Raw genomic sequence first — 141,358 nt, 5'->3', positions numbered from 1 at the left:
GAGCTAAACCCAATGAAATCAGGAGCACAGTGGGTCCCCTTGGATGCTACCCAGGGACAGTTATTTGCTACTGCTATTGCTCTTTCAGACAACTGCATAGTTTGCGCTATGCAAATATAACAAAATCAGTTGTCTCCAGAGAAATGCAATTGTTAAAACCTTCAGTACAATACGTTATTGATGCTGGATAGTATTAAGTAAAATGGCTCTGTAGGCCCAAATGTACTTGCCTTCCTTGCATAACTACCTATCTTCAGTTAACTGGAACAATCTGCATTGATACAGAAGGCATGATTTAATCAGAAATGCTGTAACGTTGCAGTGATGAAAAACAGCTTTGCAAACCAGTATGAAATCACTAATGCAACACAGCTTTGACTTGTAAAATAAGTTGACATCACACCATCCTTTTAAAATCTGTCATTACCTCAAGTTGGCTTGAAGATGCGTTCTCCTGGGAATCAATTAGTGTCAAATAGGGCTATTGGGTTTTAAACAAAAAGATAAACTGTGCTAGCTATAGGTTGTAGAAGCATAACACACAAAAATATAATAAATGTTTATTCATTACATTTTTATACTGTCCATTAGCTGAGTCTCTCTGAGCAGTACACAATTAAAACCATAAAATACAAGATAAATTTAAAATGTTAAAAGTTTAAAAAGGCAATATAAAACCAGCTAAGTTTAGGTTAAGATGATAGTTTGTAATACATGGGTGGGTAACTTGGGGCCCCTGAGATGTTTGGCCTACAAGTCCCAACAGCCCAAGCCAGCATAGCTTATAGTGAGCAATGATGGGGGTTGTAGGCCAAAATAGAGGGTCACAAGTTGCCCACCCCTGTTGTAACAAAGTTTTCTTTGTTACCGTCGGGACTGGGAGTTTGCTGACGAACATTATCGCCCTCCACACCGCAACTATTGTGCCTCACGCTCTCCTCACTCACCACCACCACCAGTGCCCCCTAGATTCGCGTCACTGCAGCATCCCCTGCAAGTCCAACAATGACCCCAAGACCAGCGGAGATCACCATCTCCCTCCGACAATGATTACTGATCGGACTCATCCTCCATCGTATCGGTACCGAGATCAGCTCCATCACCAGACGACGTGGTCGACACAACTGAACATGCATCTCCTTCTGATCACACCAGCCACTTTGCCGAACAAATCCTTCGCATGGCCCAATCTCTGGGCATTGATGCTCAACAACACTCCGAAGAAATTTCGGACCCGATCTTCGACATCGCTTATGTCGATAGCACACCTCTAGTGTCTATACCACTTTTTCCCAGACTCCTTCATACCGCCCGCCAGTCTTGGAAAATACCAGCTGCTCTTGGACCCACGTCCAGACGACTTGAAAGTCTCTATAGGGTACAAGTATTTATTTATTTATTTATTTATTTATTACACTTATATACCGCTTCCATAGCCAGGGCTCTCTGGGCGGTTTACAGAAATTCTAAAAATTGAGATGAAAACAAGTATACAAAGTTTAAAACTCTAAAACACAGAACATACACACATAAAGCTTTAAAAACCGATTAAAAACTAAACATGTGGGTGACTAGGATGTGCCGCCATATGCTTCGGCATAGAGGAAAGTCTTAACCTGGCGCCGGAAAGATAGAGTTGGTGCCAGGCGAGCCTCGTCAGGGAGATCATTCCATAGAAAAGGATGCTTCCTTACTTTTCAACCATCCCAAACCAAACTCCGTCATTGTCGAGTCCTTGCAAGGCCGCTCCACAAGAACACACAACACCTTCCAACAAAGAATCTCGTTGTCTAGATATGATTGGCAGGCGACTCTACTCTTCAGCTGCCCTCACTATTAGGGTAGCCAACTACACTGCCCTCATGGCACGCTACCAAATCATTCTTTGGGACAAAATGTCATCCCTTACGTCCCATCTCCATGAGGACCAAAGAGAGCTCACCCAACTGTTCCACACCGAGGCATCCAGACTCTCTCGACTCCAACTCGACGCCTCTCGCCACCTAACAGACTGCGCATCTAAATCCATGATTGGCTCCATCGCCCTCCGCCACCATGCCTGGCTTTGCGCTGCTGGCCTGACCCCTGAAGCACGCTCGAGAATCGAAGACCTTCCCTTCGATGGCGACGGCTTATTTAATTCCACCACTGACGAGGCTATGGATGTCATCCAGAAAGCACATCTTACAGCAAAGAAGATAGGAATCTCTCAGCCCTCCTATCCTTCCTCCTACAAGAAAAGATGGTACCGTCCACAACCTTCTTTTCCACCACGGTACCAACAACAACAACACCAGGACCGATTGAACCATTACCAGCAGCCTTTCAACCAGTCCAAACGGCACACACCATTGCTGCGTTTCCGACAGCCCCGCTCCAAACCGGACGCTTTTCCCAAGCGCCGTCTTTGACAGTTACCTTTACCTGGCTGTAACACCACTCTTCGGTTCCATTCTGAAACCCTTATACCACGCTTGGTCCAGCATCACAAACGACACCTGGGTTCTCACCATTATTCGGGGAGGCTATCGCCTCGAGCTTCACGATCCCCCACCTCTCGGCATCGTAAAGGTCACCCCTCCCCCATCACAGCCCCTCGTCAAAGAATCTCGCCTCCTTCTCACCAAGGGAGCCGTTCGATGAGTTCTAACCAATATCCATCAAGGATTTCCCCCCCGCTACTTCACTGTACCAAAGACCAACAGCAGGCTACGCCCCATCTTAGACCTCAGGGACCACAACACACACATCACTCCAAGAAAGTTCCAAATGGCCACCCTAGCCTGCATTCTCCCCCTTCTTCGAAGCAACCACTGGTTCACCTCCATCGATTTCAAAGACACGTATTTCCATATTGCAATTCACCCGTCACACTACAAATTCCTTCGTTTCGCCATTGGCCCTGGCGTTTTTCAGTTTACAGTTCTTCCCTTTGGACTTTCCTCCGCTCCAAGAATATTCACAAAGTGCATGGCACCAGTTTGCGCACATCTCTGCACCCAAGGGATCACAATCTTCCCCTACCTTGATGACTGGCTTCTGACAGCCCCCTCCTCCTCTGCAGTTCGCCAAGACACAACACATACCCTCGACCTCCTAACCTCCCTAGGTCTCTGTGTCAACAAGGGAAAGTCAAACCTTCTCCCTTCACAACACATGTCATTCATCGGAGTTGATATAAACTCAAGAACGTCCAGAGCATACTTACCACCCTCATCGCTCAAGCCCATGCCATCTATCATCACCCTCACCAACTGTCTGGGCAATGCAACGCTTACTCAGCCTCATGGCTTCCATCATATACTCGTACAGTGGGCCCACCTACAAATGCGCCCCCTCCAAACTTACCTCCTCCGCTCCTACAAGGGCGATACCAACCCTCATCGGACTTACCTCCTCATTCCACCAGAAGTTCATGTTTCCCTATTGTGGTGGACCCAGCCTCAAAACCTCCTACAAGGCATGCCATTTTGACAACCCCAACCGTCCATCACAATCACAACAGACACATCCAACCTCGGCTGGGGAGCCCACACCAACCATCTTAAAATCCAAGGCCGATGGTCCAGCGACGAACACTCTCTCCACATCAACACCCTCGAACTTCTGGCAGTATACAAAGCAATCATTGCGTTCGAACCCAACATTCGACACAAGCGCATCCTGATCTTGTCCGACAACACCTCGGTCGTGTGGTACCTCAACAAACAGGGCGGCACGCACTCTTCCACACTGCTCGACATAACTCTCGACATTTACAACTGGAGCATTCCCAGGAATATCTCCATAACTGCCCTGCACATCGTGGGGAAATCCAACCAAGTTGCCAACATTCTCAGTCGTACCTACTCTCCAACCCACGAGAGGAAACTCTCCTGGACTATTCTCCTCTACCTCTTTCAACGATGGGGGACTCCATCCATAGACCTCTTTGCTTCACAGGACAACACTGCATGCCCGCAGTTCTGCTCCAGAGCTGGACACGACACATCCTCTCTCGGGGATGCTTTCCAGATCCAGTGGGCGCACATCTTTGCCTACATGTTTCCCCCCTTCCCCTTGCTCAACAGGGTTATCGCCAGACTGCAGATAGAGCCAATGAACGCAATCCTGATAGCCCCATGGTCAACCTTGGTTCGCTCCTCTCCTCTTCATGTCGAATGGGACCTACATCCACCTACCCACTACACCAAGCCTCATCACGATGAACGACGGTCACGTTCACCATCCCGACCTCCAGACATTACATCTAACAGCATGGAGGATCAACAACCATTGTTACACCTCCCACCTGAAATACGGCATATATTACGGTCAGCAAGAAAACCATCCACTAGGAAGACCTACCAAGCCAAAAGCCGCCAATTTGCTTCCTTCTCACAACGACTCGGCTTCAACTCTCAGAATGCTTCCATCAAGGATATTCTCCTCTTCCTTAAACATCTCTTTGACTCTGGTCTCAAAAATGCTTCAGTTCGAGTACATCTTTCAGCCTTGTCCACCGCTCATCCTCCAGTCCAAGGGCATTCTGTTTTCACGCATCCACTTGTTAAACAATTCCTGAAGGGAACAAAAAATTTAGCTCCCCCAACCAGGCACATAACTCCACAGTGGATCTTATCCGTCGTCCTAAAAACACTAATGGGCAAACCCTTCAAGCCATTAGAATCTACCAGCCTCTGCCTCCTCTCCATGAAAGTAGCCTTTCTCGTAGCTATCACGTCCGCCCACCGTGCCTCTGAACTCACAGCCCTCTGTGTCGACCCACCATACCTCTCCTTCCACCCGGATAAGGTTACGCTTCGACCAGACCTATAGTTTCTCCCAAAGGTTGTGACACCTTTTTATCTCAACCAGGACATCATCCTTCCTACCTTCTTCAAACAGCCCTCCTCTCCATTGGAGACAACACTGCACTCTCTCGATGTTCGCCGGGCTCTAGCATTCTACAAAGCCCGAACCAAACCTTTCCGAAATACTCCTCGCCTGTTTGTTTCCTATGGTAAACCTAAACAAGGACTTCCTGTATCCTCACAAATGCTTGCGGTATGGATCACCCAGACGGATCCGTCTTGCATACCAACTCCAGGGCTTGCCTCTACTTAATTCAGTTACAGCACACTCTACCCGCGGCATGGCTACTTCCATGGCCTTCTCCAGAGGAATCCCCATCCAAGAACTTTGTAGAGCAGCCACTTGGTCGCGGCCCTCTACTTTCATCAGACATTACCGACTAGATGTCAGAGCCAGAGCTGACTCCAGTTTTGGTAGAGCCGTCTTATCCTCACTCCTGTGAAATCACCACTTCCAACGAGACTACCTTCCTCTGGTAAGTCAGTTTGCTACTCGCCCATAGTGTGTGATGCACAGAGACCACAATGAAGAAATGCAGGTTGCTTACCTGTAACCGTAGTTCTTCGAGTGGTCATCTGTGCATTCACACAACCCACCCACCATCCCCTCCTCGTCTCGTTAAGGCTTGGAGGCATACTGCAATCATCATACTAATAGCACATGCTTGTACACACACATATATATATATAGGGGTATGGGACCTGTATGTATGTATGTATGTACAGTTGTGTGAAAAAGAAAGTACACCCTCTTGGAATTGTATGATTTTACATATCAGGACATAATAACAATCATCTGCTCCAAAACATGGGAAAGTTGCAAGTTTTGAATTTCCACAGATGAGTCAATTCAAAAAAGGTATCATCTTCATGAATAGTATTTGCTACCAGCACAGCAACAATTAGGTAAATGCAACCTCAGATGAACAACAACAAATGACATATTACACCGTGTCATGGTTTATTTAACAGAAATAAAGCCAAAATGGAAAAGCCATGTGTGAAAAACTAAGTACACTTTATGATTCAATAGCTTGTAGAACCACCTTTAGCAGCAATAACTTGAAGTAATCATTTTCTGTATGACTTTATCAGTCTCTCACATCATTGTGGAGGAATTTTGGCCCACTCTTCTTTACAACGTTGCTTCAGTTCATTGAGGTTTGAGGGCATTTGTTTATGCACAGCTCTCTTAAGGTCCCGCCACAGCATTTCAATCGGGTTGAGGTCTGGGCTTTGACTGGGCCATTGCAACACCTTGATTCTTTTCTTTTTCAGCCATTCTGTGGTAGATTTGCTGGTATGCTTGGGATCATTGTCCTGCTGCATGACCCAATTTCGGCCAAGCTTTAGCTGTCAGACAGATGGCCTCACATTTGACTCTAGAATACTTTGGTATGCAGAGGAGTTCATGATCGACTCAATGACTGCAAGGTTCCCAGGTCCTGTAGCTGCAAAACAAGCCCAAATCATCATCCCTCCACCGCCGTGCTGGACAGTTGGTATGAGGTGTTTGTGCTGATATGCTGTGTTTGGTTTTCGCCAAACGTGGCGCTGTGCATTATGGCCAAACATCTCCACTTTGGTCTCGTCTGTCCAAAGGACATTGTTCCAGAAGTCTTGTGGTTTGTTCAGATGCAACTTTGCAAACCTAAGCCGTGCTGCCACGTTCTTTTTAGAGAGAAGAGTCTTTCTCCTGGCAACCCTTCCAAACAAACCATACTTGTTCAGTCTTTTTCTAATTGTACTGTCATGAACTTTAACATTTAACGTGCTCACTGACACCTATAGAGTATGAGAACCCAAAAAACTCTTGGGTTTTTTGCAATTTCTCAGCATTGCACAGTTTGACCTTGGGGTGATTTTGCTGGGACGTCCTCTCCTGGGAATATTGGCAACAGTCTTGAATGTTTTCCACTTTTGAATCATCTTTCTCACTGTAGAATGATGGACTTTAAATTGTTTGGAAATGGCCTTATAACCCTTCCCAGATTGATGGGCAGCAGCAATTGCTTCTCTAAGATCATTGCTAATGTCTTTCCTCCTTGGCATTGTGTTAACACACACCTGGATGCTCCAGACCAGCAAACTGAGAAAACTTTGTCTTTTATAGAGGTGGTCATACTTGCTGATGATCAATTAATTTTGGGCATTTGGTTAGCAGCACCTGTCTGCTACTTAGCATCTTAATTCCTATGGAAGCAGTAAGGGTGTACTTACTTTTTCACACATGGCTTCTCCATTTTGGCATGACACGGTGTAATATGTCATGTGTTGTTGTTCATTTGAGGTTGTATTTACCTAATATTTAGACCTGCTAAGGAAGAGATTATTGTTATTATGTCCTGATATGTAAAATCATACAATTCCAAGAGGGTGTACTTTCTTTTTCACACGACTGTGTATATATATGTGTGTGTGTGTGTGTGTGTGTGTGTGTGTGTGTGTGTGTATACATAGGCATACCCTTTGGTTCCAAGATAGCTGCGGTCTCAAGGAACTGAAGGACATGGCGGGACTCCCGGACATGCGCAGTAGGATGGTGGGCGGGGTTCCCGCCAAAAACATTACTCAGCTATTGAAGTTCCTGACACTGGTTCCACGCAAGCGCAGAAGCCCATAGTGTGTGAATGCACAGATGACCACTCGAAGAACTACGGTTACAGGTAAGCAACCTGCATTTTTTCTGCAGCCAAAAGGGATAAAATACAAATTATTAATAACAGAATTAGTAGTTTACTTTACAAAAAGCTCTCCAAAATGTGGGAAAGTTGCAAGTTTTGAATTTCCACAGATGAGTCAATTCAAAAAAGGTATCATCTTCATGAACAGTATTTGCTACCAGCACAGCAACAATACCCAGAAAAAATATCCTCCCCTATGAGGGAAGGTTACAACAGCTGGGATTATTTAGCTTGGAAAAAAGGAGGGTAAAGGGGAGACATGATTGAGATGTACAAAATCATGCTTGGTGTGGAGAATATGGATAGGGACTTTTTTTCCTTCTCCCATAGTACTAGAACCCAGGGTCATCCCATGAAACTGATAGGTGGGAGGTTCAGGACAGATAAAAGGAAGTATTTCTTCACACAGCTCATAGTTAAACTATGGAATTTGCTGCTATAAGATGTAGTGATGGTCACCTTTGGATGGCTCTAAAAGGGACTTGGATACATTCCTGGAGGAGAAGGCAATCAATGGCTACTAATCCTGATGGCTATGTGCTACCTCCAGTATCTGAGGCAGTAAGCTTATATACACCAGTTGCTTGTGGATCCCTGGTACACCAACATGGGTGGGAGGGTGTTATCCTGCTTGTGGGTCCCTGGTCGACAGCTGGTTGGCCACTGTGGGCCTGTTCAGATGACACACTAAGCCATGGTTAGGCTGCTAACCATTTTGCAGCAAATGGTTAGTGAGTGTGTTTAAACTGCTCCCTGTCAAGCAAGATGAATTGGGGACAATGGTGGCGAGACAGTAGACTCACTGAGGGAGGGGGCTGATTGAGGGTGCCTTGCCCAAGGGCCCTCAAAAATCTGGAGCCTGCATTCGGAAGGAGGCCTACAATAGTCCCATGGGTGCAAAAGAACAGCAACTCCTCATTAGGAGCCTGTCAGTCACTTCATAATCTTAAACTATTCTAACCAATCACCTAAATATATGGACAGTGGATCAAGGATGGCACTGGCCCAAGGCGTAGCAAAGTGGACCCTTCAAACATCTACTGCTCCTATGCGACTACCAAGCTTCCAGTGCCACTGTGTTGTCCCCCAGTCTGGATAAAATAACCCCAATGGGAACTGGCATTGTAACAGATTATTTTAGATGTTTTATGGATTCGCTCAAAAATATTTGAGGCTCAACAGCATTGTCTTTTTTCTGTCTTTTTAAAAATGAATTAACAATACACAAGCAGCAGAAGCCTAGAAAGTTCGATTGTGTTAAATGTAGCTAATTCCAAAACAAATAGAGCAGGGGTGTTCAACGCCTTGCAGCCTGAAGGCTCTTGGGGACCACATTCCAGTGGTGGTTGGGGCCAAAAAGAGCAGCACGTTTTAGCCTAAATCTTTTACTGCCAGCAACGTAGCCTTAGGAAAGGCATTTCAACCTTTTAGAAAGTCAGGACTGCACTAGAGAAAGGGGCATGACCATTTTGGGAACCCTGAAGGGTTGGATTTGGGCCACAGGCCTGTGCTTTTGCAACCCTGCTCTAAAGTTTTAAGGAAGGTCATGGGGTAGAATCCAATGTTAGTCCTAAGTAGGGTAGAACCATTGAAATGAATGAGAGCTAGCTTAAATCCCATTCCTTTCAATGGGTCTACTCTACATAGGACTAACATAGGAAGCTGCTTTATACTGAGTCAGACCATTGGCCAGTCTAGCCCAGTATTGTTGACACTGGGCCAGTTCAGAAGACACCATAATCCCTGCTGGTTAAGTCTTTTGGTTAAGCAGCAGGGTTTAAGGTGTTTTGTGTGATGCGTTTTGCTAAAGCCTGCTCACTCACTAACCCCAGTTGGACCGTCTGCAGCAGGGTTAGTGGCTCTAATGGTAGCTTAAAGTGTTGTGTGAGCCAGCACTGTTTGTGGTTAGTGCTAACCCCAGAGAACCACAGTTTTGCTAACCACAGAGCCTGAAGTGTTGTCTGAACAGGCCCATAGACTGGCAGCAGCACCAGCTCTCCATGGTTTCAGGCAGGATTCTTTCCTCTCCCTATCTGGAGAAGCCGGGGATCAAACCTGGCACCTTCTGCTTACGAAGCATTAGCTCTAGCACTCTGAGCTATGGCCCCTCTCAAGGGTACTACCCATGGTTCCCTTTAATTAACCCTCCCATTTGTACTAGGGCCCACACAACATGAATACTCCATCTCAGATACAAATGTTACTGTCCCTACCTTGAATGAAAAAAATTAACTGCAGCAAAATTCCAATGTAGCTAACAGTGAGACAAGCCTGCCTTGTCTTCCAAAGTAATGAAAGGCAGCAACAGCAGCAGAAATGTTTTGCATTTTAGTGGAAACTGCACTTCACATTGGCCAGTACAGAAAGAAAAATCTTTCCCTTTTACTCAGTGGAAGAAATGCCGTCAGCTAGGCAAAATCAGCAGAGTAAGTAATTTCATTTGCATGTAGAAAAAGAACAAAATAAAAGAGAACTAAATATAAAAGAATTTGCAGCTGCCTTTGCCTTACAAACCCAGTTTAACCAAGTGCACTGAAACGCACCATTAGCAAACTCTGCTGGCATATCCACTAACAAAGTGCTGAGTCGGCTTCTAGTTAATCACATTTTCAATATAACTTTTTTCTTCCCTGGATCTACTGTTTTCAGATGACTACAAGTCCACATTTACTGTTGGAATTATTGTGCCTGACCTTTTACAAAGCAAGAGAAGTTGGACTAGGGAAAAGATAGCTGGAATGCATTTTTAGAGAGGAATTAAGTGGCAGGATACAAGTCTTTTAGCTTCCTTCTTCCAGAATCAGTGTAAAAATAAATAAATAAATAAATAAGGAAAGGAAAGGAGAGTGTAGAGGAAAGAATTCTCACTTTTGATGCTTCCCAAGCTGTGTACAACTCACTTATCTGGGAGCAGCTCCTGCACAGCTGGAAGAATGTTTCAATCAATTTCCCCTAACCTGGAGCCCTCCAGTTGTGCTGGACTGCAGCAGTTCATAATATCTTCCACTGGGCTTTAATTGAAATATGGGAAGACAAAGAAGCTACAGGCTGCGGGAGAGATGAGTAAACAATGAAATACAGGGGACACACACACATTCCTCAGCCACCTCGTAAGTAAGGTAAGCACAAGAACCTCAAACCCAACCCATGAAAATTTCTCCCAAATGTTCATCTCCTTTGAATTTCTTTTCGAAAGCAATTTCCTTTCTATCAAATTGAATGAGAATGGTAAAAAAAAAAAATGTGGAAACAATTTTTGGCACAATACTAATAGAATCTGACAGCGAACTCCAGGATTTTAGCACTAGACGGTCCGCTAAGATCCAAAGATAGCAGCAAAAATATGGCCTGTGTGCGAACAAAGTTAACTGGAGCTTTGAAACATTTAAAGGTGAAACATGTCTTCATGCTAGTCTGTGGCACACAAGGCTTCTGCATGCAATTCGAGTGCTGGATTCAAGCTGGGAGGCTGAAATTTAAAGAGACTGACCTTTGCTGCAACATGACAGGTGTTTTGTTTGGTGGATTTGGGGCTAGAAATTCAAACCAGCCTCACCCCCACTGCTAATCTGCAATATTAAGAGGGCTGTTGTAATTTTATTCTGGCCATTTTCTTCTCTTAAACATTCAATATGGGGATAGTGTATTTACACTGGAACTGGCAGGGCATTATTCAAAATTTTCAAAAGTTAAAAAAATAAATAATTTCAAACACAAATAAGATCATACTTCGAAAGAGGATGACTTCTTGCCTTTCCTGCTACCCTTTCCCCCCTCCCCCCTCTCTTTTGGGGGCGGGGCAGTGGATGGATATGCTAATGCTACGGTAAAAGCTTGTCAAAGCCCTGTGGCACAAGGTAACTGCACAACAGAGTCCTGCACAGGATAACTGGTGAAGAAAATAGGATTTAGTGAGGCCCCTTAAATCAACTGGACATTTTTGGAAGTCACACAAAATGGTAGAGTGCTTCACCTTTTATCCTAGAGAGGAAGTCAGATAGAAATCCACATAAGAATTATGTTTAGATGAGAATTGTTGAATAATTAATTTGTATTCATAGTCCTCAGAAAATCTCATTTCTTTTTGCCTACTTGCCTCATAGCTTATAGGCAATTTTTTGACCATTCGTACAATTTCCCTGATTCTGGTATAGCAATCAGGCCTTCTACAGTGTACTGAATTTGTTGCAGTATTGGCAAACAATGACCACAATTGACAACAGTAAATGAAAGGAAGCAGGATGGGCAAGAGGACTGTTATTGCTTAGATTACTATTGTGAACATCTCACCATTTCTAGACAATATTGGGCTAGAATATAGCCACTTGATGTTACCAGGCTAGGTGGGCAAATCAAACAAGATTAGACCATACTGTAAACTGCCCAGAGAGCTTTGGCTATGGGGTGGTATATAAATGTAATAAATAAATAAATACTGTGCTAAATGGACAAATAGTCTAACCTGGTCTAAGATAGATCTAGCACGGGCTACAGTAGGCTATTCCAGTTTTGCAACTAGTTTTTGTACGTATACAAGCCAGGAATGTGATCACTGATTTTGATCACCAGTCTTGCTCCTGTTGATGGGCTAGTCACCATCTTAAAATATTTTAAAGCAATCTATACCTATCTATTTGCATGTGTACACAGTCATCTTGTAGTAAATTTGCAACAGTTGCAAAACTAATAGGGATTGCGAGTATGTGTGATGATGATGCTACAGGTGCTGGCCAAGAGGCACCCTCCAGAGCTACTAGCTTCCCCCTGGTATAAACGTGACTATACTGAAAAAGTGCAGAACCACGTTTTTTCACAGGATAGAAAAAGGTATGTTTGTATTGAACAAGGGGACAGTGCTTTCAAACGGTCTCCACTGATCTTAAATGGTCTTCAACACATTTGAATGCACAGACATTATTTAGAGTGCAGAGAACATCATTTTCAAATATTAGCCTAACCTGACCATTACCCTTCTCTGTGTTGATTACAGGAATAAATTCTCTTTTTGGTATATAGTCTTTATACAGTCTCTGAATCACAAAGACATTGTTTCAGTTCCCATTTGTTGCACTTACTGGAGAGATAAGGGCATGCCACTTATTAGTGACAATCTATTTAGCATGCTGTAATTAACTCTGAAATGGTACTCACTAATTTCCAGATAAAATTAACTATGGTTCACTGGGAGGGGGAAATTATGCACTCCATTTAATGTGCAACTATAATTATTTTAAGCAATCACTGCTCACATTTACATACCAAGGAGCGATGGAAGGAAAGACAACCTAAGACAGTTTTAATTTTTGTAAGGGTCATTATTTAATCCATTATTTTAACCATTAATGTTGGCATATGGTTAATAAGGTTGCAGCCCTACAGACACTTGTCTGTAAATGGATTGAATTCACACTTATACTTAGATCAGACCCATTGAATTCAATGGAACTTATGTTAGTCATGGCTAACTTGATTTCAGTGGGAATGCTCTACATATGATTAAACCTGGATCCATGCCAATGTTTCTTTTTACTGTTTTCTGAGGCATGGCTGACATTTTCATATGTTGGGCGATACTTGAGAGAGAACATTCCAGAAATTTATTAGGTGAACATCTGAAGCAGGTATTACACTCACTCTAAGATCAATAAAGTTTTTAATGGTACCCAACAGCTGAAACCAAATGTTCTTAATGGAGCCCAGCAGCTGGAAACCAGAGCATGATTGCTCACAAAAATGTACAAATGTCAAAGGAGAGCCTGAATTATCTGAAATGGAATGCTGAGTTCAAAGCATTGCTTAATGACAGCGTAGCTCCAAATTACGTGTTTATTCCCATTTTAACATGTTATGCCCCTGCTAGTAAGGCAACCTGGAAGTCCAAAGTTTAAAAATTATTATTATTATTATTATTATTATTATTATTATTATTATTATTATTATCTATACTGCCCCATAGCTGAAGCTCTCTGAGCAATTATAAAGAGAAAACCTTTAGAAGACTAGTGTGAATGCATCCCAATGAGAAGTGGAGGGAGAGAGGGAGAGAATTATAGTTCAGTGGTACAGCACATTCTTTGCATGCAAAAAAGGTCCATTGGCATCTCCAGTCAAAAGGATCAGGTGTAAGTGATGTGAATGACTCTGGAAAGAGCTTTCTGCTAGTCAGATTACCAGGGGTGGGGCAAAAGTAGATCTCCAGGTGTTTTGGACTTCAGCTCCCAGCATTCCTGTCCCTTGGCCATACCGGCAGGGGCCTCTGGGAGTTGAAGTCCAAATATCTGGAGATCTCCGTTCTGCTCACTCCTGGATTAGACAGTATTTTATGCGCTAAATGGACAAATAGTCTGACATGGACTAGGTCTACACTTTTTATTGGCATTGAAGTGCACTGATAACTGTTGGGGCACATTACACATTCTGAATACCTCTTTTGTAGCATTGTTTCTTGCTTTTCCCTTGTATTATCCCAAATACCAAAACAGATGTCAGTGTGTGCACAACAAGGTGTAAATGCACAAGAAGGATATAGCATCACCATGATGTGATCATAACAATATGCCATGGGGTGTAGATCTTAGCCTCATATAAGACAGCTTTCTGTCTTCCGAAAAGTGGCCTGTTTTGTAAATAAATTTGTTTGTGCAAGTTTGTTTAGCTCAGAAACTTTTTGGAGTAGGGACTATGGATGGTTATGGGTGCTTCCAGATGGTGGACTGTTTGCTGATATCAAAAGGCATTCTGCAGTTATTCCAGCATTTCTTCCTGAACAGATTTTTTTTTCTGGTAAGAAAAAGGACAGGAAAAGCAATGGAAAAACATGGGACAGCTACAAATTGGAGATGATGATGTTTGCACGCCACTCCCTGGTGAAATTCTGTGCATGAGGCAGCATGATTGCAAAATAAAAGCCTTGTCTCAGTATCAGTATCCAAACTACCTGCGTGTGTGTGCTTTTGTGACATTTCCTTCTGATATATGCCAATTGCATGTTACTTGCTTAATGCACCTGGATGACATTGGTATTTATCATGTAACTTTAGGTTCAAGGTGGGACTAGGAAGCATCTATATCTGGTTAGATTATATATTATTTATCTTAGCTTTTAGCTTCCCTATGTAAACTGTCCCTCCTCACTACCTGCACTGAGTGCTACAAGCTTGCTGGTGAAGTAGGCTGTAGCTATATTAGCCTTTATGATGGCTTGGAGGTTCTTGTAATTTAAGATAAGGCACTGACAATCAACTGCCTTCATAAAATGATGGGATTGCAATGTACCTCTGCCTGAAAACAACGACCAAGTGTTTTCCCTGGAGTTTGCTGAAACAGAAGCCTGGGAGATAACACAGAGACAGAGACTCCAAATTACCCAGCATATGAGCCTCTATCTTGATCTCCCAAATGACTTGAATGGAAGAGCAGTTGCCAATAGTTCAAAAGTTAGCTATGGTGCAGAGGTTTGCTGGAAAGTGTGTGGACTGCGCACCTATTGCCTGATCAGATTCCACTTCAGTTTTGTTGTTCTTTTTTTTGAAAAAACCAAATTAACCCAGTATGCATCCAAGAAGTTTTGCTACCTGAGGGGAAACATACATAGAACTAAGATTTTCTGATACCACTGACTGAAAATATACATTCTTTTAACTATGAGGAGATCTGGCTGCTTGATCTTCTGCTTTAATTCTGTGAGGGTCAGGGCACAATCCTCTGCATGTTTAGACTCAGCCATGCTTGCTGGGGAATGCTGAGAATTGTAGGACTTACTTCTGCTTAAACATGAATAGGCTTGTGTCCTTAGTGTGCTGTATGTTTTCAGTTTTATTACTGTAAGCCACTTCGAGAATAATTCAGTGGAGTGGCATGCAAATTTATTAAATAAAATACGTTTTTAGTCCATTTTGACATTGCTGCACAAATTTCTGTGTGTGCATGTATGCACATACACAGAATACGATGCTGCAAGCCGGCACAGAGAGAACCACACCAGTTCTCTCTCTGAGGTCACAAAAATGACCTGTGAAAGGGAGATGAAGGGTAGCTGGCGTATACTGTATCCCCAGGCCTCCCCAGGCTCCTTCTCTCCCACTTCGCAAAGCCTCAGCTAGATGGGTGAAAAGCCTGTCTAGCTAAAATGCAGTATGGAGGGAATGCGGAGTTGAAGATTGCCTCCAGTGCTCTTCCTGGTCTGTATTGCATTGCTGTAAGCCTCTGCCTTCTAGGGCTTATGTATCATCCCAATAGGATTGTGCACTAAATGTACAGATGTCTATAAGATCTAGACTGAGTTTCCTTACTCTTCAGTTTGATAACTTGCACAATCTTTTGGTTAATTTTACTAGGGAACTAATGAATGCTGTAAAATGAACTAATTTTCTTCCTGATACATTCTAAAACAAAAACGCAACATCATTTTGACTTCACAGTGGACATCTGGTTTATAGTCATGCACTTTATTTATCTATGATGATGATTCCCAATTTTTCTAGAACGCAAGCGCAGCAAGGATAGTACTTCCAACTGCCTCCTAGCAGACTCAGCCTCCCAGCACAGAACCATCTCACCCCCAGCTGCAACAACTTTTTGGGACTGGGAGCTTTAGAGGCAGCTCATTCCACAACCGGGGTGCCACAGCGGAGAAAGCCCTCCTCCTAGTAGCCACCTGCCAAACTTCCTTTGGCAGGGGCTCACGGAGAAGGGCCCCTGTAGATGATCTTAAGGTCCGGGTAGGTACATATGGGATACATATTTTATCTTCTCTTCTGTAAAATGTGGCTTTATCAAGAATCCTAATTTCTTTTATTATATGGTGCACATAATTGAACATAACAGCACTATTCAGTTTCTGATCCTATATTGTATTCGGCTGAAAATTTTAATTGGCAATCAGACACCCACACATTTCAGATGTAGAAATGGCACCAAGAATGATCTTAAAATGTAAAATCTGACTGTAAAATCAAATAGAACAATTTGTGTGTGTATAACAGCACTTGAATGATTTCCCACCCCTGGAGTCTAAAATATTAAAAGATAACACACACAAAAGCCAAGGTTGTCATGTTGACAGTAAGAAAAATCCAAAATCCATATTAGTGTAATACCTTTATTACGCCAACCAAAAAAATCACAAAAAAATGTGCATTCCCAGATCTCTTCATCAGACAAGACATTAAAACATTTTGCCAGATGAAGAAATTTGCACACTGTCCCTGGTCAACAGCTGGTTGGCCACTGTGTGAACAGAGTGGTGGACCAGATGGACCGTCGGTCTGATCCAACATGACACTTCTTATGTTCTTATGTTTTTATTTTTGTGATTTTTTGGTTGGTAGCATCTTTTAGATAGCCATCTTAGTCATGCCAACATAGTTTAGTAGTATTATAATTGGAATTTTTGTTTGAATAGAAAGTCATATGATCTAATAGAATTTCTTCCTATCTTCATTGGATAATCTATATTTGCTGGTCTGAATTTAGCACATTAGTTCATCAATATTTCTTTAAAAAGGGAGATCTACTATGAGAACTTATAAAATATTATTCTTGTTGTGTAGCATCATGATTTTTAAAAAGGCTTTTAAAAAAGGCTTCAATTCTATACATTCTTCCTTGGGAATAAGTCCCATTGAACTCAATGTCCCAGCTCACTTCTAAGTAGACATGAATAGGAGTGGACTATTAGGCTACAAAACTAAATACATTTGTTAGAGAGTAAGATCAATTGAACAGACTGGGACATCTGAATAAGCAGGATTTATAGTGCAATCCTATACATGTCTTCTCAGAAGTAAATACTTCCAACTTCAGTAGGACTTACTCCTAGGGAAGTGAGTGTAGGAATGCAGCCTTAAAAGGATCGTTCCATTTACAGAATATGAAAAACTAAGATTTTTTTTTTTAAAAAAAACAGTATTAAAGTAAAGGACAAAAGTAGGGGAATAACTAAATAGATAAATGAAAAAATATTCCATATTGTTATGCACTAGCTGCTTAAACCTTTGTACCAATGAGTCAACTTTAGACAATGTTAAACTTGATCCAGTGTACTTTTATTCAGAAGTCCCACAGAGTTCAATGGGCGCAATTCCTGTGCAAATGATTACAGCCAACGACGCATTAAAAGAGAATCACCACCACCATCACAGAAGACCTGACACTCTGTATACTTCCTCTAGATGAGCCCAGCAGCAGCTTTGCCCTAGTTGTCTCAGGAGAATTGCATAACTACATCCACCAACTTCTTACAGAAGCCTGCTTACTATAGCAATGCTTTCTCATGGTCCTCTGTAGAAAACCATAATTAAAAAACTTTTTTCTTCTTCTTTTCTCTCTCTTACTAAATAACCTTTTCCCAACACTGAAGGACTCTGATATATGTCGAGACACTTAGAAAACAGAGGAAGACAAATAAAGTCAGTCGCTGCTAGGAGCTATTTATATTCGGAACCAGACAGATAGATACTTCATTGCGTAGCGAAGTGTAAGAATCTAACTAGACAGATAGGTAGTGCATAAGCAAAAGAAATGGAGTTTCCCCATCCAGATTCGAAGCTTGCTGGGTGACCTTGGGCCAGTCACTCTTTCTCAGCCTAACGTATAAAAATGGGGAGGGGGAATAATCATGAATGATGCCCTGAGCTCCCCAGAAAAAGGGTGGGTTAAATAAGCATTAAATAAACCTGGAATGGGGATAAGTAAAGCGGAACAGACCAAACAAAACCAGAGTTTGCTGAACACCACAGATGATCCTATATGCAGTGGCTACAACTACACATTAAACACAGGACTTACATAACTAACATGGTAACCATGCATTAAGTTATCCTCCTTCCTGTTTATAACATGCTGTAACTCTTATTCTTTGTTGTGACATCATGTGGTTGCACATTTCTCCCCTCTACATCATTGGCTGCTGCTGCTGCTGCTGTTGAAGGCAGGGAAATCCACAACACCATGATGTCATGAGACTTGAAGGGCTGTCTCCAGATGTACCTGTCTGCATTTATTAAGATGTTCTGTGGAGAACCTCCTGTGGGTGCCCTCACTATCTAAGGCAGGAGTAGGGAACTTGTGGTGCTCCAGATGTTTTGGATTCCAATTTCCATCATCCTTCACCATTGGTTACACTAGCTAGGACTGATGGGAGTTGTAGGCCAAAACATCTGGAGGACCACAGGTCCTCCCCTGATCTAAGGTTAGGCAGATGTGGAATGTTCTCTCAGAGAGGTTTGCCTAGCACCTATTTTATTGTCTTTTTGGTGCCGGACAAAACACTTTTCCTGAGCTCTGTAGATACAAGTTTAATTCTGCTGACTGTTTTGTGCTGCTTGTGTGATATGATTCTTGTCATTTCTTCCTCTACAACATTGCCAGGATTCGAACGTTCTTATTTGTAGTAGTAGTAGTAGTAGTAATAATAATAATAATAATAATAATAATAATAATAATAATAATAGCAAGGAACATTCTGCCAATATGAGGTGACAAAATCTTCATGCTTGAAGGTTGTTAGTGACATGTTGGACAGATGCTTGTCAATAGGCACATAGGAAGCTTCTTCATACGGAGACAGACTTTGCTCTAGTATTGTCAACACTCACCGGCAGCAGCTCTCACAGATTTCAGGCAGGATTCTTTCCAGACCTACCTGGAGATGACGGAAATTGAACCTGGGACCTTTTGCATGTAAAACTCACACTCTACCACTAAACTACAGCCCTTTCTCTTTAGGTGGTAGAACATAAAACTGCCTTACTGGGTCATATACCAAACGTTTGAGCCAACTAACAGTTGTCAGTCAGAAATCCCTGTGCAGAGTTAGATAGCCATTCTAACTGTTTATCCTCCGCATCTGCAAACAGAAGAAACAAACTGCATCTAAATAGGGTTTGTCCATTCTTGGCTATGAAAGCTATATTATTTATTTATTAGATTTAATACCCCATCCTTTAAGCTTACATTAACCACTATCAATTAATACAAAAAAACAATCAAATATAAAAGATATAACCACACATCATATAACACTAGCAGATAAAATAGTTCAAACCCTAAAATCATTCAAAAGCTGGCTGGCATAAAAAGAATTCTCCTAAAAAACAATAAAAAGGGGGGCAAGTTTCTTCCTAGCAAAAGAGTTCCAAATGATGGGGCCACCATAGAAAAGGCCCTGTCCATGGTACTTACCACCCTAAACGCTCTTGCTGAAGGGCCAGAGAGAGCTTCAGAAGCCAATCATAAGGATTGGGCAGATGGCCCTTCAGATAAGCTGTTCCTAAATTGTTTAGGGCTTTAAAGGCTAGAACCAGCAGCTTAAATCAGGCCCAGCGATGAATAGGCAACCAATGTAGTTAATACAGAAGAGGTGTAATATGATCTCAATGCCTAGCTCCTGCAAGTGGTCTTGCCACATTCTGCACCAGTTGAAGTTTCTGGACCATCTTTAAGTGCAGCCCCACATACAGAACAATAAAGAAATCTAGCTTGGTCTTAATCAAGGTAGGTGTTAGGGAAGCAGGATCCACTTTCTCTAGATGAGGCTGCAGCTGGCAAAAAACACACCTGACTTCTGTTGCCATAGAAACCACGGAATTAAGGGACACTCCCTAGTTGCATATCCAGCATTTAAAGGGAGTTGTGCACCACTGTCCAGTTTCCAGATCAGTGGATTTCCCTACTCACACTTCCATTTTGTCTGGTTTCAACTTGTTTGTCCTCATCCACTCCAAGACTGCTGTCACATGCATGTTTAGGGCTTCTGAGAGTAACTATTGATAGATGTGCAGCTCAAGTTCATGCATATTCATTGGGGTTTGCTTTCAAGTAAATGAGCATACAATTTTACCCTTAATTTCCATAATCTGTGTCCATGCCTTTACCTGAAAGCAAGCCTCAATAATAAACAAGGGGGTACTTATTTCATACTCAATAAAACATGTACAGGATAATTTTTGATCATCTGTGCTTGTGGCCGTCACATTCCATATTCAGTTATTCCATTCTTCATCCCAAACGCTTTATTTTATTATTACATATATTACTTTTTCTCACAGGAGTACAAAGTGAGAAACATGATTCTTTCCCCCTTCCCCATTTTATTCTCACAACAACCTTGTAAGGTGAGTTATGCTGACAGAAAGTGACTGGTGATTGGCCCAAGGTCACCTTGCCAACTTCATGGCTAAATGGAGACCTGCAGCTGGGTCTCCCAAGTCCCAGTCCAATACTCTCTAGCCCAGCTTTTCCCAAACAGGTGCCCTCCAGATGTTTTGGACTTTTAACTCCCATCAGCCCCACCTACCAGGGCCAAAGGGCAGGAATGCTGGGAGTGGTCGTCCAAAACATCTGGAGGGCACCAGGTTGGGAAAAGCTGTTGTAGCGTCTACAATGATTTACGATCCCTTCCGTGGCTGGCTTCCTGCGCTTATAACAGGCAGAAATCCAACCGGCATAGCAGTAGCCAGCATAGAGCTGCAACCATGGGGCAGGCTGCAGCTGGCGGCTGGCCGTCCAGGGCTCGCCTCTCTTTCGCGCCTGTGCGGATGTTGCTCTTGAAGGCGCGCACCACTTTGCGCAAAGGACCAGGCGGCTCGAACCACGTTGTCCCCGGCTGGGCGGGAACAATGGCAACCGAGCCCCGGTAGTGAGCTTCGGTGCTGTTCGCCCTGCCTCGCGCGCGCAAGGGCAGCGCTGCCCTCGCCCCGCCAGCGCTTCAGGAGCCCGCCGGGCGGTTCGCGTTGGCGTCCCCTCGCTCGCCTCTCTGGGGCTGCTCGGCGCAGGCCCCGCCCCCCGCTGCCGGAGCACGCCCGGAGCGGCCGGGAGAGGGACGGAGGGCGGGACGCAGCCAAGCACCGCTCGGAGGAGGCGCTGAGGCGGCTTGTCCTTCGAGAACGCCGGGAGTCTGCGGTCTCCTTGCTCGGAACCCGGGAAAGGCAACCTTGGAAGGCAACGGAAAGGCGTCACCTGCACGAGGCCATGGGTAAGCGAAGCGCGGCGGCTTGCTCAGCGTTGCCCAAAAACTATCCGGCTGTGGAATTCCGCCGCCGCCTTTTTCTTTTTAATTGTGTCTCCAGCAGCCTCAGGGACCGGCACCAACTAGCAGGACACAAACTTGGCATTTTTGAGTTTCTCCAATAGAGCTCGCTGCCTAAGCCTGGCATCCTCTGACTTGGGGAGCCTCCTTTCTCCTCCTTGTTGCAAGTAGGGGTGGGTGGTGACGGCTGACTGAGATGAAAAAAAGCACTCTGCACATGGTCAGTAGTGCCCTGTTCTTTTGTGCACTGGTCTTATTTTAAAAGGCGGAGGGGGGGGCGCTGAGCATTGGAAAAGTTGTGAAGGCTTTAATTTTGGTGAGCACCCTTGAGTTTTAGGAATGTAGAAGAGGAGCCCTTAAGGGAGTGGTGTCTGAGGCACTGAAATGGAAGTGAGGGGACTTGAGGAAACTAGAAAATGGGAGACTGAGAGAAGAGAAGGAAGTGCACTCAGCTGTCAAGAAGACTACCTCTCCCCTTAATATTGCAGAAGACCAAGCAAGGTCAGGTTTTAGCCCTGCTTGCTACAGATTTCCCTGCAGTCACTAGATTCTTGTGTCTTGCTTAAAGCTTATAATACAAAGCAGTCTGGGGGAAGACATGTATAAAAGCTTGGGCTACGTGATTTGTTGGTGCATGAATTTGAATCTATAATAATGCTCTCTGCTCCAATGTGTATGGTTCCCACATGTTCTCTGCACCCCTTTTTGTGTACATCTTTTTAAAAAACTCTTTCTCTACATTCTGAATGGTGGTTTGGGAAGGGATGGTTTCAAGACTGAAGGCATAAGTAAATCTCTTCACCTTGTTGAAACGTCCCAATACAGTGTCAGGTTTTCAGAATAATTTTGTTCACTGAACACAACTAAAAATGTATGCTTGGCTATAAGTCATCTGTCCAGGATTGCGTATTCGTTGAGGCTTGTTTGACTTAAAGCTTGCTTCATTAAATACAATCAATTGATCTGCTCTCAAAGTCACGGACCTGCTGGGTGTCCTTGTGAGAGAGATTGCAGTTAATTCTTTGTGAAAATGAACATCCCTCCCTCCATCTCCCCCCCCCCCCGTATTTGTAAACAGTATTTAACTGTTGTTAAAGCTTTCCAGTATTGAAATAACTATACACAAGAGTTCAGCTTTTACAGTCGAAAGAATATGGCAAAGATTTTACTAATGTATTCCAGCTGCAGACTGTCTTTTTTTAAAAAAAATCCCAGGGATTTGTTGAATGTATTTGTGAGAATTAGCCATGATATAGTTCTTTGTGACACGCCTACACACTTAATACTTGTACAGTCAGCAAAAAAACCCAAAAAACTGGTTAATGTACTGTCAGAGACAGTCCTTTGGTATATGTGGTCATCAACTAAATAGTAATAGCATATGCAAGATGTGGTGACTGATTTGTATTAATTGCTAATCTCACTTCTTGGGTGAGGGTCCATTCTTTTTGTGTGGGGTGGAGAAAGTGAGGCACATCTAGTTAGCTATCATAAGGATAGAAATGATGTATTAGACATAAGTCTCTGAGGACCTGTGACATAGTTATTTTACACCTTATTCTACATTTATGGTCAATAAATTCATGATATAGTATTGTGATCAAAGTTTTATCAGTATCCTAACAGAAATTTCTGCAGGAGATTTTTTTTTAAAAAAGTGTAATATTTTCTCTTTTAGATGTGGCTAATTCTATAAACAAAGCATAACCTGGTTATATGTGTAAGATGTAAACTGTGGAAGCAATTGTGATTTAAAGTGGATTTCTGGAGTGTGGTGATATTCATAATAACAGTAAATTAAGATGTAATATGCAAAATATAAAAAAGTTATTTCTTAGCTATTCTCTAGATCATAATTATCTTTGTTTTCTTGCCAGTAAGAATATTAGCTTCTTCCTCCTAAACTGTTTTGGCCATATAAACTTTAAAATGTACAAGATGTTTGATCTTAAAATAATTGGGATTCAACACAAAGATGGATCTCTGACTAAGCCCTTTTAGTTTACAGGGTTAAAATTAATTCTGTTCACTTCTGGGTAAGGCAGGGGTTTAAAAATAAAGAGACCTTTACTTTACACCTCTTAGGCTCTATCCTATACATTCTTAACTAGGAGTAAATCCTCTTGAACTCAATGGGACTTAATTCTCAGTAGAAATGCAAAGGCTTGTGCTGTTAAAGAAATAATCCAGCTGCTCAGTTTTCACTTTATATTAGCCAATGAACCTTATCAACACAAGGCTGCTATTTATCAGTTCATATCCCTGTGTTAGTATGCACATCCTGACGTTTGTGGTGTGCATCTGGTTTTAATTTAAATTCTATAACTACGTGGTATTGGTTAGCCAAAGCCAAAAGGGAAACTGGATTAGTTCTTTGGATGTACAATGTAAAATTAACTGACATCTGCACACTGCTTTTTGGCTTCCAAAATTTCTTGTGCTTTGGGAATGAAAATTAGGCCCCTGAATTACGATGTTTACTCAATTTTTAAAAAAGAAAGTTTATGTTAACTTTGGCAAACAATGGATGCAATAATCCCAGTTAAGTCAATGGTGATATTGCCAATTGCATTAAATGAGCTGCATTACACCTGCTGGTGTTGATCCATCTTATGCCCAATGAGTGGCTTTGGAGGGCAGATGCTAATTTTTACCTGTATAAAAACCACATATCCAGCCAATTCAGTGGAGCTTGGATGAGCATTATGATGTAGATGCATGTATTCAACATCATGCATGTATACATGAACATTGGCTGGATGCTCAGAAGGCTTACTAGTTTGGGCTTTGTCAAATGGACAGTCACAGGCTGTTCGTTCTGGAGTTCTTTTAAGACATTCTTAATAACTTTTAAAAACTGTTTATCATGCTAAAACTATTTCTGTTCATTCATCAAAGATTGTTGTCAGCAATCTTTGAGTAGTGTTTGCTTCTTTGCAGCTGTCAGAGCAGAAATGGGCCACTTAAAAAACAAAATCTAAACCTTAAGAGTATTGAACTGCAGTGGCAGGTCAGATAAAGTCTGCTACATAACTACCTCTTTCAGTGATATGCATCTCTTTGTCTAAGGATGAAATATTGGTAGGCAAACTATTAGCTGTGCAAACATATGCATATTTACTTGGAAGTAAGTCCATTATGTTCATAGGGTTTACTTTCAGGAAAGTGTGCCTAGGACTGCACCTGGAATGATTTTATTTTTTTATTGGCAGCCTATGATATCTGCTTAATTGTTTCTACACAGGGTTGAAAACTGATTAATTGTTAGGGAATTTGGAAGCCCATTTGTTTTATTAAGATGCATTAATGCAGTAAAACATTAAGACTTGAAATGTTTATTGACTGACTAAATTAAATCACTGGACTAGGCAATATTGAAGAATATTGATTAAAATGTAGGGGGGGAAAGGAGTCATAAAGAGTACAATCAAGATGATAAGGCAAGGCTAGGAGACAGATGTAAAATGTTTCCTAGTTCTGATATTGTAGCTTAGCTATTTTGATGTTTTCAACTTATATTTATGTTTAATATCATTTGGGGTAAACATTTTTTTAAAAAACAATTTTATATGAACATTTTTCAAGGGAAAAAATAACTCAAAGCTATCTAAAAAGAATTATTCTCTTGGAAATGGTTTGTGTAAACAACAAATGTGGAATAAGGTTTTGGGAGAGCTTAACCTCCAACTATCTCTGGAGGCTTATTTCTTCTATCAGTATTGTTGACAAAGCCAAGCTAGATGTGATGTTAAATGCATCACTTGAAGTTGCATTTTAAAAAAAGAAAGGTAAATAGCGGTTCGAGGAGGGGGGATTTTGGGGGGAATCTGGCATGTAAGAATTGGAGATTAACAATTCCCTTCTCTGCTCCTAACCTAATAAATCTCCCTGCCTTCCTCATGACTACTATTAGCTGAGAGTAGGGTTACAACCTTACAACAGATCATGGGACATTTCAGGGTTGTTTAATTCTCAAACAGCTCCTGCTGCCTGAGTTTGGACGACACAACAAACCATGGTAGTTAAATATTCAAAATGGCCACCAGCATGTGCTGCAACCCACCATGCCTTAAATAAGCTATGGTGGGCTGTGGCAATCATGTGAACCAGGTGATGCACATCTTAACCACTTTGTCTAGGCATGTGGAAGGTTGCATCCTGATGGTTTGGGACAATGGTGTGTTCAATGATGCTTCCCTTAGGAGACAAGGTCCTGTTCTTAAGTATGCCTGAGAATAAATGCTAAAAAGCATACAACTGTACAAAAATATATTAATGGGTGACAAACCAATGCATAAGAAATAACTATATAGACCAGAAAGACACTAACTGGTTCCCTAGGAGGATTTAAAAAGACAGTTAAAAAGAACAACACAGAAACAATAACAGAAAAAATCAAGTGAGATAAACAGAGGTGCACTGGAACAATAGGGGAGGCCTTGACGAGCCTTCCAGCCATTCATCCTGACCTTGCAGCTACTTACGAGCTTCGTGGCATTACTGGCATTCATCTTGATCCTGCAGCTACTTACATCATTCATTATGTGCTGTACAAGGGTTAATAAAGTGAAGTAGTTGTGCCATTTACTTTGTCACATTATTTCTTTAGTATGGAAGCAGGGAGATAGGATTTGCCCTAGCCATGGAGGAGGCAGATAGTCTGACAGTGGCTCAGTTTGGGCAACACAATAACCAATGGTGGTTTTAGTCATCAACTGTCAGTGGACTGGTCAACAGGTGGTATTTGTGTTGTCTATCAGGCAAAAACCATCCTACGATTGACTTTTTTATCCAAAAAATCACTGGAGAAATAGAACCATCTGCAGAGTTGACTTCTCGCACAACTGGTGTTTTTTGTGTTGTCTGAACTGAGCCAGTGGAGTTTGTGACCCAATGAGTGGATTTTTTCACCTGGCTACAGGGTTCCATGGCAAGAGCGGCCAAAACTGAGCTGGATGCTCTGCTATAGCTGACACAACTTACAGAGGCTGCTGGGATAGCACCGGGAGGACTAAGGGAGGAGAGAGGGTGGGGAGAGGGGCAGAGGCTGTCAATCAAATTTATTTATTTATTTATTTATTTATTACATTTTTATACTGCCCAATAGCCGAGGCTCTCTGGGCAGTTCACAAAAATTAAAAACATGAAGAGCATAAAAACAACCAACAATCTAAAAATACAAATACAAAAAACAATATAAGAAGCACAACCAGGATAAAACCACACTGCAAAAATTGATGTAGGTTAAAATATGGAATTAAAACAGCAAAGTTTAAATTTAAGTTAATAGGTGTTAAAATATTGAGAGAATAAAAAATAAAATAAATTCTGAGTTAACTATGGCTGACTTCAGATAACACTCTAATCAACTGGGGTGGGGGGGTAATAGGAACAGAATGGGAAACAACTGTTGGTTATTATTATTATTATTATTTATTTATATAGCACCATCAATGTACATGGTGCTGTACAGAGTAAAGCAGTAAATAGCAAGACCCTGCCGCATAGGCTTACAATCTAATAAAATCAAAGTAAAACAATAAGGAGGGGAAGAGAATGCAAACAGGTACAGGGTAGGGTAAGCAGGCATAGGGTAGGGTAAAACTAACAGTAGAAAGTAACAGTAGAAGTCTGCACAACATCAAGTTTTAAAAGCTTTAGGAAAAAGAAAAGTTTTTAGTTGAGCTTTAAAAGCTGCGGTTGAACTTGTAGTTCTCAAATGTTCTGGAAGAGCGTTCCAGGCGTAAGGGGCAGCAGAAGAGAATGGACGAAGCCGAGCAAGGGAAGTAGAGGCCCTTGGGCAGGCGAGAAACATGGCATCAGAGGAGCGAAGAGCACGAGCGGGGCAATAGTGTGAGATGAGAGAGGAGAGATAGGAAGGAGCTAGACCGTGAAAAGCTTTGAAGGTCAGCAGGAGAAGTTTATATTAGCATGTCGTCCGAACTCAGCCTATGAATCCACTCAACATGAGCCTCAACTACCCACAGTTGTGTAGGAACGTGTTGTGTGGGGAGTACCTACAAAGCCCCCAACTGTAAGTTGACCGCTCCACCCACCATTGACTATAGTCTTGTCTGAACACAGCCAGTGAGTTCACAGATTGCTGTCCAGCACAAGGTGGGAAATATTAGACATGTCATTGCCCTGTAATGGCCTAAGTTTTGAAGAAGTAGGAAGTTGCTCTTTTAGAACAAAAGTTCCCCACAAAAATATTTTCCTATTGAGGTTAAGACTTATTCTTTTCCCTCTGCAAGGGTGGGAAGACCTACTGAAATGGTTTACCTTTGAATGGATTCTGAAGGGCTTTGGGGGATTTTCCTAATGGCTGGTACTCCTGTTGAAACCCTGGTCACTGGGATGACCCGGCCAGTTGACATGATCACTCCCAAGTGCTTTCTCCCAGGCTGTTCCTTGGTAAACACCTGAGCTGAGGGCAGTGAAGCAAGATAGGAGACTGCTAAAATGAAGCTGGAGAAAGACTTGTGCTGAGTCCAATAGAGCATGGATTATGGCTCACTATCAAGCGTGTTCTGTGAGGGTGACAAAGAGGAATTATTTTCCATTACCATTACATCTTCCCAGTGCTGTCTGTTGGAACTTTTTTTCAGTAGTTAGAGGCCTATTACAATCTGCCACTGAGAGAAGATGGTGGTACCCGGCTGTGAGATGTTTGCAAGACACTTTGAAGATAAAGTCACTCACATCTGTCACAACGTAGACTCCAGTTACTGCAGCTAGATTGTTTTGCAATATTGGTGCTTAGCAAGAAAAATCAATACAAATGCTCAATGGTAACGTAAATAAATGTTCATCAGCAGACTACATTAAACAAACTGTCCAGTTATGGTAAGTATTAGATTGTAGCCTGAATTTAGTTCAGGAGAAGTCATGATATAAAAGGCTTTGCAGTCTTGCTTCTTGCTTTCGGAATGCTTACTGTGCTGCAAAAGCATTCCCAAGTTTTTTAACTGGAGAGTGCTGTTCCTTAGCTTTTAACATGTTTTTAAATTATTGTTTTAATGTGATTATGTTTTAATTACGTAACATTTTATTTGTATGATGCAACTGTTAGCTGCCTTGGACACAATTTATAAATAAAATAAAAAGCAGAAAAGATGGAAGGAGTTGCTACTAGGACACTGTTTCCTGTAATGTGTGCATACATAACACCCTTTCATGACAGAGAATTGTACAACACAGTTCCCCTCCCTAAAACATGGGAGTGGAAGAGAGCCAATGGTTCTCCAGGCCAGATCCATCCCAGGGCATGAGTGGGATATTTCCCAGGCAGCATCAGCAGCAGTTATCATGCATGTTCACTTGGCTTCCCATCCATGAACTTTTGTATGGTTGTGTCCCAGTGCTCCCCACTTTCTTTGTGCTTGAAGGCTGTGGTACCTTCTCAGTCAGATCCTGGGAGCCCAGCAACTGCCTCTACTGTTGTCAGGGTCATTTCTCAGGAAGGGAGAAGACAGAATTTGCCCAAACTTTGGATCCCTCTTCTTTTTCATGCTTCAACAGTGGCTACTGAGAAGGGCCCAACCAGGGCCATTGCTTGACAGGAGAAGCAGCAGTAGTGATGGCCCCACCAACTCTCTCTTTCCATTCTTCCTTTACTTCTTCCCTTTTCCCAGAGCTGTTCTGCCTTTAGTGGAATGGAAGAGCTGTGGCTCAGTGGTAGAGCATATGCTTTGCATGCAGAAGATCCCAGGTTCAATGTACGGCATCTCCTGGTAGAGCTAGGAAAGAATCCTGCCTGAAAACTGGAGAGCTGCTGCCAATAAGTGTCAAAAATACTAGGATAGATGGATCAGTGCTTTAATTCATTTGCCTGGTTTGCATAATCTCCATGAGTTAAACAAGCCAGGCACCATTTGCCAAATCACCCACCCAACAACAGCCCATGGGTTACTTGAGGTTTGTTTCCCCCTCTGACAAGCCATGCTGCCTGGGTTTGGATGACATGATGACAAGCAGGGCCCTCTGAGTTCACCAAGCCCTGCTCCAAGGAGCTGGGCCTGGTGAGCGCTCAGCAAAGCGCACTTTCCAGGGCCTCCGGAAACTGTGCACTTCCCCTGCATGCCATTAATGTGGCTGGGGGGATTGCACACTTTCCAGAAGCTCCAGGAAATGCACTTTGCCTCCCCCCCACTCCCCAGTGCCAGTCATGGCCTTAAAGGCCCTCTTAACCTTGCATTAGAATGGAGGGAGAAAGTATGCAATTTCCCCAGCCTTGCTGTGTTAATGGCTGCTGCCAATAATGCAGCAGGAGTACACAAAGAGGGTGTAGGTCAGGGTGGAACCACACCCGATTGCTCATGAAAGGTTGAGAGCAGTTGTGCGTGGGCCTGTCCTGGCACTAGGTGCATCTGCCTGGGTCCGTGAGGGCCTGACGCGTTGACATCCTCTGGCCTTGCGGGCCCAGGCAAAATTTTGCCCCAACGCTAATGACAAACCGTGCCCAGTTGGGTGATAAGTGAAATGGTGCCTGGAATTATTTATTTAATCCATGGTGATTATGCAAACTGGCCTAGTGTAAGGCAGCATCCTATGTTGCTATTACTAGCCAACACTCCTTTTTCTAGTGATGGCTAGTGTTTTCTTCTGTCTGTGAACCGGCTATGGGTGAAGCACACTAGGAGAGCCAAGCCCCGCTTAACCAGCCTGGTGTGAGAGCAGCAAGATTCCAAGGATGTGAAAGAGAAAGATGGAAGGGAAAAGAGCTGCCATCTCCACATTCCCACCCACCCTCACAAAGCTCCTGCGTCTTTAAGTAGCTGTGTTTTGGGAAGAAAACTAAGAGAAGAAGCTTTCACCCAGCAGTGCAGCATTACCCTTGGAAAGAGTGTCATCAGTCCAAATGGGGAGAGATGGCAATGCTCTGTTAAATACAAAGAACAATCCTTTGGCTCTTGACCTGGAAACAATAAAAGACTATCCACTAAAAACTACACATCTAGATGTTTAGATCCATCCCCACCAAAGAGGGGTAGCCGTGTTAGTCTGTTGCAGCAAAAGCAATGAAAAGTCTTGTGGCGATTTAAAGGCTAACAATTTATTATGGGATAAGCTACAGTCCTCTTGTTGTTTTTATCCTATTTTATTGTTTGAGCCACCCTGAGAGCTATAAGCACACATACAACAAGGAGGGGAAGTGATGGATGAAGTTGGAGCTTTTACTTTTCTGCTTTTTATTTGTTTGTGGTCCCAGATTCATTCCCCCCCATCCCTATTTTTTGGGTTATGATAGAGAAAAGATTCCTCAACTTCATTGTAAAGCAAGCACTGCTGTAGGAAGAACTTGTGCCAGGGGAATAACTGGATCTGGCTGCCTGTAAACTGTTCATGTGTTCTTAACTTCCCTTTCCCCACCTCCTTTTTTCAAACTAAACCCCGTTACATGCATGAGAAACAATCTTGTAGCCAGATTCCTTGGCAAGAGAGCTACTAAACTGAATAGGTCTTGAACCAGCAGAACACGGAGGTTTTCTTGAGAGAGGAGGAAATGAACAGGCCAATTCTCCTTCCCCCCCCCCCAGACACCCCTTTTAAAGGACATAGCTAGAGAATACCAAAGGAAAGCTGATTATGCAAACATCAGCTCTGCATCACAGACTCCTCTTCTGAGAAGATTAATGCCACTTTGTTTTTTAAATATGACAGGCACATTTTAAGCAACCATTTGAAAAGGTAACTTCAAAAGAATCAGCTACATTTTATTTATGTATTTTCTTAAAATATTTCTTAACCACTCTTCATTGAAAGGATTCTAGGGTGGTGTACAAAAGTGTGGAGGGAAAAAACACCCCCATTCATATAAATAACAGTAAAACAAAAACAACCAAACAACTCCACAGACCTTTTCCCACACTAATACCCATAGTGGGATTTAGACTGTTGATGAGAAGTTGGGTTAGTTACTCATTCCATGCACAGATGTTCAAGAACATACTTTTGACTGTCTGGAGTAAGGGCTTCTATGTGCAATTTAAACTGGGGAAAGAAAGACAAATGTGTTTGTGTTTAAACTCTGCTTTCTTCTTCTGAACAGCTGGAGGCAAATCCTGAAAGAAAAGCAGCTCTCTTTCTTCCTATTCAACTGTACATTTTGTCCAGGCAGGATTAAAAACCCTTTGTGAGACTCAGTAATGGTCAAATCTGATTAGTATTGGTCATTATAGCTGGCTACATTTCAATTGTGGGATCTTTTGGCCCATTCCATTCTTTTCATATGTGTGTTACTTTTCTGATTGACATGAAGATATTAATTTGTAGTCCCTTACCAAAAAAACACAATAATCTTGAAGTTTATTGCCTTTTTAATTCCAGTTCCTCCAGATATCATCTGAATGATAAAACAGTTTGAATTTCTTTCACACAGAAACATATAGGTATTACAGAAACTGAGACTACTAAAGAGTAATTCTACAAAGCATTTACATGCTCTCATCTGATGAAGATAGTGAGAACATTTTTAAAACTGTTATTCTGATAGTCTATTCTTGCAGTATAGTGAATCATGATTCTCTTTAAAGTTAAGGATGGAAATACAGCGATCTGCAGTGTTTTATATTCGGAAAAGATTGTAAACTTTCTTTGACAAACTGTTCCTTAAATAATTAGTTCTAGTTGACACAACTCTACACTACAGGTTGTTTTAGCATTAATATGTATCATTGTCCATTAAACTTTGTGGTGATTTACTGCAGCATTACTTATTGGTTGATCATGCTGATAAAATTTATTTGAAGTTACCTAATAATTCTACATGTTGTCTTCTAAAGTTGTTAAACTGAACTTCAATTTCATTATGTTCTGTTCAGGTATGATTTCTAAGTTTACATCAAGATGGCACTGTCACCTGGGCATGTACCCCCTAGATCAGCCTTCCCCAGCTTGGTGCCCTCCCGGTGTTTTGGACTTCAATTCCCACTATCTCCAGTCAGCATGACCAGTTGGGGATTATGGGGGTTGTAGTCCAAAACATATGTTAGCTACCAGTGTGGTGAAGGTTGCATAAATCGTTGTATTCATCTTATGGAGCTCTGGATCTCAATTTGATCTATATAAACAGGTGGATCATCCAAGGAACTCCTTCCTCAGGCTGGGGTCAATTTCGCTTTTCTCTCATTTCTACTAGACTCTAGGGAAGAATATGTGTACAGAACAAGAGTGAAAAAAGCTTACTGTGTATGTACATCCATTTTATTACTTTTGTCAAGGCAGAAAATGAGAAGAATGGCAGTAAGGAACATTGCACTTCTGAAGACAGTAACGGTGTGAAAACTGAGGGCTACCTACATTGCTAACCCCACACAGGGTAGAGTGGCACTGTGACATTGGTGGTCAGGTTGCCTGTTGCCTGATCTTCCAGTTTAGTCATTGATTCATACGGTGGTGTTTAGGCAAGATCCAGTGGAATGCATATCGGAGTTATTCTAAAGATAAACAGACAATGAATAGCAAATACATGTTGAAACAGATTATAGTCATATGTATACTGCTTTATTTTATTTATGAATTAACATGCACATTTATTTATTTATTGCATTTCTATACCGCCCAATAGCCAAAGTTCTCTGGGCGGTTTACAAAATTAAGACAATTCAAAACAAAACATCAGTATAAAACCATAATATAAAATACAATATAAAAGCACAACCAAGATAAAAACAGCAGCAATGCAAAAATACAAATTTAGAATGCAAATTTAAAACAGCAAAGTTATAATTAATTTATAAACTGTTAAAATACTGAGAGAATAAATCTGGCGTCTAAAAGAATACAATGTAGGTGCCAAGTGAACCTCCTTGGGGAGCTCATTCCACAGCCGGGGTGCCACAGCAGAGAAGGCCCTCCTCCTGGTAGCCACTTGCCTCACTTCCTTTGGCAGGGGCTCACGGAGAAGGACCCCTGAGGATGACCTAGTTTGAAAGATTTGAGAGATAAGAGATGAATACGGGTGGGGGTATACGGCGTTCATGATGTTCATAGGACTGTAATATTCCTCCTTAATTGGGTTGTTTCCGAAGCATGTCATTTAGAGACAATTCATTTGGATATAAATAGGTGACCCAAGCGAAATGCCAGCCATCTTTGATTTAGGAAGGCATCTTTGCTCTACAAAGCATGAAATTTGAGCAGGAATTCCCAAGGGAGCGTTTTTTATTGTCAAATGCAATCTAAGCAAAATGGTTTTGTTAACTTGTGTAATGTTTCACAGGGAATGTGAAACATTCATCTTCACCAATGTAGACAATTGGAGGAGCCTTTCTGGTTGTACCACAGCCTGTGGGTTGCCATCTCACAGCAATCAGGAAGTGGGCCTTCTCCTTTGGTGGCACCCACCTTATGGAATGACCTCCCCGCTGGTATTTGGGAGGAGTTTGCATGCTTTCCCCACCTACTGAAAAACCTTTTTTTTACCCAGGCTTTGCCTCAGTGAGTCTGCTGCCCAGTCTTGTTTGTTTGTTTGTAATTATGCTGTGTTGGTTTTAATATTTTTATTAATGTTTTATATAAATGTTTTAGCAATTATTGTGTAATTTAATATATATTATGTATTTTAATCTTTAATTTTCTTGTAAACTGCTTAGAGATATTTTTAAATATAGTTAGCAGTATATTATTATTATTATTATTATTATTATTATTATTATTATTATTATTATTAGTGTGAGTAACACAAATGTGTATACAACATTTACATCTTCAAGCCAGAATTAAAATGGCTGTTTTTCTCTTTAGTACCACTCTCAGCATATGTAGTCTCTACTTGAAGAAAATATATTATCAATGCAAATCTTGATTGCCATCAAATTGAACCAAAGTTCAAATTGCAAGCAAGTGAATAGACTGTGAGTAAAGAAGATCAGGACGTTTATATATTAATAGCTACAAGTAAATAGAAATATTCACTGTAAGCCCTGCAATAGAGATGTGTTCTTGTGATTTAAGTTTCATTTACAAATATGGTAGATGCCTTCAACCAACTGGATAGATGTTATTACAAAGTTAAAAGTTGCCTGAATACCATTATTAGCTTGCTGACTTTTGCTTTTGAACAAAAAGTGTTTTTGGATTAGTGCATATGCTTAAAAATGTAATAGTGGTTCTGCTGATGGGAACAACTTTGTTTATTTGTCAGCCTTGCACACACTTGTACATGGGAGGCTGCTACACCTACTGTTCAACCACTGCGTAGTATGCATGTGGAAGTGGACCAGGATGTTTGTTATTGAGTGGCTATTATACGTGTGATGCTAACTGATGAGTCTTTAAGCCATGCTGGCTCTTCCGCAATTTATATCTGAGGTTCATTTCACCCAAAATTATTTTTACCCATGCTCATTTGCAAATCAGGGCTTCCTCATGTATGATACTTTCATTAGGCTTACGTGAGTTGATGGAATAAAAGTGTATATCCATTGTCATGTGTGATTGCATATGTATCTTGTGCCACATGTGGGGAAAGCATGGTTGAAAGCAAGTCACTCATGTCCATACATCAGGGTCCTTGAGCTTTTTCCTTGTGCCTATGGAAGGAAAACATCATTCATGAAGCAGCTCTTGGACATAGTTTTTCTGAGTTACCTCCAGAGTCTTGGAACATGTATGTGTGACATCTAAAGAAGGAAATATATATAATTACTTTTTTTTAACTTAAATTCAAGGATTTGGCTTAAGGCAGCATTCCCATGTACAAAAATGTTAATGCTTATAGTGGCTTGGTTTTCTTTCCCAATCTTTGAAATTGGCCAATACTCCAGTACCAGAATAAGCCTTTTCCCTATGTGGACTTCATCACCACCAATATTTGCATGGAAAATACAGAATACTTTCAAAACATTTTCAGAGTACCTTCTTGAGTGTCCTTCTTCCCCTGGAGTAGAATTTCTGCAAGGGTAGCAATCTATTCATCCACAAAATGGAATATTATCACCTTCTACCCTTACAGGCAGAAAGGTGAAAAGCATAAATTTCAATTTAAGATAAAGTGACTTACTACATTGCTTTATTAAAACAAAGAGCCTATTCTGTGCTGATGAAATTCACTTGATTATTCCCAAGCCTTTGTTTGCCACAGAAGTACAAAGCAGGGGGAGGGAATGAGGGGAGAAGTGGCAGGCAGTGAGGGCGGGTGTGTGTGTCCGTCCGTCCGTCCGTCCGTCCGTCCGTCCGTCCGTCCTCTGCAATTCATCTCCCAGGCTGATGGTTTTCTCCACTTGGAGATTGTGAGATATGTTTGCCAGTCAAAAGAAGTGGCCAAGGAAGGGGATTGTAGATGATAAGTGGTAGCAGACAACAGAAGGGGTACAGCATCTCCCACTAACTGCTCCTTCTCTGCAAATCCCTCACCTGCTTCGATTTTGCACACTGATGATAAACATGAGGTTGCGAATTCTGTGTTTGCCATCAATCATGTAGTTCCACCCGTTGGGTCTGCTGCACCTAATGTCTCCATATAACTAACTGGTTTTCCTGTGCCATCTTCTTTGAAGTATCATTTACCTTTTGCTTTAATAAGTGCAACTTATAAGGTAGCTATGATATGATGCTTGAATAATTATGAGACAGAACTCGTTAACAAAGCAGGATATGCAAAATTCCTTAGAATTTATAAAAGTCTCCTGATTCAGAGTTTCAGTGCACTCACAGAACTCCAAAAAAAGCACTCGTAGTTGTGGTGTGGCAGGGGCATAGGTGGATCAGAGGCCCCATGTGGATTACAAATTAATTGGACAGGACACAGGTGTTGGCTCTGTGTACGGCACTCCAGAAATGTCCATTGCTTAGGAATGGTGCAGTAACTTGCCGGGTTCATTGTCCTACGTGGCTGTTATTGTTCCACCAGTTATAGATTTTAAATTATTTTTAAATTTCCATTCTAGGGGAAATGATCAGTGGCTACATGCACAAAATTTGTCCAAGCAAGTCAGGATTGGGAACAACATATGCTGAATTGTTTGTTTTTTAATTGCCCACAGAATAGTTGCTTTAAAGGGATATTGTTGTTTTTATGTTCTTGATGGTTTAAAATTTTGTATACTTGTTTTTAATGTTCACTGTTTTTAACTTCTGTAAACCGCCCAGAGAGCTTTGGCTATGGGGCGGTATATAAATGTAATAAAATAAATGGGGAAAGTAGTTGGAAAAAATATCAGAATGCACATCCAAGTATGGATTACTGTCAGAATTATGTTACTCTCAATTGGACAGCTATCTACTTATAACTATGTATCACTGGGGGAAATGCACAACACAAAAAAAGAAAAGAAAAACACACACACTTAATTTAATCCTAGATGGTATTTTCCAGCATGGTGGTGTGTGTGTGCTTGCAGATCAAACTTTATTTTTCCCCTCTTCAAATTGCATGTTTGCTTGTGTTCAAGGCAACAAAATGGAATGGAAATTGTTGCACACAACCAGGAGTACTGTGCATGCATATCAAAATGCCAACATGCATATGCCAGACTGCTGCTACATTGTTTATCAGTTTATCAGGGTAAAAAAAGCAACAGCATTGCATATTGGAGTGTGTGGGGAGGCAAATGGGGAAACTGGAAATAAAAGAGGCAAGTTTCTCACAATTTTACTAGTGATTCTTTTGGGGCTTTGATATCAGCCAGCTCGTAAGGGAGAAAGACAACTTAATTTTCCTCCGTATAAAATGTTGTCTGAAATGCTGAGCTCGAGAAATTAAGGCTTTCATCCCTATGATGTTTGACACCTATTAGCAGCTACCTAGCTTTAGAGTTACCAGTGATAAGGTATGAGTTATTCATGAACCTGTACCCAACTTTTACTTCAAAAAAGTGATCTTCAGAAAGCTACTCACTGTTGTGTGTATGAGATATTGTATGCTTCCTACCCTACGTAGGGGTGTTGAATCACAGGCCTGAGGCCCAAATCTGGGGTCCCAATCTAAACCTCTGATGTTTGCCAGGTAGCCACACCCTTTCCCTTTTCCCTGAGTACCAATCACTTGGTGGTTTCCCAAGTTTTCCCCCATTCTAAGAAGTTGAAAGGCCTCTCCTAAGGCTGAGTTATTGACAGTAAGAGCTTTAAGCTAAAATATGGGGGGTGGGTTTTCCGCCAGCCATTTTCTATTTGATCCTGCCCACCATTAGGATGTGAGCTTCTCCAAACTGGGCTAAAAGTGATTCAACACCCCTGTTATAGAATTATTAGCTCCTGCAATGTAATATTATAACCACAGCCACAGCTGTAGATCCATTATTTCTCATGTTTATAACCCTCCGTTTCCCCAAGCAGCTCACAACAACATGTATGGATGGGGATTTATTTATTTAAAACATTTGTATCCCGCCCTATATTACTAGGATCTCAGGGTGGCATACAGATAAAATTATACAATATAAAACAATAAATATACACAGCTAAAAGCAAATTAAACCATTAATCAAGCTAAACCGGTATAGGATTTAAAAGCAGTAAAAACAATTAAAACAGTGACCCTGCTTTATCCTGAAAACAATCATGTGAAGGAGGTTGGTGTGTGTGTAACTGGTCCCAGGTTGTGCGAATCCCCACCAGCCACATTCATACGACATCACAACCCACCATCAGGGGTTGAATACTCAAGATGGTGCCTGCAGGTGCCATGGCTCATCATGGCTTAAAGAAGCCATGACGAGCAGCAGCTTGTTGTGCGAACCCAGTGAGTAACTCTAAAAGTGAGGTGGTTGATACATTTCTACATTTGTCAAATGTAAGTCTTCTTTCTATCGTCTCTTCTGAAGAGTTTCAAATAAAGAGGTCCTTGCACACTTGGGCTTAGCTCAGTCCTGCTTAATGTGATTGATAGTGAGCAACATACATGTGTGTTCCAACTGGTGCTATGGTCAACAGTGGCATCACCCTGTGCAACCCTGGAAACTTTATACCATGGTGCAGGGTTTATCAGGGGAATCTAGGGTAGTGGCAGCACACTCCTACTTGGATATGCATCATTCTTTCAGCGCTGACCTATGGAAATGTGCAAGAGCAGATGGGATCCTAAGAAGAGCTACTTGGACAGATAGATACAAGCCAATCATGCCTGCTGTAAAAATTGTATTTGCTTAATCACCCACACTGCATCATGGGCCCCTGATCCAGATCAGTACCCTAGCATGAGGAATAGGGGTAGCTTTTAAGATCTAGATTGGGCCCCTGTAAAAAATATAAAAAGAAGTAGCTGCTATGCACACACATAAAATGTCTGTTTTGATCCTAAGAAAGAGGTGTACCACATAGGTTTCTGGGAAGGAGCATAAAGGTCAGTAGTGGAAAACAGGTAGAATCATTTAAGTGAGTGGAAGACTTTTGGGATAGTGGAAGTTATTTGAGTTAGAGGAACTTACCGTATTTCTTCGATTCTAAGACGCCATCGATTCTAAGGTGCACCCCATTTTTAGAGATGTTAATTTGGGGGAAAAAGGGCATCTTAGAATCAAAGAAATACTTCCCTCACCGCCCAGCCAACCTCCTCCCCCCCCTCCGCGCTTTCTTCTAATGGTTGTGTCCTTTTCTTTTTTCCCTCTGTGAGAGAAGAAACTGCCGTTTGCGCGGGAAGAAGGGGGGACGTTGAAACTTAACTCTCCAGTCCCGCTCTTTACTTGTCTCTGCACCAGGGGATGACAACACATGAGTAAGTCCCATGGAAATCGATGGGACTTAAGAATAAATTTGCCTAACAAAAAACCAGGCGCTTACCCAACCAGCTCCTCGCTTGCATGGCTCGAGGCTGCACCAGGAGCTTCCTCTTTTCCTCTTACCGTATTGCTTCGATTCTAAGACGCCATCGATTCTAAGACGCAGTCCATTTTTAGAGCTGTTAATTTAGGGGAAAAAGTGCGTCTTAGAATCGAAGAAATACAGTAAGTCCATACATAGGGATACAATGAGAAAATTTCCAGAGGGTAGTAGTGTTAGTAAACACAACAAAGAGTTTGGTGATGCTTATAGAGAGCTTTGAAGATAAGGACAAGAAGTTTGTGCTAAATGGCCATGCAGAATCATAGAATCATATAATAGTAGAGAGTTGGAAGGGCCTGTAAGGCCATCGAGTCCAACCCCTGCTCAATGCAGGAGTCCACCCTAAAGCATACCTGACAGATGGCTGTCCAGCTGCCTCTTGAAGGCCTCTAGTGTGGGAGAGCCCACAACCTCCCTAGGTAACTGATTCCATTGTCGTACTGCTCTCAGGAAGTTTTTCCTGATGTCCAGCCAGAATCTGGCTTCTTGTAACTTGAGCCCGTTATTCCGTGTCCTGCACTCTGTAGGGGAACTATGGGGAAGCATCAACTGGTCTAAGTGACTGATTTGGGCAATTATTATTATTATTATTATTATTATTATTATTATTATTATTATTTATTTATATAGCACCATCAATGTACATGGTGCTGTACAGAGTAAAACAGTAAATAGTGAGACCCTGCCGCATAGGCTTACATTCTAATAATAAATTTTTAAAAGAGATGAATGGACTGAGTTGGGGCAGGGAAAGCTCTAATAGAATTGTAGCATGTAGTAATGATGGACCAGAGCATGGACCATGATTTTAGCTGAGTGGGCTGAGATGTGTTGAAGGAGTATATTTGGCAGTGGACAAGGTTGTTTTGGGAGAAATATTAAATCTAGGTGGCAAGTGGAGTATTAGAAGCTAAGGAAAGGATATTGCCAAAATCAAAGATCTTTCTTTATGCTCAGACTGCAGCGTGAGTGGTGGTAGAGGCTATGGAGAATAACTGAAGACAAAAAGGTTTGGAAGGAAGAATGATGAGTAAATCAATCTTGAAAATAATTGAGTTGGAGATGGTGATGGGATGCATTGAAGTAGAAATGGCAAGCAGGGAGTTGGAGCTATAGGACTGGGTGGAAACAGGAGATCTAGGGTAAAGAATTACAGCAAAGGGATGGGACAGGAGCCTACGGCCCATCTAGAAAAGCATTTGAGCTGCATAGTTGAACACTCAGAATGCTTAGGGGTTCTCCGAGCATTTAACTTAGCTCTTGAAGGGCACAAATGCCAGTCCTCTGTCAGCTGCTAACCCTTCATTTCCTGCCAAGGAACCATGGGACCTTGCCATCCAATCCAGGATTCTCTAGCAGAAAAGGAAGCTTGGTGTATCATATTCTGCTAGGTGGGTGGCCTACTAGGACCCTCTAGGGTTTGTTGGAATCCTCTTTAAACTGCTACACACACACTCTTTCTCCTATGAGTTCTTTTTGGCCTGGGGTCAGGGGACAAAGTGTCTACTGCAAAAGGCTGGGAGTGCCAGTTAGATAGAGGCAGGATCCTCATAATGGTTCAAGAAGGTATGCTCACATAGTCAAATACCCCCTGCTTGAATTGTCATCCCATCCCTAGTTATAGCTCAATATAATGAACATATAAGTGGTACTGAAGCCATGTGATTTGATTTGGTCCCCCAAGGACCATGTATAAAGAGAATTTCGAGGAACTCCCAACAGAGAAGGGAGAATATTGGTCTTTTGGCAGCTGTACAGTAACTCTTGATGAATGACCTATTCACTATTTCAGCAGCAAATGGAAATTATGTATTATCTATGTTCCATCCTTGTAGAACATATGTCTTGTTTCCTTTTTATCGGCATTGTTTCTTTTTACAGCAGTTGAGAAGTTGACATTGACATAAATTCCAATGCTTCAAGGGATGGAATTTAAACAAGTAGATGAACAGATTTACAATTCTCTCTGAATTTACAATATTTTTATATATATATATATATATATATATATATATATATATATATGAAATGGGGATGTGATCGTAAGATTTGCCCAGTACATTTCTTTAAATTTGGTGTAACACAATACTCTGGTAGCATGTGCTTTGTGTTCCTACTCTGTAATTGAAAAATTTGGAAGTATGATGAAGTTGGCTCTGTATATGAAGATAGTAGCAATGAATGCTGTCTGCATTTACAGATGTGTTCTGTGCTCTCTTTAGTGAAGCCAGCAAGAAAACATCTCCCACGCTTAATAACTGTTTACCCAAAGGGCCATAGGGCTTTACCATAACATCACATATTTGAAGATAAATTCTCATCTGCAGTTCAGCATCCTTCTGCATCTTAAATGTTTTGGTTTAAAGGCGCTACATGAAGCTGATATTCAACTAATATTTCCTGTTGGATTAAAGGTTGAGATTTCTGGAGATCTCCAAGCCCTTGAGAGATTTCAGCTTGGAACCAAAAAGCGAGTTTGTGTTCATCCTTCTGTGATTTTGAACTTGGTAATGTTTCTTTTATTCATAATTATCTCTGGACTAGTGCCATCAAGCATTTTTTCCTTCCTCCTTTTCTTTGGCTTGGTTGCTTTTTCCTGCTCTTCTCCACTTCCAACTCCAGGGAAAAGCAGCTGAGCCAGAGAGAACAAGGAAGCAAAATAGCCTGTTGGATTCAGTTTCCATCTTCCTGCTGCTCAAGAATTATATTCTGCTGGGAATACTGGTAATAGGGGGCTTCAGTATCAGAGGCAGTAAGCCTGTATACACTAGTTGTTGGGGAACATGGGTGGGAGGGTGCTTTTGCACCATGTCCTGCTTGTGGTTTCCTGGTTGACAGATGGTTGGCCACTGTGTGAACAGAGTGTGAGACTAGATGGTCCCTTGGTCTGATCCACCATGGCTCTTCTTATGTTCATATGGCTTTCAAGGTGCAGGGAAAAATGGCCATTACAGGTACCTGAGACTTCTGTATTTTTAATGCTTCATTCAGAAGCTGATGTGTGAAATGGAACATTAAACATTTTCATATTTTGAAAGAGATTAGCCCTGATCTGGGAATCCTTCTGTGTAGAAGGGATCTGCTCTACGAAGCACAAAAGTAGCAACTAGAGTGATAATCTGTTAGACATGGGAGAGGGGTGCCTAGATTTAGGAGTAGTACCACCCCAAAACAAGTTAGTGATGTCATCACAGGAGGCATCTGTGTGGCAGATTCAACATGTAGGATGCACTCCATTCTCGAGGGGGTTTCTTGCTGTGCGCAGAGCAGCAGCGTCCTGCCTGGGTTTGACTCCCAAACTAGGGCTGAATCATGGCAGTAGTTTTTGAGGCAATTCTGTTTAAATCTGGATTTTAATGAAATCAGGTTCACTTCTGCTGGGCCAAACAGTAGCTGCTAAAGCAGTTTATTCATTAAAACAAAACCCGCTTGCATGGGGCAAACGACACCTGATAACGCATTACTTTGGAGTTGGGTGAGTGGAATTCTGCAAGTAGAATTGAATGTCATCAACTGCATAGGTGTGGGGCAGCAAGTGAGGGGAGGCTTGTTCCCCACACCTCCCCCTCAAGCTCAGTGAGATGCAATGGAGGACAAGTTACTTCCAAGTAGGCATGTTTAGCAGACAGCTCTCCTCCATCTATGGCCCTTCTCTGTGGGATTAGGGGTCATTTGAGGGCCGTCAGTTCTTTAAATTAGTAAGGCTCTGTGTACCTGTGAACCACCACAAGAGCATACAAATGCCCTTGCATAACAGCACAGTTCTAAAATGACTGGACTGGAGCTTGCTCTCCGCCCCTCCCCCTCCCATGGTCAGTAAAATGCAAATGGGAGAGATCTACTTTGGAGTAAGCATGTTTATCTACTGCACATTCACAACAGAGCAGTTTTAACGCAATAGGGCTGCCTGCCTCCCCCCTCCCACTCTTGCAGTCAATGAATATTTAAAACAAAGGAATTCTCCCAACTCCCCCTGCTCCTGTACTCTGCAAAGTGCAATTGACGTTACTTCTGGGTAGACATGTTTAGCCCTCTGCTCTCCCCATGTCCTTCCCCCAGATTTTACAGCAAGTGAGACCAACATGTGTCATCTGCCACCTTTGTCTTCAGGCCGCAGCAGGACCGCAGTAAATACCCCATGTAGATAGGCAGTTCAATTTTAGAAGCTCGTTCCATGGTTTGTCCTTGCTGGGTGACATTTTTCCTGCATAACTGCCACTTGCACAGATAAAACTATATGTTGTGTTATTAGATCTCTCCAAGCTGCTGGTTTTAATTTTGGTTTTATCTGTTTTAAACTTTTAAAGGGTGTGTGTGTGTGTGTATCACTTAGAATGCTTTGGCTATTGGTTGGTATAGAAATAAAAATAGATAAAATAAATAAATACACATTAGGGGAGTTTGCATTCTTAAGTAGTTTATATTATCTAAAGTCAGTGCTAAAAGTGGGGTGGAATGCCATCCCATTTCTTTTTAAGTGGACCTGTAACTGCCCAACTGACCTGTAACTGGCCTATTCATCCTGCTTCTTTCCTCTCACTATGGATACACTTCTAGAGAATGAGAAAGGGATATCCTTTCTCCACTCCTGAAAACTTGCCTCCACTCTATAAGCCACAGCAGCACCATAAGGCTCCTGTGGCACAAATTACTGTCCTATTTCTCTTCTTTTGGACTGTATAATGAGTTCTATTATATTTTATAAAGAATTATAAGGCATCTGAAATAGAAATGTGGTAGCCAGATTTGGCAGCACATTTCTTTTTAAGTATCATGAAACACCTATATTCTGGCTGTATTTTTGCATTACCCCGTTTATATATCATACTAACAGCAACATTTGAGTTCTAAACAGAAGTAGGAATTTTCTGCTACAGTAATGTAATCAGTCCCAGGGTGGCTCTAAACGAGGCATTTACTGCACCCTGCCTCATTCATGGAATTTTACAGGGGGTCCAGAGGTTGTCATCTTTCCCTTGTAACCCTGCTGTGACTTCCCACCATTTATTCCATCTTTTCTCCTACTACAACTAATCCATTAAGAAAGAACAAATAGGAATAGCTGCATAATACCTAGAAACCCTCCATCTGGAATCCACCCCCCAGTTGACTTGGCACCTGGCCATAGCTACTTAAAACCTAATTATAGTGTGCACAAATATACATGAATTACATTAAAAAGTTGGAAGATTCCCAGAACTTCTGGGTGTGAGTGATTCACTTAAAGTAAGTGGATGTGGAAGGGAAAGAGGGGGAGACTGGAAAGAAAGAGAGAAAGCACAAGAACTCCGGTCAATTTGATTTCCTCTCACCCACCCACCCTCTGCTGAAAACATACACATAATTTGGGACAGTGTGGAAAAGCATTTCTTTGGAGTGTACTTTCATAAGGTCTAATTAGATGTTAATGAGATGGCTTCGACTGACCCAAGTCTCCCTCTAATGTCTACAAGAAGAAAGAGTCTTCCGTTCTTTAGCTGCTGCTTGCTGGGGGCAGGAAATGCTGACTATGATGACATCATGTGAGTAGACATTATGGGGAAGACAAAGTTTGGCAACCCATCCCCATCTATCCCCATCCCAAAGAACATCTCATTAGACCCATAGGGTTCCATTGTCCAAGTTACATCAAAGAAAAGAAAACTCTGGTTAACTTTACAACAGCATATTTTGGTATTTGTAATTGTTTTGTAAACGGGATACCTCTCCTCTCTCTCCAGTAGCCCTAATACACAAAAACTATCAAATTGCAAAATTACAGAGAGGCTTCTAATAGGCAAGTACATAGCCAATACCAGTTTTATTTTTCTGTAATCGCTATATTTCGGAGAGGGTGAGCAAGTTTAAAACACTTCATTGGTTGTTTTCTTCCTTGCATTTTAATTAGTGCTTTTGTTTTGCATCTGAAGCAGGAAAAGACCTTACTTCAACTCTGTCTTGTTCAGAAACATGCAGAGTTTTTTTTCATTAGCACTGCCAGTTATTGGATTGATGCCTAAGATAGTTTGGAATGGATGCAAACCTCCCTGTCTTTTGATAGAAAGAAGCTTACTTAGAGTTGTCTGCCTGATGTAGCCAAAAACTTATAAGGCTGCATGGTTTAAAATACATTTTATGTTTATTTAGTTAACTGTGAAGTAAATTGGTGTGATTGGATTTAAAATAAAAATCTTGGTTCAGCTGTTGGTAAGGATTTTTTTTTCTAGGTCTAAATCATTACTTTTGAAAAACAATTCACATAGTAATATGTAAAGGGCTAATAAGGTGGCTGTAATTTATTCACCACATATGAATATGTGGCGTAGCTTTTCCGGGCGGTTCGCGGCCTGTTACACTCTGGGCCAGGGCGAGAGGTGGAACCCTCAGTAGCACGCTGTGACGAGTTTGCACGGCACTTTGAAGATAAAGTCACTCAGATTCGTCATGAATTGGACACCACACTTAATGCAGCTCCGCTAGTAGAGGCGTTCAGAGCGCCGTCCGGTTCAGTTTTATTGGATGAGTTTCAGTTATTGAGGCCCGAGGATGTGGACAAGGTGCTTGGCCAAGTCCGGTCGACCACCTGTGTGCTTGCCCCTTGCCCCTCGTGGCTCATTACATCAAATAAGGAGGGGATCGCCGGCTGGGTCCAGGAGGTTGTAAATGCCTCCTTGAGAGAGGGAGTGGTGCCGGCCTCTTTAAAAGAGGTGGTAATTAGACCACTCCTGAAGAAGCCTAATCTGGACCCGGAGGATGTTAACAACTACAAGCCGGTGGCTAATATCCCCTTCCTGGGCAAGGTGCTTGAGCGGGTGGTTGCAGGACAACTCCAGGCACTCTTGAACGAAATGGATTATCTAGATCCATTTCAATCGGGTTTCAGGCCTGGTTTTGGAACGGAAACTGCCTTGGTCGCCCTGTGGGATGACCTCTGTCGGGAGAGAGACAGGGGGAGTGCGACCCTGTTGATTCTCCTGGACCTCTCAGCGGCCTTCGATACCATCGACCATGGTATCCTTCTGGATAGGTTGTCTGAGCTGGGAGTTGGAGGTACTGCGTACCTACTTGGATGGCCGATTCCAGAAGGTGGTGCTGGGGGATTATTGCTCTGTGCCGTGGCTCTTAAGCCATGGGGTTCCACAGGGCTCTATCTTATCCCGTATGCTGTTTAACATATACATGAAGCCGCTGGGGGAGGTTATCCGGAGATGTGGACTGAGGTGTCATCAATATGCAGATGATACCCAGCTCTACCTTTCCTTTTCATCAAACCCAGGTGAGGCAGTGACTGTTCTGAACCAGTACCTGAGCACGGTAATGGACTGGATGAGGGCTAACAAACTGAGACTCAATCCAGACAAGACGGAGGTACTGTTAGCGGGTGGTTCATCTGTCCGGCGAGGTGATGTTTGCCCTGTCCTGGACGGGGTTGCACTCTCCCTAAAGGATCGGGTCCGTAGTTTGGGGGTGCTCTTGGATCCAGAACAGTCACTTGAGGCACAGGTGAACTCAGTGGCAAAAAGAGCACCTTTTATCAGCTTAGGTTGATATACCAACTACGCCCTTATCTGGACAGAGATAGCCTAGCTACAGTTATCCATGCTCTGATAACCTCTCGCTGGGATTACTGCAATGCGTTATACGTGGGGCTGCCTTTGAAAACGGTCCGGAAGCTTCAGCTGGTACAAAATAGGGCAGCCCGTTTACTAACAGGGACTGGCCGACGAGAGTCCTTTTCCAGCTTCATTGGCTGCCAGTCCAGGTCCGGGCCCAATTCAAAGTGCTGGTATTGACATTTAAAGCCCTAAACGGTTTGGGGCCAGGTTATCTGAAGGAACACCTCCTCCCATATGTACCTACCCAGAGCTTAAGATCATCTACAGGGGCCCTTCTCCGTGAGCCCCTGCCAAAGGAAGTGAGGCAGGTGGCTACTAGGAGGAGGGCTTTCTCCGCTGTGGCACCCCAGTTGTGGAACGAGCTCCCTAGAGAGGTCCGCCTGGCGCCTACACTGTACTGCTTTCGTCGCCAGCTGAAGACCTTTTTATTCACTCAGTATTTTAACACTTAATTTTAACTTAAATTAAATTTTACTGTTTTAATTCTGTATTTTAATCTTATAATCAACTTTGCTGTGTGGTTTTATCCTGGTTGTGCTTTTTATACTGTATTTCATAATTGTGTTTTTAACCTGTTGGATGTTTTTTGTGGTTTTAATTTTTGTGAACCGCCCAGAGAGCTTCGGCTATTGGGCGGTATAAAAATGTAATAAATAAATAAATAAAATAAATATATTTGGATTTAAATTTATTTATTTATTTATTTATTTATTACATTTCTATACCACCCAGTAGCTGAAGCTCTCTGGGCAGTTCACAAAATTTAAAACAACAAGAACCTCATAAAAACAATATAAAAGCTTAAAACTACAGTATAAAAGTACAAACAGAATAAAACTTAGCAACAATGCAGAGATATAAAAAAAAGTTTTTAAAAAGTCATTAAACAGTTTACAGCAAACTATATGTCATTGACTTTGCGGGTAGAACTGCAGCTATTGGCCCAGTGAGGTTATCTCTTCCAAGCAACTTGCAGCCCCACTAAATATTTTGACCTGTATGAAGAAATGTCCTGCATATAATGATTGTTACAAAACATTTACTTTGTGTGGCCTCTGTGAGGCAATATTGTATCTGAGTAGGTCTGAGGTCTTGTTTTGTTACTGTCAAAGTCCTGTGTAGTAGTTGCTTAGTGACATTCTGAAGTGGGAGAGAAAGACAATAGGCATCTCTATGATAAGAAAAAAACCCACGTACTTACCAGGATAATTTTTTCTTTGGTCTTTCCACATTCACTACGGGCTTTTTAGATGGTGACCAACGGCGCCCATGTGATTTGTAATTGAAACTTTCCCCACTGGACAATGCTCTATAATGTTCAACAAAACAGCACCATCTAGTAGCAGTATTACAGAGCAATGCCGACTTAATAGAATGGGGATATCCTGTGATATCCTGTGAGAATTTTAAATAGTGCATTATCTCTGATCTTTTTAAAAGCAAGATTACAGGGGGAAGGTGCGGGAGTCATCCTAGAGGTTGACAGCATCATGTAAAGGATCTGTAAACCTCCGTGAGTGGCCAATCACAAGTGTGCAATAAATCACTCATGTACAGAAGCTTTGACTATTGTGAGATGGGGCCTGGATCAAGTAAATTCAATTCTGATTGGCTGGAGATTCTAGCTAGGTGGAAAAGTGCAGTTGGGAGATGACAGTTAAGGTATGACAGTTGACGGAGTCAGTCTGTGGAAACTGAGAGAGAGTTCTGCTGGTTGGTGGGTAGTTTTTAAAAGGACTAGGAGAAAACCAAGGAGAAAATGAATAACTAAAGCCTGAATATTAACCTGTTCATTCTTTGTGGGATAACCATATGTAGCTGATAAAAATCAGGTGTAGCAAACAGAAGGCTGCTCTAAGATCTTGAGAGAAGAGAGTTGTACAAGCAGGCAGTAAAAACCAAGACAAACTGTCAAAACAGCCAGAAATACAACAGGAGAAGCTTTGGTATCAGAGGAAGACTGTACTCCAAAACTGGCCCTTGTTGTAATTGTATTTCACAGGGGTTGAGGCATAGGGAATTTGGCCTGAGGTAAAAGAAGTATCTCTTGAGTCCTTGAAAATCATCACTAAGCAATCTTTTGAAAACCCCAAAGTAAATGTTAGTAATCCCTTATGTAGAAAACATTGCTTTAATAAGTTAGTCCCTTTAATAAATTGTTTAATAGTTTATCTTGTATCTAGCGTTGGTGCCTATCTCATGCCTAAGCCTCTTTTTTATACCAGCTACTAAGAGGTTTTAAGTATTCTAATAGAATAGGTGGCAGCGGAAAAGGGTCAGCTAGTGGAACTCCCAAGTTATAGTGTCTGAGAATTCCTTAGACCCTGAAAAATAAGCATTTGCTATAAATAAGAAACCCCTTAGGTGCGAGGGCCCAGTGAAGGAGCAGTTTCCACATAGGTGGTGCCAGTGTTGGAGAGAGGAAATCCCCCTAAAGCCTACAATTCCCATCAGGCCTAGCCAACATAGCCAATGGTGATGGATGATGTGAATGGTAGGCAAAACATCTGGACACCCACAAGTTTCCCACCCTGCCTTTAACTGCAGCCGTGGCATTCAAACTGAGATCTAGTCTGTGCTGACTTGTCTGATGTGCAATGTCTTGCACATTGTGGATGATTCTGGGGATATTTTTAGGGTGCATATGTCATGCAGATGACTGTTGCCTACATGAGCTGAGTGCAGCCCCAAATGCACCTAATACACAACAATATGCAACTGTATATTGCAGACAAATGCTAGTGATGCAGGAGTAAGCTGCCTTTAAGAGAGCTTGCCTCTGAACTCCAGAAGTTCCTGCAGCACATCTTGAAAACATCTGAGTGCAATTTGTGCTGTGAACATCTCAAAAAGTTAGCATTGATTTTTCTTTCAAGATGATCTAGGTGTTGGCCCTCCCATCTATAAATTTAATATTCAGTTCTGTGTTTTAAAAATGTTTTTTAAATGGTTCAAAAACAATTTGTGGTCAGTGGGCTGTTTTTTTAAAATAGGTTTGAATTTGAGTGCAGTGAGGGGTTGTCACTTTGCATCATTTTAATCAAAGAAGAGATTTTTAGAAATGCGTATTTCTAGGCAAAATGTATTTATGTGGAAGCAAGTTGCATTGATTTCAGTTGGACACAAATTGACCTGATCCCTGGAGAGGGAAAGAAAACATTTTCCCATGCTGATAATCTCCACTGTATGGATAAGATGGTGCTGATGGGTGTCAAACAAATAGTTTTGGCCTTCAAACTAGAAATCTGTGAGCAGACCACTGGATAGCAAAACTCAGGTGAGACACCAACATTGGTTCAGCCACAGGTCACATCACTGCATTTTAAACTTGTTTCTGGATTCAAGCTGTTTTCCTTATTTGCCCAGAATGAATTGTGAAAAAAGACCAGTGCCTGACTTCAGTTATTTGCTGGGTGAAGATCATTCTGTTGAACTGGTGTCAGAATTACCCAGAGGCTAAACTGTGAGCCTCCTGGTCTTCATGACAGTGCCACTTGTGGGGATCCACTCAAGACTGCAGAGTGGAAGAAGAAAGGGTCAGGGAATATCCTCCCAGATTAAAGCATTCTCTCCCAGTCCAACCTCCTGATTCTGCTTATATGTTTCCTGGTTAGGTCTGGGCCTTTGACTGTGTAAGAGCTAGAGACTTGTTCTCAGTGTGTCTGCCTGGTTCTTCTGTAATCTCCTTGCCTATCTGCTTCCTTCCCGCTTGGCCTTCCATCAGCTTATGTACATTTTTGTTCTAGCCATCTTCTGGTCAGACATCTCATCTTAGACCTTTGCCTGCAACTGCCTCTTCAGTGATGCTTCTGTGGATCTGCCCCAGCTGTCTTCTAAACTTGTGGGCAGATGTTACTCATGGGTTAGGACAAGTTCACCAAACCAGTCATCCCACAGGTCTGTGTGATTCAGGCAGACAGAAGGTTTACTGCACCATACTGTGCAAACTGTTCTTTATTTCCAAGTAAATGTGTGTTTAGGATCAGGGCAATACTAATAGAATATCACCTCTCATGAGTAGCTGGCGACAGTGAACATCTTGTGCTAAAGGCATAAATTATTTGGGAAAACTTGTTATGATATGTAGACTTGTGTTAACGTGTTTATGCACACTGCTCATCTGCACTACTCATATTATGTCAAGAAAATTCAAAAAATAAATCAAACTGTTAATTGGGTTAAATACCAAAATAGGACATCATGATGATATAATTCTGGTGTATTTAAATAACTAATAATTTCACTTTTTAAGCCATGATCCCATATCTAAAACAAGTAAGTGCAGCCCTATTCATCATCTTGTAAAGAGTTACAATTTTATGTGCTTACTGCATTGGTGGAACAGCTCATCTTAATTCATTTTCCATTGTCATCTTATTTTCAGGGACTAAAGATGTTGCTTTCTGGAATGAAATTTATATTTTTCCTTGTATAGGATGCTTAGGAGGCACTATGTTCTAGAAACAGATACAGCATTGCAATATTCTGTTCTAGTTCTGAGAAACTGACAGGATCTTTGGAATTAAATTTGGCAATTTGCCCGGATTTATTCAGTTTTTAACAAGTGCTGCTTTGTGAGTTGGCATCCCCACACTTCCCACCCACCCACCCCAGTTTGGTAGCTGAAGAGACGGTGGGGGGAAGCAGCTGCTAGGAAGAAATTGGGGAGAGAAGGAATGAAAAGAGGGGGGATTCTTTTACAGCAGCTGTTAAAAGTTGCTGTAAAGGCATTTTAAAAATTCTTACTTCTGAATAGTAAAAAGTTCTTTAATAACTTTGCTTTATTGTTTTAAGTTGTAGTACAATAAAAAAAAATCAGCCCAGTTTCCACTCATTTGCTGAGCACTGTGCTGTCTTTTAAACTCTCACTTTGCAGAAATTGTAGGATGCCTAAGAGACATAAATGAAAAATATGTAACTCATAGAAAGTGGTAGGCATTTCCCCCTTTGTGTTTCATGAACATACTGCTGTATTTTTTGTTTTAGTAGTGGGGGAAATTAAGTATTTCAATCCTAATTCATACAAACAAATAACCTTTGAATGGTCAGATGATCATAGGGCTGTACTATTACATGTATTTCCACAATGTAAGTTATCTTCCTTAAAAACTAGTTTGAGGCTGCAATCCTATATCCACTAACATTGGGCAAGCTGTAGTGAACTTAGTGGGACTTACTTCCATGTAGACATGTAGAGGAATGCACTGTAAATTTTCCCACCCATTTTTTCTCATGGCAACAACATTTAGTTGTCTAAAAAGAAGTAAGCATATTTACCAGATTGATTAGATCATCCTAGCAGCTTAAAAGAACATCATTCTACCAGGGAGAAAGGCTATGTCATATCTGCTTGGATGCTGCTTTCACATTGACTCTTGAGCACCGGTTAAGATGTTTAACAATGCCCCCACAAACTAACCTCAAAATTTCATGATGGGCTTTTAGACAACTCTGCACTGACCCAGATTGTTGGATTACATAGGCCACACATGCCCTGCTGTTGTCTTGTAATATCCTTCTCAAAACCTACATTAAAAAGGTGGCAGAGCAGCTTTTAAACTAAACCCTTTGGAAGAGCTGACAGGAGCTGAGAAGCATCCAATTCGGGTTAAATCATCTGAAGGGGATGAAGATGAATGTGTTTTGATTGTCCAAATGTAGAAAGGGAGCAACTAGACCAAGAGTACAGGATAGCAAATCAAAGAGGCCTAAGTGCCACAGTGAAAAATGCACACACCAGAGACCTCTGTGGAGGGACACAGGGTGTAGGTGTTTCTATGTAAATGCTATCAGCCTCCAAGCCAAAATGTGAGACTTGGAGTGCTTGGTTTTAAAGGAGAACCTGGACATTGTGGGCATTACAAAAACCTGGTGGAATGGAGAGAACTAGTGGGATATGGTCATCTCTGGATATAAACTCTACAGGAAGGACATACTGGGTCAGTGCTGCTCTGTATGTCAAAGAGGGCTAGTGTCTAGTAAACTAGAACACCTAAATGGGTCAGACTCTTCCACAGAAGCACTGGTGTTGACAATACAGGGCCCTAGCATTAGGAACATCCCCCAGATTAGAATGCTCATGGTAACCTTGAGATGGAAAACAAAATCAGGGAGGTTTCCAAACAAAGTAGTATTGTAATAATGGGTCACTTCAATTACCCCCACATTAACTGGATAAATGTATATTCCAATCATAACAAAGAAGTTCTTTAAATATATCAGAAGCAGAAACCAGCTATGGAAGCAGTTGGACCTCTGGATGATAAGGAGTTAAAGGAGTACTAAAGGAGGACAGAGAGATTGCAGAGAAGCTCAATGAATTCTTCGCATCAATGTTCACTGCAGAAGACATAGGACAGATACCTCTGCCTGAACTGATGTTTTCAGGAAGATAATCTGAGGAACTGAGGCAAATAGGGGTGACAAAAGATTAAGTTCTCAACCTTACTGATAAATTAAAAACAAATACATCACCAGGCCAAGATGGTATCCATCCTAGAGTTCTCAAAGAACTCAAATATGAAATTGCTGATCTTCTAACCAAAATATACAATGTCTCCTTCAGCTCAGCCTCTGTACCAGAGGATTGGAGAATGGCCAATGTAACACCATTTTTTAAAAAGGGATCCAGGGGTATCAGGGAAATTATAGGCTGTTTACTTTAACATCTGTTCCAGGTAAGTTGGTTGAAAGCATTATTCAAGACAAAATTAGTAAGCATATAGAAGGACAAGTTCTTCTGAAAAAGGATCAACACAGCTTTCACAAAGGTAAGTCCTGTCTCACTAATCTTTTCGAGTTCTTTTAGTGTGTCAATAAACATGTAGACAAGGGTGATCTGGTGGGAATTGTCTTACTTGTACTTCCAAAAGGCTTTTGATAAAGTCCCTCTCCAAAGACTCCTGAGCAAACCTAGCAGTCATGGAATAAGAGGAGAGGTCCTCTTATGGATCACTAATCACTTAATGAACAGAAAGCAGAGAGTAGGAATAAATGGTAAATTCTCACAATGGAGGGAAGTAAATAGTGGGGCCCTACAGGGATCTGTTTTGGGACCAGTACTTTTCAACTTGTTCATAAATGATCTGGAATTAGGAGTGAGCAGTGAAGTAGCCAAATTTAAGGTGGTTAAAACAAAAACAGGATTATGAGGGGCTCTAAAAGGATCTCTCCAAGCCAGAAAAGTGGTGTCCAAATGGCAGCTGTGGTTCAATGTAAGCAAGTGTAAAGTGATGCACAAAATATCCCAACTTCAAGTATAACCTGATGGGATCTGAGCTGATGGTTACTGACCAAGAAAGAGATCTTGGGATTGTGGTGGACAGCTTGATGAAAATATCAACCCAGTGTGTGGCCGCTGTAAAGAATGCAAACTCTGTGTTAGGAATTATTAGAAAAGGAATTGAGAGTAAAACTGCCAGTATCATACTGCCTTTATACAAATCTATGGTGCAACCACTCTTACAATACTGTGTACTGCTTTGGCCACCACACCTTAAAAAAAAAGTTATTATAGCGCTGGACAAAGTGCAGAAAAGGCCAATTAAAATGATCAAGGGACGGGAGCATAATCCCCATGAGGGAAGGTTACAACCATTGGGATTGTTTAGCTTAGAAAAAAAGGAGGCTAATGGGAGACCTGATCGAGGTGTACAATATTATGTATGGTGTGGAGAATGTGGATAGGGAGACATTTCCCCCCTCTCCCATTGACATGACCTGGAGTCATGTCATGAAGCTGATTGGTGGGAGATTCAGGACAGATTAAATGAAGTACTTCTTCATACAGCACATAGTTAAACTATGTAATTCACTACCAGAAGATGTGGTGATGGCCACCAATTTGGATGGTTTTAAAAGGGGGTGGATAAATTACTGGAGGAGGAGGCTATCAATGGCTACTAGTACTGATGACTATGTTCTACCTCTAGTATCTGAAGCAGTAAGCCTATAGACACCTGTTGCTGGGGGACATGAGTGGGAGGGTGCTATTGAACCATGTCCTGGTTGTGGTTCCCTGGTTGACAGCTGGTTGGCCACTATGTGAACAGAGTGCTGGCCTAGATGGACCCTAGGTCTGATACAGCATGGCTCTTCTTATGTTCTTATTTCTTGGACCATGATAGCCTCTCCTTTTATTTGGCTCTCTCCTGCCTGAGCTAAGAGATAAAATGAAATACCTGTCCAGTCTTCTTCCATCACTTTTGTTCTGCCATTCTTTCTTAGAAGTTCGCTTTCATGTACAATATACCATGTAAGTTTTTTAAAAAGTGGTAGTGGTTTTTCAGCTGCTCAATTACATCCAGACATTTTTTAAATACAAGTTGTCTGGAAGAGAATGAATAGATAATATTAAATAGACAACCAGCTGTTCAAAGTTCGGGGGAGTCGAGATTATTTTACCCTCTTCATTATTGCTAAAAATAACTGCCATAATAAATAACTGCCATGATAAAGTAGTAATGAATTGCTTAGATCAAATTAAAACACATAATACTTAATCTGCTAAATAGCATGCATTACCTCTTGCTGGCTGAATCTTTATCTTTTAAAATGCATCACAGGGATGACATTTCCTTTGCAAACTGTAATAATAAAGAATACTATATGTTTTCTTTTTATTATCAAATACTGATTCTGATTTCAAACAAAAACGTAATGTGAATTAATATCGGTGTCTCACTTTATTGATGATGAGAGGCTGTGAGTCTAATTCTGTTGCCCTAAGATTGTTTAGGATGAGAGCTCAAATTGTAATTAAAAGCAGCAATATTTGAGAGACCAAAAAGTAATCCTCTTTGCTATAGCTGAAGCTTAGCATTCTGATGAATAATATAGCAAATTTAATGGTGGGAGAGATTTAAAATCTTTATATTGGGTTCAGTTGGATGGTTGGGTGGAGAGAAACTACAATTGCAATGTGCTTTGTGAATTTTAAGCATTAATTTCCCTAGAAGATTAACAGGACCAAGGGAAAGCAAGTGGTTAACTTATCAAACCCCAAATATGATGGTGTACACATGCTGTGTCCAACAACTTTGTGCACAGAGTCCCCACAATTGCCCCCAGTCATCCTCAATGTCCTTAAACATTTCCTTTTCCAGTCATATCTTCCTTCATATCTCTACTGTAGCTTCAGCTGGATTTGTGAGTAGTGCTACCAGGAAATTATGTTTCCTTATAGTTCCGCTTCACCTATTCATTCAGCTATTACAAGCATGCACCAACCTTAGAGAAACGGAGATTGCCTCCACCATTGGTTCTGAACCTCCAGTGGCTGCTATTATCATATTTAAAAATGCGGGAGATCCTGTTCACACCTATCCTGTGTCGTGTATCTAGAGAACCTCTAAAAAGTGCAGTGTTTGCCTGATAATACCCCGCCCCCGTGCCATGCCTCAATCATTACAGATCTGCCACATTCCTCAGTAAGAGTTCTGTATGAACAAGCCCTTCTGCCATTCGTTTTGGAGGACATTCATTGAATATGGTCTGCAGCTGGATGGTAAAAAGTATAATTAATAATGACATGGAAATTATTTCCTTTCAGTTCATGTCAAATTACCTTCTTAACCTGTCACTTTTATGCTTGCTGTTTACCTTGGAAATCTAGGGCTCTATGCATCTGTGCATCTGTGCCGACAGTTTACATTTCAGCATATGAGAGTTTTAAATTAGTCTAACCTTGTTGACTTGGAATGTCCATATGCCTTCTCCTTCACATACTGTGGATCTGGATCCCTACCCAACTGGACAGGTGAGAACATTGCCAGAATTGGGATTGAGTAATAATCTTTTACTCCAGTCTTCTTTGGCTTAGTGCCTTCTAGATCTGTTGAGCTACAAATCCCTCCTGTTGGGTCCACCTTTAAGTTCAAAGGTCCTGTTTAAGCTCCACACATGTCTCTCTCTCTCTCTCTCTCTCTCTCTCTCTCTCTCACACACACACACACACACACACACAGGCATCTGTGTGTACTGTCAGGAACCCTTCCCTTTTCCGGGATCTCAGTTTGCATGTACAGGCAGGGCTGCTGAGAGTGTGTTCAGGCCCCAGTGGGAAATTTTTTTTGGCACCCTCAACAAGGGTGGACCAGCTAAAAATCTTTAGTTGGTATGGCCAATGGGCAGGAAGCTGCCGTCCCAAGCAGCAGGAGGGCTCCTAGAGGAGGAAGGCCACCTGAGGCCCAGGTGCCTCCCCCACCATCAGAAAGTCTGCCAGTGCCACTCACTCCCCCTGTTTTGGCCAGGCCTGCTTGGCTACCTACTCCCCTACCCTGGCCCACAATGAAGCCTGGGGAGCAGTGCTGGCAGACCCCTGGCGGCAGCCTCCCCTGGGCCACACACTTCTGTGGTGAGAGATGTGCTGTGAGTTCCGTGGCACTTGGATGGGGCAGGTGGGGCCCGTGGCTGCCTCTTCACCCCTCAATCCCACTCCTGACCCCTAAGTGCTTCTGGACCCCTCCAAACCCCTGAGAAGGCCCCCTCCCCGCCCTCACATCTCCTGTCAAAACGCAGAAGTGAATGTTCATATGTTATTATTTTCTTTGAAATTCACTGATTTTACAATGGTTGTTAAAAACAATAGACAAATAATGATACTACTGAGAAAGACGAAAACAGATGCAACAAGGCCCCTTCCAAGCTGCCGGGCCCTGGTAATTTCACAGAATCATAGAATAGCAGAGTTGGAAGGGGCCTACAAGGCCATCGAGTCCAACCCCCTGCTCAATGCAGGAATCCATCCTAAAGCATCCCTGACAGATGCTTGTCCAGGTGCCTCTTGAAGGCCTCTAGTGTGGGAGAGCCCACAACCTCCCTAGGTAACTGATTCCATTGTCGCACTGCTCTAACAGTCAGGAAGTTTTTCCTGATGTCCAGCTGGAATCTGGCTTCCTTTAACTTGAGTCTATTATTCCGTGTCCTGCACTCTGGGAGGATCGAGAAGAGATCCTGGCCCTCCTCTGAGTGACAACCTTTTAAGTATTTGAAGAGTGCTGTCATGTCTCCCCTCAATCTTCTCTTCTCCAGGCTAAACATGCCCAGTTCTTTCAGTCTCTCTTCATAGGGCTTTGTTTCCAGACTCTCTTTGTACCATCTCTCTCCCCCCCCCTTTTGTCAGCCCCATGTACAGGAGAAGCACTTATGTAAGTTTTTTGCACTGTATGTAGGATCCTTGAACCTGTAGAGGTCAACTGTAGGGCCAGTAAGTGTGACACACACCCTTCCCAGTCAGGCCCCTCTGCATGTTCATTCAACACCTGATTGAGCCTTTTAGTCTGAAGGGAAAGCAGGTGATCACAGCTGTCTGGATTTAGGTCCAATGTGAAACTTCACCTTCAGTCTGAAGGGTTACTGTTTCTTGTAGTAGATGCGCTTCAAGAGTTTTAATTGAATTGCCAGGAAGATCAGTGGGTAGTTCTTTTGAAGAGGAATTACTGTAAAGATACAAAACTCAGCCATGTGGAATGATCAGATTCCCATTTGTCACCCTAATCCAGGATATTTCTACTGGAAGATCTGCTGCAACCTGGTTGTATCACTGTGGGACATGCTGGGGCATTTTGTAATGTGCTGAATTAGCAGTTTGTGCACTCTTAATGCTACTGCAATTAGTAGAACGGGGCTGTAAAGTGTCCTTTGATTTTGAATTTTGTAAAAAAAAAAATGGACTCGAGTGGCACTATGGTAGCAGACGGGTTTTGCTTATACATCAGCCTTTCACTCTTGCTAGGGAAGGGATAACGTGGGTGGGAATAAGTAACTGTTGTCTCCTTTGAGATAGCAGCCGAGGGAGTATGCTGTCTGTTGTCCATGTGTGCAATCTGTTAAACTGCACATCCTGTTCATTTTATTTCTCTGTTCAGCTTGGATCCTTATTGGGGGAGGGAGATATGTAGCACATTCTGTTCCAATAGTTGTAACATTCTAGTGATCTTAACATAAGTGAAAATAATCAATTATTCTTTTTGTTATTGCACTTGAACGCATGAAATTACGCTTCGTCATAAACAGCAGTGCCTAGTCTATGAATTTGGAACTCTTGTTCTGTGTGTGCGATTCCCCGCATGTGTATGGGGGTAGATAGTTCAGAGCTTATACCTGTGCAAGCATAAGTTGCAAGCATAAGTTTCCAGCATGAATCCTGGCTTCTTCAGTAGCATGACTGGGAAGGATCTCTGCCTCAGATAATGGGTGCCTGCTGCCAGTTACTGTAGTTAATACTGGGCTACATGGCACAGAAATAATGAAGCTTTATACAGGACAAGATTTTTCTTTGCCCCCCTCATATCTTAAACTTTGGAGAGATATGTATATTGCTTACATTCTCTATACAAAATCTTTGTTCTTTTCATAAATGATATTGGGGTGACTTTTTCGAAAAGAGAATTTATGTAAGCTGTTCTTTGCTTCCATCAGTAATGTCCTCTCAACCCACTGGCTTAGCTGCTATGATGGCATGGCATGGAACAAGTACTCCCAACTGCTGAAAGGGAAAAGTGAGTCATGCAATATTGCCTGTAATATAAACAGTGTAGTTGCTGGAAGGGAAGTGGAAAATGAAGTTTGGTTAGGGGAGGATTGCCATATTGGGGCCCAGGGAGAGGATGGTCTGTATGCTATTGCTGGGAAAAGGAGCTAGAGAGACTCAGATGCTAATGAATGACTTTGTGAAGCACTGGAGAGCCAAGTGGGAAAGAGACCCATAAAGTGGAGAAGCTGAGTGAAGGAGACCCCAGAATGCAGAGGGATTAGCTTGACACAAGTGTGTCCTCAAGAGGCCGTAGATTTTAATTATGGGGAATATAAAGCATGATGTCAAGCATATTTATATCAAGTATTTCAGTTAATTATAGGGATTGCTATTATAATTTGAAAAATAGGTTGTGTGTAGATTTTTGTCATATTTATATGGCTGATGTAACTTCTGCTATATGTATAGAATTAAGTGAATACAGACTGCCAAAGTCATAGGAAGTACAGAAACTTAAAATAGGAAAACCACTCCTAGTTAATCTCGGGATGAAAGAGTATTAATGCAAGTGATGCCATACATGTGTGAATTTAGCCATCACAGTGGTTTTAACTAATTTTCAGTACCCAAATTACGGGAGTAGGTTAGGGCCCCCTAATGAAATTCACAATCTTTCCCCCAATTTTAAGCAGGTCCAGACCTTTCTGTAGCTTTAGCTAAGGAGGTCAGGCCCCCTCTGGCTTCTCCTTTCATTTGAGCATAATAATTTTGTTTATCACCTTGGATCACACTATTTTCCAAAACAATCATAAATGATAATTTGCCTCACATTGGATACATTAGTTTTCAACAAAGTTCACACTTCCTTCTATAAGTCATTAGGTGTGTATTGAAGATCCCTCAGAATTGTAAAAGCACCTGGTGGGTGGAAGCCCGGGTCTAAACTCATTCAACTAAATTCCATTTTAGGCTAATTTGTATTAAAAGGTGGTAGCTACATATGTATTAATTAAAAGAGGGCATATTTATGCATATTTGCATAATTAGCTCTTTTAAAACTATGTACAATGATAAGCAATTTGAATTGACCTTAAAGGATACTGATAGACATATGGTACATCTGAAAAAAGAGGCTACAAGATTAGATATTTGCGAAGGGTTTTTTTTTTTTTTTTTTAAGGATAGGTGATAAGCTGTTGAGAACTTAATATAATAGAGTGCACTACATCATAATTAGATTTGTTTTCATTTAAAGTAGCCTTGGCATTAATGAAAGCTTGCTTCCGGTACAATGAATGGTATGCAATAGGAAGGAAATTATTCTGAAAGTGTTTCACTGCTGGCTAAATAGACCCAACTTATATATGAATTATGGACCCCCAAATGAAGCTGTTAATAGGTGGAATATTGTACAAATTTTAGACAGCAATGGAAATTGCTAGTCAGATCATTAAAGAGTATATTGGGATATAAGTATGTGGTTATGTGTGCATGCCTGTATAATATGATGTAATGGGTCCTTTGGGAGAGTAAGTTGTGGTATGGCACGCTTGACATTATTAACAATTGTGAAAAGTTTCATGGATTTGTCTGGAATATCAATATAGCTGATTTCAGGCCTTCACAAGTAGTAGCCCACCAAGCCAAATGAAGCCTATCAGCCATGCGTTGTGGCCTGCAAGATCCTTGTCAATCTCCTGTTGTATTTTATTTTTTGCAGTCTCAGACAGCAGCAAAACTAGGAGGCTTATCAAGCCCAGTGAGCCGGTCAAAAGTTCAGCTTAGTGTGTCACAAGTTGTACTGGCCTGTTGTATTAGGGTTCCCCCTCCTCAAGCATTGGTGCATTGTTTTCTTATGTAATTCAGCAAGATTTATGTCCTTAGCAAAGGTATTTTCTCCCTTCCACTAGATTTCATGAAAAATGCAGCATCTAACTTAGTAATATGTGAAGGTGCACCAGTAGAGGCCCCCAGACACCTACTTAAAACTAGCAAAGTAGCAAACAGAAGTACTTTCTAATATATATATATAGAAAGATGTTCATTATTTATCAGAAATCTTTTTATGAGAAATTTGCAAAATAATTACTGAGTGCAAAGTACTGTGCAAAGTACTGAGTTTGAAAAACAAACACTTGAGTCCTGTGTGTATGTCATCTATTTAGTTAGTTACTAGTTTAGTTAGTTTCACTCTTTTTTCTTTTTTTTAAGGTAACAGTAGGTTTCTGAAAAATTGAATTGCTGGAGAAATTGGTTTAAATATAACTTTGGAAGTTATAAGTTATTCCCAGGAATATGTCTTGTCTTCCAAAATATTACACTAACCTAATTTGTTTTTGGTTTTAGTAAATGCAAACTATTTACAAAGAAGATTTAAGCAGTAAATGTGTTTTTCCTTCCATGGTGTGAAAATCTGCTTGGTATATAGTGGGGAAAAGTGTAGTTCATAAAACATAGGGTTTCCCTCTTGTGCCAGCTTGTCTATGCTGAAATTTGTTCGATTTGCTAGAGCAATTTAAAATACCGACATACTAAAATAAGCCTTAAATTCTTTTTCGTTTTCTGTCCTGTCCCTGAAACTATATTCTATGCCACAGTTCTTGGAATAATATCGTTTGAAGTGCACATTATATTCAGATGGCAGAAAATGGATTCTTCTTATTGCATCAGCATGACAGACCTTGCGTGTCCCCAAGTAGAACTTGGCATGCCTGAATCCATTGTCATTGAATGGACTGTATTCAGAAGCCTCATTAAGGTATCATCTCAGTAATTGAGTGCATCTGCTCATCTCTGCTTCATGCAGCTCAGACCTGGCAAGGGAGAGAATCCAATTAGAAACTGTCCTACAACAAGTCTGAGAGAATTGTCCTCCCTGTTATGCTACTGGGCGTGTGATCCCCCAACCCTGACACATAGTCACTTTCTATGTAGGCAGTTCCATGTTAAAGCGGTGTGGCCCAAGTGACTTTCATACTATTTTTAAAGGGGAGCATATACCCATTGTAGGAACGATCTTGGAGGGATCTACACTACTGCTTTAAAGCACTTTATAACAGTTTTGACAACTGTTGGGGCCCAGGACACACTGCATATACAGTTTTCAAAACATTTTCAAAGTGCTTTAACGCGCTTTAAAAGCAGTAGTGTAGATCCCCCCCTTGTCTACCAGGAGGGCAAAGCACTTTCAGAATTTGAGCATGGGGGGCTAGTACCTATTTACAGTATTTGGTCAGATCTACTTAACTTTTTTTTTCCTTTCCTAATAGATGTACAGCTAAACCTCAGTTAAAATAATCATTCAATTGTGGCTTTGACTTGAGGTGACTTGATAACTTACAGCAACCTTCTTCAACCTGGTGCCCTCAGATATGCTGGACCACAACTCCCATAATCCCTAGCCAGCATGGGCAGTGGGTTTATGGGAGTCGTAGTCCAAGACTTCTGGAGAGTTCTGAGTTGGGGAAGGCTACCTTAGAGTAGCTGTGTGAGAAATCAGTTAGAATGCCACATTCCATTTCACCCTCACTCTTACAGCACAGACCCACAGATAGCATTAACAAGCATATATGTTGTGAGGAGAGGTGGGAATGGCTAAATGCAGTGCTGTGCTAGCTGTGGTATTTGGCTGTTGTATTTAATGCCTGCCTTGTAGGTTAGTATGGGATGATGTCTCTCTCTCCCAATGCCCTTTCCCACAAGGCTTGCTATCATTCTCTCTCTCCTGACACTGGCAATTTCTACACCTGCCTTTTTTCCAGGGATTGTCTTGGGATCATCCCTGTGCATCCAGATCACACAGGGTATACCGGGAGCAGGCAGGGACGATCCCTCCATTTTCCTGGGATAATCCTTAGGTGTACTGTGACCTCTTTGTTTTGATGGGCAGGAGAGTTGTATCAGGTGGTCCCAAATAGCAAAGGTCATCACTATTACCTTTACCATAGATTATTGGAGAGCCTATGGTTCATACAGTTAAGAACCATAATCCCACCCAATATATTGCTCCTGGAATTCACAATTTGCTAAGCAGTGAAACACAAAACATAACTCAAAAGCTAATCGCCTATTAGACTTGGAAGTTTTTATTCCTGCTCCAGATATTTCCAGAAGATATATAAAGCATATGGCTATAAATACTAGAAACTCAAATGCAAACACTAGGAGTCACCCACACTCCTAGAATTAACTGCTCTGCCTCCCATAGGCATTTTTGGAATCTCCAGCACAACAATTACAAGCAGGGGGAAGCAAAAGGATTGGGGGCTTTTCTATACAACTACTGAATTCCTGTATTAGTGGCAATTGATTGGGGTTTTGTTTCTTCACAGGAAGGGTGGCTGAAACATAACATGCACTGTGTACTGCATATGACCCAGAGTACTAATTTGGTATCAGCTGACTGATTTTTAATCAGATCTTCAAATGAGTATTCATTTGTTTTTAAAGTATCAAACTAGTTGATATATTATGTATTGCATTTTTTCTGTCTTTAAAGTATTGAAGCTATCATTTTGCTTTTTGAACGAGTGCTTCCTTGGTTTATATGATAAAAACTTGTTGTGTAGCCTAAACTGAATGTGGCTTTCTAAAACTGCATGACCTATACAACTAGATGCTTGCATGGGGGAATGTACCGTACATTGCAAGTGGAAAATACTGCTTCTAGAAGTTGACAAGGCTGCATTGTAAAACCAGAAGCAGTTCAGATTGTCCATTGTTCCTATTTTAGTTTGGCAGTCAGATGCTAATTCATTGTGTTGTGATTGGATGCTTTAAAAATTTTTGTTTGTTTCATGTCATGAGTACAGAGAGATGCTTTCTCTCATCTCTACAATCTTTGTTAACCTCTTGCTGTACATGCTGAAATATCAAAACAAGAATTTGTTACTGCCTGATGTATTAGATGGAACTCAGTTTGAGTTACAGCTGAAAATATCTAGCACAATCCTATACATTTCTACTCAAAATTAAATCCCATTGAGTTCATAAAACTGAGTATTGGATTGCAACCTAAGGCTGCTATTCAGGAAAAAAATGGGCAAGGTAAATGATCTAGAAATTGGCCATAATATTTAGTAACTCTGTATTTTGGTTTTTCCCTCTGAGAGTACACATTAGATGTGATATATAGTATCTGTATATTGTTCCCCATGGAGCAAAGTGCAGCTTCATGGGGAGAGTAAAGCTTAACCCTCCTCTCCCAGCGTCATAGTCCCAATCCCACTTCCCGAAATATAACATTATCATATTTATGTACTATAAAACAATTTACATCTCATACATTATCAGTTTGTTCACATAACCAAGACGTTTGCAGGATTATTTTGCATTATAAGTATGTGTTAATAATAGGTCAATGACAGTCTCTGGAATATCATTTTATGTAGGGTGGCCATATGGAAAGGAGGACAGGGCTCCTGTATCTTTAAAAGTTGTATAGAAAAGGGAATTTCAGCAGGTGTCATTTGTACGCCTGAAGCACCTGGTGAAATTCCCTCTGCATCACAGCAGTTAAAGCTGCAGGAGCAATACTAGAGAGACCAGATAAAAAGAGGGCAGGGCTCCTGCAGCTTGAACTGTTGCGATGAAGAGGGAATTTCATCAAGTGCTTCATGCATACAAATGACACCTGCTAAAATTCCCTTTTCTCTGCAACTGTTAAAGAAACAGGAGTCCTGTCCTCCTTTTCATATGGCCACCCTAATTTTATATATCAGTCATTCTTTTCTAGTGAGGCACTTGCATGTATATGGGGTCGTTTTCAGAGAGTAGCATTGGGTGACCAGTCCTCGGCCTCTTGGCAATTGAGCTATGGAGTGCTGCAGGGCTCCATCTTGTCCCCAATGTTATTTAACATCTATATGAAGCCATTGGGAGCGGTCATTAGGGGATTTGGAGCTAAATGCTGTCAATACGCTGATGACATGCAGCTCTATCTCCCTGTGACAACTGAATCAGGTGAGGCTGTGTAGGTCCTGGACCAGTGCCTAGACTCAGTAATGGGCTGGATGAGGGCTAATAAACTGAGACTGAATCCTGGCAAGACAGAAGCTCTGTGGGTGAGTGGTTCCCGAGTCCAGGAGACAGGCTCATTGTCCCATTTAGACCCATTTCTGTCGATGGAGGCTCAAGTAGCTGCCACGGCTCGGAGTGCCTTTTACCATCTTCGGTTGGTTCGCCAACTACGGCCCCTCCTGGACAGGGGTAGCTTGACCACGGTGGTATAGGCATTGGTAACCTCAAGATTGGATTACTGCAACGCACTCTATGTGGGGCTGCCCTTGAAACTTCTCCGGAAGCTGGAGCTAGTGCAGAATGCTGCAGCTTGGCTGTTGTCTAGAGTTGCCCCTTTCCAGCATGTAACTCCTCTGCTGAGGGAACTGCACTGGCTGCCTATTCACTACCGGGCCAGGTTTAAGGTTCTTGTACTTGTGTACAAAGCCCTAAACAACTTGGGACCAGGATACCTGAGAGAGCGCCTTCTCCCTTACCAACCTGCCTGATCACTGAGGTCGTCCAAGGGTCTGCTCCTGGTGGTTCCACATAGATCCATCCTCCGATTGGAATCCACCAGGGGAAGAGCCTTCAGCGTGGTGGCGCCCCTCCTGTGGAATTCCCTGCCTCTGGAGGTCAGGCAGGCGCCAACCTTGTACCCCTTTCGGCGCCTCCTGAAAACATCTTTATTCCAAGAAGCCTTTCTTTAACATGCAGCCTTGGATTTCTGTTTTTGCTTCTTTTAAATTTTGTTTTAGCTGCTTTATTCTGTTTTTATTTTCATTTTATCTTGTACACCGCTCTGAATTTTTTCAATAGGGAAGGAAGGAAAGGAACCTCTCGTGCAAGCACTGAGTCATTTCTGACTCTTGGAGGGATGCCAGCTTTCGCTGACGTTTTCTTGACAGGCCTTATAGCGAGGTGGTTTGCCGTTTCTTTCCCCAGCCGTTATTACCTTTCCCCCAGCTAACTGGGTACTCATTTTACCAACCTCGGGAGGATGGAAGGCTGAGTCGACCCGAGCCAGCTGCCTGAAACCAGCTTCCGCTGGGATCGAACTCAGGCCGTGGGGAGAGTTTCAGCTGCAGAAACTGCTGCTTTACTGCTCTGCGCCACACGAGGCTCTTTTCAATGGGGAGCAGCATATAAATATTCTAAATAAAATAAATAAATAAATAAATATATTTTGTAGAATTGCGTAGTACATTGTGAACATGCACACTCCTTGTTCTGTTTTTGTCTATGTACATTCAATTTAAATTCCCCATCTCATTCGGTTGGGACCATAAAGCACCACTGGGAACATTCTCTGGAAGTGGAGAATATTTGTTTATAAGCAAAAGATACAAAAATTAAAACAAAATTATTTCAAAATGGGAAGAGATGTGAGGGAGATCCATGGTGGAAAATGTTTTACCATAATAACTGCATATCCTTGGCTGCCTTGGACATTTTTAATGAAAACATGGGATATAAATGTAACAAATAAAAAAGTTACAAATACGTTTGATGCTTGCAACTCAAAGTGCATGGTTTGCTGAAATCTCTTGGTTCAAGTGCTTTGCTCCAATGGGATTATCCATGTCTCTACAGAATATTGAGTAAAGATCATACCAAATTGTGTCTAGGAAACTTTAATTATATTATTGTAGTGTAATTATTTGGCCTGGTGTTGATCAATCACTGGACCCAGGGTAACACTGTCTTTTTTTAATGAGTACACATGTTAACAGCAGTTCTGAATCAAACTAATTGTTAATTTCCTTCTATATCCTCTTTCCAGTACTAACTGTACTGTGCCAATCAATTTACTCTCAGCCTGTGGGATGTTTAAGGCATTCTGTTGAATACATTGACTGGGTTCAGATGTCACAATAACCCACGATGAGTTAAATAAGCCATGATAGTTTATTTAATCCATGTTGAGTTATCATGTTGTTTGTTTGGGATTTTTTTTAATATTTTTATTTATTTTCTACACTATATAAACATACAACATTACAATAGTAATAATAATAATAAAAAAAGAAAACATATACATATTGAATAAATGTTGAGTACATATATGTTGAATAAGTATTACCTATACATTATCATACTACAACATAATCATTCTTAACATAAAAGTGCACCCCCCACCTCGGGATCTATTCCTGAGTCCAAAATCTTATCTTATCGGATTTTTTTTAACCCATGATGGGCTTATTTCTCCAAAATATCCACATAGATAACCCATAGTCTGCAGTAGGGTTTATTTAAACCAATATGGGTTATTGTGTTGTTGGGTAGTCACCTTGGGTTATTGTGGTCACCTATGGAGTCACGCAGCAAGAGTGGTCAAAAACAGTGCCACTCTGGTCTTCCCTGGCTTTAGTGCTTAGGAACACTTAAAGGGACTAAGCCAGCAGTGCCAATGAGCAATTTCCCATTGGGAAATAAGTTAAAACAAGTAAGCCAGCAGTATCACTGGAGGAAATGCACATTTTGATGGTGCATTGGGTACCTGCTTACCAGAGGAAACATGGTATGAGGTTTGGTCCCAGTCCTGCATATCCCCAAGGGGTTAGAGCTGTCATCTCCTTTTCAATGCACTTGGAATTTTCACTTTTTTCACAATTAGCATGTAGGGTTTTGGCAATGGGTGAAACAGCAGCACTGCTTGGATGGGAGGACTGCAGCAGGGCAGGGAGCGGGGGGATGACTCAGGTGATATACAGTGGCTTAATAAGCTACTCAGAGTAGCTTATTAGCCCTCTCATGTGGTTGGGGATCGTGGGTTATTTACCAAATAAGACATTGTGAGTAGCTTATTAAGCCACAATGGCATAAAGTGACATTTGAACACGGCCTTGACTTAATAGCTGTTGACAGTAGGTACAACCACTTGGAGTTTAAGGAGCCTGCTTAAATGTATTTCTGACCAAATACCTCATTAAGTTTACTTCTTGGCACCTTGTTTTCTTCCCACTGCATACTTCTGGGTCTTCCTTGTCACAGGATTTCTGAGCTGTTCTCCATGGGTGGCTTCTGATGGTTGGCCACAAATATCCAAAGTATACTTACTATTATTGATTGAAATGTAGGTTTTACACACACACACATGCAACAGAGCACCATGGCAGTTGATGTGGTAAATGCCTGTCTGATATCATCTGATATTTTTCTCCTGCATCATAATTCTATGGTTTTTTGTGATAATGGTTCAGGATGGTAGAAAAACAAACAAATGTCTAACACTCCCTGACGAGGAACAACTGCTAGTCTAAACCTGCCTAGTCAAAGTAGAAAAAACTCATCAGGCATTACCAGATCCATTGCCCAAACAATGTTAGGCTACACTTGTGAGTGAATAAAACTATTTGCTTTTCATGAGTCATTCTTCAGATATTCATCCCTTTCATACCTGGTGCCCTATCCAATATGTCACAATTGGAAATAGACTTTGATGCTCCTATCTACCAGGATATATTTTTTTGCCTTTGTTTAAATATGTAGAATATTCTCCTGGGGGTACCTCTAGTACTAATAATAACCTTTCTTAGCAAAGTGTCTTATGAGCTAAAACAACCAAATTATTTTACTAATATGAAAGCTCAGCTGTCAGGCCTTTAAAGATAATGTCATCCTGTCCTCACATAATATCCATGCGGTGGTTACATTTCATACTTGCAAAACAAAATGTTCTCAAGGAAAGGCTCTGATGTAGTTATAATAATTCAAGGCAAACCAAGAAGGAGTTACCAAATGTTACCAAAAATGTTACCAAAAGTATCTTGTTTAATGTGGTGGTCAGTATTTTTTAGTTATCTGTCTTTATTAAAGAAGATATAGAATAGATACCTGTGCCAGGATTGACTTTTTTTTAGGAAAGATAACAAAGAGTCTTGTGACACCTTAAAGACTAACAAATTTATTCTGGCATAAGCTTTTGTGAACACTGCCAACTTTGTCAGATGCATCATTGTCATCAAATGCAGGCAATGTATACAAAGGTTTATGCCAGAATAAATTTATTTGTCTTTCAGGCCTTATTGACAACTTAAAAAGAAATCACAGGGTCTGGATGGTATCTACCCCAGAGTTCTTAAATAATAAACCTGTGAATGAGGTTTCCTTAAGATTGGCCTCTGTATTTGAGGACTGGAATGCAAATACCAATGTACTATATAGGAGGGAATTAATGAATTTGCAGGCTGGTTAGCTTATTGCCTGTTCCGGATAAATTGGTTGAAGATATGCTGCTTTTCCACTGTAAAACCATGATCAAAGTGGCTTATAGCATCATCAGAAAATGTACACAATAAAATAACATTTCAAGATATTTCTAAAACGACTGGAAGTCCTAACAATTTTTTAATAGTCATATATAATGGAAAACCAGAACATCTCACATTAATAAAAGATATACTAAAATTAAACAATCCAATAATAATTCATACTAAAGCCAAACAAAGGAGAAATAAAAAATGAATAAATAAATCCAAACCACAGCAAAAATAAGAGCAGAAATAGCAGCCTTTGTAGCTGGACTCAGGGAAGGCCCCACACTCCCAGGGCAGATGAAATCAGGCAGAAAAAAATTGACCAGGTCCTGCAGGACTCGCAGTTAGATGGATTGTTAAAGATAAGAGGATCAAGTATATAGAAGACGGTGAAGGCGAGTCTTAAACGCTACAGATTCTGCATTTTGATGCCAGGTCAGCCACTTGGAAAATCAATCATCCTGGACTTGATACTGGATGAAAATGCTGACCTGGCATGCACAACTGAGATTTGACTGAGGGAGGACCTGCCATCCAGGTTATTCCATGGTACGGTTGGCTAGGGCTGAGAGGTGCAAAGTTGGAATGGCAGCAACCTATAGGAATTCTATTAATGCTGTTTCAATATGGTTTTACTGTTCCTATGTTGAATGTATTGTTTCTATTTGTACTGCTATACAGAGGCGTGGTGACATTTGTGGAAAGATGTTATACAGATATTATGAATAAATAGTAAACAAATATTGTTGATTCTGCAAAGATACTCCTGTTTCACTTACCTTTTAGAATTCTTCGAGAGTGTCAAAAAACATGTGGGTATCTGCAATCCAGTAGACTACATAAACTTGGACTTCCAAAAAGCTTTTGCTAAAGTCCCTCACCAAAGGCAGCACTCACAGGATAAAAGAATAGGTCCTCTTAAGGATCAGTAACTTCTTAGCGAACAGGATGCAGAGTAGGAATATATGGATAGTTCTCACTATCGAGGGACTGAAGTGGAGTTCTCCAAGGATCTCTGTTGGGTCTGGTGCTTTTTAACTTGTTTGTACATGATCTGAAGGTAGGGGAGAGCAGTGAGATGGCCAGGCTTACTAATGACACCAAATTATCCAGGATGGTAAAGACAAACAGGTGTTGTGAAGAGCTCCAGAAATATCTCTTCAAACTAGGTAAATGGGCAATAAAATGGCAAATATTGTCTAATGCAAGTAAGTGTAAAGCAAAATGTGTTAAGTTCACATATGCTCTATAGTCTGAGCTGGTGGTGATTGAGCAGGAAAGTGATATCGGTGTTGTGGATAATTCATTGAAAACATCAGCCCAGTGTGTGACAGCTGTGAATCAAGTTGATAATTGCCAATATTATAATGTCTTTATAAAAGCCTATGGTGCAGCCACATTTGGAATAATGTGCACAGTTCTGGTCACCACACCTCAAAAAAGTCGTTATTGAGCTAGAAAAGTTGCAGGAAAGTGTAAGCAAAATCATCAAGGGGCTGGAGCAACACTGCTATGAGGAGAGGTTACAATAATTGAGGCTTTTTAGTTTAGAAAAAAGGTGAATAAGTAGGGACATGATAAGTTATGTATGGTGTGGAGAAAGTTAAGTTCTTCTCCCTCTCATAATACTAGAACCTGGGTTGATCCAATGAAGCTAAATGGTGGAAGATTCAGGACAGTCAAAAAGAAGTACTTCTTCACACAGGATCATCAGACAGGGGGGAAATTGCATTTCCCTACTGTCGCTTTGCCTCCTGCTTCTGTCCCACATGGGGAAGGAAGAGGAAGGAAGCAATGACCACATAGCCCATTCAGTGGGCATTTTTATGGTGCAACTACTGCACACAGCAGGAAATAGCACCAATTACAGACATAAGAATCGGGTTTTCAGTGTGGTATTTGAAGCAGGAAAAACAACAGAAGGAGCAGGAGATGCATGGGAGGACTGCAGTGTCGTCAAAATGTCCCACGAAGATCCATGAGTGGCCAGTCGCGAGTATGCCATAAAATGCTCATCTGATTACGCTTTATAGTGCACAGTTAAACTATGAAATTTAGTACCACAAGATGATGATGATCACCAACCTGGACAGCTTTAAAGGGGGATTAGACAACTTCATGGAGGACAAGACTTTCGATAGCCATGACGGTTACATATTATTTCTGGATTATGAGTCACCAGTTGCTGGGAGGGTGCTTTTGTGCTCATGCTCTGCTTCTGGGCTTCCTATAGGCATCTGTTTGGTTGCTGTGGGGAACAGGATAGTGGACTAGATAAGCCTTTGGTCTGATCCTGCAGAGCTGTTCTTATGTTCTAGAAGGAAAAAGTCCTTGTATAGGTATGTTTACTCAGAATTAAGTTCAGCGGGGTTTATGCCCAAGTTACTGTGCACAGAACTGCAGCCTCAGACCATTATAGTCTCTTAACTTATGAGGTCACCATTCTGTTGACTCATACAAATGGGTTTTTGCCTGCACAGTGAGCTAACCTCCACAGAGACCTAAAGTTTAAAGCACTGCATAGACTCCTGTGGCTCAGCTCCACCTCCACCCTCTCACATTAAATCTTCTGATCTATTTCTGGACAGAGTGAAGTCTGCCAACCAATTAGTCTTTATTTTGTCATAGCTGTATTTGAAAGAGTCAATATTTGCCCCTTCATTTGATAAAGCTTGCTAGAATTTTTTGTTTTAATTTCCTGGCCCAATACTCTTTATTTTATGTGCTGTTTTAAGATCTTTTAAAAATACATTGTCAGTATAAACTTAACTTTCTGCACTTTCATAATGATAGATTCTGTTACCTGCTGTGATGTAATTCTAATCCCCCTTCCAGTGTATATACCATATGCACATCCTGGGTTTAGAGTGCAATGACTCATAAGTGTCATCTGCTTATGCTAAGTATTTGCTGTATGTTACTGGCTGCTAGTTTCAGTTATTTTTTTAAAAAAATCCAGGTCTGATGCTGAGTTATGTAACTTTGATGCCATATGGGAATATTTTTACTTCGTCCGTCTCAGTGCCCATTCTATGAACTGATAGAAGTATCATTTTTCAGAGAGCTGTGTAATTTCTGTGATTGTAGGTAGAGCTTTTTCGCAGGTTTCCCTTGGCTTAGTGGGAATGTTCTATCCTGTAGAACTACATATTACAGGGTTTCTCTTATCTATCCACGCATTCTTTAGACTTCTTTAAAAGGATAGGATGAAAGAGCATATGTTATGTTAAAATGAAATAGGGCTTTGGATCTCAAATCTTTCCCAATGTTTCATTGATTTGGGTATTGTGTATTATTTATTTTAATATTGTATTGGTTTTATATGCTCTTTTAACTAATTTTATGTATTGTATTTAGTGTTCCCCGCCTCGTTCCAGAGGGAGAGGCGTGTGATAAATTTATTATTATTATTAGTAGTAGTAGTAGTGTATTTTTGTGCAAGAACCTCAGTGTGGTCTGCATATGGCTCCCAAGTAATTTCCCATCCAAACTTTGCTCAGCAGCCAGACTCTCTTGGCTCTATCAATTGAGTTCTGTGGGCCTTGCAGTTCTGAGATCCCTGCACATGGCTGGGCAATTCCTAACCTTGTCTTGAGAGATCTGTGCAGCTAGCCCCAAAGAGTTAATACAGGCATCCACAAAGTTCAGGTTATGTTGGCAGTGCGCTTCTCGTATACTGTAACTTGCCCACTCATTTGAAGGAAGAGGTTCTGCTTTCTTGAAAGAACAGGCTTTAAAACAAAAATTAAAAGCCATGAATATTCAGTGTATTCCTGACAATGACATATTTCATTGATTCGCAGTGCCACTGCCAATTAATAAAATACTGAAACTTGAACTTTGAATTCTTTTAGAATATATATTGTAATGAATAGAGCTGCAGAGAAAGCATTGAGGAAATGGTTGAAGTTGTCTTTAAGAATATATATATATATAACAAAGAAGAAATTTTAATGATTTAACTTACTCTCCAACAGAATCTAAACCTTTTTCTGTAATGACAAATGTATGAATAGGTTCAGCAATGTAAAAGAAGAACGACTTTTGGTATAGCATAAATACAAAGCATCAGGGATTGTTTTAGAGAGATCCAATCCAAAATACACAGTATTAGGTGTGCTCAAAGCTTGTATGTTGACAGCCGTACAGTATATTTAAAGAGTGCTTTAAACATATTATCAACTTGCTTCTTACTGTTGGCACATTGATATTTTGAAGTTGTTGTGGGGATTTGTTTTCTTTTTACTGAAAAGTGGGATATAAATGTTAACTTAAATATTATAAAATCAGGGTATGTTTGTTTAGTGTAAATGATGTAGGTGAGTAAGATCCCAGCAGAACCTGTGAGTTCCTATGAAATGTTACTGAGCAGAAAACAAAAAAGTGTGCCTTTAATCTGCATTTCGTGTTGCTCAGCTACTTCTTAATAAAGACATAAGGCTGATTTGATGGCATGTAACCATATGTTGCAATATCTGTAAGTCACTATTGATCTACATCACACTGATATCTATGGCTTGGTAATGAAAGCTCTGTAGCCCTTTCTATTCCTAGTACACCCTAATAATAATAATAATAATAATAATAATAATAATAATAATAATAATAATACCACCAAGTCATCTTGTCTGCCTCCTGAGGAATCTGTATAACGAACAAGTAGCAACAGTAAGAACAGACCACGGAACAACGGACTGGTTTAAGATTGGGAAAGGAGTACGGCAGAGTTGTATACTCTCACCTTACCTATTCAACTTGTATGCAGAACACATCATGTGACGTGCTGGGCTTGATAAATCCAAGGCTGGAGTTAAAATCGCAGGAAGAAACATTAACAATCTCAGATATGCAGATGACACCACTTTGATGGCTGAAAGCGAGGAGGAGCTGAGGAGCCTTATGACAAAGGTGAAAGAAGAAAGTGCAAAAGCTGGGTTGCAGTTAAACCTCAAAAAGACCAAGATTATGGCAACCAGCTTGATTGATAACTGGCAAATAGAGGGAGAAAACGTGGAGGCAGTGACAGACTTTGTATTTCTGGGTGCAAAGATTACTGCAGACGCTGACTGCAGCCAGGAAATCAGAAGACGTTTACTTCTTGGGAGGAGAGCAATGACAAATCTTGATAAAATAGTTAAGAGCAGAGACACCACACTGACAACAAAGGTCCACATAGTTAAAGCAATGGTATTCCCCGTAGTAACCTATGGCTGCGAGAGCTGGACCATAAGGAAAGCTGAGCGAAGGAAGATAGATGCTTTTGAACTGTGGTGTTGGAGGAAAATTCTGAGAGTGCCTTGGACTGCAAGAAGATCAAACCAATCCATACTCCAGGAAATAAAGCCAGACTGCTCACTTGAGGGAATGGTATGAAAGGCAAAACTGAAGTACTTTGGCCACATAATGAGAAGACAGGATACCCTGGAGAAGAGGCTGATGCTAGGGAAGGTGGAAGGCAAAAGGAAGAGGGGCCGACCAAGGGCAAGATGGATGGATGATATTCTGGAGGTGACAGACTTGACCTTGGGGGAGCTAGGGGTGGCGACAGCCGACAGAAAGCTCTGGCGTGGGCTGGTCCATGAAGTCACGAAGAGTCAGAAGCGACTGAACGAATAAACAACAACAACAATAATAATTTTATTTGTTACCCACCTCTCCCTCTGGATCGAGGTGGGGTACAACACAATTAAAAACACCATAATTTACATACAACTAATTCAAATGTTTAAAACCAGTGCATCATTAAAAGCAGCATACCATTAAAAAAGGCATCTTAAAATTCAACTGGGTAGGCCTGCCAGAAGAGATCAGTATGGCTTTCTTTATGGCTATTATTTTAGTGGTGGTGAACTCCTAGCATTTCTGTCTGCATAAAATGTGATGAACACCCAGATAAATGCAACAAAATGAATCTTCATCAGTGAGTGACCATAGAATGTTGAATTATTATTCTCCAACATCAGATGCTTACAGAGATAGATGACGGTATTAGGCTCTTTTGCCAGATTTTGAAAGATCAGCTTTTTCAAAGAGAAGGCAACAGTGGTGAATAAAGATCAAAGCTTTCCTGTTAATGACTGTTCATTATAAATTAACCAATAATCACAGGTTGTTTCAATGAATATGGCTATATTACCATTTTCTTTCTTTTTTGATATTTTAATATCACATGTTTTGAAAAATACTTGGAAGTATTCAAGAAAGAAAAAGTATTCTTTTTTATTATTTAGCTTAAATTTTTATCTTCATAGGCGAACGGGAAAATGTAATAACTGCCTACTAATTCATCATAGTCATAAATAACGCCCACAGACAAATCGACGGTTCAGCTGTTTTAAGTGAATGCAAAAGAAGAATAGCATCAATGGATGTCAGCTGTCATCCAGAAATTGAGACGTGATAAAGGAGCTCAAGTCATTTGCTACAACAGAGGTAGGCAGAAAGTTGATTTCAAGATGTTTCAAGATGTTTTAGACTTCAGCTCCCAGTATTCCTGACCATTGGTCATGTTGGCAGAGGCTTCTGGGAGATGAAGTCCAAAACATCTGGAAATATACCTTCTGTCTATCCCAGCCCACTTATAAGTTGGACCATGTTTGACAGTTCAAGCCACAGTTTTTGTCCAGGTTTTATTGATTAATTGATTGATATTTTTATGTACATTTAGCTCCCAAAGCATGTTTGGACAATTTAAAGCTACCACAAAGATACAGTATAAAATATTAGAGACACATGTATTTGTGTCTGGCAGTCTCATTGGCCCCTGAGAGTTGATGGCCTAATCTAGATTCCAGAGCCTTTGTTTCAGAGGCGTTGGGGCAGAAGAAGCTGTAGGGCTGGCTGGTGCTAAGGATGCCAACCCACAGAAGCAGCCCTTCCACTTATCTTCCACAGGGTTGGGGAATGTGTGTCCCTCAAGATGTGTTGGATTGCAACTCCCATCATCCCTCACCATTGGCTATACTGGCTAGAGCTAATGAGAGCTGCAGTCCAGCAACATCTGGAGAGTCACACATTCTTGATCTACAGACCCTTAAAAACATAAGAACTTAAGAGGACCCGTGCTGGGTCAGAGCATGGGACCATCTAGTCCAGCATTCTGTTCACACAGTGGGCAACCAGCTGTCAACAGGAAACCCACAAGAAGGACATGAGTACAACAGCACCCTCCTCCAATCTCTAGCCACCCACTAAACATGGACATGGTGCCATGTTTACTATTATTATTATTATTATTATTATTATTATTATTATTATTATTATTTATATAGCACCATCAATGTACATGGTGCTGTACAGAGTAAAACAGTAAATAGCAAGACCGATGCAGTTGGCAATTGTGCAATGGCTTTAAAAAATAAATAGCAGGTACAGAGAGCCTGATTTGGATTGGTCTGTCTCAGGAGTGGGGGGAAAGACTAAACCCCTCTACCTCCAAGCCAGGAACCATGCACACCCATTATGACGCAATTATATGACTGTTCCCCATACACCAAAGTGTAGGCCTGCTCAGACCTCATTTTCAACACATCAGTTTTATTATGAGAATTTGCCTTAAGTTTTATTTATTTATTTATTACATTTATATCCTGCCTCTTTTCATCTTTCAAGGAGCCCAAGGTGGCTTACATAGTCCTCTTCCAGTCTTCATGGAATTTTTAAGATTACTCTGCATTTCATGACTCATTTAATCAGATTTAATTTCAACAGAACAGTTTTGTTTATGCTTGTGTGCATCTTCTTAAGCACATGTTCCATCCCGTGTTAGATTTATAGCCCTGTGTCCTCACTCTTGCAGTGCATTTGGAGAATAAGACCCATCAAAATAGATGCACAAGCACACTGCCACTTTGACAAATTTAACAAAAATAAAATATGTCCACCAGGAGTGGGAAGTTTTTTTCCTGTCGAGGTGATCTATTGAAGGCTGCACATTGGGTCTTTTCTCTTTCTCTTTCCGTTGTGAACTTCTTTTCTTGCTCTGTCACCCCGTTTATTTCTCTTTCCCTCTTCCTTCCTGCCCATCAGGCTGCCAGGGAAGGAAAAGATCATTCTTGCAAGAAGTTGAACTGATTGCAAGCAGTGGGCTTTGAATGAGACTGAGGTTACCCACCTCTACTGCACAGGAAACTGGGGCTTATTTAACCCAGACCTCATTGATCAGAGTTCAAACCATTGCTCATCCATGAACATGGTAGATATTGCTTGCGGAAGCCATCCTCATTGAGTTGTAGTTCCCTATGTCTATCTGTGAAATGGGACTAATGAATATTTCCCCCACGGCCGAGTTGTTGTGAAGATGAGTGAGATTAATCAATGTCACCAAGCCTGATCCCCAAGAGCAGCATGGGATAGAAAGCCAAAAAAAAAAGTAACTTGAAAGAGAACTTCTAAAAATATATTAAAATAATTGAGTATTACCAAAAGAAAAAAATATGTTCTTCTCCATGGCAACTTCATCAGCGTTGCTTAGCAGCAGCTTTTAAAATAACTGCATTACTCAGTGGCATCAGCCCACACATAGATGTGCTAAATGGCACTTTCTGATTTTGCCATATTGCGAAAGTGATAACTGAATGCCTGAAATGCATCTCTGAGTCTTTACTACTGACATGGCTTGGAGGTCCTGCGCTACACACAACATGTGTGCACAGATGGCCCTTGCTCCCTGTGGTGTGCAGTGCAATCATCCCGCCACTTGGCTGACAGCCAAGGCTAATGGCTGTGTCAATACACTGAAGCATCAGTTTGAACCAGATGCAAAGCCCCTGAAAACAGCAAGCACTGGTTTAAAAACTTGACCTAAATCATTGGGATTCTTGCAGGCCAATCCTGTAGAACTCATTCTGACCTTATGATGGCATTGCTCTTAACCAACCAACTGAAGTATGTCTGTCTCTAAGCATGGACTTTCTTATTTGCATTCTGGCCACTTAAGTCTGCCTTTCCGAATAGCCATGAAAGCGACTAGGATTGTATTTTCATTTCTGCCTTGACCCTGCAATTTACTACATTTACTGAAATGATCCATGAGACTCGTTTGAAACAGAAGCACATAAAATGTCTGCAGGGAGTCAATTTGTGAAAAGTACAGTCACCAGATTATCTTGCATGCTTAAATGTGTGGTTCTCCTGAAGTAATCAAATATATAAAATATATGACTACCTTGGCTGTATTTGCACATAATGATAAGCCATGGTATATTGTTGCTTTAGTCATGAATTGTCCTGCAGTAAACAAACAGCAGCTTTTTTTCTCTGTTCCTGTTTTGCTGCTCTCCCACCCATTTTGAGAGCCTTCAGAGCCGGGTCATTTTTGGACTGCTCTTACTCGGCACCTATGTTTCAGGACAGAGAGCAGTGCAAAAAAGCCAGGGATCAGCCACTGTTCTGTGTTCAGTCATCATGACAAGCCATGATTTAAACAAGCCAGCAACAAACTGTGGCTTCTGTTTGTTAACAAACCATGGTTTGTTTGCAGGGATGGATTTCAACACAAGTCAGATTTCAGTAAACCAAATTATGGCTTAGTATTATGTGCAAACTAGGCCTTTAGTTTCCCCAATTCCTTAGTTCCCCCCACAAAAAAGAGAAAATCAGAGAAAGCTATTGGCAATTGTGTAAGTACCCAAATGAATGCTTACTCTCTTTCTGCATTGTTTTCTACATGGTTTCATCCTGTAGGACACAAACATGTGGAACATCTATTTGCTAAAATTGTAGGAAGTATAGAATTCAGCTAATTTGTAAAGAGAACAGGTGTAACTTCTTTTTGAAAATAATAACCATATTGAGAGGGAGAGAGGAGAGAGAGAACGGACTGGGACATATGCCAGAGGAGAAGTGGGAAGAATGTTCAGAAAGCCAAGGGCCATACTGGAAAGTGTAGGAGTGTGAGGGCTGCACCTCCAGAAATATCTCAATAGATGTGGGGAGGATTGTGCCAAGACACATCTGCTGGATGACGTATTGCATTTATTTTAGTGATTCTAACGTTCTGAAATTATGAGCAATACTTACCCTCTCTCACTCAAACACAAACCATTGAGCCATCCCTGCTGATGGGTGTTAGAAACTGGGGAGTTGAGCAAATACTATGGCCGTAGCTAGACCTAAGGTTTATCCCAGGATTGTCCTGGGGTCAAACCTGTTCATCTAAGTGCTACACAAGGGCATCCAGCGCTCAGGCAGGGACGAATCCAGGATGATCCTGGGATAAACCTTAGGTCTAGCTATGGCCTATGAGTGTTGATTTTTCTAATTGCTTCACTTCTTATTGGGGTGTCAAAATACATTGCCATCAAAATCATCTCTGCAACAGTGATGGCCTGAAAATTCTTCTTTGGAATTGTTTTGTCTGTGTGTGGAGGGAAAATGAAAATTTATCTAGTGTTCCCAAGACCAGTGGAAGAAATGTGGGTTCAAATGTTGCTTCAAAGCGGAAGTGTTTTGCTTCAGAAAACTCATTTCAGTACCCACTTTAGTATCCAAATCGAAGGTTAAGTAACTGCTACAATTACTTCTCTAACATTGCCACTGTATACTGTTCTTTTGCAAATGCATTCCAAGTCTTTGTTAAGTGCTGGATTTTAGCACTCTAAAATGATCAAAAATGGCTGATTTTATTGATAAGTAATATGGTGACATATCTGAAGTTGTGCTTGCTATTTAAAGGCAATGTAGAGTGGCTAAATATACAATTGCTTTAGAAATCACAAACATCCTTGGGAAACTTCTGGTATATATGCCTACTGTAAAGTCATCAGCGAAGCAAACTTACCATGCATTATTAGCTAAGCCGATTGCCTGTTTTTCTTTGCAATAACAATAACAGTTATTTAAATGACAAGTACAGTTTTAATAATAATAATAATAATAATAATAATAATAATAATAATAAATTTATTACCTGTTTCCTTCTCTGGATTGAGGCGGGGAACAACACTAAATAAAACATAATACATAAAACTAGTTAAAAGAGCATATAAAACCAATACAATATTAAAACAACTATCACAGCATCTTAAAATTCTTAGGTTTAAAATTCATCTGGGTAGGCCTTCCGGAAGAGACTAGTCTTCACTGGTTCAGTTTTGGCTACATAAGGATCCACACTAGGTTAATGAGTTCGATAGTAGTATATAGGATTATGTCCGCAAAGGATGCCGATGAAAGAAATATCAAGCAATTGCACAGAAACTCCTTTTCCCAGATTTTCCTAGCTAATGTCAACATGTAAATTCCTCTTTATCTTTTAAGCTTCTTTCTGGATTGAACAACTGCTCTCAACTCAACTATTTTCTCTCCAAAATACTAAAGCTTCCAAATTCAGCTAGCAAAGCAGTAAGAGAGATACTAATGTTCATGGATATAATATTATAGAGAGGAAAAGATGGATTGTCCCGAATTTAAAAAGAAAAAGGTATGATTAGCTGCACATTATGTTGGCTTGGATCCACTCATGGAAGGGTTCTGTACAACTCAGGGGAAGTGCACTATGTAAAAAAAGTGAACTGAAATTCAGAGATATACAAATATCTATGCAAAGGCTTGTGCAAATAAATGAAGCCTGTTCACTATTTTGCCTCTGGACTCAATATCTCTGTTTATAGCTTAAATCCCTTATACGTGTCCAAAGCGTATGAACACTGTCTGGTAGTTTGAGGGGGAAATTGGGGGATGGAATGGAGTATCCTGAGAAAGGACATGCCTGGCTGAAATACTAAAAAGGAAAACTCCACATCGCAGCTCTTGATTACAGGGCCAAATTGTGATGTTTTAAATTAGAACCCATATAAAGAATGCCAGAAAAACCCTTGCCCCACCCAAAAAAGAAGAGTGTTTATCCATTCATTGGGCTGGAGAGGGGCCTCCTCACTCTGTTTATTACGTGACAGGACTTTTCAACAGCTTTTTTGGGACTGTCCTTTTGTAGTGACAGATCAACTCACACCTTGGCAGAGATTTATTTTCAGATGGCAGACAAGAAAATAACATCCCAGGGCAAAGCCCTCAGATGCCAATACATACAATGCTATGCTTCCAGCTCTAAAATTATGGCATTAAAAATTCCTACCATATCTCGTTGAACACTGAGTGTTGTTCACTTTCTATTTTGAATGTTGAATGTAATCTTTTCTTCCTCCACCCTTGTGTTCTCAACCAAGAGCATTAAAGCAAGAAAAAGGAAATCTATTGAGAAAGCATTGACGTTTGTTCTCTGCATGGACTATAAATAGTACAGCTCATAGGGACATCTCTTTATGTTGCTATATGAACTTTTTATGTTAAAAGCTATAGCCAGCATCTTATGATCTGTCCTGGAGAAAACCTTAAAATAAGTATGGAGAATTGTACATGCATAATTCAGCATGTTGTGCTGCTATGGAACATCTGTTCCTTTCAGTAGGATTTTGCGAGGAGGAGACTTTCCCAGTTTATCACATCCAGTGAGTGTTCCTCAGTAGTGCTTAGTTTTCAGTTATCTGAAAGCATTTCCAACCACTTATAGCTAATAAGTAATTGAAAACATTATTTACCAGTTTTGTATCTCATCCTTTTTCCAAGGATCCCAGAGTGGAATTTACCATCACAATAACTGTGAAATAGGTTGGGCAAAGGTATGGTGACTTTCCTGAGGCCCGTCAAAGTGTTTTTATGGCTCACTGAGTTTTTGAACTTGGGCTTCCCCATCTCAACCCACTATTCTAACCACTTCAGCACAAGGCTGTTCTTTCATAATGGCTCCAGTTTGGGAAAATCCTTAGAACACTGATTTTTAAATCACACTGTCCTGTTAAATGAACTGTATATTTAATGGTCAGGCAATTTAGGGTTGTATAATCAAGGTATTGTCAGTCATTTCAAAAATTGGCAAAGCCTCTTCTTACACCACAAGGAAACATTGCTAGACCTTATACTGAATTTCTAACAGATATACTTATTTTCTTCTTTACCCACTATAATATGGCCTGATGTTTTTTTAATCCTTTGATTTAAAACCATTTTGTTGCAGTTTTGTTTATTGATATCTTATTTTCTGTTGGCTGGCACCTTAAGAATGACTTGTCTTTCACTGGGTGTGTTCAGACAACATGCTAAGCCATGTTTAGGCTGCTAACCCTTTTGCAGAAAATGGTTAGTGAGCATGTTTAAGGCATGGTTATATAACCACCATGGTTAGGAATGGTTCACCCAACAGGCTAAGTCATGGTTTTCATGATAATGTTTAGTTTGGATTACTGCAATGCATTATACGTGGGGCGGCCTTTGAAAACGGTCCGGAAACTTTAGCTGGTACAAAATAGGGCAGCCCATTTACTAACAGGGACTGGCCGGCGAGATCACATCACACCAGTCCTTTCAACTTCATTGGCTGCCAGTCCAGATCCAGGCCCGATTCAAAGTGCTGGTACTAACATACAAAGCCCTAAACGGCTTGGGGCCAGGAACGCCTCCTCCCATATGTACCTGCCCGGACATTAAGATCATCCACAGGGGTCCTTCTCCAAAGGAAGTAAGACAGGTGGCTACTAGGAGGAGGGCTTTCTCCGCTGTGGCACCCCGGCTGTGGAATGAGCTCCCCAGAGAGGTCCGCCTGGCGCCTACACTGTATTCTTTTCGTCGCCAGCTGAAGACCTTTTTATTTTCTCAATATTTTAACACCTAAATTTAAACTTTGCTGTTTTAATTCTTTATTTTAATCCTCTATCAATTTCTGCTGTGTAGTTTTATCCTGGTTGTGCTTTTTGTATTGTATTTTGTATTGGGGTTTTTAGATTGTTGGATGCTTTATTATGTTCTTAATGATTTTAATTTTTGTGAACCGCCCAGAGAGCTTCGGCTATTTGGCGGTATAAAAATGTAATTAAATAAATAAATAAATAAATAAATTAAAATGCTTAACTGCTGTAGCTTAGTGTGTCATCTGAACAGGGTCATTACATTCTTTCATTGACTTGCCTAAGATATAAATATATATCATAGAGAAGTCTATTGTATTTTTATCCTTCTTTATCAGCCAATTTTCTTCCTGTATGGATATTTTTGACATTAAAATGTCAAATATTTATGAAAACGTAAAAAAGTGTAAAAGCTGGCCTTTCCGCAGTTGGCTAAAAAACAACATACTACTGACCTGCAGATTTAATGTTTTTATTTTACATGAGGATAAACACTAGTGTGCCTTTAGGTAGCCATTGACTGCTTCTAGGACTAGTTAAGTCTCCCTTCCTGAGAATGGGGAGCGCTGAACGCACCTATCAAGCAGTTGACAACTAGCATGATCTGTACCTTCAAAAGCTCCAAACCAAAAAATAGTAGTGAAGGACAAACCTGAAGGCAAAAACACCCACACACAAGCAATATTTTGTTACGGGGCCTCCCTTGTTCCTTTTCTAGTAGCAGTAGTGAACTGTACTCAGCATCTTGAGTTACATATAGGACACAGAGCAGAACTGGACACGATGGCAAATGCAGGTTTGACCCACAGGCCCACCTCTTCTTCCCTGGAATACCTACTGTAGTCCTTGAAACATATTAGTAAGCCAGCCACAATGTCATTTTTTTCTTGTATTGGTCTTGGCAAATTAAAAGTGGGCACATGTGCCAGCTCAATAGTACATAGAATGTCAAAGAAGATGTGGATGAATGCCACCCTTAAAAAAAAGATCTTAAAGTTCATTTTCAAGGTCTCATATTACTTCTTGGCATATCGGACTACTTTTTGGGAAACTGTTGCAGCTCTGAAAGCAATGAACCAATCTGGATATGCAACACACTGAAATGAAGGTCAGGCACTGTGCTATGAAACATATAATAGCAGTGGAAGTCTATCTTTGACAGATGAAGTGATTTAAGGGCCCAAGTAACAAAACAACTGGAAATTATGTGAAAAACATTGCTTTGTATCACCGTGCCATTTTAACCAAGTAAAAACACCTTACATCCCCTGTCAATTGGCCGGTGCATGGGAAATGCTGGCTTTGAAAGACTTGCAGACAGAATAGTATGCACACTATAATGAAGGACAAAGCATATTACCATGCTATGCATGCACATATATTGACATATGAAGCACTGTGGCACATACAGTGGTCCATGTTGGAGTCATGGATGGTAACAAATGATCATGAGCTCTATGGGGAAGTTCAAAAATAGTTGCAACATTTAGTAGATGCTTTCCATTGTGGAGGTCAAGTCAATGGAGATTACCTTACACCCAAGAAAATCTCCGTAGGTGCCAATGGAGGCTTCTCTTTCTCTCTTTTAGACCCCCACAACCCAGTTTAGGAAAACATGCAGCTGGGAGGGGAAGGTTTAAAACTCCACAACATGTGCACAGTAGTCCCAGCCTGAATTGGGGTCTGACACACTCAATTGTAAGTTAAAAAAAATAGAGTCTCAGCCATGTGGTATGTATTTAACATATCATGTAGTGTAGCCCTTAGTTTGGGAAGTTGCATGTAGTGCAGTCTGTGTGGTGAAGCAACTAGACAAAACAATTATCAGTTTGTTTTTTCTACGAACCCACTGACTTCTCCCCGGCAAAAACAACAACAAAAATAAGAGTAGTTTAGAGGTTATGTAGCTTTCTTTGTTTTTTTAGGCCTGTTTCCGTTGGGATCTTGGTAGGATTTGGATACACAATATGCAAAAGTAAATTTGTAATGACAGCTGCTGTGAGAAAGAAGGAGAAGGGTAAACTAAACAAATGATGAAATATTGCCATGTTTTCCTTTGCTTGGCTAATTCTAACACTAAAGGAGATAGGCAAGCTGAAGTACCCAAGTCCACTTATTGCTATAAGGTTATACTGTTATATTTCTGTACACTATTATACTTTATACGTGTGCTAACAGCAAATGCATATAAAGTTCTATATATACATAAGATGCATAATTATGTGTTTTGTCTCTCCTCAATGATGGACTTTTAGTATTAGACTTAATTGCATGCCTCAGTTTGCATCAAAATGGTATTTTAAGGCACATGATATGACAACAAAAAGGAGGCTTGCAACATGCACAAGAATTTGTGGCAATTCTGACATAGATGCTTTTGAGAAGTTCACAAATAAACACATGCATAATACAAAATGATTCTCAACTAAGAAGAATAACAACAGTCTGCATTTTATCAACCCGATAAAGAAATATTGTAACTACTGTCTTATTTTTACAGGATTATATAAGACTTAGCTGGTTATATATCTGACATTAGAGACTTATTTTATAAAATATTTATAAACTATTACAAAATGAAATAGTCTGCAATGGTCTCTCAATGTAGATCTATCTATATATTATAATATAGTATTTGCAACCTCTGCATTCACGGAGTGTGTGTGTGTGTATGTTGTTGTTGTTTATTCGTTCAGTCACTTCCGACTCTTCGTGACTTCATGGACCAGCCCACGCCAGAGCTTTCTGTCGGCTGTCGCCACCCCTAGCTCCCCCAAGGTCAAGTCTGTCACCTCCAGAATATCATCCATCCATCTTGCCCTTGGTCGGCCCCTCTTCCTTTTACCTTCCACTTTCCCTAGCATCAGCCTCTTCTCCAGGGTATCCTGTCTTCTCATTATGTGGCCAAAGTACTTCAGTTTTGCCTTTAATACCATTCCCTCAAGTGAGCAGTCTGGCTTTATTTCCTGGAGTATGGACTGGTTTGATCTTCTTACAGTCCACGGCACTCTCAGAATTTTCCTCCAACACCATAGTTCAAAAGCATCTATCTTCCTTCGCTCAGCTTTCCTTATGGTCCAGTTCTCGCAGCCATAGGCTACTACAGGGAATACCTTTGCTTTAACTATGCGGACCTTTGTTGTCAGTGTGGTGTCTCTGCTCTTAACTATTTTATCAAGATTTGTCATTGCTCTCCTCCCAAGAAGTAAACATCTTCTGATTTCCTGGCTGCAGTCAGCGTCTGCAGGAATCTTTGCACCCAGAAATACAAAGTCTGTCACTGCCTCCACGTTTTCTCCCTCTATTTGCCAGTTATCAATCAAGCTGGTTGCCATAATCTTGGTCTTTTTTAGGTTTAACTGCAACCCAGCTTTTGCACTTTCTTCTTTCACCTTTGTCATAAGGCTTCTCAGCTCCTCCTCACTTTCAGCCATCAATGTGGTGTCATCTGTATATCTGAGATTGTTAATGTTTCTTCCTGCGATTTTAACTCCAGCCTTGGATTCGTCAAGCCCAGCACGTCACATGATGTGTTCTGCATACAAGTTGAATACGTAAGGTGAGAGTATACAACACTGCCGTACTCCTTTCCCAATCTTAAACCAGTCCGTTGTTCTGTGGCCTGTAAACATTTTTGTGAATCAAATGGCTTCAAACACTCGTCAGGGAGATTGTTCCACAATTGGGGGGGGCACCACAGAAAAGGTCCTCTCTCTTGTTGCCGTCCTCTGAGCTTCCCTTGGAGTTGGCACCCGGAGGAGGACCTTGAATGTTGAGCACAGATGTAACGGGGACTGTCTAAATGCTTGGAAAGCCCCAGGGTGGGTGTGCAGTGGCGTGGCGTCGATTATGTAATGCAGCAGCAGTCGCGCAGTCACCCTGGGGCTTTCTGCTGAATTGGCAGAGAAAAAAAGTTGGGATTTACCCTGACTTTTTTCTCAGAAGTGAGGCAAGATCACAGAAGATGGCTCCTAAGCATCGTTCTGGAGTCAAAGCAGAGGTATAGCTGGGCAGATTGCAACCCCTGATTGGTTGTTGTCTGCCCTGGCAGAGGACAGGGGATGTGACCGGCACCTGAAACCCCTGCGCTTTCCCTGCAGCATCAAAATTAGCTGCTGCCACCCCACAACAGTAAAAGCGCGGGGTTTTGGATCAATCCACTGCCATAAAGATAGGCCCCCAGTTACATGAGGAGATGTGCGAACAATCGTTTTCTTGCATTGAAATGCCTCACTATGACAAATGGTGTGAACTCTTAGGCCTTAGCTAGACCTAAGGTTTATCCCGGCATCATCCTGGGGTCATCCCTGCCTGCTCCCGGGATCCATTGTGTGTCATTTACATGAACAGGGATGACTCCAGGACAATCCCGGGATAAACCTTAGGTCTAGCTAAGGCCGCAGTTTAAGCATTTGATAATCCAGCACAGAAAATCATACTTCATGTGGTTGCAACTTTCCCTCTGAGCTAAGAAAATATTGTGCAATGTGTTACTGCTGATTATCTCGAAAGGCAAGTTCACAAAAACCTCCTTCGTACATTACTACAGTATTGCAAGAGCCACTTCCCTGTAGCTTCTTTCTGTTCTGTTGTGGTAATATTCTGAAACCCTGAGCAGCAGGGCTGAAACCAATCATATAGGCCTACCCTACCCAATCATTGCTCTCCTGCAGAAATGCATGGCATGCATGTGGTTCCAAACACTGCTGTAGCTGCATGGGAGAGAGGCTTTCATGCAGTTGTGGCAATATATGAGAAGTTCCACAAACAGGTGAGGTGGTAGCTATCAAATGATGAGCAGCTCACTTAATGGAATGCTTGTTCTCATTGGTGTAATTTGTTTATCTGTAAGTTCCCACTTGTACTTCCCTGTGCATTGCTTATGGCTGGAGGCCCATCTCTAGGTGCTCCCACCATTTAAATGGGTTGGGTGATGGCCAGTGAGGGGGCCAGTTTAGTTGCGGTGCCCCACCTTTTGAATGTTCTCACTAAAGAGGCTCAGCTTATATCCACTTTGCTTTAGTTTTAGTTTTAGTCGAAAACTGTTTTATTTTATTTTTTCCAGGACCTTTTAAAATATAATTTGATTATTGTTTTTAACTTGCTTCTGATACAATTTATTCTGCTGCTGCTTTAACTTTGTAACTGTGGTTTATTATGATTTATTGGTGTGTGTGTGGGTGGGCGTGTTTTAATTATCTGATTGTGAGCTGTCCTTTAGAGTTGTTGTTGTTTTTTACTGAAGGGTGGAATAAGAAATTCACTAACATATGAATAAAAATAAATAGGGAAAATAATGCTGGAGATATAATAAAGTTAACAATTGCAGTTACAGTTGCTGTTATTGAACAGGAAGCGTGGAGCTATAACTTGGCCCAATGCTGCATAATTAAACATGGAAATACACTTTTACTATTACATGTGATGTTAAAGGAGTGTCTATCAAGGGAAAGGAGGACTTAAGATGCAGGTCTGTTGTAAAGACAAGATGCTTATAGACACAAATATGTGTAGGGGCTCCTACACCGAGCCAGAGAAGTTATTCATGAAAGTCGATTTATTTATTTATTTATTTATTACATTTTTATACCGCCCAATAGCCGAAGCTGTCTGGGCGGTTCACAAAAACCGATGGTTCTGCTCATCCAAAAAGCAAATGATTTGCCATTTTTGCTCTAGTTCTGGACCAGTGCTCTCACCCTTCCTCATCCTCTTGCAATGCCCTACTTACTTATTTCCCCATTCTCTGCTTGTGGAAACTAGAGTTTGCCATTAACATCCAAACTGTCCAAACTGGTTTGTGCGAACCAGAAACTGAGCCCATGGTTTTAAATTCTGGTTTACAGGCAGACTGTGGTTTGTAAAGCTAGACAACGCTAGAAAACCTTCAAAATCACAACTGTGAAAAGGAGAGTTGAAGTTTTATTCCTTGGAGTAGCCCAAAGTATTTTGGCCTTCTACCATGTTTTTCTGGGCCTTCAGTGGCTGTACAAGAAGTGAACAGACAAGGCAACACATTAGTTTACTTTTATAAACAAAATATTTTTAAACACTTTATTAAACTTATACATACTGCAATTGTGGCTACGTATGCTTACTTTAAAAAATTGCATGTCGATGGCAGAGATCTCAGAAAAATATGTCTCAGAATAAATCTTGTGACTGTGATGACATGATTAGTAAATAGCAGTTTATATACATTCATTATATGCAGTTAAAGAGAATGGGTCCGTTTGCATGAGGGATGGTTAATAAGCCATGGTGGTTTGTTAATCGCCGTACACGTGTCAATTGCATGCCAGCCTGATTTACATAATTACCCTCATCAATCTCAGCTTCTTGTGTCATCCGAACCTGGTGAGGGTGGCTTGTTGGGGCGGTTTGTTTTTGTTAAATACGGCACTGATGCCAATAAGGCACTCTTGCCAGGTTCAGAGGACATGAGAAACCAAGGTGGGGGCTTGAATTGGCAACCTGAATCCATAACTAACAGTGGGGTGGGGTGATCATGCAAACCAGGTGAATATATAGCATAATTATGTGTATGTATGACATGAGTTAAGGAGAATGTATATAAACTGCTCATTGGGACTTTCTGAATGTGTCCTCTGAGGCTGGCTCATGATAGCTTCTCTTATAGTATTTTCATTTTAAGCCTCTACATCTCTCTGGTTCTGACTCTGTATCTCCACATGTGTTCTCATTATTTATTCTCACTCCTGTGACACTGACTTCTGCTTTGGTGAACCCTACATCTGGGTCAATTAAATTGATGTAGTAGATTTATGACATCCCCCTTCGGAACATTCTGCTGAATGCATTTCTTTTTTAAAGATTCTTCCAAGCAGGGTTTTTTTTTCATATTCTGCCATCTCAAGCCCTTACATTCTGTCATTTTAACCTATGCTCCATCCTCTCTTCCTTCCCCCTTCCCAATCTAATCCATGTAAACCATTGCATTAGTTTACAAAGATTAACTATACAGCACCAGCCCTTTACAGAGGAGTAAAGTATTTGAAAGAGAGAGAAATGCTAGGTTCCTTACCCAATGATTGGTTATTGACATTATTAATATCAATATTATTATAATAGTACAGTGACACAAACTTATTCTAACTTTTTAATATTGACATTAAGGCTGGCCTGAGAGTTGCCAATTACCAAATGCTAAATGTAGGAAATGTTTGTTTTTTTAAAAAAATGAAAAAATAACAGGGGAAGGAATAATTATACAGCTCTAGTGTTTTTATTTTATTCTATTATAAGAAATGCTTTCCACCCACATGCTGTACTGATTTGCCAGAGAATCAACGTAACTGATTTTTTTAAGACCTACCTGCTATACAATAAACAACCTTTCAATTCTTCTGGTGGTCTAAAAATATTAAATTAGAAGGCAAGCCAAAGTTAAAGCTAATAGTAAATACAATTATTATATTTGTAACTCCAATTAGTTGTCTGTAATCCAACCCAGTGGTTGTGGAGGGGTCATAGCTCAGTAGCAGAGCACATGCTGTGTGCGCAAAAGATCCTTAATTCTTAGCATCTCCAGGTCAAAGTATTTCTGGTTTTGGGGTGGGGAAAGGTTTTAGCTTGAGTTTTTGAAGAACAGCTGCCAGTCAGACTAGGCAGTACTGGGCTAGACAGACCAGTGGTTTGTCCCATTATAAGGCAGCTTCATGTGTTCAGTGCTCAGGCTCCAACATTCTGATATCCTGTGTGCAGAAATAAACCAGTAGCCATTGCGAGGTCAAAATTGACAATTTCAAGCCCACTTCATGCCGGGTGCCAGTGCTGGGATTTATTATAAGGGATCTAATTGTACTTTCCCAGAGTAATATAACCTTTTTAAAACACATGTTCGAATATCCCTAGGTCACAGTACTGATGAATTGTTTTAACTATGATTTCCTAAAATGAAGCGAAGTTTGTTCTAACTGCCTATATTCCTGCTTCTATTTAAAGAAGATGTAAATAGTAATAAGGTGACAGTAAGAAAAGTAAAATCTTAGACAGACAGGCGGACCACATGATCTCTGTGTGTGTCTGTCTGTGCAGGTTTTTAACATGCAGATAAGTACAGTATTTGTATCTGTAAGCTAATATAATTCTATGTAGTTGATAAATTTGTTTATTGTTTATGGTGGCAGCTGGACCACCATCTGTCAGGGATGCTTTAAGGTGGATTCTTTCATTGAGCAGGGGGTTGGACTCGATGGCCTTACAGGTTCCTTCCAACTCTACTATTCTATGATTCTAAGATTTATGTCAGCTAGATCTTTACCAGATCTAGTATTTTACTGAAATAGTTTAGCTGTTTAAATTGTTTTAAATTTTGTATATTAAAATTTTCATACTGTTTAATTAGCTTGTGTTTTATGGTTTGTAATTATTGTGAATAATAATTCACAATAAGCAGACAGCTTCGGCCATTGGGCAGTGCTGAAATGAAATAAAGAAATATAATAATAATAATAATAATAATAATAATAATAATAATAATAATAATAAAAAATTATATTCCATTATGAATTAATATCCATTAATTATGGTTATTCCCATCCCCCATAAAAAGAACCCTATGACAAACATCTAACCACAACCCTTCTCAGAACAACAAAAGACTACTCTGTTGGAATAGGCTTGGCCTGCAGCATCCCTTTGATTTTTCTGATGTTATGCGAACCATGTGACCAATTAAGGTCTGATGATCAAATGCTTTCAGGCAGTAACTTGGGGGAAGAGTTACTAATTATGTATAGCCATGTAAGTGCTACAGAATGAGAGCGCAAAGACTATGGGGTTGGAGAAAAAGCCACACAAACATCTCAGTGATACAATTCAAAAATGGCATATGATTGTCAAATTACTCTCTTTCAAGGACATGCAAAAGGAGATGGAACCCTCTTCAAAGCAGTTGGTTCATATTAAGCTTTCCTTCTTTGGTATCTACTTTCCTTTTTTAAGTTCCTGATAAGAATTTGACTGTTTTTGTTTAATTGCTTTTGCAGATTTCTTTTTTTCTTCCTTTATGTTGGCCATTTCTCACTGACTGAATTTATTAAACATCTTTGCCAAAAGAAGTGGATTCTGTACATATTGTAGTGTAGAAGAGGCGGAGGAAGAGGAGGTTCACAATACGTTATTCAAACTTTGTAAATGTTTTAAGTGGGAGAAATAATGTAGAACTGGCAAAGTGGACCGTGCACATCATACACAAGAAAAACATTTTTATGTTTGATGTTGAGGAGTAGAGTGATAACAAGCTAGAGGAGGGTTTGGATAGGGTTTGCTGTCCCTCCAAAGGAGCAGGTCCGTAGTTTGGGGGTGCTCCTGGATCCACCTCTGTCACTGGAGGGCCCAGGTGACAATTAGACTACTGTAATGTGCTCTATGTGGGGCTACCCATGTGTGTGGTTCGGAAGCTGCAGCTAATGCAGAATGCAGCAGCTAGGGTGCTCACAGGGACACCTAGCTCTGCTCATATAAAACCTATATTAAAAGAACTGCACTGGCTACCTGTTAGCTACAAAGCCACCTACAAGGTTATGTTGTTGTCCTACAAAGCCCTAAACAACTTGGGACCAGGATACCTAGCAGACTACCTTTCCTTATATACACCCAGACGACAACTACAATCCTCAGAGGAGGCCCTACTGGCCATTCTGAGAATGCTACCATGAAGAACCTCAGCAGCAGGCCTTCTCTGTGGCAGCACCCACGCTCTGGACGACCCTCCCTCGTGCAATTTGGGAGGCAAAAAACAAAACGGCTTTTAAACGGCTCCTGAAGACATACCTTTTTACACAGGCTGGTTTTATATTGCATTTTAAACTTTTTAATGTTTTAAATTTATACTTGTTGTATTTTATGGTTTTTAATTGTGCACTGCCCAGGGAGCTTCGGCTGATGGGCAGTATAAAAATGTAACAACTAACTAACTAACTAAATAAATAATAAAACAAGTTGTTTTTACTGCTGCAGTATACCTTCTGAAAGTCTTCTGGTTCTTCTGTCATCCTGTGCTGAAGGCCTCTAGTAAATGAAAATCCCTATCTCATGGTACAAATATAAAATTGAAGGAGAAGGGAGAATGGCATCTTTTCCCCAACCCAACTCCATAAATATCTTCGTATCAACTTTGGTAATATGTTTCAGTATCAAGTTGGGTTCAGTTTCCCATTGGAAACAACACTTAATCTAGCTATTAGTGTTCAGGGTGAGGTGAATTGCATTTCAAGTACTCATTCTGTTGCTTTGTATTTAAGCATTGTTGTGCTCGCCTAGCTTTTTGCGTGAGAAAAAGCCAGAGTATCGCCGCCATTAAAGGAAGAAACTTCTCTAAGTATTAAAATGAATGATATAGACTCTCCTAGTCTGTTTAATTCTAATCATGAATGGGCTTCAAGCTTGGAATACATTGCAGAATGGAATAAAGATGTGTTAGTAGCAACATCTAGCTTCAGAAATCAATCTGATTGGATATAACAATTCTTCTTGAGGTTTTTAACATGCAGTGTTTATGATTCTGCTGTTTCTCAGTACTGAAACTTTCAAACTGAACATGTGCCCCTTTCTTTTTTAAAAAAGAAAGAAAAACTGGTTAGAGATAGGCAGACAGATAATTAAACTTCAAACACCGCTGCTTTAAAAAGTCTTGCTGCTTTTTGTTTAGACTTTCAAAATGCAGCAGCTTAATGCCTCCATTGTATGGAGGGGAAATATGCTAATTTGAAGCACATTTCCCATCAGAATCCCTTTCAGTCATGTCATAGTTGAGATATGAATGATGATAAAAGAGGAAAGAATGGAGAGGCCTGTATTATGAGAGTGCTGCTGTTTTGTTATTATGCATTGAGAAGGGGGATGAATAGAGCTGAAGAGTTCAGTCACCCATGAAGACCCATGGCCTGTTGGCTGCTCAGGGATGAGTGGGTTCTCATGGACTAGTCTGTTCTTCCTTCCCAACTGGCTCTTCTGAAAAACGTTCCTTCTCAGCTGCCTGTATTGGGGGCCTCCTCCACACACCTCCCTGAAATACAACAGGACTTGTATAATTAATTCTTTAAGTTCATGAGGGGCAAAGTCAGAAATAAGAGGCCTAACCCAGGCCACTGGTTTATTGGCCTAAGGTTTGCCTAACAAATGGAAAGGTTTTATACCCAGATTTGATCAAAATGGTTGTGGCTGCTCAAGACTTAAGAAGCTTCCTGCATAGCTGGCTGGGGGATTCTGGAACTGTAATCCAAGATCGTTGGTGGGCGCCAGGTTGGAGAAAGCATGTATACCTCCACTGTCCCAGAGGAAACACATTCTCCTCAAATGTCCTGTGTATATGAGTATCTCTGTTTATATTGCAGCACAGTTGCAGACATGCCTTGTCTCCTCTAATACACATCTTCTCTCTTCACCTCTCTATAAATGTGTGTGTTAGGAGTATTTGGGGACATACAGAGAGTTGATGTGATGACATCTGTGATTAGCATCATTACTGCATTCCTTTCCAGGAGAGAGTTTTGTTTAGCATGACAAATTTTGTTATGCTTGAAGATAGTTTGAGCACTAGAGAAAAACTGGACAACTTCTGCTGGACTTGCTTGTCTACCTCACAGACTGTACACCTGGCTGTACGTGCTTTTTAAAGGCACCATCAAAGAAAAAGTGGAGCAGGATCAGTTCCAACTGCTTGTGGAATACTTTACTCCAGATCATGGAGTAATGGGGAAGGAGTGGGGAAGCAGAGTTGCCATGGCAACAGTAGTTGTAGTACTTCTGTACTGCAGCAGTAATAATACCATGGCATAAATCCAGAGTACCTGGAGACAGAACTCCACTCACTGGACTCTCCAGCTTGAGGAAGAAGAGAGGAGGGGAAGTGTCTTTCACCAATTCTCTTTCTCCTGTGCTTCATGAAAAGCTGCTCCAGAAGGCCAAGGGACCCTCCAGAACAACATAGGAGGTGGTGCTGGGAGCGGCATTGGGAATTGGTGAGAATCAGCTCTTCAGTTCCTTCAGCTGGAACATCTGCTGGATATTAGCCCCTTCTTCAAATGGGCTTCTTCCATTCACAGAAGGGCAAGCCTGGATCCAGCCCCAGGTCTTTTCTTCCCTGATGGTGACAGGGTAAGCTGTTGTATCGGCCAATGTATTGGAACCATGGCTTCTTCATTTTCTCCCTACCCTGGGCTTGTGTAGGGTGAATGACAGCCTGCTTGTTTGATACAATAATGACAGTAGTCAAGATCTAAATTCAAAATGGATCAAAATCATATGCCATGATGACCAACAGCCCTGTAGCATCAATGCATGAATGTATTGTGTGAGTTGTCATTGTTAAATTGTTAGTTTCCTTGTCCATTTGGGAGCAGAGGGTAGGAAAACTCATTGGATTGGATCCAGACTTAGTTGGACTTCAGTCCCATTAAAATCAATGGTGCGTGCTAGTAACTTAATATGGACCCAATCCATGATGTTCTCATTCTGACTCATGGTTGTGAATGATATTAAGACATTTACTATTGGACTTCCCAAAATGTCACTCTGAGGTGACTTAGGAGTTATTGATCCTCAAATTGGTCCTCCAGCTGATCGAGAAAATGCCTTTAGAAGGACACCAGAATCAGAAAACTAGTAGCATAAATGGTCATGAATGTATTACTCACTGGCAATATAAGGTATATATGTGAAGGGCAACGTGCACTGATGCACGTATTATAGCCACAGTTTTGAGTAGATAGATGTGTTTTGTGAGGCAGGACAGTATTTAAGTGGCAATAAGGGAACAAATAATTTTGTCATTGGTTTTAGTGGGAGGTCAGCTGCACTTAAAATACAAAAGCTGATAATGTGCAGATTGAATATGAATGCATTTCCCCCCTTCTTGTTTAGACACTTTTGGACTCATGTTGAGTTTCCCAAGGGAAGGGTTGACAACCTATGTGTAGAGTAGACAAAATGTTAGAAATAAATACTGTCAGCAGTAATCCTACTCTGGCAATGCAATTTACTAGACAGCCAATCTGGGGATGCAGAATTAAGGCTGCTCCTCTTGTCCTCAACTCACCCTACAGTGCTTTTGTGTTCAGGTTCATTGTGTGGATGAGATCCCCTACTGTTCCTCGATTTCACAATGCTTAGGCAAAATGCAACCCAGACTAAACATGAAAATTTCTTTGCTTCCATCACTTTAAGATGCACACTATTTTCTTTAAAAGGTAGACTATAAAAAAACCCTTGAGCACCAAAGATCCTACTTTACGGATGTGCAGAACATGCTCAAGGGCATTTTAAAATGCAGAAAGAACCATTCCTTTTATGTGGGTACTGGATTCCAGTAGAGGCACAACGTGTGCCTGGGTTTCTTTTGCAGGATGTGGGAGGAGAAGAGAATGGAAACCTGAAAGAACTGCCTCACTTGAAGTTGCCTGACACACAGACGTAGTAGATGAACTAATGTGAAACTTAATCTGTCCTTGTGGAGAATACAGTGAAAAATTGGAAGTGCTGTAATCCAGTATTTAAGTAAAAAAATATATCTGAAGACTATTTAAAGGGAGGAATGGGTGACTAGAAAAATGGACCTTCTGATTCAACAGATGGCATGTAGCTCAGCCTGCCGTTTCTGCATGATAACTAAATCATGCTTTTTAAAAAGTGGAACATGAGGTAAAAATGGTTGAAATTCAGATTTCTCAAAATAAAATGTATGCAATCGATTAAAATCAAACCTTGCAAGATCTCTGCAAGCACAGTGAATTGTGTTATAAATTATACAACTGGCAGGAGACAGAAAGATGGGGCAGGGGAACTTGGACTGGAAGTCTATATGGAACAACAGAGAGCTAAAAAGTGATTGGGATATGGGGAGAGAGGGAACAGAACTGCTTAGCGATATTATGATATTAAGTAGAATATAAGTATTATAAATTATTAATAAATAAATCAGAAACAAGGTGAAATCTACAAGTAACAGTTTGATTTGTTCCAGGAGAAAAAAAGATTTGAGATACTAAACACCGGTATTTATAAATTTTACTTGTGTATAGAATACAGTGAGCCTCGTGTGGCGCAGAGCAGTAAAGCAGCAGTTTCTACAGCCGAAACTCTCCCCACGGCCTGAGTTCGATCCCAGCGGAAGCTGGTTTCAGGCAGCCGGCTTGGGTCGACTCAGCTTTCCATCCTCCCGAGGTCGGTAAAATGAGTACCCAGCTAGCTGGGGGAAAGGTAATCATGGCTGGGGAAGGCAACAGCAAACCACCCCACTATATAAGGCCTGCCAAGAAAATGTCAGTGAAAGCTGGCATCCCTCCAAGAGTCAGTAATGACTCAGTGCTTGCACGAGAGGTTCCTTTCCTTCCATAGAGTACAGCATTCTACCAGACATGCGAAGGCACTGAAGCAAACGATGTTCTGAATCTGTAATATAGTTCGACTCAAAGAATAAGATGTGATGCTAAGATATGGTTTAGCACAGCCTCACCCAACCTGGTGCCCTCCAGATGTATTGAACTGCAACTCCCATCATTCCCAATCAGCATGGTCATGATGGGAGTTACAGTTCAATACATCTGGAGGGCATCAGGTTGGAGAAGATGAGCCTGGGCAAGCTTCAGGCTCGTAATTCTCCTTTCCCTTTTTTCTTCTCTAGCCCATCCACATGGAGGAGATTGGAAGTTTTCACTTCCATTTTCAATTGACCGCAGTTTAGTGTTATGTCTGAACAAACTGTGGTTAGTCTTATCCATAGTTTAGTGAAACAAAGCGTGGTTTAGGCAACTGGCTTGATTCAATAAACTGTAGTCAAGATTAAAGCTAAACCACAGTTAATTGAAAACACAATCTCCTCCTTCTGGCTGCACCAGAGAAAGAAGGGGAAAAGCATGTGAGCATAGTCTCAGGGCTCATCTACACCAAGCAGGATATTCCACTTTGAAAGCAGTATCTTTCAGTAGTATCTACACTACTGCTTTATAGTGGTACTGAAGTGCACTGACAACTGTTGGGGCCCAGGACACAGCTACACCAAGCAGGATATAACACTATGAAAGTGGTATATGGTATGTGTCAATGGCCCCCAACAGTTGTCAGTGCACTTCAATACTGCTATAAAGCAGTAGTGTGGCTCCTGCCTTTTATGTACCGCTTTCATACCACTTTCATAGTGGAATATGCTGCTTGGTGCAGATGAGCCTTTAGTCAGGCTCGATAAAACCATGGTTTAAGCATTATGTCTGAATAATATGTCTTCTATCTCTGGGATTTAGTGCTGGTAGGCATAGCAAAATAACGTCCATATTTGCACATAATGACAATCCAGGATTTCTGGCATACTGTGAATGTGCAATGTGCAGTGTTACTGTTTGACTTTGGACCAGTCTCATGTGCCCACTCTCTCATACCTGTGCTCAGCTTCTCACTCTCTAATCTACCCTATAGGATTATTGTAAGGACAGGATGCAACGGAATAACCATGTATAGTATATTGCATACCATTCTGAACTCCTTGGAACTCTTTTACGACTCCGTTGACTTGCATGGGACTAGGGCAGCGTGGTTGCAACTAGGATTGCGCTTGCTACACCTTCCTCAATCCTGCACTCCAACCCCTCCGCTCCATTATGCATGTTCTGCATACAGAAGATCTCAAGTTCAGTCCCCAGCATCTCCAGGAAAGGCTGGGAAAGAATCCCGCCTGAAACCCCGAAGAGCTCCTGCCAGTCAACATCAACAATACTGGACTAGATGGGCCCAATGGTCTGACTCAGTACAAGGCAGTTTCCTATACATCTTTATATCAAATTGCCAATCTTGGATCAGGTCCAGTGTATGTTAATGGTGTGTGTGAGGGGTGGTTGTTGTTAGTCCACAGGCATAATTGTTTGTACAAGGCCTCTGTGGATCTGGGCATCTCAGGCTACAGTTGAAAAGCAATTCTGGTGCATGAGCGCAGAAGCCCATTTGAACTGTGTGTGTGGAAAATAACAGAGTTATTAAAAGGTGACATATCTGTCTATCCAGTTCCCATCAAGTTTAAGCCAAACCATGGATACTCATTTCTAGAGTTGTCTTTAGAATTTTCTATGTGAGTGAGTCAGAATTCTAGACCTGTTTTACTCCCTGCCTCCTATCCCCACACATTGGTTTATTCTTCCTTTTTTAAAAATAGAAATTTGAAGCAAAGGTTGTGGGAGCCAATTCTCATGCTGATATTTGCACTCTAACTTGTGCAGTTCTATGCATGTTTAGAAAGAAAAAAGTCCTGCAACTTCCAGCATGCCCCAGCTAGGCTGACTGGAGATAGCTGGGAATGCTTTGTACGACCTTTTTCTTTCTAAACAGGCATAGGATTGTGTGCTAAAAATTTTAGGCAGAGAGCAACAGTGCTAATCAGCTAATGATACACTAGCTTGTGCTCATTAACATATGTATACTTCTGTACATGTGAAAAAAATGCTGTTCTGATGTCATGACTAGCTTCTCTACAAATGATGGTGACTGGCTAGCTGTGAAAATAAATATTTTGTTTTCTGTTGATGGCAGAATTCATAAAGTTGGCTTACTTGTATATATATCCTACAATATTACTCTGTAATACACACATTACTTCAAACATCTTGAGTTTTTAAAGATGTTAAAATGTGCTACTTCTCTTTTATTACTGGGTCTCGTGGCTTGTCTAATATTCTCCAAGTTCCTTGTAAGTTTTGTGCCATTTGGCTTTCAATTTAGCATGGTTTGGGTATGGTTTGACAATGCCATTTTGTGACCATCCCACCTGCTGCAAGCTAGGCCTTTTAGCATTGGGTTTGAAGGAAAAAATGGATAAGGAATATTTCTGGAGGCGAAGTGTGGGGGAAAAGATACAGATATAGTGATACATCGTACAGGGTTGCTATGGATGCTGTATGGCTGTTTTCATCTCAAGTTCTAGATGCTAAGGTCTTTGTAGTTGTCAAATGATGCAATGAAGTGGTAAAAAAAAGTATTTTTAGAAATGAAGTTGGATTTTAGAAATAAAAAAAATCTAGAAGTACTGCAGGGGTTTCTCATAGAGAAGACTTCAGAGTGAAGCCTTATCATACTGTTCAGGTAATGTGATATTTCTCCTTGTGTTCAACTTTCACATGCCCCTGAACACACTTTTGGAGAACTACATTTGCTGTTGAAATGGAAAAATGAAAAAATGTTTTGTACTCAGATATGCAGTGGGCCCCCAAGCCCAGTCTACTCAGATGAAACTTAAAAGAAAGGGGGGATCCATGTGGTCATATCTTGTTGAACCCAACCCCACACCCAGAAGATAGAGGGAATTCTAGGAGAAACAGATGAGAAGAGCAGTCCATATTTCTGAAAAATGTAAAGATGAAAAGTAACTTTGCAGTTTTGTAATGGAGTTACTGTGATGAAGCAGGAAAGGATGTAAAAGTATGTTCCCTTGTGGACTGAAGTGCTGCTCTTCCGTTAGGTAATGTGAGAATTCACCTGGGATTTTTGAATTTGTCAATGAGAACCTTATATTTAGTTCACTGCTCTCCGAGAACAAATGTGAACATTTAGGGAAAATGCACATGGTATAGTCCTCATGGGCCTGTGTCACATCCTAATGCAGCAGGGGAAGGAGTGCATGTTTGAGTGCTGTTCACCCTACACATGGAAACCTAGCTTGGCAGGAGTTCACTAACGAGCATGCTCACCACATGCAGGGAGTTTATAACTCCGGGAATAAGTTCAAACTTTCTCTTTGAAATAAACATTTATTCTGGTTTTCCATCATGTGCTGAAAACTGGAGAATGCAGTCCTTTTAAGAACTGAAACTTCTGTCTTGGATTTTCATTTCCAGCTTCCCGGTGCAAAACACCAAACTAATAAGAAACTGACAAAAAAAATATGTTGGGATTTGCAGAAATCTTCAAACCAGAGTCTCTTATGCTCTGGTAACCTCCAAGTTAGATTACTGCAATGCACTCTACGTAGGGCTGCCTTTGAAGATGGTTCGGAAGCTGCAGCTCGTGCAGAATGCAGCGGCCAGATTGATTTCAGGAACCAGAAGGTTCGACCATATAACACCTGCTCTGGTCCGCTTGCACTGGCTGCCTGTATGTTTCCGAGCCCAATTCAAGGTGCTGGTTTTGACCTATAAAGCCTTACACGGCTTGGGACCACAATACCTGATGGAACGCCTCTCCCAACGTGAATATACCCGGTCACTACGTTCAACATCTAAGGTCCTCCTCCGGGTGCCTACTCTGAGAGAGGCTCGGAGTGTGGCAACGAGGGACAGGGCCTTTTCGGTGGTGGCCCCCAGACTATGGAATGATCTCCCTGACGAGGCTCGCCTGGCACCAACGCTGCTATCTTTCTGGCGCCAGGTTAAGACTTTCCTCTTTGCCCAGGCATATGGTGGCACATCCTAATCACCCACGTTTAGTTTTTTAACGGTTTTTAATGTTTTATGTGTGTATGTTCTGTGTTTTAGAATTTTAAATTTTGTATATTTGTTTTTATCTTAATTTTAGAATTTCTGTAAACCGCCCAGAGAGCCCCGGCTATGGGAGCAGTATATAAATGTAATAAATAAATAAATAAATAAATAAATAAATAAATAAATAAATAAATAAAATTATATGACAGGGTGAGAGTATCATTAGGAATTAAACTGTGAAAGCTGAGATGATATACACCAATTTGTATTCTCACCTGCATGTCTGTATTCACTGATCTGAATTTGCGTCATCATGTTGAACTGCCCCAGAATTGTGAAAAGCGCATAACTGTTTTATAATCTCTGGCAACAATATATTTGTTTTGGGGCATACATTTGTAAAGAATAGAGTTAAAACCATACATCACTAAAGTCAAATGCTAAAGTGCAGGAAATGTTGTTCTGTGTAAGAACGGAGGCCATGTGGAATAAATAAAAATTCAAGCATAATAATAGGATCTCATGGAAGAGGGAGCCTTGCTTTTTGATGACATGGACTCTCCTTAGAGATGGCGTATGAAGAGGGGATGGTGTCATCGCTGAGTCACGCAACAGGAGGGGGCTCCTTTCACTCCTTCAGATGCAGCCCCTTTTCTGATGTCACAAAGCTATTCTTCCCCAGAGAATTGATTTAACATTCATAGGGAGAAAAAGAAAGTGGAGAGCATGTGAGAGAAATGGGAGGCTAGCTGATTCTTCAAGTTCCCACTGCCAATACATAGAGATACAGGAGACAATTGAGCACAGCACTGCGATTTTATAACTGAGGGGGTCTCTGACGTATAGCTGAGTGTTTCCTGGCAAAGATCTTTGTGGACTAGTAGGCAGATCAAAACTGAAGCTGACGAGACTTGTGCATTTTGGAAAAAGAGTGCAATCTACTGTAGTGAGGAACTGAGCCACTCAATCACTGCGGCGGTAAATAAGAGACAGAAGGAAAGGAAGAAAGAAGAGAGAGAGAGTCTTTGCTGGGGGCGGGGAGTGAAAGCATTTTTGGTGGATGGTATAAAGCCAGCCATGGAAACTGCAGCAGAGGAAAATACAGAACAAAGCCAAGAGAAAAAAGGTACCCAGGGGACCAAACAATAGACGGTTTAAATCTTTTTAAGAACCTTCAGTGAAAAGATTTAGGCTGTGTTTGTCACTCTCTTTAGAGCAGCGCTTAAATGATCATTATTGCATCTTCTAGCTTCCAGTGGTTTTTATTCTGTATGACTTGACAGCAGATTAAAAGAACAGCCATCTATCCCTTCATCTCTATGTTGGCGTTGTCAACCATCTCCAACCCCATGAAAAAGCTGTACTGTGTGTTTTAGGAGTTTACAGAAAAATAGCCGTGTGTGTGTGTGTGTGTGTGTGTGTGTGTGTGTGTGTGTGTGTGTGTGTACTTTCATGCCATGTTCATACATTTTGAGTTTGATGGTAGGGCTTTTTGACAATCTAGTATTATGGTAAGATGAAGCTTTTTGTCAGTGTAGTATTCACACAATATTCTTTTTCATCTTTTATTGTATAGCATCTATATCTTGCATTTCTATAATCACTATAGTATACTACAAGGGAAAAGAATAGAGCAGTAATGTGGAAAAATAGATAAATAAAGTGCACCACAGTGTTTGGGAAGAAGTGTTGCAAAAATGGCAAGTGTTGTAAGAGAATGATTTTGGGTGAAACTGGCGATTTATTTTTCTAAAAGTTGAATGCCACACAGGATAAATTTACAAAGTTAATAACTTGCATTGTTACAATTGATTAACCGCCTCTGTAGGAAGGTAGTGAAAACTTTGCTGCTGTTTATTGTTGTGTAAACCGGCTGAGTTAAAAGGGAATAAACATACATTCCTGGATAGAGGATTGCATTCAGCATTAATAATTTCTGTTGTATGAATCAGTGCAGGACCTATTGTGCATATTATGTGTTACTGGTGGCATTTTAGTATTTCATGCCAAACCTCCTGAACTGATAATTGATATCTCTAAGTTACTGGTTTAGAATGACTACAAATGAATCTGTTAATTAAATGCGCAGTGAAAATGTTAGGATCCATATTCTGCAAATTAACTGTGTCACTCACTGGAACAGTTAATCCATATAATATAAGAAGAGCTCCTGTTTCAGTAAAGTGAAATTTGGCAAGCAATTGGACCATGGTATAAAATAATACCCTAGGGATTCTACACAAAACATTACAGTGCTTAGAGATTAAACTTTGCAAAAACACGAGCATGTCACAACAGTGACTAGCATCACTAAAGTATTTTTAAAATTTAAAATTGTGTTGCAGGTGCTTTTTATAAAAAAACTTTTGAAGTCTGTACAGCTCCTTTTAAAGATTGCTTCATAAACAATTTATCTTTTGAATTTCCAAAATACAATTAACATTTTTGTTTTAGTAAATTGAATACTAAATTGTGTATCTTTTAGGCTGATTACTGTATTAGTGAAATTTCTACATGAGTGGGTTTGGGATCGGGATTTCAAGCATATAGCCATTATTTTCTCTGCCACCCCACCCTTGCAAAGAAAGTTTAATTGGAGAGATCTGAAGCACTGCTTTGCCTTTTTCTTTTCTTTTTTAACAGCCAATCTCTGTACTATTATCCCTACTGATCATCCCTTCTGTTCCCAAACCCCTGCATCTTGGGGGGTTTGTTATCTAAAGTCCCCTTGGGCTCATTGAGTTGCATTCATAGTCTTTGGGATCATGGTTCATTTCATGGTAACATTTCATAGTGACTATGGGGTGTTTTTTCCTTTACCAAGTCCTTTCAGCTTAGGGAATTGCTCTAGGGTTTACCTCTAATTTTACAACGGTATCCTGACTTGTTTAGTTTAATGGACTCCATGGACTTATTTGGATATGTGTCATTTTCCCAGATGGTCTGCAAAGATGTAGCTTATAGTTAAGTCTTTAAAAGCAAGTGATAACAGATATTGTAATGCATATTCTCCAGTTACCCCTTTCAAAATCACATTATCCTTCACCGATGAATAAAATATGAAATGCTTTCCCCCAAATAAAAAGCAGACCAGATTCTGACTGCTTGTGTTTTATGTATTAATTTAAAAGAAACTTACTTTCATTTACACGCCTAAATTAAATGGTCAGTCCAAAATCTAATTGAAATTAATGAGACATAAGTGCTTAACAAGGCTTTGAAATCCTGTAAGTTTTTCAATGGAATTTAGGTGTGCCTAATTTCTCTGGATTTTCCCCTAGATTTTGTTTGTAGTATTTAATGCCCAGAAAATTTTAAGGATACTGCTGCATTTTCTTTGTAGCATTTATTATTTACAAGATTATTTTTATTATCAAATTTATTTGGTATCTAAGTGTGTATAGGTTAATAACACATGGAGATAAATGAAATAAATGAATCTTTTCAAACTAAAAATCTGCATCTGAATTTCTAAACTTTTTTAAAAAATAACGCATATCCCAAATACTATGACTTAAAAAATAGACACACATACATTTTGAAAATCTATGTAGACTGTGGAATAATTTTTAAATGCTTTTTTTAAAAAAATGGTTAGCTCTACAACAGTAAACCTGTTGTTGTTGTGTGATTTAAAATCCAAATGCAGAACAGAGAAACATCCACATATTTGTCACTCTTAAACTATATAGTTGCATATGTTTTAACATTCCCTTCTATGCCAGTAAAATGTTCACATATTTTGGGTGGAATCCTATTCTGTCTATATCAGCCTTCTTCAACATGGTGGCCATGCTGACTGGGTATGATTTGGGTTGTATTCAATACATCAGGAAAGTACTAGATTGTTAAAGGCTGATATACACCCATGGAAGTTTTGCCATTGGTTTAAATGAGAGGTGGATTGAACCTGTATTTCTCTCGTTCTCGTTCTCTCTCTCTCTTTTAGCAGTCAAGGAACCTAGAGCAATTTTAACCAAACATGCTTCCTTTTAACCATCAAAAAGCAATAACCTCTGCTATGGAAAGCAACTCACAGTCTTAAAGATTAAGACATAAGAGTGTATGGGTTGGAACAAGAATAAGTTAGCTGCACCCATTGGAAGTTAGCATGAAATGTTAATCATGACCAACTTAAAGTCTCTTTGATTTCAATGGGATCCAAGTGTGGCTGATGTGCCTGGATGCAACCCAATGGCAGCATGTGGAAGAGTGTCTAATTTTTCAGCCTCATGGAGTATAAAATGTATATGAATATGTGGGCATAGAAATTAGTTTTTGGTGAATGCATAATTAAAGTATATGTTTTGTAATGAAATATACCACAGTTGTACTAATCTCAACTCTAGGTGTGTATGCAAAGATTCCTTTAGGTTAAACACAACAACCACACAGTTGTTTTATTTGCAATATCCTTAAGGCTTCTGCTTCTCTTGAGATAAGCCATTACAGCATTTGCCCTTATTTTAATTGGGGAAACTGAATGACACTCATGTTAACAGATTGCTTTATCCTGAAATATCAGAAATTCATATCAAAGGAATAGCCGTTGAACAGTATCCATGTAATTGTTGAGCAGATATTTTACAGAGCTGCAAGACAGATTGAGTGCATTTAAAGCCGAAGGTTTATAAATTATTGTAAATGACAGGGTTTATCTTGCAGGCATTAAATTAAATCAAAAAGTGAGGATGGGGTAGGCGGATTTACTGAGATGGAATAAATGGATAAAATGAATGCCGTTTTACATCAGCAGAGGAGGAAATACATCCTGATACGTATTAACAGAGGCAAGATGTCTGTATTTAATTTAGGGAAAAAAACACTATCCAGTAAGTAACACACAGCTGAAAAATGCCACACTGATTTATTGCGTATGTTCAAAGCAAACTGCTCATGTTATTGTAGATTTTTTTAAAAATCCAGAAAGCATTACTGCATTTGCGTAATATGTAATAAACTTGTTTTTAAAGCAATCCATTTTTTAGACTACTTGCCTTGGAAGTAAGTATCATTGAACTCAGTAGGAATTACTTCTGAGTAAACGTGTACAAGTTTGTGCTGTAAAGAGGTTAGAAGCATTTGAATATTGGCCTTTTCAATTAGATACTCCTGAGAGATTTCAGGTGGTTTTCTTTAGTGCTGCGTGAATAAAAATGCAGGAAACATGAAATGAGTATTATATACATCATTTAAAGAAATTATATCATTAGTTATCTCTAAATGGCTGTTTATAACAGGAAAATCACACCATAGTGGGATTATAAGGCACATGAAGCCTTTTCAAATCCTGTGCAAGAAAAGAAATATATCATCCTGACTGTTAGAGCAGTACGACAATGGAAACTGTTACCTAGGGAGGTTGTGGGCTCTCCACACTAGAGGCCTTCAAGAGGCAGCTGGACAAACACCTGTCAGATATGCTTTAGGGTGGATTCCTGCATTGAGCAGGGGGTTGGACTCAATGGCCTTATAGGCCCCTTCCAACTCTACTATTCTATGATTTTATGATCTTCAAGAGCTGTATCTTGCTCCTCCTATCCTTTTGAGGTCCAAAGTGGATTTCAGTTAATATTTGAGATCAGTTTTGATGTTATGCAATCTTTGTATGAACTTCAGAAATTGCTACTCAGAAGCAGTCATGGATTGGATCCCATTCATGCCCAATCCCATTAGCTTCCTGTGTTTTTCTTTAATTTGTGGCATAGAACATTTTTCAGGTAGGCTATGGGCACAAAATTACATTATTTGGCTCTTAAGGCTTACCATTTTTGCAATACATATCTAGGATTTATGGCATTTTGTAACAACATCGGAGAAGTGACATACATCAGATAATTGGTTCTGATCTGGAGGAGGAGTACTGTTGCAAACACATTTAATTCTTGTGTTGAATAATCATGGAGGATGTTCATCTCTTTGCAAAAAAAATATTAGCTATATGTAAAAAAAATAGCTATTTATCTGTCAAAACACCTCCCTAGTTCAAGTGCACAAAGGCTGAAATAGTTTCACTTGATTTGTTCTGACTTTATACTGCTAGTTTTACCCTACCCTGTGCCTGTTTGGTGCATTCTCTTCCCCTCCTTATTGTTTTATTATGATTTTATTAGAATGTAAGCCTATGCGGCAGGGTCTTGCTATTTACTGTTTTACTCTGTACAGCACCATGTACATTGATGGTGCTATATAAATAAATAATAATAATAATAATAATAATAATAATAACTTTAGTAGAATGGGCAGTTCCATATATTCAAAAAAATAGATGTGTGGATATGTCCTATATTGAAATTAAGGCTAAAACTTGTTCATGAAGATCCCCATACGTGCATTGGAGTTCATGTAGGATTCTCAGTATTGGGGATGCTATAACTGAAGTTCATCAAGCATCGCTTCTATGCACCTATCAGAGAGACTGATCCAGGAATGATGCTTAGTAGGCTGCACTCACCACTACAGGTTGCACCATTACTATATAATTTAAGTACATAAGAAGAGCCCTCCTGGATAAGACCAGAGGCCTATCTAATCCAGCATTCTATGCACACAGTGTCCAACCAGCTTCCACAGGAAACTCACAAGCAGGACATGAGTGCAAAAGCACCCTCCTGCCCATGTTCCCCGCAAGTGGCATGCAGAGACATACTGCCTCTGATATTGGAGGTAATATAGCCACCATCATAACTAGTAGCCATTGATAGACTTATCTCCATGAATTTGTTTAAGCCCCCTTTAAAACCATCCAAGCTGGTGGCCATCACTATTTTTTTTTATTTATTTATTTATTACACTTATATACTGCTCCCATAGCCAGGGCTCTCTGGGCGGTTTACAGTAATTCTAAAATTAAGATCAAAACGAGTGTACAAAATTTAAAATTCTAAAACACAGAACATACACACATAAAGCATTAAAAAGCATTAAAAAACTAAACATGTGGGTGATTAAGATGTGCCGCCATATGCCTGGGCAAAGAGGAAAGGTGCATTGCTGAAATGATGTAGATAGGCATAGAAGAAAAGATGGAGAAACTGGTGTTAATGTAAAGTAGTAAAACTGCCTTGATCAAATTAGGTTGTTCAGTGGAAACGGTCTTCCATGCACAGAACATTGTTCTAGAGGTGATCTATATATAAAAAAGTCCATGTTAGAAACCCTTGGGTGCAATAGTGGGTTAAAAGATCATCTCTGCTGAACAGATGGCTAGGGTTGCCTAATTTGAGAGTGCAAACCTCCTGTTGGGGAGGAAGGGAGAAGGCTTCAGACAGTCCTCCATGATAGGTGATTGTTACTGTCAGCCATCTGTTCAGCTGTGCAGGAGCATCCACCTAGTGCTAGATGAGTTTCCCCTAAGCGTTGCTCTGTTGTTGTTGTTTTATTGCATGCATAGCTTGTATCCAGAAAGGCAATTGTACAGGAAGGATGGCATTGTTTAGATCAGAGTGAATCAAATAATTTAGACAGGGGAATGTTAGTGAAGATGATATGCTTATGTTATCTACACCTAATATTCTTATTGAATGTTTTAGCTGTTGCAGCATAACCTTCTGTGGCAAGTTGTGCAGAACTGAACATTCAGTCTTTCTCTCTTTCTCTGATGTACACACACACACACACGGGAAGAGGGTGTATGTGTCTTACTATAGTTCCTAAATGGTGCAGAATGTGGCCTAACCGAATGCCTAGAGTTGTGAAGCACAGGCTTCTGTTGATGGCACCTTCTTCTCTTCCTCTGACGTCTGTTCATAGAATCCCTTTTACAATGTTCATAATGTGGTGCAAAGGGTTTTTCTCAGTATTGATGAAAGGATACAGATGTACCCTTGCGTTGGCACTGAGAGTTTGGCCATATGTCCAGTGGTCATATCCAGACTAAAGCACAGGAGCAGGAATAAAAGCATTAAAAGATCTCATGTTGGTTAAAATAAATGTGTATGAAATGGGTAAATTATATTAAAATGATAATATGTTTCTGTTTTAGAAAGCGGTATCAAGACTTTGAGGGGCTCTTGTGCCCTTAAATAAACAGTTCCTTTTTACAGGTTCAGCCAATGTAATTGGTTCCTATTGATCCTAGGTGTGGGATTTAATGAGTAATTGCCCCTTGAATATCTGTTCTGAATTATCCTGATGTCAATTTTTGTTTGCACAAGGAAAAAGATTATAGCACTATTTTGTTATTAAGAAAGAAAGGGAAAGGTAATCAATAATTAAAGCATCCCCCTTCAGCAGGAACAGAAACTGACATTGGGGCAATTCAGAGAGACTATGCAAGGGGCAGTGTATTCACTACTTCCCCAGCTAGGGTGAGTAGGAAGCAATAACACAGGCTAAACCTTCAAGCAGTAAACTTCCATTTGAAGTTGCCATGGACCTTTGTTTATGGGACTTACTTGTAAATAGACATTACAGAAGTATCTTGGCCATGGGGAAGGGCATTGCTACTTTAGAGCTATGTTAAAAGCTATATGGGACCTCGATTTTTATTTTGTTTCCAGCTATTTGCAGAACAGCAATGCTTCAGCAGCTTTGAAGAGCTCTAGTGTGAAACAACTATAATTACAAGGCACTGAAATATATACATATGCTAGATAACTCCATATCCCAAATGTGCTAAAATTGCTATGTATGATCAGCCTCCCCTCCATTTTGTTTGTTTTAGATCATGCTCAGTTGCTGTGGCATCCATTGTGGTCCTGCAAACAGAGGACTGATTGTTTAGCAGGCGGAAATGAAGTAACAACTGAATCAATTAAATAGGCACTAGGGAACATTGAAAGTAATAAACTATGCAAGAAAGGGACTTTTTCTTAAGTTGAAAAATAACTCGATCCATGATATTAAATGCTGTTAGTTGTTTGGATTTCTGTATTTTGTCTTTAAGGACTCAGATCCTTTAGATCTGTTAGGCTTACGGGAATCAAAGTTGGTATTATGAGAATGGTATGGATATAAAGTATTTCAACCGAATATGTAATCCATGTACATTTCATATAATTTTAATCATTGTGGCTGCAATGGGATTGCTTTGAATTTTATTCTCTGGCATACATTGGGGGAAATCTGAAGCAATTAAGTTACCTCCTAACCAAGCGTGACTCAAGGTTGATTTGCAACCAGAAAAGCCTGAATAAAATATTTGAGCATATATCACAACCACTGCTGGTTCACAACCTTCCTTCATTTAGAGTGGGATTTCCACTTCAACCTAATAGAAACACACTGAGTTTTACAGAAGCAATGCACTTTGGAAAGTTTCCCCAAAATCTCCCTTATCTGCATAAAACATCTGCTCCTCAATATAATTTACCATCCAAGGGATACAAAAGCAGGTACTAAACAGAGAAACATCCTGTACATGAAAAGTTAGAAAGTAAATGTGGTTTCTCAGAATTCGATTGCATTACCCTTCCTATCTGCTATAGAGGGTCTTGCCAGTAAAAAAGGGGGCAGAGGAATGCATATGATGAAGGGTGGAAATGCAGGGCAACAAATAAAAAAGCTACTCTAGAGTTTTGGATATTAACGGGAATGGAAACATTTTAAAATATGACCTTATATGTGTTTTGAAGAATCTGACAGGCTAATTTTTACTAGTATCTGTAGATCTATGACTAGTTATTTTTTTACTCTTCTAATTGGTGTGTGGGTGTGACTACTTCTGTTACGAAAGATCAGCATAGATTTGTGTACTCCTACTCCTTTTCCTGCTTTTTGATATTAAAACTGAATTGAATGAAAGTAATAAATAAAACTGAACTTTGCTGGAGACACTGACTTTTTACCACCTAAAATTGGCAGTGATCACCAGACCAGAAATGGAAATTGGCAGGTACCAATGGATGTACAGGAATTCAAGGCTACACCAATACCGTCATGTGCCAGCATTGAGAGGCAATGTTAGTCCTTTGGGGATTCAAGGTAAATAAAAGGATGGGGGTCTAATATCTATACAGAGAGTTTAAATACAATAGTACACTAGCTGTAGCAATATGTTTCTAAAATATTTGTTAATGTGTCTTAGTTACGTTAGAAACTGATACTCAGTTGTTTTATCTGTTTCAAAGCATTTGAACGGAACTGTTCCTCAGAATAAGTCATCTTTCTATTACTTACATAGCTGCCTAGAATGATGTTTAAAACTGCCTTTATACAAAACCACAGTGATTTTCCATATAACCTTTGCAATTCATCCATTTGGTAATTGCTCCCTAAGAGGGCAATATATCTTACTTTGGACTTTTGTTACCCTGACACCTGCTTCTTTGGACTGAATGCCTTCCTATTGGTTTGGTGACTGTGTGTGTGTGTACGCAAGAGAAAGGAAGAGAGAGAACGAGAGGGGGAGAGAGCATGTGTAGGAGAGAAGGCCCTGCCAGAGATGGTATTTAAAATATTTAATGACTTTGAGTGTTACTCCTAAATGTATTTTTAAGAGACGAATTAGCCCTCCTCCTTGCTAAACATGAACTTGCTCTGTATTTAATTTGCCCCATGTCCTGTGTCATGACTGGATCTCATAATTTTCTCCCTAAATCCTTTTAAAATCTGTAATGGGCAAGCAGGACTGAAGACTAGAATGTAAGCTTCTACTAGTGACACTGCAGGGTCTCTGCCTGCTGGTTGCTATAGCAATCAATGTTATAGTTCACATTTTTTATAGATAGTGTGGAACATATGCGTTAACCTTGTATGATGATTATAGTATCTTAGTTAAAGCAAATACATGAAAGTATAATTTATAAGAAGTATAACTTGTAAATAACTTGTCTTGGTCCAAGATAAAGTGAGACAATACAACGAAGGAAGTCAGTGTGCCAAAGGCCTTCAAATGAATTTATTGTTCTTAGTCTTCCTATTCTAAGAGTAGCTCAAAATCTACAGGAGCCTGCTGGTTAACTTGATGAACAGTTCAATCAGGGCTGTTGAGAGCGGGTTCGGGCCCCAGTGATTTTTTTTCAGCCTCCCGCACCCCCAGCAAGGGCAGACCGGCTAAACAGTGGGCAGGAAGCTGCCATCCCAAGCAGCAGGTGGGCTCCTGGAAGAGGAAGGTCGCCCAAAGGCCAGGCATGCTCCCTCCCTGCCTGGCACTATCGGAAGGCCTGCCAGTGCCACTCGCCCCCCCTGCTTTAGACAGTCCTGCTTGGCTGTGCACTCCCCCACCCTGGCCCACGATGAAGCCCGGAGAACATGACTGGTAGACCCCTGGTGGTAGCCTCCCCGTGGTGAAAGATGTGCTGCGAGTCCTGTGGCACTCAGGTGGGGTGGAGCACTTGGCCGCTTTCTCCCCTCATTCCTGCTCCTGACCCCCAAGCACTTCTGGGCCCCTTCAAGCTATGCAACCTAGTTGGGCCCCGGGTTCCCTTCCAGACCCCAATAATTTGTACCAGGTCCCCCCCCTCTCATCGGCCCTGAGTTCAATAGGTATGTTTTTACTCATGCTTGGGAAATAAGATGCAAATAACATGGGTTTATGTACTATCCCTCCCTTCAATCATAAAAACCAGATGGTCCAGATTTTCAAAACCTAGAAAATAGTCTATTATAGTAAATTCTTTGTCTAGCATTGGTTAATTTTGGCAGGAAAAATATCTATGGTCATCAGATCACTGTTCCGATTGAACGAACATCAGCCTAGATAGTCATTTCCTGAGCCAGAATATTTTACCAGTGGCAAAGATCATTTCAAGAGGAACCTGCAAGGAGAAGCTGGGGAAAATAAGGTTTACATGTTCATTTTATATTGAGGCTGGGTTGTACTCTGGAAAAGGGTTGTTCCCTAAACAGCAACTGCATGAAGGATGGGTAGTATGCTTTTATCTGTACACTGCCCTGAGATCTTATTGATATAGGGTGGGATATAAATGTTTTAAATAAATAAATAAATAATAAATAACTCTGGAACTTGGCTCCCCTTTGCTTGTCTGATTTTGCTTCCTCTTATGATGGGGATCAATGATAAGGCCAGGAAGTCACAGATATCCTGCTGTTCCTCCCCCTGCTTTCATTCTTGGAGTGATCTGTTCTCCAGATGAGAGAAACTCTGTAGGAATATCTTATAAAGACATCTAGGACTCCTCTTGCCCCCTTTCTCCTGCTCCATCATAGGAAGCCCTATCCTGATTGTATCCAGCTCCCTCGTTTCACCCAAGTAGACTATTGATCACAATTGGGTTGTACAGAATCTATTTCATGGAGTATATCCACAGGTAGGCCAAGTGAGAGCCATTCACTGTTAACTAGTTTATCAACACCTATTGTATGTGCGCTTCAAGAAGCTTCTTTGTATTGCCTGGCAAATACAAAGGCAATAAACAAGTACTGTCCATTCCAGATGTGGATAGCTCTGAAGTGGTTTGAGACATATGATTTTGATTGCAATGTGTTTGGCGCAGTCAGTATTTCAGGACTCTTAAATGATTTGGTTTGTAAAGATTCCTTTCTCTTACAGACTCAACATTCACTCACATATATGAACCATCTCTTTTATATGACAGAGGTCTTGCTAGGCTTAAGTAAACTCTTGTCTCCATCACAGAGGCTTCTTCTTCTTGATCTGCTTTCAAAACAAACTTTTAAACAGATTAGAAACAGAACTCAGAATTTGAAAGTCAATCCTTATTTCATTCCTCCCCCCACACTGCACATATTCATAATAATGAGCTAACCCAACAGCATAGGAAAACTTGGCAGAAGGAAACTTCTGATTTATCTTGAAATTCACTTAAAATGCAGTTGTGCCTTGATGTATTTAAAGATGTAGCTTGAGAAAAGGGACAGACACATCCATATCTGTCTTGATCTCTGAATACTCTTCCATAATTTTGCCCTGTATGTTCATTCTTGGAAACAGGCATTGATGTATCTGTTCCCAAGTTCCACACACATAAGAAATTAGTATGCAGATTCACATTTCTAAAAGTAATATTAGCAGTATTCCTTATTACAAGAGAATTCTCTTGTCCAAATACTTGCATATACTTTGCTCACTTGGATGTACTAGTAATTTGTATGAGTCTGATGAGTCAACCTTAACTTGTGTTTCTCCTCTAGTTTGGGAGAGGCTGGAAAATTCTAGTTATAATGTGGATGATTTGCCACAGAATGCACACTATTGTGAACTTGGGAGGTTCTCCATGGCCTTTACTAGGGAGATTGGGTGGGCATGTTGTATATCTGTTGCTTCCTTTTCTTGTGATGTGCCAGCTTAATATTATGGTTAAGCTGGAATATATTCATCATTAGTGAAAGTAACTAATCAATCCCTTGCTTTGTTTGCATATGAAAAGCTTTGGACCGCTGTATATCTGCTTTGGAGTATAGTGTACATCTACTTTACTTACCTGTGATGCATTCAAAGGCATTACCGCTTTGAGAAGCAACCCAAAAAAGTAGCCCCTGCAAAAAGTAAAAGGGAGTGTCTATATGGTGCCACTTTTGCTACTGATTCCCCTGAACGCACCCCCCCCCAAAAAAAACCTGCTGTATTACTGCTGCGAAGCAGCAACAATAGTGTTACATGGCAGGAGTGAGTGCGGGCTAGCCAGGGCCGGAAAATTCACAGCGCGTTGACATACAGCAGTAATGTGCAGCAAATACCAAAAAAACTCCAAAAGGATTTGTTGTTGTTTTCTGACATCTCCGCGCACCATTGTTGCTTCGAAAGCCTGCAGCTGTGGATCTGCGCAGCTACAATTTATTGAAGTTGGTAATTGTGGGTAAAAGTCAACTTCTCTCTCTCTCTCTCTCTCTCTCTCTCTCTCTCTCTCTCTCTCAGATATAATTACTTGCTGACTTAGGCCTGATTTAAATGAGATGTTCTGCATGCTTAAATTAGTTTTCCATGGAGGGTTCCATAGAGCCTGTTTTTGCACTGGTGTTCTTTACCTGTGTGCCAACACTTAGGGATGCAACATTTACATGCCAGTGTGGCTCTCCTCAGGTCATGCGTAGATTACTGGTGTGTGATCCATGCATATGTTGGGGTGGAGTATTGGTATAAGATCTTTTAACAATAACTATGGGCCACATGGAGTTCTGCACAGGGAAGGGGTTTCTTTGGGGATTTAATGAGAGCTCAAAATCTTGTTTAAATCTGTCCTAGGTCTTGAGCTGCTGTTTCTGGGCAAGCTTTGTACAAGAAATTACCTGAGGCATCTTGTGAAATAGCAAAAACCTGTTCTATTTTCTCCCCACAGTAGAAGCCCTTCATGTGGATAGGAACAAAAGGATGTGATGTAGCACAGGAAAGTAATATACAGGCTTTGACCTAATAATTTGAGCTTGAGGCTTTTCAGATTACTCAACCAGCCTATATCCTTCTAATGCTGTAGATTGACTTTTTTCCCCTTTTAATTTCCCCCCTTCTCTGGCACTTGCCCCAAGAAGCAGTTGGGAAACGTGGGAAACTATGTGTTCAAAATAAAGTGAACAGTTCTTCTTTTATTTCTCAGCCTCTTTCAAAAAAAGTAGTAATATGTCCCAATCGTTATCAAACACTGCATTTTCTGGACCTGATTCTGGCGTAGCCTCATGCAGAGCACCAACCATCAGCATGGCAACATTAATGATGCTAACTGGGGAGAACTGGAGCAGAATGGGGGCAAATAACAGACTCTTCCTGTGCTTCCATTTTGAAAAAGAGAAACGTGTATGTCTTATTCCGTATGCATGTCAGGGGCCATAGCTCAGTGGCAAAGCACCTACTTTGCATACAGAAGGTCCTATGCTCGATCCCTGGCATCTCCATGTAGGGTGGGGAAAGAATCCTGCCTGAAGCCCTGGAGAGCTGCTGCTGCCAGTCTGTGTCAACAGTGCTGGGCTAGATGAACCAACGGGTTGACTCAGTACAAGGCAGCTTCCTGCGTTCCTACCTGCTGGATCTATCCTATTAACTTCTGTGCCCTGTGGAAATAAGTGGAACAGCACTGACTTTGAATGTCTGCTGCTTGTGGGGGCCATTTACAAAATAGCCTCTATCAATCTCTGCACCTGCTGCTTGCCCTAAACTAGAGAATAGCAACAGGATCATGGATTACTAGAAGATGGCCCAAGCCCAAGAGGGGCATGGAGGCAGCTGTAATTTGGCTGAAGTGAGCATGTAGGGTCACACCATGAATCAAAGCTATGGTGGAATGAGTAGTTGGGCCACAGGCTGGTGTGAAAGAAACATATATGGAAGGAATCAGAGATACTGTGTGGCAGTGTGAGAGCTGAGAAACAGAACAGGATTTGTGAGATGTTTATGGTAGAAGAGGAGAGATCTTGTAATTTGGGTACGGGCATCCCTTCTTTTAAGAATGGAAAGGGAGGCAGCAAAGTAGGGAAGCATGTTAATGAGGAAGTTGGGCTCTACATGGGGCTTCCCTTGAGACTGCACTAACTGCAGCTAGTGCAGAACTTGGTGTCTAAGCTGCAGCCTCCTGCGAACAGGTTATACCTTTGCTCAAAGAACTGCATTGGTTGCCAGTATGTTACCAGGCCAAGGTCAAGGCGATGTTGTTAACATAAACCCTAATAAACTTGGGACAAAGTTACTGGAGTGAATGCCTTCTCCCATATCAACCTGCCCATTCAGTGAGATCTACAAATCAAGGCCTCCTGGTTGTTTAATCACCTACAGATACACATCTGGTGTCAATCGGGGTAAAGTCCTTTTCAGTTGTGATGCCCCAGTTTTGGAATTCTCTTCCACACTGCCCACCCCTGCCGTGACAGGTGTCAACCCTAGAATCATAGAATAGTAGAGTTGGAACAGGCCTATGAGGCCATTGAGTCCAACCCCCTGCTCAATGCAGGAATCCACCTTAAAGCATCCCTGACAGATGGTTGTCCAGCTGCCTCTTGAAGGCCTCTAGTGTGGGAGAGCTCACAACCTCCCTAGGTAACTGGTTCCATTGTCGTACTGCTCTAACAGTCAGGAAGTTTTTCCTGATGTCCAGCCGGAATCTGGCTTCCTGTAACTTGAGCCCATTAGTCCATGTCCTGCACACTGGGAGGATCGAGAAGAGTTCCTGGCCTTCCTCTGTGTGACAACCTTTCAAGTATTTGAAGAGTGCTATCATGTCTTCCCTCAATCTTATCTTCTCCAGGCTAAACATGCCCAGTTCTTTCAGTCTCTTTTCCTAGGTTTTTTCCCCCAGACCACTGATCATCCTAGGTGTAGAACTTCACATTTATCCCAATTAAATTTCATTCTGTTGTTTTCAGCCCAGCACTCCAACCTATCAAGATCACTTTGAAGTTTGTTTCTGTCTTCCAGTGTATTAGCTATCCCACCCAATTTTGTGGTGGTGTTTTGGCACCTGTTGAAAATATATTTGCTTAACCAAGGATTTGCTGATGTCAGTGCCTAACTTTATTAGATTTCCTGATTTATTTTGGATTTTTATCTCATTTTTAATTGCTCTTTTAATTAAATTTGGACACCACCCTGGAATTTGTTAATGAAAGGCAGTATATAAATACTTTTGATGATGATGATGATGATGATTGATGATGGGTATGCAATAGGGTGAACAAGAAGGTACTGTACACAGTAGGGAGGTTAGGGAGGACATGGTAGAATAGAACGGGCATGCAGTGACGAGATCTTGGATTGAACCAAGAAGCCATATTGTAACTAGAGCAGAAGCAAACTTTGTGGCTATAGCTTCTTGAGAGGTTTCTCATATTGTAAAGATTTGAAGTTTGCTGGTGCTATCAACTCTCATTTTAAAATCCCCTACAATTTTGCTGTATCATTTAGAAACAACAAGATTTGCATTTAAATTTAATGTTTACAGAAAGATAAATAAACATTTTCTGTATATTTAACATCTATGTAACAAACGAAATGGGGACAAACCTTTCAACGCTGTGGGGACAAAAATCTTTCATTTCCTGATATGAGGTGATAATAATAAAAGCAACAAAATTTTGCCTCTTACTGTTTCCAGAAAGATAAACAAACATTTTCTGTAGATTTAACACCTTTATGCATAAAGGAGTCCAGAGAAATGTAACTTTGTCATCAAGAAGAATTCCCCAATAGCCATCCATTCCAACATTATAGGGCATATGCTAATTTAACATTAGGGAACTTTTCACAAAACAAAACACCAAAACACACACACACACACACACACACAAATCACCCCACCACTCTTCAGTATTACAACTGCTTGTGAAGTAATTAGATTGTATTAGAAGATAACTGGGCAGAAAGTTTCCCCCTGATGTTTGACACTACCTTACAAAGTACAAAGTGTTACAAAGTAAGTTATGATGATCATAAGTTCCCAAACCCGAAGGCTTGTGATCATCCAATGCAAGGTGAGAGGAGTGGCAGAAAGGACCTTCGCCTCCCTGTCCTCTTGCCCTGCATTTATTGGTAGATGGTCCTTTTTTGCCTATCTAGCTTCAGCGGGGGAGGGAAGGAGTCTGGGGAGGCCTCCGGAGAGCTTGTATCTTGACCTCTCCAATCTCCTCCTCTCTCCTCCCACCAAAACACCCCCTTCTCCATGGCTGAATTCCTGACCTCAGAGAGCAGCTAGCATAGTTCTTTCCATACCGGCTATGAGGGGAAGGGGGAGGGGGGTTGGAGCTCCGATTCCCCCCTCCAAGGTTCAAGTGCTGACTTCAAACTCAGACCAAGGGATCTGAAATATTTTATGGCTCCTCAGACACTGTCTTAGGGGCCATAAGATTGCCCCCTTAGCCCTTTTCAGACATGTGGAAGGATCCATTCAATTTATCATTGCCATGTGGAGGGATGACTTCATCTGGCCTCCATCTTGAACTGATGGTCAAGAGGTCTGCTCTTGCTCTTATTGTCTCATGCGTTTTTGCATAGTAGCTTCTAATGACATAGAGCAGTAACACACTTGGATCAGTGTTGCTGTCAAATATGGGATCAGCTTCTTGTGTTGGTTGAAGTTTATGTTGGAGCCCTTATTGAACTCAAGCAAGCCATCTTCTAAATGCCAGCCTGTTAATTAAGAGCTATTTCACAGCACAGTAAATGTATCAGGCCAAGTTAAATTGGAAAAATATCTAGCTCAGTGTTTGTAGCTATACATTTTAGATTGAAAGGGTCGCATTATGATTATTTGAGACAACAAACAAGCATGACTATCGCATCTATCAAAATGGAAAGCAGGATTTGGCCGATTTTGAGGGTTTTTATTAATTTGGACTGTTATTGTTATGCCATGCCCTGGAAATCTAAATGAATTTCTGTGTTGTCTCACATTTTCTGTATTGTCCACTATTGTAAGAAGCTTCTGTGTTTTGGCAAATTCTCACAATCAAATCCACTTTGGGCATGTAGTGAAAAATCATGACAACTTCTCAGTGCCATCACCAAGTCACCCTGAATTCTCTCAGCGCACAATTCAACTAGTTTAGTTATAAAAACCAGTCCTCATATAAGCATATACACACAACCCTTACCTTTTTGGATAGTGTGAGCTCACTACCCTTGGGTCAATGTTTAGTAATAATGCCTCAGCAAAACTGGCCCAATCTCTGTGGGCACAGAGGGCAGACCATGGGATGCCCCTCCCATCTTCGTCATACCTTGAACATCAGTGATGCCAAGTTAGTCTGCCTTGTCGGTGACGGCTTGCTTTGCTGTCGCCTCTCAGATTCTTTCAGTTTGTACCACCATGGAAAGTTCTGGGCGCAAAGATTACTGCAGACGCAGACTGCAGCCAGGAAATCAGAAGACGTTTACTTCTTGGGAGGAGAGCAATGACAAATCTTGATAAAATAGTTAAGAGCAGAGACACCACACTGACAACAAAGGTCCGCATAGTTAAAGCAAAGGTATTCCCCGTAGTAACCTATGGCTGCGAGAGCTGGACCATAAAGAAAGCTTAGCGAAGGAAGATAGATGCTTTTGAACTGTGGTGTTGGAGGAAAATTCTGAGAGTGCCTTGGACTGCAAGAAGATCAAACCAGTCCATACTCCAGGAAATAAAGCCAGACTTCTCACTTGAGGGAATGGTATTAAAGGCAAAACTGAAGTACTTTGGCCACATAATGAGAAGACAGGATACCCTGGAGAAGAGGCTGATGCTAGGGAAGGTGGAAGGCAAAAGGAAGAGGGGCCGACCAAGGGCAAGATGGATGGATGATATTCTGGAGGTGACAGACTTGACCTTGGGGGAGCTAGGGGTGGCGACAGCCGACAGAAAGCTCTGGCGTGGGCTGGTCCATGAAGTCACGAAGAGTCAGAAACGACTGAACGAATAAACAACAACAACAACGGAGAAAGAGATCTTAATGCCTCAGTACAGAATTGGGGAGATGAGTTGGCAAATGTACTGAAGGCATTATTTGCAGGTGAACACCCAGTCCTATATGTGAGGAGATTGGGAGCTGATTTCAGGCTCCTTCTGCCTGAAACTCTCTTGAAACAGCATTTTCACAGGGTAGTTTTTGGAATTAATGCAGAGTCTTCTGGTTAAAGTATTATATTCAATACATGGTGAGTGAAGGACAGTGAGCTTTTCTACATAAGGCATTTGTTGTGTGCTAGTCATTCCCTAATCACGGTTGTTTATGGGTTCTTTAGATGATGTGATGACTCTCCAGGAGGCTGTCTATACACACTGAAAGCCCCGGGGGTGGGTGCACAGTGGTGCCGTATTGATTATAGGACACAGCAGCCATCATGAAGCTTTGCCACAAAGCAAAAAAGTTGGGGACTTAAGCCAACTTTGTTCTCCAGAGCAAGGCGAGGATGGCTCATCCGCCATCTATCCTCGCTCCAGAGCTGCAGTGGAGGCGTGGACGGGCAGATGGCTATCCTTGATTGGTTGCCATCCGCCTGGCCATGGGCAGGGGTGAGCTCAGCCACCGGAAACCCCGCGCTTTCACTGCTGTGCCTGGATTAGCCATCTCCATCCTGTGGCATCAAAAGTGCAGGGTTTGTTTATTGCGGTGGCAATCTGTCACCTTATAGGCAGCCTCCAGTTTCACTTCTGTAAACCGCACTTTCAACAAGCTTTTTAAGAGCAGGTATTATGGAAAGGAAAGCACAATTTCCTTTTGTATATTTGCACTATGCCACTGTATCACAGTGCACTTGTGTGGTGCTAGATCTCAGTTCTGCAACAAAACTGAAAGTAGATGCAGCAGATTAACAGCCTTGTGTAGAAAAGCCCAGTGTTCCATAGGGAGCACATGCAAATCCGAGGATAGCTCTGCCATACTCTAAGTACAAGAATTGGGGCGGTGGAATGGAACCTTAAACCACAGAGAAGCTCATTCCCCAAATATTTGGAGATCTGCCAGTAGTTTAATACTTATACACCCTACTCATATAATATTAACTGTGGATTTCTGCTAGTCTTTATAGAAATTATGAAGCAGTTATCCTCTAGCATGTACTTAAGAACTCAGTACTTATGCTTTGAATTGGAGTCAACCATTGCTGATTTGATTAAACTTTTATTAATATTGGAATTGTTAATGATATACAACCAACTCCTAAACAAATTTATTTGGATTTAAAGCCACTGACTAAAAGAATGTATTTATGTGGCTGTTTTGATAAGGCAATGATTTTACAGGCAAAAACTTTTGAATGCTCATATTTTTAAAATATTTCTTATATTCCTGTGCCGGCCAATAGTCAAAGCTCCTATATACCTGGATTATGTCAAGAATATAAATCAAGGTTTTCCTAGAGATAATGAGCATTCTTGACTAGAGTATTCAGAAATCTTCTTGGCATGCCAGTCAATTTTTGGTAGCATAAAAACATCAGAGTGGTTGTGAAAATTGGTCCTTTCATGTAACTGCATTTGAGGTACTGGGAAGGCAAATCTATATGGCATTTGTTTTCTAATAAGTTACTCGCAGACATTGGTCCAACTCCAGAAATATTTGTGTGCATTCATGGTTCTGCCATTTAGGTATGTCCAAGCCCTCATCTTTCCACGTTGAGCAGATTATATGGTTGTCACAATAAAAAATATGGATGATGATGATGATGATGATGATGATGATGATGATGATGATATCAGAATGGTCATCATCTGACTGTGTGCAGGTGGTGTAGGATTGCTGAATATATCCCCGAATTTTGGCTATGAGTTTTATTCAATTCATGGCACCCTCTTATACATGGACTGCCTCTGCTGGAATGGGTAGTCTGAACTTTTTTCAGCCTCCTGTATACTATAACTTCAATGGGACTTGGTTCCTGTTCCTTTTCTTCTATTTGTGCCCTTTAAAAAAAAGGGATGCATTTTATAGTCTCCATTCCACAGAGAATAATCTCAGTCCTTGTTTTTAGCTGGCCTCCTTTTGTGAGTGTGTTAGATCTGTAGCCAGGTTCACCATCAGCTCTGGGCAAATCATTGAGCTGTTATTAACCTGCTTCCATGGCAACTGCTGCTCACAAGCCTGAGGACAAAAAATGTTTTTATTCTGCTGAACTGCACAAAAGGTTCTAGTGATGCTTTAGACAAAATGGCCATTGAAAGCCACTTACATTGATGTATAGATGTACTGCACAGTTTAAGTATTTTACTCTGGTATATCAGGATAGTATTAAACATGGCCGGTGTATTTTCAAATACAATTTTTAACATTTTCCACCATTTTATTTTTATAAAGGAAGTTATTCTATTTGTCCTTTTCCTATTTGGGTAAAGTTTTCCTCTGTTCAAAGAGTGGAAGCTATGTTATATAAAGATTGAGAAGAGTTTCTCTCATTGACTCTGCTAGCATGTCTATTATTCAGACTACCTGTTGGCCTGCCTGTTGCAATCTAGTTGCTTATGCACCAATGTGATAAATATTGTGGTGGTGGTGGGGAGAAGGTTCTCTGTGTTTTAGAATTCAAATTTGAATAGGGCATTTCATTTTATTTATTTCACTTCTTCACTGTTCAAAGTGCGTTTTATCTCAGTGATCCTTCTAAAAACTCTGTAAAGGTACACCAGCATAATTGTCCCCCACGTTGCAGAATGGGAGTTCAGGTTTCTTAAGGCTATCAAGTAAGGGTGGCTTGCCTAAAATCATCTGGTGGATTTCATAGGCCAGATGAGATTTGAACTAGGGATTTGCTAGCTTCAATGCTTGGCCACTACTCAACAATGGTATCTCAAGGATCAACATGGTGCACTGAATAGGTTTAGAAATTTTATTTCATTTTGTTGCCTAATTTAGAAGTGTTAATATTGTGTCTCATAGGAGAAGGAATACAATTTGTTGTTGTACATGACCTTATTTTATATGCAACCACTGGGTTGTATCCATTGGTGGCTTTGCAGAAAGCAATTCTGCATAGGAAAGTTGGAGCACCCAGTTTTTACCTATTCCCTCACCCACATCTTCTGAAGCCCTCTGTCTGCATTTTTTTAGCCCATTCTGGTCCGGTCTCCCTCAGAAGCCACTTTTCATGTGAGGAGAGGGGGGCAGGAGACTTAATTGAGGGATTGGTGAAAATAGAGTACCCGACTTGTACAAGTGAGCATTATCACTTTTCTGCATTACAGTAACAAATATAAAGTGGAAAGCCATTTGGCTAAAGTGCAACTCATTAGCTTTGAACATGTAAGTTGGCAAAAAAAAATATTGTTAAGCATCTTCTCCTTCAGCAGTTATACCAAGTGATGCTGTCCTCATAACTTGTTCTTGCATTCAAATAATGTTGCCTTTGTTTTTTCTTTTCTGTTCTGCTTAGGTTGCTTTGAATGTTGCATTAAGTGCCTGGGAGGAGTTCCATATGCTTCACTTGTGGCAACTATTCTCTGCTTCTCTGGGGTAGCATTGTTCTGTGGCTGCGGTCATGTGGCTCTTGCTGGGACCATATCTATCCTCGAACAGAGCTTTTCCACAAATGTCACTGACCATGCTTTGTTATCTGAAGTGTAAGTATGAAACCACTACTCTTAATTTATAAAAGAAGAACTGCCGTGAAGCATCCTTATCATTTTTAAACTGTGAGAGCAAATTCTGCATGCAAGGTAGTAGGAGTTGCTGGCGAAAATAAAAAAAAAATGGAGGTGAATGTATAGAGTCTAACTCAAGCAAGACATCTTTAGAAATTTCTAGGGATGGTTAAAAAATGAGGACTGGTTAAATTTGCTGGGATGGGGGCAGAAATGGGGTTTGTACACATCTACCCAAAATTGGCTGCTGTTAGGGATTCAGCATATACTTTTACCTCAAATGTCTTTTCTAATTCAACAAACAAAACCAAGAGTAGCAATAACTCCAAGGATGCATAGTTACTGAGCTCCATAGCAACTGAAGGCAAAAAAAAAATAGTTGCCAAGAGATTGCAGGCCACTAAAAATATACTGGAGAGGTACACAGCAAAGAAATAGAATTAAATTTAAGGATAAAATAATATCATTAACCATTTGCAACTGAAGCAGTCATGAAGCTACAGGGAAGATACATAATGGGCCATGATGCCAATTTTCTGCCACATTTAAAGGATAGCCAGTATCTGGGACATGCTACTTCTCCTAGGCAGTATCTTCTATTGCTGAACTATTCCTTAGTGTTGTTATATTTTCCCCTTAATGATTAACCTCTAATCAGTATTATATAATCTTAAAATACATTGTTTCTTCTGTTTTGATATGGACAATGTTTGCCTTTTTTCTTCGTCTTTATATACTTTTAAATATTTGAAAACTCTCAATAGCCTTCTCTCCTAGATTTTTATATGCTAGTCCTCATGGAGTTACTTTGGGTCAGTTGCAAGCTCTCAACCTAACCTACCTCACGGGGTTGTGAAAACAAATGGAGACCATGGAAGCTGCCTTGGGTTCCTTTCAAGAGGAAAAAAGGCAGAATATAAATGCAGTAGAAAGAAATTAGCATGTTTGTTGGGAACTTAAGGCACAGGATTGCTTGCTATACACACACACACACGTTCCTTCAATTCCCAGAAAACATTCTAATACCATTATTTCCTGAGAAATGTGGAATGTTCACACCAGGCTATCAGGAGAACTACAAGGACAATGCAAAGCAGGTTTTTCAACCTGTCCAAACCTGAATGAGATTGTGGCCCAAGGCACATTGGCTCTTTGATAGAACGACAAGTTTAATATATTGCCACCCCCATCAGTGATGTTACCACTAAGATGCTCCCTCTGTCCTCTTGCTATTGGTTCGGTTCTCTGTATGATTATGAGAGATTGTATTTTAACATGGTAAAGTCTGATTGCCCTGCTTGTTTCCTTCTTAGAATAAAACTAATGCAATATGTGATCTATGGAATTGCATCATTTTTTTTCCTGTATGGAATTATTCTTTTGGCGGAGGGCTTTTATACGACAAGTGCTGTGAAGGAGCTGCATGGTGAATTCAAGACAACAATCTGCGGTCGTTGCATCAGTGGAATGGTGAGTGTGATGCAGTTGCATGGAATAGGTACCTTCTATAGTAAAAGCTAGCAAACCTCTCCTATGTTTATTCGTTCAGCAAACAATAGATTGAATTTAGAAGGTAGCAAACAGCGTTTCCATTGCAAGATAACATTTTGCAATTATCGCAGACCGTTTTCTAGTAGTTGGGCTCATCACAAACCATGCTGCCCCACCATTTGGATAAGCTTGTGTATTAGCCTTGTCCAGTGGTGTACAGTGGCAGTACATGATAATCCAGTTAAAGAAGCTGGTTTTATATGGATCCTGCCATGAAGAAAAGGTTGGTCTTTAGTTTCATGTGTAATGTTCTAGGTTTGCAGGGCACTCTTCAGTGAAAATGTAAGTAAATGCGTTCAATTTGGTTAATTTGAATATAGTGGCAGGCATATCCTTCATTTTGATAACAATAGAATCCTTTGTTCTACGCTTCGGATGAGAGCTATGCAACGCACATGATGATCAGTTAATACATCCTAACGTAAATATGCAAAACTTGTATCAGTCATTAGATGATCACTTCAGCCGTTTTTTCAACACTGGGAGCCAAGCTCTGGAAGCAAGCTCCTTTCTGGATGACTTATAGCCACATTAAGATTATTATTTAAGCAGACAGCATCACTATATTGCAACGCACAGGCAAATGTTTCTACTTTTTCCTGCACTGTCCCATTCTATCCCCACCCCCAATTCTGCATGTCCTTCATGCTTCTCTAAGCACCGCAATCTGCTCCATCGACCCACCATCTGCCACGGCTCCGTTCTTGCTCTCTTACCCCCACTCCTGTACCCTTGTGATTCTCTAGCCCCTGGATACACTTCCGGCTCCCCTGAGCTGTTTTGTTTGTCATCTAACTGGGGGAGACAAAGTAATTGTCACCGTAGTGAAATAATGAAATCGTAAGAGAAGGAGTCCCTTCTTCCCGCAACATAGTCACTCATCACTGCTTCTTACTAGGCAAGGAAGTGTTTGATCATCTCAGGCTTCTCTCTCTCACCGCTTACTTCCTACACGCATCCAGGAAATTGGCACAGCAGTAAGGTTCTGATGATCCTTTGGCTGACTGAAGGCTCCTCCTGTCAGCTGCCTCGAGACTTGCCATTATTTAATTTTTAAATTTGGAATGCGGAGGTGATGCAATGGAACAATCTGCCATAATTCCCCTAAGTCTGCAGTGTAGCTGGAACCTTTAAATGTTGCAGTTTATATAAACATGTTTAAATATGTTCTTTAAAAATTAATTTTTATGTTTTCCTTCTCCTTGGTCGATATTCTTTCAGAAAGAATACTGATGGCTCTGTTCTTGTTAAATCAAGAGTCTGTACATGTACATTTGCACACCTATCATTGATTGTATGAATTTTTATTGCTAAATCAGTGTAGTACAACCATAATATTCAGTAACGAGTGAATTCCTCATTAGATTGTAGATTTGAGAGGGCACATATATACTTAACCACCAATCTCTGGCCAGTTAGATTTGGCATTTGTAAAGTTGCAGATTATTCAAGGTTAATTGTTCCCAAACCTAATTGAGCCCTTCCACTTCTTTTTTTGCCTTCCAATACTTTGATACCTGATATTTTCTAGATTTAATGTTCTTAACACAGTTGAGAAGACATACACACCAGAAAAGGGCAGCTTGTGGCTCTCCAGGTGTTTTGGCCTATAAGTCCCATCAGTCCTAACCAGCATAGCCAATGGTGAAGGATGATGAGAGTTGTAAACCGAAACATCTGTAGGGCAAAAAGTTGCCCCACCCATGGGCTATATTGACTGCCAGTGGTTCTTCGTGGTCTGTGTGCATCACACAAATGGGCTCTGCGCCTGCCGCTCGAAGAACCAGTTACAGGTAAGCAACCTGTCTTTCTCCAGTTTCAGACAGGAGTTTCTCTTAGCCCTACCAGGAGATGCCAGGTATTGTACCTGACACCCTTTACAAGAAAACTTGCACTCAACCATTAAGCTACAGCTTTTTCCCTCCATGATTTCATTTTTTGTATATATTATCAGTAGGTTTCTTCTTATTTCAAATGAAGTCAGGCAGAAATTTGCCATTAAATAGTTCCTTCTCTATATAAGGAAATATTTTGTTAAACTTTCCCCAAATGTATTCTTCCAAGGAATTATAACTTTTAAATAAACCATAGTAGCAAATCATTACAGATTTTAATAGAGGAACATTATTTTAAATGTTTAATTATCACCATCTAGGAATAGATGTATTGTGTGTTTTTGTCCATTGTTGCTTCTGTAGCCGGTTAAGGTTTTTGGCCTGTCACTCTCTAAATGTAATTAAGTTAATCAGCAGATTCTAATATTAATTTATATATAGTTATGCCAGCAAAAGGTGAGCAAGCTGTGTATAGGTTTTATCCATCCATACCAGTCTCTCTATTCATTATGTGATACTTACCCAGATTTCCTTTCCTATAACCTTTATCACATATTTGGGGGATAGATAAATATGGCCTTCGCCTACTTATTTTTCACATCCTTTAGATGAAATCTGTGGTACTACAACTACTTAAAATCTACCTTTCTAGTGACTATGTGAAGTAGTTGCAATGTTAAGCTTTTTGAAGAGGACATTGTGCATAGTGGACACTTTCTTGTAGCTAACGCTTCAGGACATTTTACTGACTCTCAAGCTGAAACCAGAGTCTCCTTAATAAATCTTCTAACAGTAGTTGATTCATGCTATTTAGAAACCAAGGGTTTACTCAGGTGAGCAAAAATGTAAAATGGAGTGTCACACATTTATTGTCCCATCTGTGCCTAGGGAAGGTATTTATGGGATGAAAGTCCTGACTGCACATGAAATATGGGGACCATGCCACTTTGTGGGTTTTAAATGCTAGAATTGCATGCATGTTTACTATAAAGGAAGTAACATTTGACTCCCTGAAGGAAGGAAGGAAAAATAGGAGCTTTCTGTGAAATACGTGCCTGTCTCTTCTTCACAGTTTGTTTTCCTCACCTACGTGCTTGGGGTAGCTTGGCTTGGCGTCTTTGGCTTCTCTGCTGTGCCAGTCTTTATGTTCTATAACATATGGTCGACTTGTGAAGTCATCAGATCACTCCCAGCAAATATGACAGCTTCAGCAGACCAGATCTGTGTGGATATCAGGCAATACGGTACTTATTTTAATCCTGATTAAATGCTTTATCCTCTTTCCTTGGCCTATCTTCAAGAGGGTAGTCTTAGCCTTATGAGATGTACTGCAAAGCAACCAAGTGTGGAGTCTCTGAACATGTCATTACTTTTTCAATTAATGCAGATTACACTGACCTCTTTCCAGATGCATTCAGTTTAACTGCATTTGGCAAGTCATTTATCTAAAGTGATTTTGTGGCTGTTATCCGGGCTTAATAATAAAACAATCAGCAATATAAACTGCTTAAGCAAGCCTGACCCCATCACCAAATAGCTAGAAAACATCTCAAGTTAGGCTCCTAAATTAAAACATTTGGCTATATATCAGCATATTTTACTGTTTCTGTAATGGTGTGAATTATTTATTTATATATTTATTTATATATTTATTGCATTTTTATACTGCCCAATAGCCGAAGCTCTCTGGACGGTTCACAATTATGTATGTGGTTATGCAAACCAGTTTCTTTAGACTTTCATTTTAGAATACACACAATTACTAATGGACAGTAAAAGCAGAGCTAAGGGGTATTGAGAGGAGGGTATAGATTTTTGCAAAGAAAAATCACAAAATGTGAGATCAGATATTAGACATGGTTAATGGTTAGTGTCAAATTCTGTGTTTTGTCAGGGACGAAAGTGGGAGGCATGATCACATACAGGCAGACATGGGGGTGGGGGATTGAACACATAACTGAAGTTCAATCTGTTGACTTCCAGAAGTCCCACCCAAACTCCTGTTGATTCTTAGGCTTTTTCAGTACCTTAATGAGCTTTTCAGTTTTTCTGAAACCATTAAGGGCTGGACACTTGTATTTTCTTTTTAAATGGAGATTTCCAGGAACAATGACAGTTTGGCAATCATAAGAAAAGAGAGAGAAATATACACAACGATTTTGGATGGGGAAGGGCACAAAATCTTTCAAATAAAAGCTGGGAAATGAGATTTTCCCACAATAGAGTAATTTTTGAGAAATGACTAGTCTTTGTGGATTCATGACTGCAAAAAATAAATCAGCTGTACAAGGTCTTGGACTCTGGTTAGTATAGGCTATAAATGCCATCTGGATAGTGTTGTGAGGGTGAAGTTACCCATACATAAAAATGGCTATATAAATGAGCAAATGAGACCTGCAAAAATGTTGCAGTGTGCAGTACTCCTGTTGATTGTTCTAGTGACACAGCCGTACCCTCCTTCAGGATACTCCATTTCATTCTCTAGGGAAATAATAAAAATAATAATAATTGACTCTAGAAATTGGAAATAGTATTTGGTATTGAAGGATAGATTTATACTGGTCGTGCATTTTATCAATCTTAACTTTCAACTGAATGAAAGGATAATTTTGTGTGTGTTTTAGAATGAATGGGCATTGGTTTCTCAGAAATGATGGAATTCATAGCACACCAGTAAACATCCAATAAGTAAAATACATCAGAATAAATGTCATATGCACAAAACTGTAGTTATAGTCTCCTTCTAAAAGCCATGTTTGAGGAATTTGATAAAAATCTTACACTGGAATACACTGAGCAGCACTGACGTCGCAACATGCTATACTTAGGAATGAAGGGAAGAAATTGGCCCTGAAGGAAGGTGAGGAATAGAAACAGAGGAGCTTGGGAAACAGGACCATGGAGGAAGAAAGCAGCTCATACAAGATGAGGATATGTCTGACTTGGGGTTATTATAATTGGCCCCAACTGCAAACTCAGCTTTCTAACTTAAGGTGAATCCTGAAAAGTTTCAAACACTTTTTACAGTAATGTTGGCAATAAGCACAGCATATGACAGTGTCCGTAGTGACTAAAACAACAATTTGTCCACCATATGGAAATCCTAGATCTGAGAACATCTCTTGGCAAAGAAAATCTATCCTGGATGTAGAAAGGCAACACGTGTAAAATTATTTTGTACTTGCTAATGCCAATTCCAGATTGAACTGGTCAACGTGTGGGTGCACAATAAAGGAACACAATTTGCATGTAGGTGGGGAAGGGAAATGGATTTCAGGAAGGGAGAATGATGTCAACTAACAGTATTAATGATCTCTTCTTTGGTATTTTAACTTCAGGAATCATCCCTTGGAATGCTGTACCTGGAAAGGCTTGTGGGTCAGTCTTAGCGGATATGTGCAGCACACCTGAGGTAAAGGAGGCGGTAATCTCCAGGGCTTTCTTCAATATCTTGACAACTGGAACATAAAAACTTTCTTAGCCGTCTTTTTTCTCTGCCCTACATAAATTAAGATTGTTACTCACCCAGAATGAATGACACAATGTTCTGAAGACATCTGTCTGCGCCACTTGTTGCTAGGCTAAGCTTCTCTATGGATACCCAGTTGAGAGAGAGAGTGTTTTCCTTATACAGGCAAAATATATAATAGAGCAGGAGTGAGGACTCCTTCACCACTGAGAGCTGTATCGGGTGTGCATAAAACACAGCTTATAGTATTACGTAGTGCTACTGGGAAAGTCAGTGCTGGTGATGATTCAGAAATCAACAGTTAATGAAAATGCCACACATGCTTTGCATAAAGGCAGAAACAAAAATGGTGTTTTCAAAAGATGCTGTGTCACATTTCTAAGTTAGGGGTTTTATGATGACTCGGTTCTTTTGGACCACAGTATTGCTGTCTTATCAATTTGTTTAGCTGTGATCTGCACTCATGCAGCTGTCAGTATAAAAAACATTTATTCCAGGCAAATTGGGCATGTCACGCTTACTGTACTGCCTTCCAGGTGCACTTCATTGTATTGATTGTTATTTATTAGCCACCCAAGTTACCTGAATGACAATATAACACTTTAAAAACAAAATCAAGAACCAATGAAGCACAGACCAGAAGCAGACAGAGTAAACTTATTACCAGCCACAGTCAAATAATCTAATCACAGAGGATTAAAACCATCTTGTAAGGGCTAAAACACATCCCAGCCATCATAAAAAGCAAACATTAAAATCGATGAAGAACCTCCAACCTGCAGAGGCTTGGGCTCCCTCTTTGAGCCCCCTCCCTTTGCAAGCCCTGTCCCCCAGCCTGGAGGGAAATGTGGTCAGAGAGAAGGGTGATTTCCTAGGGGACAGCACATTAAGTGCTGTGCACTTAGCCAGTGCTTACTGGAGCTCCTGCAAACAGCAGCTGGGTCCCTTCCCTTCATGCACTGCTTGCTACCCCAACTGGGACAGTGCACAAAGGAGGTGTCGGATTCATCCAGGACTTAGAGGTGTATTTCTAGCCAAGTCCCTTTCTTTGTGCAGAGAGGCATGGAACTCTGTGAGTCTCTCTGCACGGAGAAAGGAAAAATGGGCAGGGTGGGGCCAGATAGTCAGCGACCCCTTGATGTCATCTAGCCCGCAAGGCAAAAAAAGTTGTCTACTTTAAAGATGTTAAGATAATTATTTTAAAAGCCTGGGTGAGTAAGTCTTCACTTGATGGCAAATGCCCTCCCCCCCGAATACATGTAGGTGCCAAGTATGTAACCCTATATTACCTAGGGAAAGCATTCCATAGTCAACCCACCATACATCAGATTGAGGAGAAATTTGGAGAAGGGCCTTCATTGATCTTTGAGCTAAAGTAATTACATATGGGAGGATCCCCTGGATACCTTTACATACAGAGATTGCAAGCCAATGCAGGACATCATAGTACAATACCAGCACGAGTTGGTACTGGAAACACGTTTGGAGCCAACAAAGACCAAAAAAGTTTGGGCAGTACATTTGTACTACTGAATCCCATTTTAAAACTCTTGCTGCTATGTTCCACACCAGTTGAAGTTTCCAGACCATCTTCAAAAGCAGCCCATTTGAACAATTTGTGGCCCGTTACACTAATCCAGGAGGCTTATGAGAGCAGGCATCAAGTTATCCAAATCCGGATAGTGTCATAGCTGGGATAGCAGTTTAACCTGCAAAAAGACATTCTGTACCATAGAGGCCCCTTGCACCATTAGTAACTAGTACGTATCCAAGTGCAAACTCAAACTATGAACTTGATCCTATAAAGGGAGCGCAAACCCTCCAGAACAGGCTTAACCCTGTTCAACCGGATGGAAGGCTGTCTTGTCTGGACTGAGCTTCAGTTTCTTAGCCCTTATTCAGTGTATTGCCATATCCAAACATTTAACCTACGTGCCAAAGATGTGAGATGGATGTGTACTTGATTTTTAATGTATGTTTTCTCCCATAGTGTGGGAAGAACCCCTCAGTTGCAACAGTACTGTTGAAGGATGCTAAATAAATGTTGAGGCATTATGCAGATGAAACTGCTGTTCTGGTGGCCAAAATGCTTTCAGAGATGCTGCACAGCTTCTCTGCATAACTATGTACTGTCACACTATTGTAGTCCTGCAGAGAGGAAAAATAGTATGAGTAAGGCTACATATAAGGGGACCAGCAGCCACTGACTGGCTTCACTGCCCACTGTAGCCACAATTGCAGAGATGGTTGGGTTGGATCCAGATTGAGACACACACAACTAGACAGGAAGCAGACTTCTCTGCCCCCTCCTCCCAATGGAAGGCCTTACAGGCCCTTCAAAATGCCACACAGTCTGGGAACCCCGCTGAAAGAGGTAAGCTGTAGTACAGTGTGGGGGTGGGATCCCTGAAAATCAGGCAGAGGCATCTTCTAGGAATAGAGTCCTTCTGTTCACAGAAGGCAGATTCTGGCTCCAACTTCCTGTACACATAAGCCTGGTTCTCCCTAGGCTTTTCTATGCTGTCATGTAGTGTCCTCCAGTTGTGTCCCCAGTTAGATGAAGAAATCCAACATTGGTGCTGATCAGCTTGCAGTACCATAGGCTGGGCTGGCACAGTCAACACTGTATTTGATGATGCAGTAACTCCCGGAATCAAACGTTCCTCTTTCCAGCCTCCCAAGAACTGGATGAAGCTTTGGTAATGTGCCACTGAATCCCTGAAATGTTTATTTTCCACTTTATTGTAGTTCTATTTGTCTTACCACCTGTTCATTGTGGCCTGTGCTGGAGCTGGTGCTACTGTGATAGCACTGGTGAGTACCATCATCTCCTCTCTCTACTAAAATAACAATATATTCCCATTTCAGATGTAACCAAATATTGTTTAACTTAAAGTAATAATTTTTGTATTTGTTGGCACCTGGCTGTAGTTTTCTCAGGATATTCCAAATAGCAGGCAAGTCATTACATTTCCCAATAAAGCTTTGCACCACAGCAAGCTTTGTAATAGTTTTTGCTTTTTTATTTAATTTCATCCTGCTGCATGGTCAACTTCTGGCACTTCCTGATAGAAATATTTTGGCATTAGTCTGTAGAATTTCCCAGTGTCAGGGCATTTCAGAATTTCCTCATCTCTGGAAACCGTTAATTAAATACTCCTGTCTTTACCTTTTTAAAGTCTTTTCAGGAGTATGAAAATTTACATCTTCTGTCTGGATGTAAGCAACTGTACTGAAGGATGTTAAATTAGCTTATTTAAACTGGCCATACTAGAAATAAGAGGAATTAACAGTAAGACCCTTTACAGTTAAAAAATTGTTGCAACAACTAGCTTTTAATCTTATGTCAGCCAGATTCATGTGAAATAATGAATTATTGACGTCCTTTTCACTGCAGCAACTAGTGCCCCCTATATAGCTTAGGTAAAGGGGAGCTACAGCCATTTTTGCCATAGCTCTCATTGAAATCCTTACTTGCCACAATATACAGTTTGATTCTAACACAAAGAACTGCCTAAAAGGCCTAAAGAATTTGTTGTCTCTTATATGCTGTATTTTGTTCTCTTCCACCAGCTGATCTACATGATGGCTACCACATATAACTATGCTGTTTTGAAGTTTAAGAGTCGGGAAGATTGCTGCACTAAATTCTAAATTGCATAAGCCCAGTAAAGAGCTGCATTGTGTAGCTTGAAATACCACTGACACCCTAGACTGAGAGTCTAGGTGTTTTTTTTTTAAGTTTGTTACAGTCAATTGTAAATAGCTTCAGTAAACACCTTTAAGCATTTTAGATTAATACAAATTATTTCTTGTATATGAATAACAATGTGGATGAGATCTGGCTATTTTCTATACTGTGAGAGGAATCGGTTATTTTAAGTGATGTTGTAAATCATCCTTTTAAAGGAAGGAGGGCTTTCACTTAACATCAAGCCATTTTTTTTTCTAACAATCATCTCTGAAACAATTACTGGATCAATTAAGGGCCTGTAATAAGTTATTTTATCTTTGCTGTTCACTAATCTGAAAAATAATAAAGCATCTGTTCTACAATAGGTAACACACAAGATATAAGCTTGATTCTTGATAACTGCCTACCCTATTAGATTGTTGACCAAGTGCTGTTCTCAAGTACCACACATTTGCCTCTTACCTCTACTGTAGAAAATAAAAACCAGCCCCTGCATCAAAGCCAGCTCACCTGAAAAAGGCTACAAATGGGGCTTTTACTAGTCAACTGCTTTGCAATGCAAGTAACTAAGCTTACTGAAGAATAGCCTCTTCGTCAGTTGAAATTTCCAATTAAACAAAATACCAGTTTATTTCCAATTCAGAAGTAAAGGCCATATAGTTCTATAGCTATGGCATGTAAACACATTCCCATTCCTTTTCTTGGATCTCCAGCTTATGAAAAATAGCAGATATCAAGGCTGTGGGCTAGTAACTTATTTCTCACTGGTCAACTCCCAAAGTGCAAGTACTGGCCATATGGCACACAAAGCAAGTACTTTCATATAAGAAGAGGGTAATATTAAACTATTTTTGCCACAGTAAAAATAGTAGAAAGCAAGTAAAAGAGGCTACTATACTTCATTGAAGTGGGTGGGAGAAGAAAAAGGGAAAGCAAAGGAACTTCCACAAATTTATCTTTGAGTTGCTCTTCTAGGCTTCAGCATGTAAACTTGCAAAGTATTTTCAAAGCTTTTTAGTTTCTGTTCTTTTGCATTAACTGCTTTTGTTCCTATTTCCTACTAATCTTTATCAGCTACTACTTACGAGTTAAGCATGCAAAATTCTGGAGAACTTTAGAAATAAGCTTTTCTGCCTATTTTAATATTTAATAATGTAGAATAACCTTTTTATTAATCTTACTAGCTGCCTGCTTTGCCTCTTGACATGCTCACTAGCCATCATGCTCACCCTTCTTTTCCAGATCCACTTCCTCATGATACTGTCCTCTAACTGGGCCTACTTAAAGGATGCAAGCAAAATGCAGGCTTACCAGGATATCAAAGCAAAAGAAGAACAGGAGCTTCAGGATATCCAGTCTCGGTCCAAAGAGCAACTCAATTCTTATACATAAATGTTTGCCAGAGTCCTTTTCAGAAGAATTTTGTAGCTCTGACAAATCATCAAGCAGCTGCTCTGCAGAACAGATGTATGTCCAAGCAAATACAGAAGTATAAAAACTTCACATTCATGCTCCTGGGCCATGTTTATAGGGAAAACGTACAGTGGATATCCTTCATTCCTTTTAGCAGTGAGTTTGGGGTGGGTGGGGGACTGTCCTCATTCTAGGCCACTTTAGAAAAACACCCTACCAAGCCAGTAATCATAGAAGAATTGCGGAGGGAACAGACTCCTTCCCAAACAAGATACCAGTTGGTATCCAGCCCTGCAATGAATAGAAGATTTTAAAAGACTTTACATAATTACAAGGTGTAAGTAACTAAGATTCTAGTTCTTGACTAGACAGTTACTTACTTTTATTCTGAATACTGTTATGCTTATTTGATACAGTTTCAGGAAGTTAAAATCAGCTTATCTAGTCTCTTGTCAAAATTAAACCTGGATTTTGTGGACTAAATGCCAGAAGTGTTATTTTCTGAGCCACTCCCGTTTCAATGATGCTGTAATGAGCCACTGTTGTTCTACTGCACTTATCGGAGTAAGCTGGGTGCTATTGCCCCAAATTTTTTTAATTTAAAACTGTTTCATGGAATGTAGACAGACCCTCGGATCAGGATAATGATCCCCTTCTCTGAAAATAAATGTCAGCTTTGCCTTAATATTTATTTTCTGTAAATGTCTTAAGCATTTATATAGCAGCGGGAGATCATTATCCTGTCTGTATTTTATCAAAGCGGAAAGTGTTACATAGTAGAAATGACAATAATTTAACTGTTTCAAGTGAGCAGATGAGAATTTGTAAAATTTAAAAACCCATAGCCATACAGAGCACAGGTCAACCACCCGTCTCAATTTTGGTGCTCAATGCATTTATAGACAGTACTTATTTTCTCCTATACAAAATGTGGTGTTCAGTAAAATATTGGGTGCCATTTTAAAACTGTTTCCCACAAAATTTGCCTTTAACATTTTCAGAAGCATTCAGTGCTAGCTTGAGTACTAGTGATGGTATCTTTGGTGTGCTATTTTTAAATATATATATATATATATATAAATGTTGGAGAAAATTAAAGTACATCAGTGAGTTCTAAATCAGTAAAAAGTCAAGTCATAAATCTATGTTTTGAATGTTTGCTGAATATTAAAATCTTCCTTTCGACCGTGTAGAAGTGTATAAAGAAAAAAGTACACAATTCATTAAAAAGGTTAAAGGAAAAAATATTAATGTGGAAAAAAATTCAGGTATTACCTTGCATTTGAGTTTGTTACATGCCTATTTTTTTTAAAGAGGCAAAATCTATATAGAACAGAAAAAAATAGCTTAGTGTTTGTTTTTACCTGTTGCATGAAGGAAACAAATTTCTACAGCAATGCAGGTGATGTTCTTTCTAGTCCAGTGTTTGCATAAAGGTAACAGACAGTGTCTTAAAGCCTAATTCTTTTCTAATTCTATGTAGCTATTACTGGGAGTTTTTTGAAGTTTTGTTTAAGTAGTCTAATATTTTTTATGTAAAGAGCATTCAATTTTGCTATGTATAAATTTTTGTAACCTAACCGTGAATCAATATTTTCTATCAGTGCCAAGGGCTTCCTGTAGTTATATCCAAGTGTTACAATAAATATTTGTAGATAATAGAACCAATATTTGCGTATGCTTATTTTAAGAATCCTTTCAAATGAACAGCTGAGGTAGTATAGATGGTTATCCCCATCTAGTGTTTGAGAGGGACACTATTAGAAGCTTTGGCATGTATAGAAATGTTTGGAAACCAGCATAAATAAGGAGATGGATCTTTTCCTGCATCTGTGTCCTGATCCCTCACACTACCAATGTAGTTCTCATGTACGGACCTTCAGTGTATGGGTATCTCTGAATTGAGTTTGAGTTTCAAAGGTGTGTGTTGATTGAATGTGGATCTGTCACTATCAGTTTACCTTTAACATTTTATGCTCAAACTGCAAAAAAACAAACAAATAAAGGACTATATTGTGTTTTTATACCTTCGAACAGTATAGGTTTCTGTGAAAGCAATCTCCAGAATTACAAAGATCTAAAAATTATTTTCCCCAACTCTTTAAAAGAAATGAGAAAAACCTTCAAGGATAGTGAACACTACAAGTATGATCAGATGTATCAAAAATGTTAATTTGCAAAGTCCTGTTTTCTGCAATTTGATTTAGAATGTAAAAAATACAGTATTGTCTCATAAGAACGTCTTAGATAGGACAGGTAAAGCTTTCTCTGGTGTCTTATATTTAAGCCTGCTAGGAAGAGTGTGTAAACAGACTTTCCTTTCCCACTTCCCTGAATTTGGTGAGGGATAGAACTGAAGTTTCTTATTTTAGAGTAGAAAGATCAACTTTCTACTCTGAGAGGAGGGGCCGTAGTTCAGTGGTAGAGGATCTGGTTTTGCATGCAGGAGGTCCCAAGTTCAATCTCAGGCTTCTCCAGGTAGAGAAAGGAGAGAATCCTGCCTGAAACCCTGGCGAGCTCCTGCTAGTCAGTGTCAACAAAACTGGGCTAGATGGATCGATGGTCTAACTCAGTATAAGGCAGCTTCCTATGATCCTACATGACCTTGATCAGCTGTATGTTGGTTATGCAAATCAGTCCTACAACTCTGGAATTGTAGCAAGCAAGGTGCAAGTAACTCTCTTGCAATGCCCTGCCCAATACAAGCTTTCTAATTGCTGCCTATTTTGGGGAATATCTGAGAAAAATGCATTGGTTTTTCCATCTGTTTCACTTGGAGGAGGAGAATTTCAGAGAATTTTCATCTTGGAACAAGGTTTCCACATACTGTTTTCAGTTTTGGAGGTGGCTGAAGGATCTTCTTTTTTTTTTTTTTTTTTGCTTGAAAAATGCCTCCAGCACGGGACCCTTCTTTAGCCCTGCAGCTTGTCTTGAACTCCCAGAAGATGTGACTTCTCCCTCTCCAATAGGCATTCAGAAAGAACTCCCGGGCTGCAGAAGATTCTTTGCAAAGAACAAATGGGACTTTTGGAGCTGTAGAAAAATGTTTATCCTGCTCGCTCTGAGTTATTGCAAGGGAGCACAGAATTTTTCTAAAGCTCTGATTGCTTGTGCTTTGCAGAAGACTCCTCAAAAGTTATTTGAAATTGTCACCTTGCCAGAGTTTTTGTTTCGTCCTCCATCAAATGCTGAATATGAAAACATTTGAGTTTCAGCAGAGCACTAGTACTTGACATATCAATCCCTTCAACTCTTTCAAAAGCTCACTCAGGAAACAACTTGAACTCAATGGTCAAAAACATGTTTTGCATACAGAGTGCCAATAATTTCAATCGGTCTACTCTAAGTCTGGGTCCAACCCCTTATCATTTTATCACTCTGCAGAAGTACGAGTTGTATTTTCTGCCAGGGATACCAAGATGGCTTGGGACATGACTGGCTACGGGTTCTATCCTATATCTGGTTTTTCAAATCTGGGAAATGCATACACAATACTTGTTTGTACATGGATTTCCCTTTTAACTTTTACCACTGATTTCAATGAACTTATGAAACTGTCTTATCCTGTTTGCACCTGGAAACAACAATGGGACTTGAAGCAGTCACTCTAGGAAGCTAATCTTCAGTAAACTTCCTCAGAGGTAATAAGCAGTGAGCTCATGTCAACATTTTGGACAATTTACTCAAACTTTATAGTCCTAAAATTACATCCCAATTTGCCATGTCTTCAGTCTGATTCATGATCAAGTGGATTTTGTCACCAGGCTCTAAATTAAAAGAAAGGAGCTGTCACTAGCAGTTTGTATTGCTTCAGTCCAGTTTTGTAGTACAGTAAGAATCCATTGCATAATCTACTGTGACACTTAAGTATATAGTAAGGCACATTCAGGTAAAATTCTAATCCTCAAAGATATTTTATTGTTTAGAATCTGCTACTGTGCCAACTAGAGATAGAAGAAATCCTCTTCTACACAGTATCAGGTGTCTTTCTCTGAATTCACCTGTCCTCCACACAGGGCCAACTAGACAGGTGAAGCTGAGGAGTCTCAATGTGTGGATGAGATGGTAGTGCAGGAAGGGGGGTTCAGATCTGTTAGTCACTGGCGAACATTTTGGGGAAAACTGGGCTTGTACAACTGAGTTAAAGGACTACTAAATGCAGACAAGGAGATTGCAGAGAAGCTGAATGAATTCTTCACATCAGTGTTCACTGCAGAAGATACAGAACAGGTGCCTGTGCCTGAACTGATGTTTTCAGGAAGGGAGTCTGAGGAACTGAGGCAAACAGGGTAAAAAATATGAAGTTCTCAACCTTATTGATAAATTGAAAGCAAATAAATCACTGGGCCCAGAGTTCTTAAAGAATTCAGTATGAAATTGTTGATCTTCTAAATATGCAACATGTTCCTAAGCTCAGCCTCTGTACCAGGGAACTGGCGAAAGGTCAATGTAACACCATTTTTAAATAATGGATCCAGAGGAGATCCAGGAAATCCCTCACCAAAGACTCCTGAGCAAAGTAAGCAGGCATGCAGTAAGAGGTGAGGTCCTCTTATGGATCAGTAATTGGTTAAAGAACAGGAAGCAGAGAACAGGAATAAATGGTAACTTTTCCCAATGGAAGGAAATAAATAGTGGGGTCCCAAAGGAATCTGTAGTGGGACCAATGCTTTTCAACTTGTTCAAAAATTATCTGGAATTAGCAGTGAAGTGGCCATGTTTGCCAATGACACCAAATTTTT

At 40.6% G+C, this 141,358-nt stretch overlaps 1 protein-coding gene across 3 annotated transcripts; it reads left to right on the top strand.

Annotated features, from left to right (window-relative positions):
• Positions 1-21,411: 21,411 nt before the first annotated feature.
• Positions 21,412-138,621, top strand: GPM6B (glycoprotein M6B). Of its 3 annotated transcripts, none has more exons than XM_063126394.1 (8): positions 102,613-102,888; positions 111,567-111,686; positions 124,447-124,633; positions 125,968-126,124; positions 129,113-129,284; positions 131,379-131,452; positions 134,258-134,323; positions 136,446-138,621. In XM_063126394.1, exons 1-8 carry the CDS (start codon positions 102,840-102,842, stop codon positions 136,593-136,595), a joined length of 975 nt encoding a protein of 324 aa, XP_062982464.1. In that variant the 5' UTR covers positions 102,613-102,839; the 3' UTR covers positions 136,596-138,621. The 3 variants fall into 3 exon arrangements, with proteins under 3 accessions (XP_062982462.1, XP_062982464.1, XP_062982463.1); XM_063126393.1 differs by lacking the exon at positions 102,613-102,888 and adding an exon at positions 134,441-134,466 and having other exon boundaries at positions 111,539-111,686; positions 136,446-136,555; XM_063126392.1 differs by lacking the exons at positions 102,613-102,888; positions 111,567-111,686 and adding an exon at positions 21,412-21,512.
• Positions 138,622-141,358: the final 2,737 nt, after the last annotated feature.

Source organism: Elgaria multicarinata, chromosome 5, assembly GCF_023053635.1.
Source record: "Elgaria multicarinata webbii isolate HBS135686 ecotype San Diego chromosome 5, rElgMul1.1.pri, whole genome shotgun sequence".
In the NCBI taxonomy this organism is placed as follows: Eukaryota; Metazoa; Chordata; class Lepidosauria; order Squamata; family Anguidae; genus Elgaria; species Elgaria multicarinata.
This window is presented reverse-complemented; position numbering and strand designations above follow the sequence as displayed.

Coding starts and splice junctions, on each gene's coding strand:
- GPM6B (XM_063126394.1), top strand. CDS start 102,840: ATGGAAACTGCAGCAGAGGAAAATACAGAACAAAGCCAAGAGAAAAAA. Junction 129,285..131,378: donor TGTGGATATCAGGCAATACG/GTACTTATTTTA, acceptor TTTTAACTTCAG/GAATCATCCCTTGGAATGCT. Junction 134,324..136,445: donor GTGCTACTGTGATAGCACTG/GTGAGTACCATC, acceptor CTTCTTTTCCAG/ATCCACTTCCTCATGATACT.